Source organism: Capra hircus, chromosome 16 (genome assembly GCF_001704415.2).
Source record: "Capra hircus breed San Clemente chromosome 16, ASM170441v1, whole genome shotgun sequence".
Lineage (NCBI taxonomy): Eukaryota > Metazoa > Chordata > Mammalia > Artiodactyla > Bovidae > Capra > Capra hircus.
Window position 1 is genome coordinate 25,893,622 of NC_030823.1, and position 126,672 is coordinate 26,020,293.

General features: G+C 39.6%; 1 protein-coding gene across 3 annotated transcripts; it reads right to left on the reverse strand.

Moving 5' to 3' along the window:
- On the reverse strand, nt 14,242–97,817 carry NVL (nuclear VCP-like). Of its 3 annotated transcripts, none has more exons than XM_005690510.3 (23): nt 97,561–97,799; nt 93,295–93,368; nt 91,325–91,377; nt 91,144–91,243; nt 87,544–87,598; nt 86,711–86,983; nt 83,689–83,821; nt 83,393–83,469; nt 82,742–82,876; nt 81,202–81,303; nt 79,298–79,415; nt 74,043–74,187; nt 69,601–69,865; nt 67,942–68,160; nt 65,669–65,773; nt 60,614–60,676; nt 57,845–57,964; nt 53,840–53,939; nt 40,121–40,227; nt 32,430–32,506; nt 29,310–29,398; nt 23,108–23,178; nt 14,242–14,553 (listed from the first exon to the last, which is right to left on the reverse strand). In XM_005690510.3, the coding sequence occupies exons 1-23, from the start codon at nt 97,615–97,617 to the stop codon at nt 14,509–14,511; spliced, it is 2,583 nt and encodes an 860-aa protein (XP_005690567.2). In that variant the 5' UTR covers nt 97,618–97,799; the 3' UTR covers nt 14,242–14,508. The 3 variants fall into 3 exon arrangements, with proteins under 3 accessions (XP_005690567.2, XP_005690570.2, XP_013825563.2); XM_005690513.3 differs by having other exon boundaries at nt 91,325–91,372; nt 97,561–97,635; XM_013970109.2 differs by lacking the exons at nt 14,242–14,553; nt 23,108–23,178; nt 29,310–29,398; nt 32,430–32,506; nt 40,121–40,227 and adding an exon at nt 53,242–53,291 and having other exon boundaries at nt 97,561–97,817.

Genomic DNA, 126,672 nt, shown 5'->3' on the forward strand with positions numbered 1-126,672 from the left:
AAACTACCGCACAATTGCACTCATTTCACACGCTAGCAAAATAATGCTCAAAATCCTTCAAGCTAGTCTTCAGCAGTATGTGACCAAGAACTTCCAGATGTTCAAGCTGGATTAAGAAAAGGCAGAGGAACCAGAGATCAAATTGCCAACATCTGTTGGCTGGATCATAGAAAAAGCAAGAGAATTCCAAAAAAAATCTACTTCTCTTTGTTGACTATGCTATAAAGCCTTTGACTGTGTGGGTGGATCACAACAAACTGGAAAATTCTTAAAGAGATGGAAATACCAGATCACTTAACCTGCCTCCTGAGAAACATATATCCAGGTCATGAAGCAACAGTTAGAATTGGACAGAGAACAATGGACTGGTTCCAAACTGGGAAAGGAGTATGTCAAGGCTGTATATTGTCACCCTGCTTGTTTAACTTGTATGCAGAGTACATCATGCAAAATGCCCAGTTGGATGAACCACAAGCCAGAATCAAGATTGCTGGGAGAAATACCAATAACCTCAGATATACAGATGGCACCACCCTTATGGCACTAAGTGAAGAGGAGTTAAAGTGCTTCTTGATGGAGGAGAAAGAGGAGAGTGAAAAAGCTGGCTTAAAACTCAACATTCAAAAAACTAAGAGCATGGCACCCCGTCCCGTCACTTCATGGCAAACAGATGGGGAAACAACAGTGACAGATTTCATTTTCTTAGGGTCCAAAATCACTGTGGACAGTGCTGCAGCTATGAAATTAAAAGACGCTTGCTTCTTGGAAGATAAGCTATGACAGATAGCATATTAAAAAGCAGAGACATTACTTTACCAACAAGGGTCCATATAGTCAAAGCTATGGTTTTCCCAGTAGTCATCTATGGATGTGAGAGTTTTTTCCAGTAGTCTATGGATGTGAGACTATAAAGAAGGCTGAGAACTGAAGAACTAATGCTTTTGAACTGTGGTGTTGGAGAAGACTCTAGAGAGTCCCTTGGACTGCAAGGAGATCAAACCAGTCAATCCTAAAGGAAATCAGTCCCGAATATTCATTGGAAGGACTAATGTTGAAGCTGAAACTCCAATACTTTGGCCACCTGATGTAAAGAGCTGGCTCATTGCAAAAGACCCTGCTGCTGGGAAAGATTGAAAGCAGGAGGAGAAGGGGTCGACAGAGGATGGGATGGTTGGACGACATCACTGACTCAGTGGACATGAGTCTGAGCAAGTTCCGGGAGATGGTGAAGGACAGGGAAGCCTGGGGTGCTGCAGTCTAAGGGATCGCAGAGTCGGACACGACTGAGTGACTGAACAACACTTGGACTTATCAACTCCACCTTTTTATCTCCCCACACCTCTCAGAGGAATGACTTGGGTTTTGCTCCAGGCTGAGCTGTACTGTCTACAACTAGCACCAAACCTGCTCTTAGTTGTCAGTCAAGAAATATTTGTTGAACAAATTAATGAAATCTCTCCTCCCACTTATGTGACTGCCTTTCAGTTTCTGATTTCAAGTTACGAGTGGACTATGGACTGCAAACTACTATAGCTACTGTGCCCTGATGCCAATGAAAATTCAATCATTAGACTCACCTTAAATGAACTTGAGTTTCATCTAGCAGCAGAAACTCTTATGGGTTCCCAAATGCAAACAAATTTAGGATTCTTCAAGATTGGAGACCTCATGTAAATCTGAAAGTCTTCCCCCTTTTCCAGCTTTGTCACATGCTGAGCAGCAGGAAAGAGGGCTCCTAGTATCTGTCCCTCAGCCTCTTTGCTGCCAATCATGTGTATTCCCTGCCCAGCACACCCTCTTGATCTGAAAAGCCTCTCCCGCTCTCTTGCACTGTATGAAGGGAATGCGTGAACTTCCACTGGGACAAATTTTGTCATGTGTCAGCTCACCCCACAGCTAGCTGTGTGGATTTGGCTAAAGGTGAAGGAAAGAAATAGGAGGGGGAAACTGTGGCACCAAAGCCATCCCTGGGTTGGTAACTCTCCAGACTTCACCTTGAGAAGGAGGGTGGCAGGCATGTCTGGATGGCACATATTTGCTCACCAAGGCTGGCTTGTTTGCTTGGTCAAGGTCAGCAGAAAGCCAAGGTTGAACCCACTTTAGCTTTCTCTTTTGTTTTCAATATGACTGAGGCTTTACCTGGTCATGTGTTGTTATTGTTTAGTCGCTCAGTCATGTCCAACTTTAGCAACCTTATGGACTGTGGCCCGCCAGGCTCCTCTGTCCATAGGACTTTCCAAGCAATAATACTGGAGTGGGTTGCCGTCTCCTTCTCGAGGGGATCTTCCTGATCCAGGGATTGAACCTGTGTCTCCTGCATTGGTAGGCGAGTTCTTTACTACTGAGCCACCAGGGAAGCAGACAATATAGAAGCAGCCAATAATATTATAATAATTTTGTATGGTGATAGATGCTGGCGAGACAGTGTGGTGACTAATTCACAATGCATATAAATGTTAATGTACTATATTCTATACCTGAAACCAATATATTATTGTATGTCAACTATATTGCAAGTGAAAAGAAAATCACCTAGGGAGATTCAAGTTACAGCCCCCCAAGCCCCACCCAGGGACTCTGATTCAATAGGACTGCAGTGAGGCCCAGGCTGCATTTTTTAAAAAACATTTGTTGAAGTAAAGTTGATTTACAAAGCTGTGTTCATTTCTGCTGTATTACAAAGTGATTCAGTTACATATATTCTTTTTTGTACTCTTCTCCATTATGGTCTGTCACAGGGTACTGACTATGGCTGCCTGTGCAGTACAGTAGGACTTTGCTGTATATCCATCCTACATATAATAGTTTGCATCTGCTGGCCCCAAACTTTCAGTCCTTCCCTCCCCTCCACCTTGGCAACCACAACTCTGTTCTCTACGTGTGTGAGCCTATTTCTGTTTCACAGATATGTCCATTTGTGTTGTATGTTAGACACCACATATGTGATAGCATATAGTATTTGTCTTTCTCTTGGTATGATAATTTCTAGGTCCATCTGTGTGGCTCCAAGTGGCATTTCATCCTTTCTTATCGCTGAGTTGGTGGCTTCCCTGGTGGCTCAGAGGTTAAAGCGACTGCCTCCAATGCGGGAGACCCGGGTTCAATCCCTGGGTTGGGAGGATCCCCTGGAGAAGGAAATGGCAACCCACTCCAGTATCCTTGCCTGGAGAATCCCATGGACGGAGAAGCCTAGCAGGTTACAGCCCACGGGGTCGCACAGAGCCGGACACGACTGAGCGACTCCACCTATTGCTGAGCACTATTCCATTGTGTATACGTACCACATCTTCTTCGTCCATTCATCTGCCAGTGGACATTTAGGTTGCTTCATGTCTGGGCCATTGTAAATAGGGTTGCTGTGAACATTAGGGTGCATGTATCTTCAAATCAGTTTTGTCTGGACATATGCCTAGGAGTGGGATTGCAACAGTTTTGTCTGGACATATGCCTAGGAGTGGGATTGCAACTCCATTGTTAGTTTCTTGAGGAACCTCCATTCTGTTTGCCATAGTGGTTGCACCCATTTATATTGCCAGCAACATAAGAGGGGTCCCCTTTCTTCACATCCTCTCCAGCATTTACTATTTGTAGATTTTTTTTTCTGATGTAGACTATTTTTAAAGAGAATTTTATTTGTTACCATATTGTTCCTGCTTTTTATTCTGTTTCTTTTTGGCCAAGATGCACGAGTGATCCTAACTCCCTGACCAGGGATGGAATCCTCCAATGGAAGGTGAAGTCTTAACCACTGGACTGCCAGGGAACTCCCTGTAGATTTTTCAATGATGGCCACTGTGTCTGGTGTGAGGTGTTACCTCATTGTAGTTTTGATTTGCATCTAATAATTACCGATGAGCATATTTTCATGTGCCTTTTGGCCAGTTGTGTGTCTTCTTTGGAGAAGTGTCTGTTTAGGTCTTCTGCCCATTTTTTGGTTGGACTGTTTGGGGGTTTTGTTGTTGTTTTGAATTGTATGAACTGCTTGTATATTTTGGAAATTAAGTTCCTTATCCGTGGCATCATTTGCAAATATTTTCTCCCTATCTGTAGGCTTTTGTTCTAATGGTTTCCTTTGCTGTGCAACAGCTTATAAATTTGATAAGTCCCATTTGTTTATTTTTGCTTTTATTTGTATTGACTTGGGAGACAGGCAGATAACGTATGTTTTAAAAGCCTCAGTTGATTTTTCTGTCATCCAGAATTGAGAAACACTGACAGAGGATTCAAAGGGCTCTTGTAGCATGACAATTCAATAGTCTTGAGAAGGAGGCTGTAAGTAAACTGGAGGTAATAATCTGCAAGATAAAACCCAAATGGTAATGCTGCTAGATGACCTGAGATCCCTGGAGATGTGGAGAAATAACCATTGTTCTCCAGAATTCAATGGAATTTGAAAAGCACAATGCAAACAATGGTTTCCGATTATGCCTAAGGAGGGACTTGAGCATTGTCTAATGTCCCCAGAGTTAAACATTTTCTTAAATCTTTTACTCCCAAGGCTGGAGAGTAAGATAGCTATTCCTCTGCCTACACCCTGTTGTTGTTCAGTCACCCAGTCCTGTCCAACTCTTTGCGACCCCATGGACTGCAGCACGCCAGGCCTCCCTGTCCCTCACCATCTCCCAAAGTTTGCCCACGTTCATGTAGATTGCATCAATGATGCCATCCAGCCATCTCATCCTCTGATGCCCTCTTCTCCTTCTGCCCTCAATCTTTCCCAGCATCAGGGACTTTTCCAGTGAATTTTCTGCCTCCAGCCTACCCATTTAAAAATCACTATTTAAAATATACACAGGCAGTATCTCCCTGGTGGCCCAGTGGTTAAGTCTACAAAGCTTTCACTGCAGGCAGTGAGGGATCAATTCCTGGTCCACAGGTTCCAGCTCTGACTGGGGAATTAAGATCCTACATGGCACATGGCAGAGCCAAAAATAAATGTATGTATGCATATATATAAAACTTTTACATGGCATTTCTGTATACATATGGACTAAATGATAGATTGTCTCAGACTTCCTTCACAATTATTCAGAGTGGGGAGTAGCAAGGGAAAGAACAGATGAAAAGACTGAGCGTGAGGTGATCGCTGGTGAAGCTGGATGATGGGGCACATGGGAATCATTCTGTTTAGCTGAACCATGTGGCACTGGTAAATTTGATCCTTTTATTAAAATGACAATTTCATTTGGTATAATAATGATTTTTTTATACATATATTTGAATATTTCCATGGTGAACAGTGAAATCACACACTCAGCTATATCCTCACTCCTCTCGTTTTTACCTTTGTGCTTACATTTTGCAGTTTAGAGCTTGACCAACAGTTAACTCCTGAAAAGGACCCTATACAGTCACTATACTGACAGAGTACCTGAAGAACTATGGACGGAGGTTTGCAACATTGTACAGGAGGTGGTGACTAAAACCATCCCCAAGAAAAAGAATGCAAGAAGGCAAAGTGGTTGCCTGAGGAGGCCCTAAAAATAGCTGAGAAAAGAAGAGAAGGGCAAAGGAGGAAGGGAAAGATATACCCATTTGAATGCAGAGTTCCAGAGAATAGCAAGAAGAGATTCTCTAAACTGAACAATGCAAAGAAACAGAGGAAAACAACAAAATGGGAAAGACTAGAGATCTCTTCAAGAAAATTAGAGATACCAAGGGGATATTTCATGCAAAGATCGGCACAATAAAGGACAGAAACAGCAAGGACCTAACAGAAGCAGAAGAGATTAAGAAAGGTGGCAAGAATACACAGAACTGTACAAAAAAGTCTTTTAATGACTCAGATAACCACGATGGTGTGGTCTCTCACCTACAGCCAAATGTTCTGGAGTGTGAAGTCAAGTGAGCCTTAGGAAACATCTCTACAAACAAAGCTAAGTGGAGGTGATGGAATTCCAGCTGAGCTAATTCAAATCTAAAAGATGATGCTGTGAAAGTGCTGCACTCAATATGCCAGCAAATTTGGAAAACTCAGCAGTGGCCACAGGACTGGAAAAGGTGTTTTCATTCCAGTCCCAAAAAAGGCAATGCCAAAGAATGTACGAATTACTGTACAATTGCACTCATTTCACATGCTAGCAAGATTATGCTCAAAATCCTTCAAGCTAGGTTTCAGCAGTATGTGAACTGAGAAGTTCCAGATGTTTAAGCTGGATTTAGAAAAGGCAGAGGAACCAGAGATCAAATTGCCAACATCTGTTGGATCATAGAAAAAGCAAGTGAATTCCAAAAAACATCTACTTCTGTTTCACTGACTATGCTAAAGCCTTTAACTGTGTGGATCACAACAAACTGTGGAAAATTCTTAAAAAGATGGGAATACCAGGCCACCTTACCTGTCTGCTAAGAAACCTGTATGCAGGACAAAAAGCAACAATTAAAACAAGACATAGAACCTACTGGTTCAAAATTGGGAAAGTAGCAAGTCAAGGCTGTATATTGTCACCCTGCTTATTTGACTTCTATCCAGAGTCCATCATGCAAAATGCAAATGCTGGGCTGGATGAATCACAGACTAGAATCAAGATTACCATGAGAAATATCAACAACCTCAAATATGCAGATGATGCCACTTTAATAGCAGAAAGTGAAGAGGAACTCAAGAGCCTCTTGATGAAGGTGAAAGAGAAAAGTGAAAAAGCTGGCATAAAACTCAACATTCAGAAAACTAAGATCATGGCATCCAGTCCCATCACTTCATGGCAAATAGATGGGGAAAAAGCGGAACAGTGACAGACTTCATTTTCTTGGGTTTCAAAGTCACTGCAGATTGTGACTAGAGCCATGAAATTAAAAGACGTTTGCTTCTTGGAAGAAAAGCTATGACCAACCTAGACAGCGTATTAAAAAGCAGAGCCATTACTTTACCAACAAAGGGCCATATAGTCATAGCCATGGTTTTTCCAGTAGTCATGTATGGATGTGAGAATTGGATCGTAAGGATGGTTGAGCACCAAAGAACTGATGCCTTTGAACTGTGGTGGTGGAGAAGACTCTTGAGAGTCACTTGAACTGCAAAGAGATCAACCCAGTCAATCCTAAAGGAATTCTACCCTGAGTATTCATTGGAAGGACTGAGGCTGAAGCTGCAGCTCCAATGCTTTGGCCACCTCATGTGAAGAGCAGACTCACTAGAAAAGACCCTGATGGTGGCAAAGACTGAGGGCAAGAGGAGAAGGGGGCGACAGAGGATGAGATGGTTGGATGGCATACTGATGCAGTGGACATGAATATGAACACACTCAGGGAGACCGTGGAGGACAAGGAAGAATGGCATGCTGCAGTTCACGGAGTCACAAAGAGTCAGACATGACTTAGCAGCTGAAGAACAAATAGTCACTTCAAAGCTTGTCTGCTAAAATCTTATGAGTTTTCTGAGTGGCAAAAGTGTACAGAGGTTTCTGATATTAGCTGCTTGAGTTCAAAGGAAAAAAAATGTTATTCACTATTTAATAAAGAATATTATTATTACAACTCACACTAGTTAATGACACAGAAGTCCATTTTCTGCCCCCCCAAAGCCAGTAAGATGTAGAAGGGCAAAATCTTTAAAGGCAATACACTCTTGAGTTTGATTTTTTCAGATAAGAAGTTATTAGCTGAGAACCAAGATAAGTTGTTCAACCTCTGTGAGCCTCGTGCTAATTTGCTGCAGTTGTGTTTGATTCTTTGTGACCCTATGGATCGTAGCCCGCCAGGCTCCTCTGTCCATGGGATTCTCCAGGCAAGAACACTGGAGTGAGCTGCTGTGCCCTTCTCCAGGGATCTTCCCAACCCAGGGATCAAATCCACATTCTCTTATGTCTCCTACATTGGCAGGAGGGTTATCACTAGTGTCACCTGGGAAGCCCCTCTGAGCCTCAGTTTTCTCAAATATAAGATACTACGTGTCTCAGTTTTAATGTGTCGGTAAAGAAACAGTTTGTAAGTCCCCCTTCCTCTTCCTCTTCCCATAACAACAAAGCCTGAGATATTTTATCAAAGCACAAATGCTCCAAACCTCTGCCATGCAAGGTACAAAATTAAAGTGGCACAAATAATTTCATTTTAAATAAATGAATCTAAGTTGGACTACAAATTGAGTTTGACAATAAAGTGTCAGAGAATCTGTTGCTCCAACATCCAAGTTCTAAGTGAGCTGAGAATAATGAAGGAGGCAAATGAATAAAAAAGCAAAAGCAGATATGAAATAGATGTTCCGAAAGTGCTGAATTAATTAATTTGCTTGTTGTTTAGTTGCTAAGTCTGACTCTTTTGTGACCCCACGGACTGTAATCCACCAGGCTCACCCATCCATAGGATTTCCCAGGCAAAATTACTGGAATGGGTTGCATTTCCTTCTCCTGGGGATCTTCCCAAGCCAGGGATCAAACCCAAATCTCCTGCTTGGCAGGTGGATTCTTTACCACTAAGCCACCAAGGAAGCCCAGACTTTCTTATACATATACTGCAAAACAGCGATTCTCCAGTTCCCTGAATAAAGCTACTTCTGCCACCTGGTATTTCCACTTTCAACGGCCTCAGTTCCTGTGAAACTCATTTAGCTTTCTGTAATATTAGTTTTGAGAAACTTCAAGCTAGAAAAACTTCCTGGAGTCTGTAAAGAAGACCCATTGTCCACTTATCAGGCTCACTCAGTCACAGAGTAGGAGAGCAGGTTTTCCTGTCTGTGTAAAGAAGGTTGTAATAAATATATATAATCTCTTCTTTAAAGCTTTCTGCTTTAGAGAGAGAATATTTATGTAGACCAAGCTCTTAGAAATAGTTTCTTTTGAATGCCTTGAGCAGTCCTAGAGGGGTTCCTTAGCCATGGAGAAGTATTGCTAAAAGGACTTCAGACAAGCAATAACTAAATGTCAGAGGAAGCCACACCTTCCAAAACTTTGCTGATTTCTCTTCAGAGAGCAATGAGCCATGAAGTTCCAGTCTGGTAGATTCCTCAGGTGAAAACAACATAAAATCTCAACCATATCTCCCCACTGTTGACAGTGCTTTGTGCCATAGAGTAAAGTGATTCAATTGTGCTATTAAAAAGATACTTTGTTCTTATTGTGTCAAGTGCTGTAATGCAAAAATAAATTGACTCTGCCACTGAGAATCTAGTACTTAAAGCATAGAGTCTAGGTCAGAACAGTGAGCAAAAAGCAGAGTGAGGGATTGGGCAAGGCTTCTCAACAGGAGTGTTTCAAGCCTGGAAGAGGGTTCTGTGTTTAGGTGGAAGGATTTGCCAGGTAATGGGAACCTCGTGAGCCAAGGCTGAGATGTGAAACAATACGCTGTTCTACTTGAATGGCAATGAATCCAGTCAGGGGAGAGGAGGTTGGATGGGTGTCAGAGGTGTACTGCCTGCAAAGGTCCATGCATAATTAGACCAATGAGTTTAGGCCACAGGAGGATGCCAAGCTGAAAAGTGACATAATGAGTAAGTATCTTCTGAGGGCAATCCTGGTTTTAGTAAGAGTTTGGAATAGGAGATTAATTAGGTCAAAGTAAACATATGAAAGCTGATGACAAACTGAATTAGATCAGTGTCTGCGAGAATAAATAATAAATGACTGATCACTGATCAGTAGTACTCAAGATGACTTTCATCCTTCTGGCCTGGGTGGTGAGGACTGTGGGAGGCAGAGAAGGTGTTTCAATGCAGAGGTGGGGCACAAAGGAAAGGAAGGAGCTGTTGAGTTTCTCCACCTTGAGGCTTACTGCAGTCCTGGACAATAGAACATCCTTGACTATGATGTAATGTGGACTGTTCACCTGCACACCTAAGAAAGCAGTCTTTGGAACAAACTTTGCCAAGTTCCTCCTACTCTCCTACTCTTAGGGGCAAAGCTTACCTGGAAGTGGGATTAGACTGCATGGCCAACATGCCATCTAAAGAAACATTCTAGGAGGCAGCATTTGTCCAGACAATCTTGATGGCTACAGACATCCTTGAAGCTCACATCCTCCCAGGTGGAGAGAGAATTAGAACTGGGGTAATTTAAACAACCAAATTCCACTCCCACTCACCTTTTACCTCACTTTCTTAACTCTAACCAGCTGAAGGGACAGTATGAGCAATGTGCCTGGTGTTTCAGGGGAAAAAGCAACATGCGGCTGGCTTTCCTTCAAGCATACTGGGCTCTATGTGGTTCTTTACCTTTAAATGACCTACATTTTTAATACTGCTACTCCTATCCTTTTAAATTTTTGAAATGTTTATCATAAATAAAATCAGACAAAACCGTAAATTATAGATACATCTTCATAAGCTTTTTAAAAAAAAGCTTTTAAACGGAAGTGAACATACTTACAGCAAAGAGTTATGATAAGCATATGGAGCAATGAATCATCACTAAGAAAACACACGCAGGAAACTGTCATCAGATCCAGGAGGGTGTGGCCACCAACCTAGAGGCCACACCACTTGGTGCTTCTTCCAGGCACTGCCCTCTAATATTAACCGTCAGCCTGATTTCTAATGGCACTGACCAGCTGCCTTTTTGAATTTTATATGTTAATAAGTAGAACTGCCCAAGATGATTTCAGGACAGGCTTCTTCCGCTCGGTATCTGTGAGAATCATCTGCGTTGTTGCGTACAGTTCATCCCTGTGCAGTATTCTAGTACTAGCCTGAAGACACCATGTTTACCCGCTCTGCTACTGACGGATACTTAGGTTTCCGTTTTTGGTCAATTATGAGTTTTGCTGGCTGCGTGTATGCATTTCTGTTTTGGATATTTGTGTTAGAGTGAAACTGTTGGTTATAGGTTATTCACTTGTTCCTTTATCTTTTTTCATATGACACAGTGAGGTTTCTATTACCCAATGAATCAACAGTTACAGTTCTCCCACAGAGGGAGAGGCTGGGCACAGTGTCTAATATGGACAGTCCTGTTGCCTAAGAACATTTAATATTTATTAAATGCTTCCTGTGATCCAGGCACCGGGCTGGATGCTAAGGAGACAAGCCTGACAGGTCCCCTCCCCTCATGAAACTTAGCAGGAGACCTGAAGTCAGTCAGCCAACTATAATACGCAATCAGCCTGTGTATTTAATTGAATTTGTTGTCCTTATTTTATAAAAAATACGTTGAGAATTAAAAATGCTGATGCCAGCGATAAGCATAAGTCTCATGGAGCTAAAGCAATGGAGTTAAGGATAGCATCCGAGTGATGCGGGATTCCATTTTATCCCAAATGAAACTGGCCTCTAGGCTTTGGAACTGAGTGGTGCAAAAATATATCCAAATCCATTTAGTTCTGAGTTCAACAGTGAGAGAGATAAACAATGACTGAAGATTGCGCCTAACACATAACTAAGTGCTTTCTCACTATTTCGGCTTCTGGAAGTAAGATCTTCTTGTAAACACACCTTTGATGGATGAACGGGAGAATGAGTTTCCCAGACATCAGCCCCTCTCACATCTTGAGGTTGCCACCGTCTGTCAGATCGTTTATTCTCTTCCTGCATTTCCCTCTCAAGCCTTCAGGACTCAGCTGAGGTGAGGCATCATTTTCTTTGGAGAATTTTCCCTGACCCCATGATGAACCAGCTGCCTTTCCTCTGTGCTCCTCCTAACAGCATCCATTCTCTCCTTCACAGCCATTTGCGCGCTGTTTTGCAACTTCCTGCTTACTCTTCTCAACACGTTATTAACTAGGATATTAGTCTGGCTGCTCTAACAGAGATAAAAATCTAACTGACTTAAGCAAGACAAAGGTCACACATAAAAGTTCAGGCTAAATGAGACGTCAATGGTGAGAAAACTGCCCAACAAGCGCTTAGGGCCCTTAAGTTTCTTATGTCTTATGGTTCTGTCACCTCCTAGAATGTCCCCCTTTATATGGTCAAAGCCAGTTCATCTTCACTTCATCATTCCAGCCTAGGGAAGGGAGAACTAGAATTGAATGGGCAAGCAGTGTTTTCTTTTTTAAACCAGGTGTGGTTTCTGAGGACATTTTCCAGAGTCTGCTTATGCGCTAAGATGCATTGAGTTCAAGGCAGACTGCCCCCAGTTAATGATAGGTTTGCAGTTCAAGCGTCTCCTTTTTAAGGATATGACCAGAACTAAGGTCATCACTGGTGTTCATATTACACTAGACAGAACACAGTCAGTCTCCTGGCAGCAAGAACCCTTCCTACTAAAAGGAAGAAGGGAAGAATGGATATTATGGGACAATGGGCTATTTCTGCTATACATACCAAATTAGGCAGTAAGTTCCGAGTTTACCATTATGTTATCAGTGTGCAGTACAAAGCATTTAACGAGACTGTTGAATCTTTCACAGCGTTAGAACAGAGGATACAACTCCAGATGTTTCCTAACACAGGCCTGGAACTTTTTCTCAAGAGAAAGAAAAGCTGGACAGCTGTGGACCAGAATTCAGACTGTCCCATATACACGCATGGATATACAGCAGGTGACTGTGAAGAAGCTCTTCTTCTTTTTAATAAAATGAAGATGCTATTCGATCCCTATTGTATCGGTAGTAAGAGCTGGGAGAATTAAAACAATACAACACTGTCCAGCATACAGATGGTGCTTAGAACATGTTATCTTTCCTTCCTTATGGAGAGTGTTGGCAATATTCTCTGTGACATTAGTTGGCTAACTTCCTGCCCAATAACTCCCTGCTGTCCAACCTACATCACAGCTGATTTGCAAAGCTGATGGAAAAATGCAGCCTAACCTGTGATGCAGTCAACATTTGGCATTTAGGATAAGCTAAACCACCAGAAAGTTCGGTACTTTAGACCTACTTGTCCAGAAATTGTCAAGAAAATTCAATTGTCAAGACAATCTTCATGATCTCTTATATTATATATACGACATACTAGACTGCATTTCTCTCTTGATTTGGCTGATATCAAGCCCAATTAAATCTTTTACTCAAATTACATAACTCTTTAAGACCTTCTGGCCTACACTTTATAGCTTTCATTCTTAATCATCTATGCTGAAGACATGATCCTGATTTGCTTTTTCTTTTGGTGTTCTTGCTCTGGGGTCCTACAGCACCCTCCTTTTCATGCCCCTCCCTTGGGTATTATGATAATCTGGTTAGAAGCCTATATTCGGTTGTGAACTTGAAAAAAAAGGAGTATGCCTTACTTACCTGACTTGCTATGATCTATTACTATTTTCATTTTATCAATCACATTTTTAAAAGTAGCATAAACACTTTTGTAGAGTCAGGTGGAATAGAAAATTTGGAAGGGGAGAAAGTAGGTAACCAAAGCCATCTACGCAACCTCAGAAACACTGTGAGCAGTGCTGTAAATCAGCAAGGAGATAAAACATGACACAAACTCTGCTGAAGATAGCTGCTAGAGACTCGTCGAAAGTGCACAGAGGCAAATGTGAAGGGGCTCTCAACTGACTGAACCTGGGACAATCTGCACATCGTAAAAGATAACACACTAAAACAATAGCAATACCTGAGTTTGATGGGTAACTTTATAGTGTAAGAAGCTTTGCAGAACCCTCTTAGAGTGATCAAAGTGAATGGAACAAACCGAAACTGCACCTACCTGACAGGATGCAGTGAGAAGACCATCACGTCAAGACATTTGTTCCTGCCAAAGATGTACAGGTTGCATTTAATTATGGGGAAACATCAGACAAACTCACACTGAAGGCATTTTACAAAGCAACTGGCCAATAACCTTCAAAAGTGTCAAAAGTTACGACATGAGCTGTTCTAGACTTTAAGGAAAATAGCAGGATTTCTCTGGTGGTTCAGGGGTTAAGAATCTGCCTGCCAATGCAGGGGACACAGATTTGATCCCTGGTTTGGGGAAGACCCCACATGCTGCGGGCAACTAGAGCCTGTGCTCTACAGCAAGAGAAGCGGCTGCCACGAGAAGCCCGGGCACAGCAGGAAGAGCAGCCCCTACTCGCCACAACTGGAGAAAGCCTGCATGCAGCAATGAAGACCCAGTGCAGCCCCCCGCCCCAAAAGAAAAGCGATGAGTTGCAACAGCTATTCCCAAACTAGATTCCTCTGTTATAAAGGACTTTATTGGGACAACTGGAGAAACCTGAATGCGGCTGAGGATTTGGCAGGGAAGTATCACAGCGGACATGGCAGATCTGATGTGGATGGCTGGTTACGTAGGGGACTATCCTGCTGTGCAGGAAACAAAAGTATTTACAGGTGATCAGGCATCAGGCTGGGAAGCACCCTCAGACGGTTTTGGGGGGGGTGGTTCTTTTTACTGTAATTGCAACTTTTCTGTACAGTCAAGGTTGTTTCAAAATAAACATTTTATTTTAAAAAGGTTATCTGTTATTTTATTTTGACAATTAATTTTTTTTCCCTTAAATAGGAGGTAGGGTGTTTCCATATGAGGTTGTCCAGATGGGAAGAATCTTCAGCTTCGACTTGGCCTCATTAATTTGAGGACAAAACGCTTAGGTGAGACCACATGTGTCAAGTTGAAAGTGGGCAGCTCAGAGCACGTGGGCATCTCTGGCATCTCGAGGCACTGGACTCCCGGAAGGCTCGCTGCTGGAGAAGTCACCGGCTGAGGGACCACTGCAGAGCCTCATACATTGCTCGATCCTGAGAGGAGAGGAGAGGACAGAACACGGAGCTAGACACTGAAATGAGCTGAACTGTGTTCCCCCAAATTCACATGTTGAAGTCCTCACCTCCAGTACCTCAGAGTGTGACTGGATTTGGAAATGAGGGTCTTAAAGAGATTTCAGTTAAAATGACGTCATTAGGGTGGGCTTTAGTACATCCAATGTGATCTGGTGTCCTCGTAAGAAGAGGAGTAAGACACAGACATGCACAGAGGGAGACTACGTAAAGACTGATGCACAGAAGACCATGTAAAGATTAATTTAAAAAATTCTATATTTTTATTTCAGTGATTTTTTTCAAGTACCTCTCTCTTTTTTTTGGTCGCACTATGCAACTTGCAGGATCTTAGGTTTCCTGTCCAGGGATTGAACCTGGGCCCATGGCAGTGAAAACAGCATTTTGTAACCCTTGGACCAACTCCTGGCAAGTAGCTCTCAAACAGTGTCAACAGTGAACATAAAACAGGTATTAGTGAAATGCTGAATTAACTCTGAAGTAGGGTAAGAGGGCCTTGGTATTTCAACTCACTGCTAAATAATAAAGGTATAGTAGAGACATTCTATCTTAAGGGAGATCAACCCTGAATATTCACTGGAAGAACTGATGGAATTCCAGACAACTAACTGGAAAAGTCCCCGATGCTGGGTAAGATTCAGGGCAGAAGGAGAAGAGGACGTCAGAGGATGAGATAGCTGGACAGCATCACCAACGCAATGAACATGAACTTGGGCAAATTCTGGAAGATGGTGAGGATCAGGGTGGCCTGGCGTGCTACAGTCTATGGGGTCACAAAGAGTCAAACAGGACTGAACAACAACAAAGACATTTTAAGCATGCTGTGTTTGCAGCCAGATTAGTGATTCCCCTTTATTGTAGAAATATTAGAAAATACAGATCAGCAGAAAAAATTAAAAAGTAATCCTTCATTTCCAGACATAACTATCATTACTACTTTGGTCCCTCAAGATCTTTTAAATCATTATTTTTTTAGTATTTAAGTTTTTAAATTAGATAATACATTTACATAGTTCAAAATTCAAATAAGATGAAAGGTCAATTTTCAAACTTCTGTCCTCCAGTCACTCAGTTTCTCTCCCTATAAGCAATCATTATTAGTTTCATAAGGGCCAGTTATGATGCCAAACAAGGAAAGCTGTCTCTCTACCTTAATTGTTGTGCCTTAATTTTTTAAAAGATCTCACAAAGTAATAATCAGCTTGGTCATCTCTTTATTATTTATTCAAAATTCATACTATGCCTATCTCCAAAAGAGAAGTGATAGCTTATGATTCACTAGGGTAGTTTTCAGAAATTAAATATTTGAAAGTTTTAAGGTTTATGACCATCAAAAGTATTAAAGAGAATATACTGGAATCAAGTAGTATCACTGGGACACACACGTAGCCTTCCCGTGGATGTTCTTCAGAGGATAAAAAAAATTATACAGTGTGTGGAACTACTGGTTCAGATATGTTGGTAATAAAATCAGTCACATTGCCTTTGTCACACTGTGCTGACACCTTCTAAGCAACAGTTACTTGCAAACTATTTTCTAAGGAATCTGAGCGATCAGGTTAATACGTATTCTACATACACATCTATGGTAGTGTTTACAACTCTTTAATTGCTCAAAATGGTTCCTAACCCAGGTCTTATGCAACTTTGTATCTTGTGAGTCTAGCACAAAGCCTGGCATGTGTATGGTAGGTACAGGATATATATATGTTCCTGGATGGATGAAAGGATGGGATCTGAGGCAACTCAATACACAGCTAGAGGCAAGAGCAACTCTACTTGGCAAGTTTTTCTCTCTCAGTGTGACAGACTTGATCAAGCAAATGGATGAACCATGTAATCCTGAGTGTGAAGAAGAGGATCGAAGTGTGCCAGCCAGTGGGTGTGAAAAACACCAGACCAGTGAGTTAATAAAACAGGAGAGTTTCTAAGGTGCAGTTTTAAGAGAGGAGGAAGGAAAAAGAATACCTAATTTATGTTTGAGTGAGGTTTCCTTCCTGACAGTTGAACAATGTCAGAGTAGGCAGAGGGAAAAGACTATGTATTTGAGATAATACATAGCCGGGAAAACAATTTCAAGGTCTCAACGTTTACTGACGTTAACCCAGGCTCAGGTCTCTGGCGAGCAGTTATTACTAAAGAAAACCAAACCAACAAAGTAAGTTCTGCCTTACAAGTCTGTGAAGTGACACATACTGGGCAATGGTTTCATTCAGGGAAGAAAGTAGCAGCTGACTAAGAAGAAACCGGCAAGAAGAGTCCAATCATCTAAGTCGGGTTATCTGTCATAATGAATCGCCAATCTATTCAGTCTTCTTAGGACCACAACAGGACGTGGCCTCTGATGAGAAACTAGGACCCCGCAGGGATCTTCAGATGGAGCCTAAAAGTTTGGTAGCAATGAAGTAGGAATGAATGAAGAATACAGGCAGAGACTTGGAAGGAATGTTTGCAAACTGTGTTCACATCTCACCCTCAGCGGGTTATGAGGATTTATTTATTATTTTTTCATTTCACATGCCTTTAAAAATATGGAACGCTTCACGAATTTGCGTGTCATTCTTGCGCAGGGGCCATGCTAATCTTCTCTGTATCGTTCCAATTTTAGTATATGTGCTGTCGAGGCGAGCACATGAAGATTTACTGGGTCAGATGACAAGCTTCCGCATCTGGCCTCTAAACCAGACCCTACTATCATGTTAGCCAATTGCTGGACACCGAATCCACTTCACACACTGTTGTTTTCCAACCTCAAACTAAAAACCATGCGGCACCAGGGAGCCAACTGCTTCAAGGAAAGAGAAGGCACCAGCTAGCAGGGCAGATTTACCTGGCTGAGAACAGGCTGAACTTTCCCGAACTGGAGAGACCAGCTCTGTGGACTTTCGGACAGGATGTGCACACTGTTCTCCTTTCATTTTTTTCCGGCATCTCCCAATCATTTATTTAATGTTTTAACTCACTTCAAAGCAACTGCTATCTCTGTAAGTATGTCTGAGAGGTTAAAATGTAAAATGTAATTAAATGTTCCTTTTGTGTTTAACAAGCCTAGCAGATTTTCTTTCAGTGTGAAAAGACTTAAGTCCACCTTATTTATAGCTTTTTATCCTAGGGCCTGAAGTCATGACCTTTAGAAAACTATGCTACCCCTTACATTCCACCTGGCCAGAGTATCTAACTTTCGAGCTAATCATACTGATTAGTTTTGCCATGGGCTCTAACCTGAGCTGGACCAATCACAGGTTCCCTGAAACTCTCCTGTTGGAGCTATCAGGAAATTCTCTTGCTATGGGGGTTAATAAACAAGTAGCCTGTATGTCTGGGCCTGAAGGCAGCCTTTTCCTCCAAGAATTGAAGCAATGAAGTTTCTGGATCCAGCATGCCTGAAGCCAGCAGTGCTCTCAACTTCCTTATACGTGGAATGGATTCCTCTTCATTCCCACTTAGAGAGTTGGGTTTCTGTCATTTACAACTAAAGGAACCTTAATATTAAAAGTAGAAAGAGGTGGCTTACAAATGAGCCGCTCAATCCTACATTCAGAAATGTATCAACAAACGCCACACCTGTCTTTTGGTTTGATTTTTCAAATGGATTCTGTTTGACTATCCAACTCCTCTAATTTCAACTGAATTCTGCTAAATCAGAAGAACGCTTCCAAAAAATAGAGTGGTCATATGATCCAGCAGTCCCATTCCTGGGCACCCTTCTGGAAGAATGAGATAATGCCCATTTGCAGCAACATGCACAGACTGAGATTATCATACTAAGTGAACTAAGTCGGACAAACAGAAAAATACCACATGAAATTACTTATATGTAGAATCTAAAACATGACACAAATGAATTTATTTACAAAACAGACTCACAGACACAGAAAACAAACTTATGGCTACCAAAAGGGAAAGGGACTGGGGAAGAGATAAATTAGGAGTTCATGATTAGCAGATACAAACTACTATATATAAAAGAGATAGGAAATTCCCCAGAGGTCCAATAGATAGGGCTCCATGCCTTCACTGTCAGGGGCCTGGGGTTCAATCCCTGGTTGGGGAACTAAGATCCTGCGTGCGTCATAGCTCAGCCAAAATAAATAAGCAAACTAGATAAAGAAGACCCTAGTGTATAGCAACAGAGAATTATATTTAATATCTTAAAATAATTAACAATGAAAACAATATGAAAAGTATATACACACACACATATATAATATACATAAATACATATCTGATTCAACTTTTCTGTACACCAGAAACTAACACAACATTGTAAATCAACTATACTTCAACCAAAAACAATTTAAGGAAGGAAGATGTTCTCTGGCACAGCTGTGGACTGTGAAGGAGGAGAACCAGAAAGCAGAGACTGAGCAACCCCCGCCCTGTCCAGCCAAATGTAACATCCACTGGTTTCAAATTTACCAGGAGAGTTTTAGAACAGGTAACAAAATAAAGATTTACTCCTTAATTATCATAGATACAAGGATGAAAATGTGGCCCAATTTAAAGGATAGGTCAAGCAAGCAATTTCCAAACTCTGCATGACATCTTTATAGCCAACTCTAATACAATTACTTAATTGTAACTGCAAAATATTACTGTAACTCTTAAATGTAAAAACATTAAACATGGAAGCTTTTCAAAATTAGAACAGGCAAAGACAAACAAGATGGTTTCATTATTTTAGTCTAGAAAACTGAAGTAGTTTTTTTAGAGGTAAAGAAGGTGTAGGAGTGACAACTGGAGAGCTATCCCAGGTCAGGCTATAAAGACCAAATGAGCCCCTACATACTAGTAGCCGTTAGAGGACAACACTTGAAAGAACATTACAAAAAATAAAAAACTATAAATTACTTTAATCAATTTGATGAAAAGTGTGCATCCTGAAAAATCTGCATCCTGAAAATGCACATTACTGGGAGAGATCAAATGGCTCTAATAAGTGAATTTTTAAAAAATGAATAAATCTATATAAAAGAAATAAAGTGATCTAAATAAATGAACAGATATACTAAGTTCACTGATTGAAAAACTCAGTATTTTTAATACCTCTGCTCTCCCAACTGACCTACAGATTCAATGCAAATCCATTCAAAATCCCAGAAAATTTACTTTGCAGAAATTGATAAACTGATTGCAAATTTTATATGGGAAAGCAAAGAGACTAAAATAGATAAAACAATTTTTGGGGAAAAAAAGAACAAATCTGAGTGATTTACACTAGCTGACTTCAAGATTAACATATCTAATCTGTAATAATCAAGGGGACTTCCTCAAAAGTCCAGTGATTAAGAATCTAAATTTCCACTGCAGGGAGCACAGGTTTGATCCCTGCTTGGGGAGCTAAGATCCCACATGCTGTGGCCAGAAAATAAATAAAAATTAAAAACTGATGTAAAATAATCAAGAGAGTAGCAAAAAATATACACTGGCATAAAATGGATATAAAGATCAGCGGAACAGAAAAAAGAGTGAAGAAATAAATTCATGAATATATGATCAACTGGTTTTCAAAAAAAGGGCATGATAATCCAATGAAAGGAAAATATTTTCAACCAACAGGACCACAGTAACTAGATAGCTGCATGGGAGAAAATGATCATGACTTTTCTATTTAACTTTAAATTAAAAAAAGTTAGTTTGTAATGGATCATAGTTCTAAATGTAAAAGATAAAACTATAAAACTACTAGAGAAAAGCAAAGGAGAAAATTTTCATAAACTTAGGATAATCAAGATTTCTTATGACAGAAAAACACAAATTATTTTGAAAAATGGATCTCATACAAATTAAAAACTCCTGTTCTTCAAAAGATGCCTTTAGGGAAAAAAAAAAAACAACAACCAAATTAGGACAAAATATCCTCAATATGCACATGTGTATTGCAGCCACAAAAAAGAACAAAATAATGTCATCTGCAGCAACATGGATGAACCTAGAGATTATTATAGTAGGTAAAGTAGGTTAGAAAGAGAAAGACAAATATGATACTGCTTATATGTGGAATCTAAAAAAAATGGTACAAACGAACTTCTGTTTATAAAATAGAAATAAGAGTCACAGATATAGATAACAAACTTATAGTTACCAAGGAGGGAGGAGGGAGGGATGGATAAATTTGGAGATTGGTATTGACATAACACATACTATTAAATACAAAACAGATAACTAATAAGGACCTATGGTATAGCACAGAGAACGCTACCCAATACTCTGTAATGACCTATATGAGGAAAAAAAATCTAAAAAAAAAAAGAGTGGAGATATATATACATAACTGATTCATTTTGTTGTATATATCTTGAAACACATTTTAAATTAACTATACTCCAAAATAAATCCTACAGATATTTCAGAAAAAAATGTGTATCTCATAAAAGCCAAGGTAAACTAAGAATTTGCACAACTTAATAAGAAAACAACTCAATGTTTTAAGAGCAAAAAGTGAGGACACAAAATAAGATATCCAAATGATCAATAAGCATATGAAAAAATGCTTAGCATTTTAGTCATTAGGAAAACAAATTTAGACCACAACAGGATACTATTTCACATCCAGTAGAATGGCTAAAATTAAAAGACTGAAAATAGTCAAGTGCTGGTGAGAGTGTAGGCCAACTGGAATGCTCACAAAATGCAAAACGGTATTATAGTCACTTGGAAAGAAGGTTGGCGGTTTCCTATAAAGTTAAACATACACTTGCCACAAGATCCAGCAATTCCTCTCCTAGTTATTTACTCAAGAGAAATAAAAACACATGTTCTTGTTCTCTCACTCTGACACACTATTATCTGAGGAAGCCAAAAACTGGAAAAAACCCAAGTGCCCACCAGCAGGGGAAAGGGTACACAAACTGCAGTATATTCACATAATGGAAAACTACTCAGCAAGATAACGGATCAAATTAGTGAAAAACAGCAATGTGGATGAGTCTCTGCACATTACATTGAGCAAAAGAAGCCAGACAAATGAGTGTATCAATATGATTCTATTTACATAAAGTTCCAAAACAGGTGAAGTTAGAGCATGATGACAGAAGTCAGATTAGGGGTTACCTGGTACCGCATTTGTAAAGGGACTGACGACTAGAAAGGAACACAGGAACTTTCTGAAGTGATGAAAATGCTTTCTATATTGACTGAAGTACCAGTTAAGTTTGACAAAACTTACAGAACTGTAGGACTTCCCAGATGGCGCTAGGGGTAAAGAACCTGTCTGCCAATGCCAGAGACATAAGAGACGTGGGTTCAATCCCTGGGTCGGGAAGATTCCCTGGAGGAGGGCAGGGCAACCCACCCCACTATTCTTGCCTGGAGAATCCCCATGGACAGAGGAGCCTGGTGGGCGACAGTCCACGGGGTTGTACACAGTCAGATACGACTGAAGCAGGTTAACGCGCACATGCACAGGACTGTATCTGTGCATTACAAAGGTAAATAAAATTTCCATTTAAAAAAAGTAAGGTTACAGGATGAGAGTGACAAACGTGGAGCTATGCCAGTATGTCCTGTTTCTTGAAAAGCCTCAAATAAAAACTCTGATTACAGGTAATAAACATAAGGAAGATTTGTTTTTTAATGACTAAATCTTTGGGCGGGGGGACACGTATACCACTACTTTCTTGTTGATCAGAATGAAAAAAGCCAGTAAGATTAACTGTAAAACTGTTTGATTTTAATTAGTAAGACTATCTTATTCAAAGACAATGAAATAAAAACATTTCCTCTAGTGTACAAAATGCCTGAGAGGTCAAAACAGACTTTCATTTCTCCACATATGGTAAAAGACCCAGGCCAGGTTCAGCAGATTAGACTTTAGCTGAAAAAGAAGCAGCTATATACTTAAAAGACACCACCACCAGCCCAAACTCCTTAACTGATTACTTTAGTTAAAGGTGGTAACATGGTCAAGTAAGAGTATTTACACCAGGACTGGAGGCACTGGAACACAGCAACCCATCTCATATAACTGACCCAGGAATAGAACTCGGGTCTCCTGTATTGCAGGCAGATGATTTACCCACTGAGCTATGAGGGAAGCCCTAAGATATTCAGTTTAACTCAGACATTACTTTGGGTTGGGTACTTCCCTGCAAACTCTTTTGTGTTACAGTAACCTCACTTCACTTAACAACAAACATTTTAACTTATTACAGACAGAATATCTCAACACAGTAAGAAATAAATACAGTAAAATTCAGCATTTTTTGTAAGGACAAGTCTGAGTGATTTTTAACTCTTCTCTGACCTTACAGTGAAGGTATTTTTACTTTCCTGAAACTATGGGTAAGTGTAAAGGGTGATACAGGTCAAGTAATACTTGAATGAGAATGACCAAAAATTCTGAGATTATGAAAACATACATGAGGTTATTTTCTGTGTTTAGTCTCCAGAAACATTAAAAATTACAGTCTCTCAACAACACTTTCTCAGAGGCAACCATTTTGCTTTTTGTCATGAATTCATACTTACTACTCTCAATTCTAATTGCTCTTCTACCTTTAAGAGCATTGCTTACCTCTTTTGATATAGATGATTTTACTTTCTTGAAAGCTTCTTCAAAGTGCTTCTGACTTATCTTCAGTTCACCTGTGGAGCAAATGCATGGACATACATAATATTTGGGTATAGTAAGCTAACTGTGATTTATAACTAAATTTCTCTTGAGAGATTTATAAGCATTCAAGGGGAACACAGAGGCAATTAACGACACTGGCTCTATTCTTTTTCAGAGTAAAGTTCAAGCCAGATATATTCTGCTCATCAAAGTTATAGACAGTTTTTCATTTTCATTTAATTTACATATGGATGTGAGAGTTGGACTGTGAAGAAGGCTGAGCGCTGAAGAATTGATGCTTTTGAATTGTGGTGTTGGAGAAAATTCTTGAGAGTCCCTTGGACTGCAAGGAGATCCAACCAGTCCATTCTAAAGGAGATCAGCCCTGGGATTTCTTTGGAAGGAATGATGCTAAAGCTGAAACTCCAGTACTTTGGCCAGCTCATGCGAAGAGATGACTCACTGGAAAAGACTCTGATGCTTGGAGGGATTGGAGGCAGGAGGAGAAGGGGACAACAGAGGATGAGATGACTGGATGGCATCACTGACTCGATGGATGTGAGTCTGAGTGAACTCTGGGAGTTGGTGATGGACAGGGAAGCCTGGCGTGCTGCGATTCATGGGGTCGCAAAGAGTCGGACACGACTGAGTGACTGAACTGAACCATATTTAATTTTCCATAAATGCTTAAGTTATGTCATATATTTTAAAAGCGTAGTCTTTTTCTCCCCCAGCAATCCAAACAGTTTATTATGGGACAAATTATATTAAAAAGTACTTTGTCCATATTTAATTAGAAAAAGAGATGCTTATCCTTAAAAAAGATAAAGGGTTCATATGTTCTGTCACTTTGTGTTCCCCTCAGCTTTATAGAAGCACAATGTGACATGATGATCTATTGCAAAATGGTTACCACAGTAAGGTTAGTTAACACCTCCAGCCCCTCATGATCACCTTTTTATTTATTTTTGTGGTGATACTTATTATGATCTACTCTCTGAACAGCTTTCAAGTTCAGCTGACCCTTGAACAATGTGAAGGTTAGGAGTGGTGGCCCTCAGTCAAAAATCTATGTATAACTTTAGAGTTGACTCTCTGAATCTGCAGTTCTTTTTCTGTAGATTCAGCCAAGCATGCATCGTGTAGTGCTGTGCTACATATTTACGTGTATAAGTGGATCTGCACAGTTCAAACCCAGGTTAATTGTATATAACACACTACTGATAATTAGCACATGGGATCCTCAGAATTTATTCATCATATAGCAGGAAATTCGTACCCTCTGATCAATATCTCCCCATTTTTTCCCACTCTCTAGCTCATCATATTTTAATGTAATACCCAAAGAGAACTATCACTCATTAACAGATAACCCCGTTATCTTTGTATTGTTTAACTTAATGGCAATATTCAGGACTAAGAGTCAGAATTGTTCTCTTTCAAGATAATTCAAATTAATTTAACTAAGAATGGAAAACGGAATTCCATATTATTTAAGAGTACATACACATAATCAGATGTATGGAGTTACATCATAATACATAATATATACAGATCATATGGCAACACTGGACTAGAAGGGTGCTTTAATTCCTTACAAGGTTATGCCAACACACGGTAAGAGAAATCTAGTAACTAAATGTTAATTAAGTAAGGCTTCGCTTATAATTATATGACAACGTATGTGATGACAAAATATACTTAAAATAGTACTAATATAGAAATTAAGAAAGTGTTATTTACCAAAAAGTAAAATACAATGTGTAGCTGAACATGCCAAATGGAAGTTGAATGGCATTACTGATTTCAGGTTCAGTAAGATATCAGTGCAAAGTCCCTCAAGGACAGGCAGCTGGAAACGCAAACTGCAGCAAAGCGGGGATGTCAGAATCTGTTGCACGCAGTTATAAAAAGACATCCCATCAGAGTTATTCGGAGCAGTCAATACATATACAGAGGCCTACTAATTTTTAGTGGCAAACAAACCCAAATGTAGTTATCATATTCAGCTCTCAGGCAGCATACTACCACGTAAGGATTTTTTACATGACATTCTAATTTTGTGAATTATATTCCACCCACTTTCAAAACAAACTTAAAATAGCTTACATAAAAGAAGTTCAGATAACTGAATCTTCAAATTAAACAACCAAAAAACTCAGGGACTTCATGATTAAGATACGTGTGTTGATTTTCTGGGTTTGCTGAGGCTGTCTGCAGTGGCGCAGGCATCAATATTGGACAGTATCCAGTCTATGTAACACTATTGGAGGATACCGCAGCAGTGTCGGGAGTGACAAGAGCAGCCACTTGTATGGGCCTTACTTCTACGGCAGGCTATCCACTGGATGGCAACCTAGGTTCTTGTGTGACGGCATCTTATCACACATGGTCTCAGCATTCCTCGGGCTTCCCTGGTGGCTCAGACAGTGGAGAATCCTCCTGAGATGTGGGAGACCTGGGTTCGATACCTGAGCTGGGAAGATACCCTGGAGGAGGGCATGGCAACCCGCTCCAGTATTCTTGCCTGGAGAACCCCCATGGAGAGAGGGTCCTGGCAGGCTACAGTCCACAGGGTCGCAAAGAGCCGGACACAACAGCGACTAAGCAGCAGCAGCAGCAGCAGCATTCCTCATCTACACTAACACAGAAGCACTCTTAGGGCAATCCAGCCAGCCAGAACAAGTACAGCAGCTTACTGACCTCCTGGAGAACAACCCATCAGTAAAGGATGGGATTAGGCAAAGTAAGCTTTAAGGAAGGAGTAGATCTCAATGGATGAGCTGTTAATAAGGTATTTGGAAAAACAAGATTTTGAATAAATGCTATGAGAAATTCAAGATGCGAAGACTCCGACAGAACTAGAGACTTTTATGCTTAAGCATGGAGAAAATGTTAGGAGCTGAAGTAGACAGACTTCTGAAGTCTGACATGCAGATCTGGAGATACTATAGACTTGATGGGATGAATCAATCTCCTTGTAGGGAGCCTCTGAAACAAGTCTGCCAAGGCTATTTTCCCACAATGAAGAAGTCCATGCTATTCAGAAGCCTTTTTTTTTTTTTTTTAAGATGGAGGCAATATTTATTTAAAGGGCAATTCAACAGTTCACAGAACTAAAGCAACCTTTTTACTTCTAAGAGACATGTTACAAGTTCAAACAATCTTCACATTGGTAAAAACAATTGGCATCCATAAGATTATGATTTTTAATTTTGTTGCCAGTGAAGATTTCCTTCCATCAAACCTGTTAATCTTGAACATTCTGGCTAAATATTGCTTTGTGGTTTTTAAAAGTCACTCCATTTCAAAGTCTGTCTTTTCTTATACAAAGGTAGAAATTATTTCAACATACCTTGTATTTTTGCCCTGAGCACTAAGAGGAATACTCTGCTAACCTAATTACCCATAAATGTTCATTCCAGAAAGGGCTTGGTTACCGAATTGAAGGAGGATATTTCAGTACACTCTTTTTTTTAGGTCATGCTAGTTGCCATTTTGTAAAATTTCTTTTTTCTCCTTTGCTTTTTTCCTTATTTAGCTCAATTTTCCTAATGGTAGGAAATATAAAATAGCCCTAATGACTCCATGGGCCAGTGTGATGACTGGTTTTTGTTTTTCACTTGGAGATAAAAAGAATCCGCCTGCCAATGCAGGGGATCCAAGGGATGCAGGTTCAATCTCTGGGTTGGAAAAAGCCCTTGAAGGAGGAAATGGCAACCCACTCCAGTATTTTTAACTGGAAAATTCCATGGACAGATTCAAGGGGTTACAAAGAATCGGGCACAACTAAGTGACTGAGCATACAGCATACAATGCCTTTATAAGCATTTTAACATTCTGTAAAGTGGATAGAAATATAATTTTACAGAGAGGAGAACATGTTTGCTTTTATTTTAAAAGAAGCATTACTTATGAAAATCTGAACTGTGGGATAATTTTTGATTTGAGAGAAGTAAACTTCATTTGCAGAAACTTGTGGCCATGATTCTGTAAAGTATCATAGTCAACAGTGTGTCTTTAACAAGTTTCTTGTAGTTACAAATAGGCAGTTAGCATACTGTGTGATTATAACATTATGTAAGTAGCTTTCTAATGATCGTAAGGTATCAAGGTGAAAAAACATGTAATTCAGCAATTGAAAACTTAGTGCAATGCTAAAGATGAAACTCCAATACTTTGGCCACCTCATGAGAAGAGTTGACTCACTGGAGAAGACTCTGATGCTGGGAGGGATTGGGGGCAGGAGGAGAAGGGGATGAGATGGCTGGATGGCATCACAGACTCAATGGATGAGTCTGAGTGAACTCCGGGAGTTGGTGATGGACAGGGAGGCCTGGCGTGCTGCGATTCATGGGGTCGCAAAGAGTTGGACACAAATGAGGGACTGAACTGAATTGAACAGGTGTGTCTTCATTGATCAAAACAATTTATATACACTTTAAATTGTCCAGGCACCAGTAAGCATTGTCTGATCGGTCTGGGAGCCTCTATATACGCATTTAAGTTTATTGGCAAACACACTCCAGTACTCTTGCCTGGAAAATCCCATGGACGGAGGAGCCTGGTTGGCTGTAGTCCATGGGGTGGTGAAGAGTCAGACACGACTGAGCAACTTCACTTTCACTTTTCACTTTCATGCATTGGAAAAGGAAATAGCAACCCACTCCAGTGTTCTTGCCTGGAGAATCCCAAGGACGGTGGAACCTGGTGGGCTGCCATCTATGGGGTCACGCAGAGTTGGACACGACTGAAGCAACCTAGCAGCAGCAGCAGCATCCCTCAACTTGGTTTTATGGAAAAGAGAACATCTTTGTTTCTATTATACTGTATTCCACCTGTCTGATTTCTATGGCAGGTTAGATTTTCCTGGTCCTGTAGGGTACATTTTGCCTCAATAAATGTTTGTATACCTAAGAGTGGTTCACTTCTTAGTCTGGAGCATTTTCCCCCCTTATAAATGTTTGTTAAACATAAAAAAAGGGGGTGGGGGAAGGAGAGGATGGGACAAATGGAAAGAGTAACACAGAAACACATATACTACCATATGCAAAATAGGTAGCCAGTGGGAATTTGCTGTATGACTGAGGGAACTCAAACCAAGACTCTGTGACACCTGGAGGGGTGGGACAGGTTAGGACGTAGGAAGAAGGTTCAAGAGAGAAGGGATATATGTATACTGATGGCTGATTCATGATGATGTATGCTAGAAATCAACACAATATTATAAAGCAATTATCCTTCAATTAAAAATAAATCAATTTTAAAAAAGTAAAGCCTAAATAATTAAAAAATTTTAAAAAAAGGAGACATGTGTGTTGATAAATCTAAGCTAAGCATATGCTGCTGTAACTGTAAAGAAAAGTTAGCTCCAAGATTCCTGGTAGCCAAAGAAAAAAGGGAAAAGAATAAATGAAATAAACACAAATAAAGAAACATCATCTGGGAAATCTAATGAAAAAAAGGAGATCAACACAGGTTTAACTTGAGATGAAAGTACAGGTTTTGAGGAAAAGGTAGGTCTTTCTGAACAAAGTATTCGACAGTACTAAATGTATATGTTCAAAGATGGCCACACACTGCAACTGATCAAACAATTCTCCCAGGAACCAAGCAAAGCAGAGGCTATTTCTCTACTTGACAGTCAGACTGCAGGTCACAAATAAAGCATTTTCATCTATACACACCCAAATGGTATTCTCAAACACACTGTCAAATGCAAAGAACAGTGCAAAGCTGTTGAGATGTCCCAAAAGAAAGTGTAAGTATATGGAAAGTCATTTCAATTTTCATTTCTTATGTGTTTTCTAAGCTCTTCAGGTTAGGTTACATTTTAACAGTAGGTATTGCCCTAACAAACGAATGAGGAGGTTTTCCAGGACTGATAAACAGACCAAACTCATGAAAAAGTATATGTATGATGATAAGCAAAGACAGAACACATTGTATAAGGCACCAAGTAACTGGTATTATAATAGTTGTCAGCTACAGAGGTTATATAATATTCCAGAACAGCTGCTTTTAAAGGTCTCATCAGAAAAATGTCAGTTTTAATATCACAGATGATAGATGCTAGAAAATGGTCATTTTCCAGGTTAACAGTGGCATTAGGTACCCAGAGTGATAACTAACTAGGACTGAGAGATTCTGGAGAGAACTGTACCTTTTTCACTTCCACTCTTCTGTCTCGCCATTTCCTGCTTCAAGGCACAGATAGAAGCCTCCCGTACCAAAGCAGAGAGATCTGCACCCCTGAAATAAGAGAAGAGCTCTTCACTCATTCATTCTTAAGACACTGTACAAAAGCTCAGAAAAAGTCTGAAAGCAATTTCCTTTTTTCTTTAACTGTATTTTTTGAAAGCACTGAATCTGTGATAATATTGCTTGTTTTATGTTTTGTTTTTTTGACCAAGAAGCATGTGGGATCTTGGCTCCTCGATCAGGGATCGAATCTGTGTCCCCTGCACTGGAAGTCAAAGTCTGGACTGGATCACCAGGGAAGTCCTGTAATTTTCAAGTCACATATTAAACACTTGGGAAAGAAACTGACCAATACAGGTGGGATAAACCAATCGTGGTCACTAGGAAAGAGCTTTTAGTTCTTACTCAAAATACTTCTAAGTTTTAGAAGGAAGGAAATTATGAAGGAAACATGCAGTGAGTCAAATATTCTCACGCTCATCACTATAGACAGTAATGTTAATATAAAAAGTCTAAAACAGAAGAAAACAACTTACACATTATTTACTGTAAAATTTTATTCACAAGGCTCATGTTAAAGTACAAACTGGCCCACTACAAATATATTCCATTAGTATATTTCCTAAAGTCTAAACTAAGCTTATAAAAAAAGTCATTCATGACCCCTAGTTCAAAAGAGGAAAATACAGAGTAAAGAGTTTGATGCACTTGATTCAAGCTCAAGCTGAATTGACACATCATAAATTACTTAAAATACGATAAGAACTAACAAGCCTTCATTTAATTGGTCTGTGTAATAATATGCTGAATCATATGGTTCTTGCATGGTTCTTGCGTTCAATGAAAGATGTTGGGGTTGACTGGTGTTTCAATACATTACATCTTTAACAGGATTCTTAGAGATTCTTTGAGAAAGAGTTTCAACTGGGAGATAAAAACCTCATCTTTAAAAAAAAATCCTCATCTCTAGACAAACTAATTTAATATATAATGCTGATAATCCACATACCTAAGATTATTAAATTTAGTTTAAGTTATTAACTGAACTCAATGTTTCTGCTGGTTAGGTGTCAGGTTTGCAATATTATTTAACAATCATACACATGCTGTTGCTGCTGCTGCTGCTGTCGCTTCAGTCGTGTCCAACTCTGCAAACCCATAAACGGCAGCCCACCAGGCTCCCCCGCCCCTGGGATTCTCCAGGCAAGAACACTGGAGTGGGTACATACATGCTAGGGTATTCATTTCTTTGTGAAAAGCGTGAAAGTGTTAGCCACTCAGTCGTGTCCAACTCTATGTGACACCATGGATTGTAGCCCACCAGGTTCCTCTGTCCATAAAATTCTTCAGACAAGAATACCAGAGTGGGTTGCCATTCCCTTCTCCAGGGCATCTTTCCCATCCAGGGCTCGAACCCAGGTCTCCTGCATTCACAGAGATTCTTTACTGTCTGAGACATCAGGGAAACCCTGTATGTTAAATCAACACTAATGCAGAGACACCATTAACTAATGGAACAAGGAGCTGAAGGCTGCAGTATTATACAGTCCCTGTGATGACAGTGGTATTAAAACCCAAAACATGTAACATTCAAGTTTAACCCTGACCCATTTAATAAATGACCTCCTATGTGGTATAATCCAAAAGACTGGCCCAGGGTCAGTTCTGCATCAAAATTGCCTCTGTCATCAACTGAAAATCTTTTCAGATTTTTGCACTCAAATACATAATCTACTCACTTAAGTCCTATTTTCTTTAGCAGTAAGTTCATTAACTACAGACTGGCACGCATTTGATTCCCAGCGAGGGAAAAAGGTACATTCTCCTTAAAGGTAAGGCAGGGCTTTTACACAGGCCCTTCAACACCATGGCCTGGGACTGACCACTTCCCCTCCACTGAGACAGTCACCGATTTCTTTTTTTTCTAGTCATCGCTTTCTTAAGTGAGACAAGAGTCCTGACTGGAGTGCACAAATCTCTCAGGAGCACTGGGGTTGCGGTAGCAGAACAAAGATCAAGACTCAGATCCCTAAGATGTTTATGTATGAAAAAACTGAAATGAGACCTTGGATCCTGGCCACTCTCCCTAAAAGTGAGCAGCATGGTTTCAAGTATAATCATCTCATGAGACAGTTTTTTGAAATTCTTCAACCAGAGCTGGAAAGAACTGGGTGCCTGTATCAGTACCAGTAGCTATGTTCTTTGGATATAAATTCACACTGTGAACAACAGGCTCTAGAAGACCTCGAAGATTAAAACACCACCTTCCTTGACTGACTTAGCTTCAGAAAGCACATTTATTTGGCCTTGAGCTACAAGAATATCATGAACACCAAGTATATTATGGACAATCAACAAGGGCTTTAAAAATAAGCCAGAGGAGAACTCCCTGGTGGTCTAGTGGTTAAAACTCCATGTTTCGAAGGCAGGGAGCATGGGTTCAATCCCTGCTTGGGGAAGTAAAATCCCACATGTTTTGAGGTTCACCACCTCATCAAAAAAAAACCCCAAAAACGGAGGGAGAGATGTGTGCTGTTAAATGTGGATTTCATTTTCTTCCCTGTGAGCCAAAATTGGGAAAGGTAATATAACAAACTTTTATGATAATGAAGAAAACAACAAAAACTCATAACCATCACAAACTATGAAAGTAGAAATATCTGACCTCCCGTTTTCATATAGATTGTGTGGATAATAGATGCGCTATGAAAAATGCATTCTGAGGCTTTAAAAGCTTATAGATTATTTTCTTTTAAATGCTGAAGCACCTAGATAATTTGGCAGCTGGTAATGAGATGTCTCCTGTAATATTCTGGAAGGACAGAGAGACAAGTTGTGAAGGGCAGTGATGGTGGTCAGGGTGGCTGAACACCAGCAGTTGACATATGAGAGGACTCCCCTATTCCTGAGAACTCCTCAGAGCCTCAAAATGGGTGGTCATATCTCTAAGAAGGAGGAAGAGCCAGACCCTGGAAGCTTTCCTGGACTCCTAACTTAATCCTCCTGCTATCACTCTCCCTCATTTTACACACGAGGAAATGGGGCCTCAGAGAGTTAAGTGATCTGAGACTGACATACTTACGTATAACAATCACAGCGAAAGTCACCAGCAATTGCTTCCAAGTTTACATCTGCATCCAGGGGGGGTTTTGTACCATTCTGAGTGAGAGAGAAACAGCCACTTTAGTCGAGACTTTAAAGATCAGTATTTCCCCAAATAATAGGTTCTAAACAGATAGTAACGGCTGCTTGACTGAATGAATATAACTGACTCCCAGACTAGCGTTACAGATTTTTACAAATTTCAGTTTTGAGAAACGAGGTGAAGAAGCAGATCCCAAACTTGGGAAAGTCAAAGGCAAACAATTTATGCTGGTGAAGCATGACAAATGTGCAAGCAAGACCGCCAAAAACAAAACACCAAGAACAAAGCTCACCACCCCCAACCTTTCCAAAGGTGAAGAATCACACTTCCTTTGCCTGATTGAATATGGCAAATATACAAGCAGTAATTAGCTTTGATGTGTATATGTTAGCTTAGTTTAGCGTGAGGTTGGCTCGGAAGGGAGAAGTAACATTGACTGTGGCCAGGAGAGAACAATCAGCAAATGGCTCTACAACAAATGCCTAAAGCCCTCTGTGCTCAATGTCTTCTTTTCCAACCCTTTATCTAAAACTTAACCCTCACTCGGATGCCAACTCCCCTCCAGCTCATACCAAGAGAGGCTAGAAAGGACAAGTATCACAACAGTCTCAAAATTTCAACAACACTTAACATGGTACTTTGCATGCACACAGTACATAATTACTAACATTTTTAGTGACTTACACTGCAGAGGCAAATAAAACATTTCAGTGACAAAGTTGATGATGTTAGATATAGGCTTATATGTGCTTTATTATTCTGATTTATTCTGATTCATAACTTATATCTACACTGCATATTGTCTTTCCTTTGTAGCAAATATTACATGGACACATTTAAGAAGAAATATATATATAGGAAAACAGCAAATAAACATATGTCGTTAAGCCTCAAGTGTAAATATTAGCTCAGCAGGTGCTCCCAGCAGAGGGTCAGACGACCCGGCACCTTGAGCCATCACCTTCCTGTAGCACATGCTCAGCAGGTGTCCCTGGAGCTGGGCATGTTTAAGAATTTCACAAACTGTACATATGCTAGCTGCTATTATACGATAAAACGCAAATGTTCATCTATCACAGATTCAAGAAATAGTTATGTTTCCCATTCAATCCATTCTGACCTGTGAAATAAACCTGGGAAAATAAACTCTCTGGGTGACCTCAGCAGACAATTTTGATGCTTTTTCCCTTTCTCTCTCTGGTTGTATGTAAAACTAGACAGACTAAGTGACCCCTATGGTTCCTTTTAATATCAATGTTTCCAATTTTGTCAGGGGGCAGAGGTGGGCAGGGATTCAAGGAGGCAGGATCTAGGCTCCCAGATGAGGCATTGGGCCCAAGTCCATGGTAGCACCAAGTTCTTACCAATGGGCCACGAGGGAATCCCCCCAAAAAACCCAGGATCCTATTACCAGATAAATAGAGATAATTTGGTGCTATATTTAAGAGAGGGAGGGGAAGTCTTGTTTTTAAATAGTGATGATGAACATGTAATAAGGATTTATTATGATGGAGAAAAATGTTTGGACTTTCCAAGCTATGTCTGCAGTGGGAAAGCCTGAGAACACTGCCTTGCTGAGTCCCAGTCCACTGGAGGAGGAGGGGGAGGCATGGGGTGGGACGCGAGGCTTCCTCATTATGCTTGAGCCCTTATGAGTCTCTTTAATGTTCCTGAGAAACTATCAACCTGACCCTGACTGTCACCCAGCATATGGACGTTCCCTATGCTGCTAGAGAATTTTCCTTCACACTATCTACTGTCCTGTTTTGATCAAAAACTCAATCATAAGAAATCAATTCATGGAGGACTACCTGAGGATAATTCTTTTTATACTTCTCAATATTTAAATTCTGTTCTTGGGTCAAGCTGGACTTTCACAGAGGTCCACACATCTCAGAATGCATGTCTTTGCCCTTTCATCAAGTTGCTTTTAACGAACCCGTTTTTAGTCATGTCCTCAGCTTACCCCAGGACAACCACCAGCTTCAGTACTGAAAAGCTCATATTGTGTTTATTGTGTTATTATTGTGCTATTATTTGACAGGGATATTATCAAAAACATCTATCACATCTGAGTGCTTGCTTTATGACAACCTAGAGAAGAAACTTTTCTCACAACTACATACTGGGAGCAACTGCCAACTTCCTATATTCAGGGCACTCTTTTAAATATTTTGAGAAAGCCCAATATATACAGGAACACAATAAACAAATGCTTATCTAAAAGCAATATTTTAGAAAAATTAACTCCGAATATATTATCAATTGGAAAAAAGTAACAAACTGTTCTTTCTGGGGATGTGTATGGTGTGGTCAACATAAGATACTTCCAAAAGTTTCAATAGCAACATTACTTTCCAATAAGTAGAAATGTGGGCTGAGGAATCTTGGGATCATTAAAATCTAATTATTCCTATCTGAAATGTGGAAATGTTTCTGACCTTCAGTAAGAAGTAAAATGAAAGGTCAATTCTATTTACTGTCAAGTGGGAGCAATTAGAACAATTTTAAGTGGAATATTCAGTTCAGTTGCTCAGTTGTGTCCAACTCTTTGTGACCCCATGAACTGCAGCACACCAGGCCTCCCTGTCCATCACCAACTCCCGGAGTTCACTCAAATTAGTAAGCATATAAAACCAAATATGTAAACACTATAGAGACTCATTTATTAAAATGATACTTACATGTGTATGAAAATATTTAGAACTTTTTACACTGGTCTTCTTCACTACTGACTTTATCACCTCCTAAAAGTGTGAAAGTGCTAGATGCTCAGTCGTGTCCACCTCTGCAACCTTGTGGACTCTACAGCCCACCAGGCTCCTCTGTCCCTGGGGTTTCCCAAGTACTCTTGAGTGGGTTGCCATTCCCTTCTCCTCCCAACCCAGGGGTCAAATCCAGGTCTCCTGCATTGCAGGCAAATTCCTTTATAATCTGAGCTACCAGGGAAGCCCCTCTTAATAAAGCTCTAATGGATGTCTCAATAATTTCATGACTAGAGAAAGCTGAGTCAAAGGAACTGTTAGAGAAAAATAGTCTCTTAAGAATCTGACTTTTGCGACCTCCCACGGGGTTCACCAAGCATACTGGAGTGCGTTGCCATCTCCTTCTCCAGGGTATGTTTCCAACCCAAGGAATGAACTTGGGTCTCCTGCATTGCAGGTGACCTGAGCCACCAGGGAAGCTGACAGAGTAATCAAATTCATAGAGACAGAAAGTAAGTGGTTGCTAAGGGGTTGGGGGAGGGTGGAATGGGGAGTTTAATGGGGATAGATTTTTAGGCTTCAAAATGAAGAGTTTTAGAGATGGACTCTTCAACTATACTTCAATAAAATCAAAAAGAAAAAGAAACACACATCTCTGTATCTTGTTGCTGAGAGATAGTTCATCAGTAAAATGGAAATAATATTCATTTGAATATTTAAATATTAGAGTTCAAAAAGCAGTTGTAAGGATTAAGCACATTCATATATGCAAAGTACCTAGAACAGAGTGTTTAATAAGTATCACTTATCATTCTATCAGATATTTTTATCTTAGCTCATGAAAATTTAACAGTTATACTTCTAGGTGAGATGTTTTATATGTCTTAGTCTTCTGGAGCATATTTTAAAAACACTGAGAATCTTGGGTCTTTCAGTAGGATTTTTATCACCATTTTAAAGACTGCATATTATTATCTCAAAGCATTTGGCAGACATCAAATAACCTTTCTGGCTTTCTGAGAAAAGGGTAAGTTTTAATAACACTTATAGGGAAGAAATGGAAATTATGAAAGAAAAAAATTCCACTTGTACAAGGGGGTTTTTAGTGATAAGCCTCTCATTATCACATGATTACCAGAATCACCAAATACAAAGTATAAAAAAAGCAGTAGGTCATTGCTCACTTTTCTCTTAAGAAACTCAGGCTCCGAGAGATACTGAAAAGTTGCTCTGACCTACAGATCTTTACACTTTTCAGACCAAGACTAAAGAATTTTATTCTAATCTCCCCATAATATTTTAAGTATTAATTGGGAAAAGAGGAAAGAGTATATATAAAACAATCTGGGGACATTAAGTAAAAAGCTAGCAAACTTTGAAATACAATGGCTTACTAAACATTAAAAATGCCAATTTTCCTCACTTTTGGCTGAGTCTTTATAAAGACAACCTGTGGGCAGGAGGTCTGCCTTGTGGACTCTGCTCTGAAGTTAGAGATTCTGCTTCCCGTCCCTCTACCCTCCTTCAGCTCCAGCCATTGACAAAGATCTTTAAACATTTCAGGCCTCTGGAGGGGAAAAGTGAGGTAAGGATGTGAAAGGCAGTGCAAGGAGCTCTTCTCAGAGGGCAACAAAATGTGCCTGGCTGCCCAGGCCTGAGTGGGTCCCTTCCTGCGGAATGGGTCTGAGAACACAACACACTCATAACTGCTACAAAGCCAGTCTAAGAAAAAACGGCCCACAGCCCTCCTTAGCCTTTAGCATAGACAGATGTTGAGAACTGACTCTTTAACGGTCTAAACCACAAGCCCACAAAAGTGCCTTTCAAAGCTGTACAGATTTTTATCAGTCTTCTGCTTTTTCTTTTCTTTCAACAGTCATAACTTTGTGCAGGGAAGCTGCCCAAAAAGCCTTTCTAGCAAATTCTAGGCCCTTTCCTTTTAACCTTAACATTTATGTTTTGGTTTAGAAAAAAATTCTCCATACCACTCCCCCTAATATACAGCTATATGTTCATGATAGAAAACTCTGGAAATATAAAGCCACCAAGACAGAGAAAAGCAGGCCCTGGCATCCAGCAAGTGGCCCATGGCATTGCTATGAGTTGACTGGGCTCACAGCTAGGCAGTGGTGCTCCTCTGTTGAACATAAACACTTTTTTATAGAACATCAACATCAAGCAAGCCCATTCTTGTCCAGGATGGGTCGACAGAAAAACAAGATTCCTGGATAATCACATCTGTTGTTTTTCAGTCACCAAGTCATGTCCGACTCTTTGTCCAACTCTAAGCCATGCCAGTAGGTTCAGTGTCTGGTTCACAGACTTTCTTTTTGCTATAATATCAAACGATGAAAGCAGGGAGGGAGCTTTCTGGGGCCTCACTGTGTTGTTGTTCAGTCACTAAGTCATGTCCAACTCTTCGCGATCCCATGGACTGCAGCACAGCAGGCTCTCTTGTCTTTCACTATCCCCTGGAATTTGCTCAAATTCACGTCCACTGAGTCGGTGATGCCATCCAACCATCTCATCCTCTGCTTCCATCTTCTCCTTTTGCCTTCAATCTTTCCCAGCATCATGGTCTACTCCAGTGAGTCAGTCCTCTGTGTCAAGTGGCCAAAGTACTGGAGCTTCAGATTCAGCATCAGTCCTTCCAGTGAATCTTCAGGGTTGATTTCCTTTAGGATGGACTGCTTTTATCTCTTTGGAGTCCAACGGACTCTCAAGAGCCTTCTTCAGCACCACCGCTCGAAAGCATCAGCTCTTCGGCGCTCAGTCTTCTTTGTGGTCAAACTCTCACATCCATACATGATTCCTGGAAAATCACAGCTTTGACTACACAGACCTTTGTCAGCAAAGTGAGGTCTCTGCTTTTTAAAACACTGTCTAGGTTTGTCATAGCTTTCCTTCAAGAAGCAAGTGTCTTTTAATTTCATGGCTGCACTCACCATCCGCAGTGATTTTGGAGCCCAAGAAAATGAAATCTGCCACAGGTTCTACTTCTTCCCCTTCTATTTGCCATGAAGTAATGGGACCAGAAGCCATGATCTTAGTTTTTTGAATGCTGAGTTTCAAGTCAGCTTTTTTTACTCTCTTCTTTCACCTTCATCAAGACACTCTTTAGTTCCTCTTTATCTTCTGCCATTAGGATGATATCATCTTCATTTCTGAGGATGCTGATATTTCATCCGGGAATCTTGATTCCAGCTTGTGCTTCATTCAGCCCAGCATTTCGCATGATGTATTTCGCATATAAGTTAAATAAGCCAGGTGACAATATACAGCCTTGTCGTACTCCTTTCCCAATTCTGAACCAGTCTGTTGTTCCATGTCCAGTTCTAAGTGCTGCTTCTTGACACACATACAGGTTTCTCAGGAGACAGGTAAGGTGGTCTGGTATTCCCATCTCTTGAAGAATTTTCCAGTTTGTTGTGATCCACACAGTTAAAGGCTTTAGCATAGTCAATGAAGCAGAGTAGATATTTTTCTGGAATTCCCTTGCCTTCTTTATGATCCAATGGATGTTGGCAATTTGATCTCTGGTTCCTTAGCCTTTTCTAAAACCAGCTCGTACATCTGCAATTTCTCAGTTCACATACTGCTGAAGCTTAGCTTGAAGGATTTTGAGCATAACCTTATTAGCTTGTGAAACAAGTGCAACTGTATGCAGTTTTAACAATCTTTGGCATCGCCCTTCTTTGGGACTGGAATGAAAACTGACCTTTTCCAGTCCTGCGGCCACTGCTGAGTTTTCAAAAACTGCAGACATATTGAGTGTAGCATTTTAACAGCATCGTCTTTCAGGATCTGAAATAGCTCAGCTGGAATTCCATTACCTCCACTAGCTTTGTTCATAGTAATGGTTCTTTAGGCCCACCTGACTTTACACTCCTAGATGTCTGGCTCTAGATGAGTTACCACAACATTGTGGTTTTCTGGGTCATTAAGACTTTTTAAATATAGTTCTGTGTATTCTTGCCACTTTTACAAGAGAAATGCAAATCAAAACTATGAGGTATCACCTCACACCAGTCAGAATGGCCATCATCAAAGTCTACAATCAATGCTGGAGAGGATGTGAAGAAACGTGACCCTTGTGTACCACTGGTGGGAATGTAAACTGATACAGCCACTATGCAGAACAGTATGAGGTTTCTTAAAAAGCTAAAAAAAAAAGCTACCAAATGACCCAGCAACCTTATTACTGGGCATATATCTGGAGAAAACCATAATTCAAAAAGACACAAGCACCCCTATACTCACTGCAGCACTATTTACAAAAGCCAGGACATGGAAATGACCTAAATGTCCATCACCAGAGAAATGGGTAAAGAAGATGTGGACATATACACAATGGGCTATTCCTCAGCCATAAAAAGGAATGAAATTGGGCCATCTGTAGAGAAATGGATGAACCTAAAAACTGCCATACAGAGTGAAGTGAGTCAGAAGGAGAAAAACAAATACTGTATATTAATGCATATATGTGGAATCTAGAAAAATGGTAACGATGATCTTATTTGCAAAGCAAAAGCAGTAGAGAACAAATGTATGGGTGCCAAGGAGGAAAGAGGGGTGGTGGGAGGAAACGGGAGACTGGGACTGACGTGTATGCATACACTACCGATACGATGTATAAAATAGGTAACTAAGGAGAACCTATTACACAGCACAGGGAACGCTAGTGCTGTGCTGACCTAAATGGGAAGGAAGAGGGGATATATGTATACATATAGCTGAGTCACTCTGCTGTACAGTAGAAACACAACCCTGTAAAGCAACTACAATCCAATAAAAATTAATTTTAAAATTATAAATAATAGTTCGCCTTCTCCCTTGGGAGATACAGGGTGGGCAAATATTTAAACCTATCTATCTTTAAAATGTCAGAAACATACACAAAAATATACCATTTCCTTTACTCACTTTTGTGATAGTTTTTAAGATGGCGAGACGATCTGCTGGGGGTGGTAAACCCACAAAGAGTGTTTTGTCCAGGCGGCCTGGGCGCAGGATTGCAGGGTCAATGATATCTAAAGACATAGGGAGGAAAAGCCTTAACTAAATAAAATCTTTTACAAAATATAATTAACATGAGAGGTAGGAAAAGTACATTTTTAAGAGAAAAAACTGATAAATTAGACTAGTTTTAGACCTAAAAGATTCTCCTTGTCCTTAAGAAAGTGAAGTCTATCTATCCACCTCCTTCCTGCCCCAAACCTGTTTTCCTTCAGGATTCTCAAGCTAATATGATGACCCCAAATACCAGGCAGGTTTCTCCCTTCCCTCTAACTGGTGACACATTTTATTAATTTTATCAAGTCTGCTTCCTATTACCTTGAACCTCAGTCAAGGCCAAATGTAATGTCCCCTTAACTGGTTCTTTTCTAAATTTCCCCTCCCTGGGACCCCTTACAATGCTGCCAGAGTTATCTTCCTAAAATACATATTCAGTTCTCTCAAATCCTGCTCCACCCTGCAGAAGGAAGCCTGACACTTTCAACACCACATGTCTGATAAGCCTAAGGGTCACCTGACTCTACGGGGCAAAGGTTCGCAAACATTCTGGTCTTAGGAAACCACTGCACTTTAAAAATGGAGTGCATATTACTGATGATTCCTTTTAAACCCCTCTCTCTTGTCCTTCCCTAAATCCCCTTACCCTAGGCAGCCACTGATCTGTTTTGTCACGATGGATTAGTTTGCATTTTCTTGAATTTTATGTAAGTGGAATCATACAGCATATACTGTCTGCTTTTACTCAACATAATTATTTCGAGATTCACCTAAGTTGTCATGTGTATCAGTATTTACCTATTTTTTATTGCTGAGCAGCATTCCACTGTGTGGCTATATCACATTTGTTTTTTAATTCTTCTGCTGACAAACATTTGGTTCATTTCCAGTTTTGGACTACTATAAACAGAGATGCTATGACCACTCAAGCACAAGTCTCTGTATATGCTTTTGTTTCTCTTCAGTAAATACCTATGTATGGGATGCAAAGCAGTATGGCAATAACACACTGCAGGTGTACATTTAACTTTTAAAAATCAACAAGCTGCTTTCCAAACAAGCTGTACCATCTTACATTGCCAACAGTAATACATTCATATACTCTGTATTCTTGTCAATTCTTAGTACAGCTGATCTTTTGTTGTTGCATTATGATTTAATCTAATTATACAAAACCTTGAAATTACAACTTCTCTACATTTCTAAGTGGAAGGTCATGTGTGCCTCCATATTCAATTCCACAGTTACCTCTGAGTGCATTTTACATCATGACAGATCAATGTAGAATTCCCATGTAATATCTCAAATTACATAAAATGAAAGCAATTTTTAAAGCTTTGTGGGAAGTCTTCGTACTAATGATAAAAGTTTTTCTTTTTTTTGGGAAACTTCGAATTATAATGTATTATGTAACTGTATTTTAAAATGTTGGTCACTGAATATCATGAACTTTGAACTGGTTTCTACTTCTAAAAGTGTACCATCACTAAGGTAAGACAACCAAAGTCTTCTCTCAATTCAAAACCCTCAGTTGTGTTTCTTTATAAAATAAGACTTGTGTAACCAACCAACTGCCTGCTATGGGACAAGAACTATGGTAATAGTGGGTTCAACTATTACACAATTAAGTTAACATTTTATTTTTAAATGCACTTTACAAGAAAATACATTAAGTATGGCTTCCAACAGGAGTGTTGTAACAGACATGTTACCAAGCTCAGATTATTTTAGTTCTTTAAGGAAAAAACAGGCTTTCAGGTTAAAACAACAATTTGTAACCAAAACTTTAATCCCAAGAATTCTCACAAAACATATTATAAATGACAGTATGGAAAAAATTCTTGCACAGTATCTCAAAGTTCAGTTCTACAATGTACCCTTAAACTGGAGGCCACAGTTATCTTGAATAGCCTCAAGTTTCCAAATAAAGAATGTTACAAAGAGCTATGTATTCATATACATAACTCAGTGAAACTACAAACCATAGTTTCAGTGAAACTATGAACCATGCTGTGTAAGGCCACCCAAGACAGATGGGTCATGGTGAAAAATTCTGACAAAACATGGTCCACTGGAGGAGGCAATGGCAAACCACTCCAGTATTCTTGCCTTTAGAACCCCATGAACAGTATGAAAAGGCAAAAAGACATGACACTGAAAGATGAACTCCCCAGATCGGTAGGTGCCCAATATGCTACTTGAGAAGAGTGGAGAAATACCACCAGGAAGAATGAAGAGACGGAGCCATAGTGAAAAGAACACCCAACTGCGGATGTGACTGGTGATGGAAGTAAAGTCCAATGCTGTAAAAAACAACATCAATATTGCACAGGAACCTGGAATGTTAGGTTAGGTCCATGAATCAAGATAAACTGATTCAAACAGGACAGGCAAAGAGTGAATATCAACATTTTAGGAATCAGGGATCTAAAATGGATGGGAATGGGCAAATTTAACTTGGATGACCATTATATCTACTACTGTAGGCAAGAATCCCTTAGAAGAAATGGAGTAGCCATCAAAGTCAACAAGAGTCCAAAATGCAGTACTTGGGTGAAATTTCAAAAACGACAGAATCATCTCGGCTCATTTCCAAGGCAAACCATTCAGTATCACGGTAATCTAAGTCTATGCCCCAACCAGTAATGCTGAAGAAGCTGAAAATGAATGGTTCCATGAAGACCTACAAGATCTTCTAGAACTAATACCCCAAAAGATGTCCTTTTCATTATAGGGGACTGGAATGCAAAAGTAGGAGATACTGGTGAAGTCGCTCAGTCGTGTCTGACTCCTTGCAACCCCATAGACTGCAGCCCACCTGGCTCTCCTGTCCATGGGATTTTCCAGGCAAGAGTACTGGAATGGGTTGCCATTGCCTTCTCCAGATACACAGATGACACCACCCTTATGGTAGAAAGCAAAGAAGAACTAAAGAGTCTCTTGATGAAAAGAGGAGAGTGAAGAAGCTGGCTTAAAACTCAACATTCAAAAAACAAAGATCATGGCATTTGGTCCTACCTCATAGCAAATAGATAGGGAAACAATGGAACCAGTGACAGACTTTATTTTGCGGGGCTCCAAAATCACTGCAGATGGTGACCGCAGCCATGAAATCAAAAGACACTTGCTCCTTTGAAGTAAAGCTATGACCGATCTAGACAGTATATTAAAAAGCAGAGACATTACTTTGCTGACAAAGGTCCTTCTAGTCAAAGCTATGGTTTTTCTAGTAGTCATGTATGGATGTGAGAGTCAGACTATAAAGAAAGCTGAGCACTGAATAATTGATGTTTTTGAACTGTGGTGTTGGACCAGAAGACTCTTCAGAGTCCCCTGGACTGCTAAGAGATCAAACCAGTCAATCCTGAAGGATATCAGTACTGAATATTCATTGGAGGGACTGATGCTGAAGCTGAAACTCTAATATTTTGGCCACCTGATGCAAAGAATTGACTCACTGGAAAGACCCCAATGCTGGGAAAGACTGAAGGTGGGAGGAGAAGGGGACGATGGAGGATTAGATGGTTGGATGGCATCATCTATTCAATGGACATGAGTTTAAGCAGGCTCTGGAAGTTGGTGATGGACAGGGAGGCCTGGCATGCTGCAGTCCATGGGCTCGCAAAGAATCACACATGACTGAGCAACTGAACTGAGTCATATACAGCAATCACATAAGGCATTAGCTGCTCAGTCATGTCCAACTCTTTGCAACCCCATGGACTGTAACTTACCAAGCTCCTCTGTCCACGGCATTTTCCAGCCAAGAGTACTGGAGTGGGTTGCCATTTCCTTCTCCAGGGGGTCTTCCTGACCCAGGGATTAAACCCAGGTCTCCCGCATTGCAGGCGAATGCTTTACCCTCCGAGCCACCAGGGAAGCCCACCACCAGGGAATCACATACAGAACTTCTGACCCAAAGCAAAGGCAAACTAACTTTCTTGAAATTTCTAGGATTTAACACCAACTGGAAAACCTCTTATCCAGTGCGAACACCAACGGTGGAACTCTCAAACCTCTAATCTAGATGTCCACAGTGTTCTCCCACTAGCCCTGCATCTCAGGGATCTTCAAATTCAACACAAGCAAAGCTGGGAGGGTTTCTAGCAACCCACATTCTTTGGAGTGGTCCAAAATAGCCTAAAGATCATTCCAATTCATAGTTTCCAAGATTACCTACATAACTTTACAGTCTAATAGACAGGAATCACAATGCATTTCTAAATCTTGGGTTAGAAATACCAAGGCTCAAATATGTACACCTTCAGCTGGGTCTTCCTGGTCCCCTCCCGCCTGGCACCCACATATGCTCTCGCAGACTCAGTGTCCATGAAATGCCTTATGATGTCTCTTTCATTTCAGTCATTCTAAGGTTCACAGTGATATCTCACTGCAACTTTAATCTGCATTTCCTTGATGACTAATGACATTGGGCACCTTTTCATCTGTCACCTGTATACTTTCTATGATGAGGTGTCTGTACAAATCTTTTGCCTATTTTTAGTATCTTTTGTTGCTGTTGAGTTTTTAGTTATGTTGTTGAGTTCATGAAATATCCTTTATCAAATAATATACTCTGCAAGCATTTTCTCTCAGTCTGTGGTCTGTCTATTCTCTTAGTGGCATCCTTTGAAGAGCAGGATTAAACCACTTGCTTGGAAGACTGCACTTCTGGTATCACATCTATGAAACCTTTGCTTGATCCAACGTAGGAAAAATTTTACCCTATGTTTTCTTCTAGCAGTGTTGTAGCTTTGGATTTTCATTGGTCTTTGATCATTTGAGTTCATTTTTACACGTCATAAAACGTATGGATTAAAGTTCACTCTTCTTGCATATGGATATCCAATTGTTCCATTACTACTGAAAAGGTCATCCTTTTCCCACCAGTGCCTTTGTGTTTTATTAAAAAAAAATTGTCCAAATATTTGTAGAAACACTGTTTTGATTCTATAATCCAATGATCTATATGTCTATGTATATGCCAATACCATGCTGTGAAAACATCTTTTATTTTAAACATAAAAATGCAATTTTTAAAAAAAAAATTATTATTTATTTAGTTTTATTTATCTGGCTGCACCAGGTCTTAGCTATGGCATGTAAACTCTTAGGTGAGGCATGCAGGTTCTAGTTCCCTGACCAGGGCCTGAACCTGCGCCTCATACACTGGGAGCACAGTCTTAACTTATGGCCCATCAGGGAAGTCCACAAATGGAGACCTTAAAGCCAGATCGGCATATCTCAAAACAAAGCCTGATATAAACAATCCCTATTGTATCTGGAAAGGATTCTTAGTTTAGGACTTCAATAATAATTTAAACTCTCTTACTGACAAACATCACATTTAGTATTTTATAGTTTATTATTTTATGAAATTATTTATTTTACTTACAGTAAAAAGCATCCTGAGTACTTTATATGCCATAAAGTGTGCATGGGGGGGGGGGTTAGATGATTTAAACAATGCTCCATCAAATTAAAATTTCATGTATTGCATCATTTCTCAAAGAAAAGCTGGTTCATACTCAACAATTCTGTTTCGTAACTACAGGCATCTTACTGATGACTGAGATTCAGATCTTTCCCCATCAGTTCCCACCTTGGTTAAGGCCAACAGATCCTTCCAGTTTTTCAGGCCTAAAATCTGGGAGTCATACTGGATTCCATTCTTCCACATCTATACTCAAGCCATTGGCAAATCATGTCAACTCTATGATACAACATATTCAGATTCTTTCTACCCCCAGATACTACCTGATTCAAACTATCATCTTTTACTTGGATTATTTTTACAGCTCCCTAAATGGTTCCTTACCTAATTGTGTCAGAATTTTAAGCAGAAGACTCAAGGTAACAATTCTTACCTTCTTCAGTTTCTAACAGAACAATTCTTATCTTTGCAATGAAGAAGTCATCAACAATTCTAAAGATTTAAGGACAAAATTCATTCACTTACAAATATGCAGAACAGGAGAAACTCTTCCTCAGCCATTGATCAAAAAGCAACTGCTATCCTATTAAGTACTCAAAAAAAGCTAAAATTTAAGAGCTAACAGTAGCAACTTTCAACTTACAGAAAATACTTTGTTACCAATGGACCTTCAATTTTCAACAATGCTGCCAAGACAATTCTATGGGGAAAAGATTAGTCTTTGCAGCAAAGGATCCTGAGACACATGAATAGCCTGCAAAACGATGAACACCTTTCTCACAACAGACAAAAATTAACTCAAAATGGATCAAAGACCTAAATGTGAGCACTAAAAGTATAAAACTCTTACAAGAAAGCACAGGAGTTAATCTCTGTGACCTTAGGATAGGCAAAGATTGCTTAGGTATGACAGCGAAAGAAACTGATATAAAATAAAAGAGAAACCTATTTACTTCTCTCCAAGTGCTCTCCATTTCAACAAGTAGCAAACTTTTTACCCTAGCTTTTAGGTAAAAAAAATCTAATAGTAACCTTTCTTTATTCTCTTTCTCACATCCACATCTAATTATAGTACTTTCTATTGGTTTTACCTTCAAAATATATCCCAAAGTGGGATCAGCTCCCATTGATCACTTCTTAATTTTCCCCCCAAACTCACAGCAATTCTCCCCTGGATCTTCTAACTCAGATGATCCTCTATGTTAAGAACTCCTTTGGGACTACAGTGAAATTTATGGACTCCTTGTTAAACACGTGCTTTAATGCATAAGGCAAAATACATAGGATTACAAAGAAATCAATGGTATTAAAAGCTATCAAATTGTTAGGAAAACAAAATTTTGAATAATAATACATATGAAGTGAAGTCGCTCAGTCGTGTCTGACTCTTTGCAACCCTGTGGACAGTAGCCTAACAAGCTCCTCTGTCCTTAGGATTTTCTAGGCAAGAGTACTGGAGTGGGTTGCCATTTCCTTCTCCAAGGGATCTTCCCAATCCAGGGATCGAACCCGGGTCTCCCACGTTGTAGGCAGACACAACCATCTGAGCCCCCAGGGAAGTCTCTAATAATACATGTACTTCCTTATTAATATCTTAAACAGCAAGTCTGACTACACTAACTGTGGAGTAGTATGGGTATAAACAGGATTGTGTGATGTCTGTAAAGGCTGTAAGGTGACAGAGAAATAGCTACAAGTTCACAGCTCCAGGTATACTCAGTCTTGTCGCCAACGTTCATAATTCAGGGAAATGCTAAAATTCAGTTAGACGGTGGTGAAGTTAAGTTTGTCACATTAAGGCTCATATCTGTATGCGTGCGCATGCATGCTGAGTCACGCAGTCATGTCTGACTCTTTGTGACCCTATGGACTACGGCCAGCCAGGCTCCTCTGTCCATGGGATTCTCCAAGTAAGAATACTGGAGTGGGCTGCCATGCCCTCCCTCCAGGGGATCTTTCCACCCAGGGACTGAACCTGCGTCTCCTGGCAGATGGGTCCTTTACCACTAGCACCACCTGGGAAGCCCCATGTAGGTTCCTAGATCCCTTAAATTCTAGCTACAGATCCCCTAGGTTAAGAATACCATTTTTAGCTAATTTCTGTGAGAGGTGTAAGATCTACGTCTATTTTTTTTTTTTTGCATGTGAGTGTACAGTTGTTACAGCACCGTTTGTTGAAAAGACTATCCTTTCTGTTAGGATACTGTCTTCGTTCCTTTGTCAAAGATCAGTCCCCTATATTTGTGTGGGTCTATTTCTGGCTTCTGTTCTGTTCCATTGATTTATCTTATCCTTTCATTAGAACTACACTGTCTTGATTATCACAGCTTTATAATAAATCTTGAAGCTGGGTAGTGCCAGTCCTCCAATTTTATTCTCTTCTTTCTTTATTTAAATTTTTATTTACTTTTTACATTTTGGCTGTGCTGGGTCTTTGTTGCTGAACACAGGCTTTTAGTTGTGTTAAGCAGGGGCTACTCTCTAATTGTGGTGCACAGGCTTCTCAACTGCCCTGATCTCTCCTGTTTCAGAGCATAGGCTCTACAGCAGGCAGGTTTCAGCAGTTGCGGTTCACGGGCTTCAATGCCAGAGGCATGTGGAATCTTCCTGGACCAGGGATTGAACCTGAATCCCCTGCACTGGCAAGTGAATTCTTAACCAGTGGATCACCAGGGAAGTCCCTATTCTCTCCTTTAATACTGTGCTTGCTCTTCCAAGTCTTTTGCATTTCCAAATAAACTTTAGCCTTTCCATATAAACTTTAGAATAAACTTGCACTTTCATATAAACTTTAGAATATAAACTTTTACCCTTCAATATCAACTTCAGAAACAAATGTTCTTTAAAGAAACTTGCTAGGATTGCTTTGAATCTACAGACCAAACTGGGAAGACTGACATCCTGACAACACTGAGTCTTCCCATCAGACACAAGAGATATCTCTCTATTTATTCAGCTCTTTGATTTTTTTCCATCAGAGTTTCATAGTTTGCTTCATACAGATCTTATACGTATTTTATTAATTTATACCTAAGTTCCTGTTTTTCTTTCTTTTTGGCGCTGATGTAAATGGTATTGCATTTTCTTTTTTTTTTTTTTTAATGGTATTGTATTTTCAATTTCAAACTCCAATTGTTTATTGCTAGCACTGACCAACTTATTTTTGAAAAAGGTGTAAAATTGACTCAGTGGAGGAAGGAGTCTTCAACAAATGATGGTGGAACAACTGGATACCACAGGGGAAAAAAAACCCTTAGACCTAAACTTTGTGCCTCACATAAGTTACCTAACAACAGATCACAGGTTTAAGTGTGAAACATAACCATAACACTTTGAAAGAAAACACTGGAGACAATCTTTACGACATAGTTTTGAAAAACAGATTTTAGACATGGTCCTCAGAAAGTAATGTATAAAAGGAAATAAGATGATGAAAAGACAAGCTACAGACTGGGACAAAGATGGAAAAAAACTGAATCTCTCAGCGTTACTGACAGAAATCACAGTCACTCAAGAAGAGTCTGACAATCTCTTTAAAAATGAACATATATTTATCATATGACCCAGCAACCATGCTCCTGGGCATCTATGTCAAAGAAACAAATTATGTTCACACAAGAACCCAGATGTAGGTGTTCAGGGCAGCTTTATATGAAGCACTCAAAAACTGGAAACGAACATAATGCCCCCAAAAAGAGAACAGGTAAGCAAACTAGGACCTACCTCCACACCACAGAATATTACTCAGTACTGAAAAGGAATAGCCTATTGATACATACAAGAATTCAATCAGTCTCATACTATGCCACCTGATGTGAAGAGTTGACTCACTGGAAAAGAATCCTAATGCTGGGAAAGATTGAAGGCAGGAAGAAAAGAGGAATACAGAAGATGAGATGGTTGGATGGCATCACTGACTCAACGGACATGAGTTTGAGCAAACTCTTGGAGACGGTGAAGGACAGGGAAGCCTGGTGTGCTGCAATCCACTGGGTTGCAAAGAGTCAGACACGACTTAGCAACTGAACAACAAGGGCATTAGAATAGGTGAATAAAGCCAACCTATAGGTCACATTTTGTATGATTACTTTCATACAAAATTCTTAAAAATGATACAGTTATAGAGATGGAGAACAGACTAGCAGTTGCCCTGAGTTAGAGATGGTGGGAGAGAGGTGGTTGTTTCCATAAAAGGACAGCAGGAAGGAGGTCTGTGTGGTGATGGAACAGTTCTTGTGTTGACTGCAATGGGATTACATGAATCCACACATGTGCTAAAACAGCACAGAAATAGACAGAATTACACAAATGTCTATTTCCTGGTTTTGATTTTGTACCATAGTCATGTAAGATGTAACAACTGGGTAAATGGAACTGCTGTGCATTATTTTTTATGATTTCCTGGGAGTTTATAAATGTTTCAAAATGCAGTTATTAATTTAAAAAGTCACATATTTTATAAAAAGAAAACTAGATCACATCATTCCCATTCAAAAAACCTTCACGGCAGAATAAAACCCACACCCCATACTGTGGCCTAAAAGGCCCCTTGTTTCTCTCCATTACTCACTCCCCACTGCCCCCCACCAAGTCTTTTCACTTGAGACACACTGGCCGTGCTGGTTCTCCAAACTTGTTCTCACCTAAGGGCCTTTACACTTATTGTTTTCTACCTGGAATGCCTTCTCTCAGATTATTGTATGGCTCAATTCTTCACATTATTTGGGTTCCTGCTCATATGTCACTTCTTCTGAAGAAGCCTTCCTGGACCATGATAATCTAAGTTAGCATTCACTTCCTCAAAATAGACATTCTCCATCCTCTTACCCTGTTTTATTGGACTGCCTATTACTTATTCCCTGTTCAGCTCCAAATCAGAACATATGCAGGCAAATAAGTTTTCTGAATTGTTAACCTTTGAATTCCGAAAGCTCAGTAGGACCAGGCATATAATAAAAATTCTGTAAAAATGAGTGAATGAGTAAATCTTCTGAGATTAATGGTATGACTGATCCATATACAACACCAAACCATAAGGCTGAATGTATAACTTGTACCATAATATCAAGAATATGATCAAAGAAAAATTTACATAACAAGGATTAAAGATAACTACATGTTTTTACATTCCGACTTCTCTCTCTCTGAATCTGGCTCTTCCTGTCACTGTCCTGACCAAGAGAATTTGTCTAATCTGGGCCCTACCTTCAAGAGGAATGGCAACTTCTGCCTTTATCTCTTTGAATCCAGCTGTTATCTAAGAGGGGGGAGTACTCAGAGAGCCATGCTAACAGAAGTCAAGCCACACGGCGAGGCCTTGGAATTTGACAACCGCAGAAGGAGAGGGGAGGCATAAGGCCAAGGAGCACCAAGGCACCAGACACGGAGCAGAGAAGTCACCTCGGAAGGGGTGCTCTGGCCCAGCCATGCCTGCTGGCGGCATGCGGATCACAGATGAACCACCTGGACAAGCCCTCCCTGAATTCCTGACCTACAAAATGACGAACAAGGCAGAAATGGTGATTTTAAGACACTAAGTGTTGTAGCAGTTTGTCACGCAGCAATAGCTGACCAGAACATCAGGCAAGAGAGGATTTCTTAAAGCTAACCAGGAAATAAGTTATAAACAACCAAACAGAATGTCACAGGATAGAATACAATGGGACAGAACTGCCAAATTAGCATCAATACAAGCAAAGAGACCCAGAACCTCTGTTTTTAAATTTATGTGGCTCCTCAATGTAACAGGGAGGAAGTGATGGGTGAGGTACAGTAGAGAGGAAGACAATACTCACGGATGCTGGAAAGAACAAAACACAGGGGCCACACGATGATTCAACCTCCATTCACTGGCTAAGCTCAACAGACTACTACACTCAGTTGTCCGTTTTACAATTAAGGAGAATCTGGAGGAGTTCAAAGATGAATGAAGAGATCAGAGGAGGTGAAAAAAAACATGAGGAAAGACAATGTACCTGAATCCTTTTGAAGGAAAGGATTTAAGTAAAATTTAAGTAATGCTGAAGGATCCACTATTTTCTAATCTACAGAGATTAAACTAAAAGATAAGATGTCTACAATAAACATGAATGAAAAATGTTGAGTGCAGTTAAAGACAGAATAGGTTATTATGGCAGACCAAACACTGTCTTCTTGAAATCTGCTAAAAGATCTGCAGCTGCTTGGGAAAGGCAGGATGTGATGCTATCCAAATTTGAGACCTTCAAGGTTTCTTCTAGGATGACTCTGATTTTATGACCCAACAACTATTCCTACTGCCAATACCTGAAGTGTGTATGACGATGATAATAATTACTTAACAGCTACTTGCCACATACTACAATATATACATTACCAACATAACTTAAGCTTTGTTGACAACACTGCCTATTAGGCACTATCATCCTGATTTTACAGATGAATAAGTACTGGTTAGCAAGATGAAGTAATATATGCTCAGGATTAATGTGGTACAGTAACGAATGAGTACACTGGTAGTTACCTCAGGCTCTTGGCTAGAGTTTTCTGTGCAACAGGAGTGTTTTTGTTATGCTAAAGAGATGACTCAAGGTTGGCCCCAATATAACTTCAGGATGGGGCCGGTTATCAGAATGACTAAGCATCTGATTAGAGGGTTGGAACTTGTAGCCAGACACCTGAGGAGGCAGGGAGACTGAGTTCAATCACATGGCTGAAACTTGAGGGAGATTCCTGGTCGATGAACACACTGATGGCACAGGAGGGTGACGTGTCCTGACTCCGTGGAGAAAGGGCCTGGAAACCATACCACCTCTGAGATCTAGCCCCAAGTGTACCCTTTATAATAAACTGGAACTGTAGGTATAGTGCTTTTCTTTTGTTAGTCCTTCTGGCAAATTATTGAACATGAGGGCAGTTATGGGTATCCCCAAGTCTGTGTAGCAAGTTGGTCAGAAGTGCAGGTGTCCTGGAGACACCACGTGCAGCTGGCATCTGAAGCAGGGGAGTGGTCAAGATGACTTCCCCTTAACTTGCAGGTTCTGGTACTAACTCTAAGCTGTTAGTGTCAGAACTGAATTATAACCTACTCAGTTGGTATAGACCAATTAGGGTTGAAAGAGAAGAGTTGGTAAGATGTGAAGTGCTACAGCCAGGACTCACACCCAGTTCTGCCAAACTCAAAGGAAATACTTCTAATTCAAAGTAAGAGTCTAATTCAAAGGTGTTAAACCATAACACCTTTCAATTTTTCTTTTTAAAATGAAATGGTATACAATTCATGAAGATTTTAGTATCTGTACTAATGTATGAGAAAGGAAAAATCATATCTGCTTAGAAAACTGAAAAATCCATTTAAGCAATTAAAGTCCCATGTCCCTGCTGGCAGACATAGTTAGAAACCTCAATGCAGGGCAGCTATGACAGAGTCACTCATACGGATGGCGAAGTACCAAACAATATGAAAACAATTTAGGACCCAAAGTATAAGCCACCTTCAGTATTTCTGAAGTTTTGAGCCTTTTTCTAAGCTCTTCCCAGAGGACTTAAGCTTTTTAACAATTTAAAAAATAAGTTAAGTGCAGGTATATGGATAAGCTTCTAGGATAAAACCATAAACACCCACCTTCAGCCTTCAGATACAGTGAAAAAGAGCCCGGTTCCTGTGTCCTATAAGCGTGAGAGGAACCACAGGATATAAATCCTGATAATACCAAAGTGTATGTTACAAGTGTTCTTGGCTAACAAGACAACTTTATGTGTACCAACACAGAAAAAAAATCTTATAGAATCCAGGCAATACCACCACACACACACACCCACACACCCACACACCCCAACACAGAAAAAAAATCTTATAGAATCCAGGCAATACCACCACACACACACACACACACACACACACACACACACACACACACACACACACACACACACACACACACACACACACACACACACCCCAACACAGAAAAAAAATCTTATAGAATCCAGGCAATACCACCACACACACACACACACACACACACACACACACACACACACATCCATTTTTAAAAAATTATAGCTGACTTAAATGCTTTCTCAAGTTTTATTCCAACTTATGAACCAAAAAGGGATTCCCCAAACTTAATCTTCTTTAGTAGGATGTATGTAAATTATACTCTTTGTAAATGCTGGAAGTTTTTAGACTTAGCTGTTTTAGTCTTCTTTCTTACCTGGTCTGTTAGTGGCTGCCATAATAAAAACTTGCTGACGTGTTTCCAGACCATCCATCTCTGTAAGCAGCTGATTCACCACTCGGACACTTGCCCCTGTCTAAAAACAAATAAATATAGCTCCATCAGCTCCTAATAAAAAGAAGAACACACTGCTGTTTTTTTCCATACAAAATATTATAACTGCTAACTTGAATGAAAGCTTCTGTCGAAAGATATAATATCATTTCTGAAGAAGTCACTGTATCTAATCACTGTGCAAAACATGTTCTTGTCAGTGTGCTTCCCCCGCAATCTTGCTACTATCCAAAATTCAGATGAGGAAACCAAGGCTGCGAGAGGCTGTTTGCCCAAGGTCTCACAGCTAGATAAAGATAGAAATGAAATTCAATCTCAGGCTCAGCTGGTGCCAAAGTCTTACACCTCTGAGTCAGTTGAAGAAGCAACAGCTGAGAATTCAAAATCCTGTGATAAACCATAATGGAAAAGAATATGAAAAGAAATGTACATGTGTATAACTGAATCAATTTGCTTCAATACAATTACTATTATACATAATTGCATTAATATTAAATATTAATATAACCAATAACATATAATATTAATGTACTGCTGCTGCTACTGCTAAGTCGCTTCAGTCGTGTCTGACTCTGTGTGACCCCACAGACGGCAGCCCACCAGGCTCCCTCGTCCCTGGGATTCTCCAGGCAAGAACACTGGAGTGGGTTGCCATTTCCTTCTCCAACGCATGAAAGTGAAACATGAAAGAGAAGTCGCTCAGTCACGTCTGACTCTTCGCAACCCCACGGACTGCAGCCCACCAGGCGCCTCCATCCATGGGATTAATATACTAAATATCAATATAATTAACACCATCAATTAGTTTAATACAAATTAATACAACACTGTAAATCAATTATACATCAATAAAATAAATTTTAAAAAAAGATCTAATAGCTACAGTGAATTTCCCTTTGGGCAAATCTAGACTCAGCTCTTTTTTTTTAAGGTATTTAAAGATTTTTTTGATGTGGACCATCTTTAAAGTTTTTATTGAATTTACTACAATATTTTTTCTGTTTTAGGTTTTGGTTTCTTGGCTGCAAGGCATGTGGGAGCTTAGATCCCTGACCAAGGATCAAGCATGCACCCCTTGTATCGGTAGATGAACTTTTATCCACTGAACTGCCAGGGAAGTCCCAAGACTCAGTGTTTGGATGCCAGATCAGGCTCCCCAGGACACTGGATATCCAGAGCCATCAGCTGGGACACTGAGGCCTTTTCTCTTTTCCATGAAGCATATAATACAAAGCTCAGGGCAATATCCAAGAGAAAGATGCAAGAAGTTGGTGAAGAAAGGGTTATTTACCCATTAAACAGAGAGCTTTAAAATTCACAATGAAGGAAATGAGAAAAGTAGTGCTGTGCTTCTTTTTGTCATTAATTGCCTTTTTTCAACATAAATTTTGTGTACAGAGGCAGTAATGAGTTTAACACACTGATTTCTCCAGAAAAAAATTTTGGTGTACCTTATTATCACTCGTTGGAGACATAGCATTAACAGTCAGGACATTAACAGAATTATAATCCAGATTCAAGAAAAAAAAATAAAGAAAAAAAAAAACCACAACACTATTCTACCTAAGCAAAAACCTCAGAATTGATTTTATTATATTAAAATGTAAAATTTTATATAATAAAAAAAGATAAGTGATAAAACTGGGGAAAACAGTACCAATACACGTAACTAGTCAATAGACTAATCGCCATCATATGTAAAGAGCTCTTATAAATTAACAACAACAAAAAAGGGAAGACATGTTATATGTGTTGCCAAAGCAAGCACAGAAAAACAGAGTCAATAGCAAAAGGGTCAGAGACATGAATACTAAAATTTAATACCATGTTTTGACAATAAAACTGAGAAAAATAAAAAGATAGGTATTACTCATTATTGACAAAGATATAGGAAATAGTTATTTTACACACTGTTGTTAACAGATGCATATAACTGGCAGTTTTTGTGAAAAAAGATTTAGTATTAACTTCCCTGGTGGCTCAGACAGTAAAGTGTCTTGCTTACAGTATGGGAGACCTGGGTTCGATCCCTGGGTCGGGAAGATCCCCTGGAGAAGGAAATGGCAGCCCACTCCAGTACTCTTGCCTGGAGAACCCCATGGACAGAGAAGCACAGTAGGCTGCAGTCCATGGGGTCGCAAAGAGTCGGTCATGACTGAGCGACTTCCCTTCCCTTCACTTCAAAATATATGTATACATCTTCTACCCAGAAATTCTACTTCCAGAACTCTCACACATTCCCACATGGGCACAAAAGTATGTGAAAGAATCAATACAGACGTATTTGTAAGAGAAACAACTAGAAACAATGTAAACGTCCCAAACATAGGAATTATTGAGTTAAATCTTCTCTATCCAGACTGTGGAATATTTATGTAATAGCTAAAAAATAAGTTATTAAGAACATGGGGAAAGTGTCAAGATAGGATGACCACATCTATGTTAAAAAAGAAGTTGAAATCATACATGTTTTTAACATTACAGAAAAAGTTCCAGACCACAAATGCAAAACACTCAGCTGTCAGCAGAAGTAACCTCCAAGAACAACAGGGAGGAGAACAGGAAGAAAAGATCTGACTCTCTTTATACTTCATTTGAATTTTTCCCAATATGTATTCATGAGTAACTTACATGATTTAAAAAAAAAAAAGGATACAGTTAATTTTAAAATATTTTCAGAATCCCCTTCAGGTGAAAATGTTAAAGAAAAACATATTCTGAATACAAAAATGTGAGGGAGCAGTGAGGCATGAGAGAGAGAACCTAGAAGTTAGAAATGTAGTTCATATGGACGCAGACTTCTTTGAGGGCAGGGAGCTGACTGGACATATACCTCAGTGAACTCCTAATTTAAATTACCAGTTGATAACAGAGAGACGCAAACCAATGAACAGGCTGTCAATGAAAGAGAAGGGAGTAAAAAGTAAAATGCAGAGCATGGCACGCCTCCACCAGCTGGACATAATGTGTAGGGTTTTGCCTGGGATACACATTAGGTTTTGGAGTATGACAGCTGGCAAGAGAACCTTGGAAGGATCTCTGCCCTGGCCACTCACATCACTATCAGAGATAAGACTGCAATAAAAGATTTTTTGCAATACTGCTGACTACTAGGTGAGGAAACAAAAGTGCTATGATATCAAGCACATTTATCCCAGTCAAGTTTTGTTTCTGCAACTTTTGAACACTTTTGTGAATTTTAAGCAAAATGAGGCACCTTATGAATGTTTCACAATCTAAGAACACACATAAAATAACTATCTGAAGATAAATCACAAGAGAAATACAATCACTTCCTTAATCATCTTGTGATAAATGTACTTACAACACAGTTTTCGCTATTCTCTTCAAAAGGTTATGTTTTTTTTTTTATATTATGCTTCACTACTCTTCCAACTCTTTTATAACAGTATTCCTGAGAACTATTTCTGGGCACTCATTGTACTGAAATTTCTTAAGAACAGTGATTCACAGTAGTAATGCAAGTGGTAATTAATGCAGATCAGTTTATGTCTTCCCCAGATAGAAATGGTGCTGAGTCTTAAAGTATATTATCTGACCCTACTCGGAGCACATGATGTCTTAAATTATATTTTCTACTGTTTCAGGAACCCTGAAAACAATCATCAGATTACAAGGTAAGCTATCCAGAACTAACATTCCATTCCCAACAACACACTTGTGTCAAACAGGTATGAGAAACCAAAATAATACACAGAAAAACAAAATGAATATAGAGACTAATAGAAATAAAACTGTTATCCTTAGGCCATTTTCAAATTACTAGGTTTCTTCACTTAAATAATCTCAGCGTTCTCAAGGAATGACTTTATAGAAAAACTATTTGAACTCTACATAACTTTACAAAAAATTAAAAAAGGTTTGGTGCTTCAAAAAAATCTGCAATCACTAAACTATGATACCTACCTCTCTGGCTGATCTTCGAGGGCATAAGGCATCCACTTCATCAAAGAATATCACACAGGGTGCTGAGTTCTTGGCTCGTTGAAAAACCTGTCGCACAGCACGCTCACTCTCACCAACATACTGACCATACACAGAATGGAAAGAAAATGTAGAAACAGTTCAACTTTGGAGTTTGGGCCAGATTGTAGTAATACTAGTTTTAAATGACATGTATATATCAGAGTTCAAAAAGCATTAGGTCAAAACACAGGCAACAGATGACATTTAACCATTCTGACCTACAAAAATAGTTTTATTTGGTTCAACTTCATAAAATTAGCTCTTAGTTAAACTTATTATAAATTTCCTCATTTATAAAATGAAGATTAAATAGAATATAAGGTCTCTTCTAGGTCAAGAAAAACTCCACAATTCTATGGCATTTTAGAACTGATCAAAGCTTTATGCATATAAAACACCCAGCATATATTTTCATTAATTCAACAGTATTTTAAATGAGAAGAGGACAACTTACTGTCCTACTGTTGTTTCTATATAGGTCATCTTGCTAAAGGAAGAACTCATGCGATAATATAGCATCAGAGGAGGCAAATTAAGCCAGCTAGATATCTACCAGGTTTCATAAATGCATACTGTACGGTAAAATCAAAATACAAACCAACTCACAGACAGCTACAACATTAGAACTAACTAAAATTAAATGTCATATGTAAAACAGTTTCACTTTTAGCTAGGCACAAAAAATTATTTGTGTAAAATTTCAACCTAGCTAACTAAGAAAAGCTTTTTTTCTAATAATGCTAAATAAGACAATCTGAAAACATCTTTACAATGGCAATTATACCTAAAGTATCTTTTATATTACTGTATGATTATATGGCCATATGAAAGTAATTAAGGCACAGAAGACATCAGAGATGACAGCGATTAAAGTACTTTTGTTTTCTATTTGAGTAGATCTTCTTTTCTTCAGATCTGTCCAATACCTTTCATTGTACTTTTCCTTATTCTGCTTCTCTCACATGACCTGCTTTCCCAACCTACTTCAACACAGTTCTTGCAGTCTAAAAGACCATTGATCTTTCTTCCCATTGCTCTCTCATCTCTTACAGCACCTCCTACTGTTATAATTTCTGAGCTATCCTACAATACCTTCACCATATTACAAGTCCTTGGAAAGCAGAAGCCATGACCATTTCAAATTTTTCTGTGACCATAACATCCTGCACAGTGTACAAATACAGTAGACCAACTTAGTTCCCTGAAAAAAATCTAAATTAACAAAAATTAAATTTGGAATGCTGAACCAAAACATTCAGTAGATATATTTAAATTATTATCATTTTAAACTGATTGATTTTGGCTGCACTGGTCTTTGCTGCTGCACTTTGACATGTATATAATGCTCAACTTAAACATCTATCCAGAAAAAAAAACTGAGTATTTTTTAAAAATTTCTAATTGGAAGATAATAATTGCTTTGTAATACTATGTTGGTTTCTGCCATACATCAACATGAATCAGCCACAGGTATACATATTTCCCCTCCCTCTTGAACCTTCCTCCTATCTCCCAATCCATGCATCCCTCTAGGCTGTAACAGAGTTAAGTTTTGAAAACTGTGGTTATAAGTCATTCAATATACTATTACACATAAAACTAATAACTAGAGGCAAATATATCAACAAGGGAAATATTATAATGTTTAACAAAAATAACAAAATCAAGTTATAAAAGAACACATACCATTTATAAAAAGTGGCTTTGTTTTTATCATTTATGAAAGCAGTTCCAAACATATAATGAAAGTAGACATACAATGTAATGAATCCCAAATACCTCCATCACCCAGCTTCATAATTATCAACACAATTCATGATCAGTTTTATTTCATCTAAACCCTGTCCACTTTCTTTCTACCTGTTATTTTGATGGAAAGCCCAGACATCATAACTTTATTTATAAATATTTTACTACCTCTAAAAGATAGTAGTTTTAACATTAACTACATGACTACCACACTTAAAAGTTATTTTCTTAATTTAGGGATAAATATATAATATATATAGTAAATGTAAAAAGTGTACTGAATGAACTGAAAAAGCCTTTTTAAACAAATGATACCATTTTCATTTCTTCTTTCTTTGAATATTACGGAATGGCATTTTTACTTTTCACAGGCATAAACAGGAAATAAATTCAAAGTCTCAAACTTGAGATACAAACTGCTTAACTGCAGTAAGAAGTTGTTATATAGTAAATACTTCAGTGATTTCTTTCCCTCTAAGTATTTTTATTTATTAATCCTTAACTCATCTGAAGGAAAGCAGATTAGGAGTCTGATGACACAGATTCAAATGTCAGCTCCACTAACCCCAAGCTATTGGGCACTGGCCGAGTTATACAACTCCTTGAAACTTAAGTTTCCTCATCTGTGAATCAGGGCAACAATATGTACCTCACAGGGTTGTTGAAGAATAATACATGTAAAGTGCTTGACAAATTTGGAGTTAACACTTTAAAATGCTGACTATTTTGATTATTTCCATTTTGCTGGTGAAAAAATCTAGGCTCAGATGTTAACAGACTTAATTAAGAAAGCATTTATACACAGCGAACAGTACAGCAAAGCAAAGCTCCATATCTTCACTCCTAATGCAGTGATTTTACCAAAATATCACGACTATTTCAAAATTCTGAGGACCCTATAATCTGAATGACCATTACTTTTCCTAATAAAAAATAATAGCTAATGCCACAGCAACTTACCATGTTTAGTAATTCAGGGCCCTTGACAGATATAAAATTTAACCCAGACTCATTCGCAACAGCCTAGTAAGAGAAAAAAGACACAAATAAGATAAGTACACAATAAAATACTAATAATGTGTGATAATACAAGGAATTTTTGCAGTTTATCTCTATTTCCCCCTTTTCATAGCTGCCTCTTTCTCATTAGAAGGAAAACAGACAAATGGGAATAAAAAGAAACTCAATACTCTTCACAAATTATTCAGACAAAAAATCAGATGGAAATGACCAGAAACATTTATGTAAATCTTTTGTTTGCATAAATGTGGTATATGTAAGCATATTTGAAGCCTGAGTTTAGAATCCTAGTAGAAATCTCAGTGGGCACAAATGCCCTGCCCAATGAAAGCAATCAGTCATTCATTCATTTATAATCCAAAATTCAGAAGCATCAATATCAGTCTTTACGGTACTTCAGTCAGTTCAGCTGCTCAGTTGTGTCCTACTCTTTGCGACCCCAAGGGCTGCGGCACACCAGGCCTCCCTGTCCATCACCAACTCCCCGAGTTTACTCACACTCCTGTCCATTGAGTTGGCAATGCCATCCAACCATCTCATCCTTTGTAGCCCCCTTCTCCTCCCGCCTCCAATCTTTCCCAGCATCAGGGGCTTTTCCAATGACTCAGTTCTTTGCAACAGGTGGCCAAAGTACTGGAGTTCAAATCAGTCCCCCCAATGAATATTCAGGACTGATTTCGTTTAGGATGGACTGGTTGGATTTCCTTGCAGTCCATGGGATGCTCAAGAGTCTTCTCCAACACAATTCAAAAGCATCAATTCTTCGGCGCTCAGCTTTCGTTACAGCCCAACTCTCACATCGATATATGACTACTGGAAAAACCATAGCTTTGACTAGAGGGACCTTTGTTGCCCAAGTAACAACTGCTTTGAGAGCAACAACTCTGCTTTTCAATATGCTTTCTAGGTTGGTCATAACTTTTTTTCCAAGCAGCAAGAGTCTTTTAACTTCATGGCTGCACTCACCATTGCAGTGATTTTGGAGCCCAAGAAAACAAAGTCTCTCACTGTTTCCATTGTTTCCCCATCTATTTCCCACGAAGTGATGGGACCAGATGCCATGATCTTCGTTTTCTGAATGCGGACTCTTAAGCCAACTTTTTCACTCTCCTCTTTCACTTTCATCAAAAGGCTCTTTAGTTCTTCGCTTTCTGCCATAAGGGTGGTGTCATCTGCATATCAAGGTTATTGCTATTTCTCCCAGCAATCTTGATTCCAGCCTGTGCTTCATCCAGCCCAGCATTTCTCATGATGTACTCTGCATATAAGTTAAATGGGGGGGGGGGTGACAATATACAGCCTTGATGTACTCCTTTTCCTATTTGGAACCAGTCTGTTGTTCCATGTCCAGTTCTATCTGTTGCCTCTTGACCTGCATACAGATTTCCTAGGAGGCAGGTCAGGTGGTCTGTATTCCCATCTCTCGAAGTATTTTCCATAGTTTGTTGTGATCCACACAGTCAAAGGCTTTGCTACTGCTGCTGCTAAGTTACTTCACTTGTGTCCGACCCTCAGCGACCCCATGGACGGCAGCCTTCCAGCCTCCTCCGTCCATGGGATTTTCCAGGCAAAAGTACTGGAGTGGGGTGCCATTGCCTTTTCTGCAAAGGCTTTGACATAGTCAATAAAGGAGATGTTTTTCTGCAACTCTCTTGCTTTTTCAATGATCCAACGGATGTTGGCAATATGATCTCTGGTTCCTGCCTTTTGTGAATCCAGTTTGAACATCTGTAAGTTCATGGTTCAAGTACTGCTGAAGCCTGGTTTGGAGAATTTTGAGCATTACTTTGCTAGTGTGTGAGATGAGTGCAATTGTGTGGTACTTTGAGAATTCTTTGGCATTGCCTTTCTTAGGGACTGGAATGAAAACTGACCTTTTCCAGTCCTGTGGCCACTGCTGAGTTTTCCAAATTTGCTGGCATATTGAGTGCAGCACTTTCACAGCATCATCTTTTAGGATTTCAAATAGCTCGACTGGAATTCCATCACCTCCCCAACTTTGTTCATGATGATGCTTCCTAAGGTCCACTTGACTTTGCATTCCAGGATGTCTTTCTCTAGGTGAGTGATCACACCATCATGGTTATCTGGATCATGAAGATCTTTTTTGTATAGCTCTTCTGTGTATTCTTGCCACCTCTTCTTAATCTCTTCTGCTTCTGTTAGGTCCATACCTTTTCTGTCCTTTATGGTACTTACAGATTATTTTTTAATAAAGATTAAGCTGTATGGTTTAAAGCCAAAGATAGCAACAAAGGAGAAATATATGGTGACATATTTAGAAGAATCCAAAAACTATACTGTACAGGCAGAGCTGAAGTCTAAATAAAATCACTCAAAACTTCAAAATGATCAAGGAATAAAGCTCCTTTCTATGTTTAAAACTTGATATCTGAGCTCAAGATTTGTGTTCAACACACTCCTCAGTATCTCCACTTCGATCTTTCAAAAAATTTTTCCATTTGGATCTTTTAGGAATTCAAGTCTGTCATTTCCAAAGCAGCACTCTTGAATCTCCCAAAGCCCAAACTCTCCAAACCCCACACCCTAAATTCTTTTCCTCCTCATCCCAGTAAATACATTTTCTAAGCCAAAGCCACGGTGTCTCCCCTTGATCTCTTGTTAGATCAGTGAACCCATATGGAAGTTCTACTGGCTCTAATGCTAAAATGTAGGTGAGTCTGTCACTTCCTATTTGTCCACTATACCATCACCTTCATCCACACCATGTCCTATTGTCTGAACCTGCAAAAAACCCAGATCAAACCAAACCCCCAAAACCCTGACTAGCTTCCTTTCCCTCTTGCCTCCCTCCAGTCCATTTTCCACTTAACTGTCAAGGAATTCTTAAAAATGTAAATAAGAGGGGAGGGATAAACTGGGAGATTGCGACTGACATGCACACAGTATCATATATAACATGGGTAACTAATAAGAACCTGAGGTGCAAATATAACCAATTCAAAAACAAACACGACAAGGCACCCAGGCCAGGGAACTGCATCAACCCAGTGAATCCACATATTAGCTTGCAGGACCTTCCTTCTGGCTACAGTTTTCCAAAACTGTTGCGAAAAAAATGCAGACCAACAACCCCCTCCTTTGTTCTCATCTGCCTCCTTTGCTCCCAAACTCCTTTACAGCAATGCTGTATAAGAGTACTAGAAGCATTAAGCAAGAAAATTTAATGATATAAGTAAAAGTAAGTTTAAAAAATCTTACGTGTACACACATACACGAGCAAATGGCACTGTGGATATTTGGTATTTACTGAGGAGCCACAAATTATTTGGCTGCTGTGAAACTTACTAAAAATGCCATTCATTTTATTTTTTGATTCTATAATTTTATTTTTAATCAATTAATTTATTTTTGCCATCAATTTTAATTTGTTTACAAGTAATCCAAATGTTTTTAAAAGGTGATAAGGGTTAAGTAAATTATAGATGGAATATTATACAGACACTAAAAATCATGACTAACGTAAGTTACAAATAACAAAAATGGCTCTAGTAAGCTTGATTCCAAAGGGAAGGTAGGAATCACAAAAGACTGAGAAAACTGCCCAGATGATTACTAGGGGAAGCCACAAAACTTAAAAAGTGTCAAAAATATGATTAACAAATTAAGAAGGCCCAAAACACTGATAAACTACAAATATAACAGATCTTACTATATGAAGAGTGATTATAAGAAAATCACATGCATGTCAGTAGGAAAACAAAGGATATGAACAAACAAAGCCAATAAAACACATTATTTTTAAAATAATGACTAATGTAAGTTACAAATAACAAAAATGGCTCTAGTAAGCTTGATTCCAAAGGGAAGGTAGGAATCACAAAAGACTGAGAAAACTGCCCAGATGATTACTGGGGGAAGCCTCAAAACTTAAAAAGTGTCAAAAATATGATTAACAAATTATTTTTAAAAACCCACGAGTAATTTGTAAAACATAACTTAAAACCTGGAAGATAACCATGTTTACCTATAAGACTGTCAAATATTAAAAACTGTCAACGGCTATTGCTAATTCAGGGTGCTGGGGAAATAGATACTCATACTCTACTGAATGAGGAGAAACTGGCACAAACTTTTAGAAGACACTTTGGTAATGGATCAAATGTACCTGGTTAACAAAGTATTTTGATGGAGTGGTAATGGATCAAAACCTTTAAACGCATTCTTTTCATTAAAAAAATATTCATGAATGCACTCTATTAAAATTACCCATCAAAGTACAAAAATGTCAGCACAGGAATGTTCCATGCAGTGTTGTTTAAACAGAGGATCATTTCATGACTTACAGAGCATGTTTATGGCAGGATACTCTGCAGGTATTAAAAACACTAATGTTTATCTATGTATATTGACATGGGAAGATGTTCAAGAAGTATTGCTGAGTGAGAAATCCATGTTTAAAAATCTTATAGTTGTACATATATGTGTAAAAGTTATGTATGTTATCTTGAAATGTAAGTGGACAATAACATCTGGAAGGACTAACAAAACGAAATTATTATCAGGCAAGAGAGAGGGGATTATAAGTAATGCTTTCCCCTTTTGCTTATCTACTTTTTCTATTAATACTGTAAAAACCTAAGTTTTCAAAATAACAACTGCCGTAAGGAACGTAGAAAAAATACTTCACTTATAAACAATAGCTATACCAAGGCAGGAAACAAACTTAGCTACAAACTACAACTATGTGATAATGTGCCTTAAAATGAATATAATATACAGAATATATAATTTTTGTTAAAATTGATGGAGTTTTGATATATTAAAATTTTTCTTTTCCAAATTTTCAATGATATATCTTTTGTAATTCAAATAAAAGTGGGAAACTTCCTTGAAGAAAATTTGCTAGTCGTTCCAAAATGAACTTCTAATAGAAACTATGCAAAAATATCCCACTATAACATTTAAAATTGAATTCATATTACCCTAACTGATAGTAAGAAACAAAATACATGCCACTGATTTATTCCATACCTTTGCGAGCAGAGTTTTCCCACAGCCAGGAGGACCAGCCAGGAGGACTCCAGCTGGAGTCACCAAGCCAAGAGCTTTGAACTGATCTGGGTTACGTACTGGTGCCTGGAAAACACAATCCCAACATCAACCTGTTACAAATGTCCACTTTACTGCATATTCAAATTATCTCTAGATGCCTATTTTCAACACTGATTGTGAGGCCTGAAGATAAGAACAGAGCTTAGCACAGAGTGCTTCCTCTGTTTCCAGCATGAGGTAAAGGGTGATAAATTTAAACTCCTTGCTCTTAAAAAATTTATACTTAAATGTAAGTTCTGGGAACATTTTAGATACAATATTTCAACACTTTAAACTCATAAATTTTTAGAAAATGTCTCTAGATTTCTAGGCTATAAAAATTTTAGGCACTGCCTCCCTTTAAGAAATCAGAAGCAGCAGTACTCCACGTAGTCAACAGCAGAAATACCTTTTCACTACCATCTCCATGTATTTTCTTTTAATATTTACACACCTCTAAGGGAACACTTTATGCAAAGATGGGCACAATAAAGGACAGAAATGGTATAGACCTAACAGAAGCAGAAGATATTAAGAAGAGGTGGCAAGAATACACAGAAGAACTGTACAGAAAAGATCTTTACAACCCAGATAAACACGATGGTGTGATCACTCACCTAGAGCAAGACATCCTGGAATGTGAAGTCAAGTGGGCCTTAGGAAGAATCACTAAGAACAAAGCTAGTGGAGGTGATGGAATTCCAGTGGAGCTATTTCAAATCCTAAAAGATGAGGCTTTCAAAGTGCTGCACTCAATATGCTACCAATCTGGAAAACTCAGCAGTGGCCAAAGGACTGGAAAAGGTCAGTTTTCATTCCAATCCCAAAGAAAGGAAATGCCAAAGAATGCTTGAACTACTGCACAATCGTACTCATCTCACACACTAGCAAAGTAATACTCAAAATTCTCCAAGCCAGGCTTCAACAGTATGTGACCATGAACTTCCAGATGTTCAAACTGGATCAGAAAAAGCAGAGGAACCAGAGATCAAATTGCCAACATCCACTGGATCATGCAAAAGCAAGCGAGTTCCAGAAAAACATCTATTTCTGCTTTATTGACTATGCCAAGGCTTTTGACTGTGTGGATCACAATAAACTGTGAAAAATTCTGAGAGAGATGAGAATACCACACCACCTAACCTGCCTCCTGAGAAATCTGTAAGCAAGGTCAAGAAGCAACAGTTAGAACTGGACATGGAACAGACTGGTTCCAAATTGGGAAAGGAATATGTCAAGGCTGTATACTGTTACCCTGCTTATTTAACTTATATGCAGAGCACATCATGAGAAATGCTGGGCTGGAAGAAACACAAGCTGGAATCAAGATTGCCAGGAAAAATAACAATAACTTTAGATATACAGATGACACCACCATTACGGCAGAAAACGAAGAACTAAAGAGTCCATCCTAAAGGAAATCAGTCCTGAATACTCATTGGAAGGACTGATGCTGAAGCTGAAACTCCAATACTCTGGCCACCTGATGTGAAGAACTGACTCATTTTAAAAGACCCTGATGCTTGGAAAGATTGAAGGCAAAAGGAGAAGGGGACGACAGAGGATGAGATGGTTGGATAGCTTCACCGACTCAATGGACATGAATTTGAGCAAACTGGGAGTTAGTGATAGACAGAGAGGCCTGGCATGCTGCAGTTGCCAAGTGTCAGACACGACTGAGCGACTGAAACTGAAATGGACTGGAAATCATTAATGAGCCATGAAGGAACATGAAAGTGGAAAAGACTAAATGAAAATTAACCGAAAGTTTCACGGGGACTAAAACTGTTTTGATCCCAGTGAGTGTGACTGAGCTCAGAAAGTATTTCTCAAATAATTTATTCTTGATTGAATCCTAAATCTTTTTCTCTTTAAACCTCAGTGCCATAGAATTCAAACACAACCAAAAGAGTCAATAGAAAACAAATCTCAGAAGAATGAAAAGCCATCATTGAGGTGTTACAATAATATTATTGTATTATTATACAATAATAATTATATTATCATATTATCATACATAATAATTATATTATCATATTATCATACAATAATAATTATATTATTATAATAATAGTATTAATGTATTATTATATAATAATAATATTACAACAGAAAGTATATCATCATGCCAATTTAGACATATAACCCAGCACACATGCATGGCTGTTTAGGCATCACACACACCAACAACAGTGAGCGGCAGAAACACCTACCAATATTGCCATGGTGAGCTCTTCTCTAATGTCTTCCAGGGCACCAATATCTGCCCATGTCACGTTAGGGACAGTGGCAAAGCCCTCCCTTTTGGCAGAGGGTTGGACAGAGGACAGAGCAACAAGGAAATCATTCAACTCAATGCACAGTCCTTTAAGCTGCTCTTCTGAGAGGGGATCTTGGTTCCTTAGCAACCCCAGCAGCCTTTGCAATTCTTCCTTAAAGGAAACAAATGAGGGAAAAACTGAAAAACCACAAAGCTTGTTGAAAAAGTTACTTTTTACACTTTTAAATATTCTTAGTGCAACATTTCTGTAAGGTATATAAACCCCTATACATTTTAATAATTTTCTTCATTGATATGGATCATTTCTTTTGCTCTGACATGGCCAAGAAAAGATATATCGACTATTAACAAAGATAAGAATAATTTTTATATACTATACTAGGGCATGAGCAATTGGTAAATATTCAACAACCACGTGTTTCCAATTTTCACTTTTTACATATCCAAAAAACAGGTGAATTTTGATAAAATTAGAGTTACTCTGGTGGCAGTATGATTTCATAATACGGTTCTTTGATGATTTATCAACCAAATAGAAAGCAGACAATTTTCCTAGTACTAAAGAATCTTGAACTGCAAAGGCATATTTCTTGCTCTTTGAGGAATATAAGAACAGATATAAAAAGTAACCTAATAATTCAAATAATAACATCCTAATTTACATGGACTATTATAAAAGGAATACGTCTATTATTATTCTTAACAGATACGCTTTTGGTTCCAAATAAGTAAGGAAGAAACAAATGATTTGAAAACCAAAGACCTGGATCTAAGCCCCAGCTCTGGAAAGTAGAGGCCACGTGGCCTCAGGCAAGTCACCATCTCTTAAGCTTCATTTCTTTGACTATAAAATGGGGACAGGAATGGTATTTATTTGACTAAGTTATATGGATCAAATTACATAAAATCCCCCTGTTCAAGCTATAAAATGCTATATAAATGTTATACTGAGTTTTCATGACTCACAAGACTCAAAATTTTAACAGATCTTAGATGATAAACATCCCTCTCACATTCCCCAGACTGTCACCCAGCTGAAGTTAGGGCCAAGGATATAGTTATGTCAGCAGACTATTTCAGCCTGTCTAACAAAAGATAACCTGGAATTATAACCAAATGTCAATGTTATCACAGGAGTTGACAAATTTCCTGGAAAGAATTAGAGAGTAAACACCAGACTTTGTAAGCCGTGCAGTCTCTGCTGTACAGACACCTATGAGAATCCTGCTGTCACATATGAAAACAGAAAAACACTCTACATCAATAAATGAGCATGCCTATGCTCCAACAGAATTTTAATTTACAAAAACAGGAGGTAAGCAAGTGGGCCACAGCGTGCCACAGTGTGTCAACCCCTGCTCTAGATTTCATAATCATTATTACAAAGCGAATTTATTTGGAATCAACTGAAAAAAGTAAAACAACTTGTCCTTCTGAAATTTTACATATATTGGGTATAACAATTATTTTAAAGACACAGTGCCAGTGAAACAGAAAATCACGAACTTCAACTACACTGACACCTGCCTGCTTTTAAGGTTAACACAAATTAGAAACATTCAAATGGAAAGTTTAAGGTCACTTAAGGTACCTGGATAGAAAGCACCTGTGTTTTAGAAGTGGGTTCAGCCCCAGTCCTTTTTTCCTGGTCTCCTTCAGAGGGCAAAGCTTCGATCTCAGGATTTTTCTTGTTCTGCCCCTGCAGCTCCATTAAGACCCTGTTGACTGCACACATAGCTGCCTCTCGGCAGAGTGCCATCAAGTCAGCACCAACGAAGCCTGGCGTGAGGTGTGCTAAGTGACGAAAATGAAAGGTTTCGGGAAGTCTTAGTTTTCTGCACAAAGTTTGAAGTATTCTGTGGAAAAGACAAGGAAAAGAAATTGAGATTCCTAACCTACTAGTAAAATTAAGTCACCAAATATATTTATGGAGGCTCCTCTGGTGGTTCAGAGGTTAGAATCTGCCTTGCAATGCAGGCGATGTGGATTTGATCCCTGGTCGGGGAACTAACATCCCACATGCCACGGAGCAACTAAGTCCCCGCGCCGTGACTCCTGAGCCCCCCGCCACAACTAGAAAGTCCATGCACCAAAACAGTAAAGATCTCATGTGACACTACGAAGATATTGAGTGCTGCAACTAAGACTCGACACAGCCAAATATTAAAAACTATATATATTTATGGAAGTCCTTCTCTGTCAATGGTATTATAATGGACACAATTTAAGATCAAACAGTTCACTTAACAGACATAAGATCAAACAGTTCACTTATTCAACAAATGCTAACTCTCTAATACATATCCCACTTTATTCTATTAGGGATTAAGTTATAATTATCTGCTGCATTAGACAATAGAATAAAAAAATAGGTTTTTAAAAAATATTCTGCCTTTAAGAGTTTGACAGTATTACAGAAGAAACAAGATAAATGATTTATAAGAATATAAGGTAAATTCTTTTAGAGTAAATTAAATGGACATCTGCCAGAAATAAAAAAGCCTCTAAACTCAAACCATTAGCTTTATTCATCATGAAAAGTTATGTTGATACAAACTTTAATACCCAATCCTATATTAGGACAGTTATTTCTCCAACTTTATCTTTATTTACTGCTGATCCCCGGTATTGCATGTGTGAGAAACTTTGCTCAACTCAACTAGCAACAGTGTATGTGTCAATGAAATGTGGACTTTTGGATAATTATTATCACTAAAGGAATACTGAAAATAATTTCTGTTAACACTGAATAAAATTTAAAAATAGTAAAGATATTCTGGACAAAAGGTCTGATACCAGACCACTTCAGTCTGAAGTCAGCTCTGCCTCTCTGTGTTATTTCATTTCTGTGCTTTAGTTTTCTCATCTGTTAAATATATATTATAATAGCACTTAATCATAGGGATGTTAGGTGAATATATGCAAAGGTGCCAGAACACTGGCTGATGCATAGTTAAGTTCCCAATAAATGTTCATTATTATTATTTAGATATTGTGATATTATACATTAACCTGGACAAAATAACATGTGAAATTTCCAAATTTGTAAGAGAAACTAATAGTTTAAAATGTCAAGCTACTGGACAATAAGTTATAGAAACATCCTTTGGGATCATGTAAGTGAATAGAACAGAAGCAGATGAACATCACTTACAAATGAAAATTGTCACTTAGATACTATAAATAGTAGGTGTGAAGAAAAGGTTCCATTACAGAACTACTTCCTGGGGTTCCCTGGTGGCTTGGTGGTAAAGAATCTGCTTGCCAATGCAGGAGACACAGGTTGGATCCCTGATCTGGGAAGATGCCACATGCTGTGGAGCAACTAAGCCCGTGTGCCAAAAACACTGAGCCTGTGCTCTAGAGCCCAGGAGCTGCAATTACTCAGCACATGTGCTGTCACTACTGAAGCCCACAACCTAGAGCCCCTGCTCCCCAACAAAAAAATCCACAGCAATGAGAAGCCTGCACACCACAAGCAGAGAAAAGCCTGAGCAGCAACGAAGACCAGCACAGCCAAAAAAAAAAAAACAAAAAAGAAATGCTTCCTCAAAATACACATCTGATTTGCTACTACACAAAAGAATACTAAGAAATTCAGAATGTTAAAGAAAAAATAGCTAACATAAATAAATATCATCCTTTTTTCAGTAACATCTACTAAAAAAATGTAACTTTGGTCATCATACTATGGAAACTCCTCAGATGGTGAAGAATCCACCTGCAGGAGACCACAGTTCAATTCCTGGGTTGGGAAGATCCCCTGGAGATGGGAATGGCAATCCACTGCAGTATTCTTGCCTGGAGAATCCCCACTGACAGAGGAGCCTCGTGGGCTATAGTCCATGGGGTTGCAAAGCGTCGGACACGACTGAGAGACTAACACTGACACGGAAACTCCAGAGGAGGAGAAAACTACCATTAAGAGATTTCCAGTTTTAAGACAATTGAGTAAAGAGGCTGGAGCAGGTGGCCTGGACTCAGAAACTGAGGTCTACACTGTCTACAGCAGATCAGCTAGCCCTGGAAGAAAAGTCCTGTAGCATCAGTTCCCCTGTTCTGTATCGATTGATGGGTCACTCAGGTCAGCCCAGATTCGAGAAGAGGAGACATGGGCCCACCTCCCACTAACAGGAGGGCCGAGGATTTACAAACACATGCTTTAAAACTATCACAATAATGAACCCCCATGTTTTTATCACTCAGTTTCAATAATCATCAACATTTTCACAGTCTTATTTATCCCCCACTTTTTTTCCCTCTGGAGTGTTTTAATGCAAATCCAGGCAGTATGTTATGTCAACTATAAATATGTCCATATCTAATGACTAAAGACTTTCTAAAGGAGATTAAAGGGACATGCCAACTACATAGCAGGTTTGCTCCTTTATTCTAGGTTTTAAAAAAATGAAAGATTAAAAGAACAATGGACATTTGGGAGCAACTGGGAAAATCAGAAGAGACTGTACTGAGTAATATTATTATCAGTGTTAAGTTTCTTTACTGTGGAAAATGGTATAGTTACACAGAAGTAGTTACAGCTAAAGTATCATGATTTTGTCAACTATCCTTCATATGGACTGGCAAAAAATAAAGATATATACACATACGCACGCGCACACACATACACACACACGATGTTTTTACATAAAGAGTGAAATCAAACACAGCAAAATGTTAACAAGTGGTAAATTTAGCTAAAGGACATACAGATATTTATTGTGTTTATTGTATTATTCTTTCAACTTTTCTGTAGGCTTGAACATTTTCAAAATATGACTAACTAAGAAAGCCCTTTAAGGGTTTTGTTGATGATGGAATACTGAGTGGATGAAGGAACAATGGATTTTATCTAGTAGGGATGGTGGGCTTTACTGTGTCTATGTCTCTATCATTAAGTTTGGCACTTAACCAAAACAAGATTTGATAAAGGATATAGGCCTTATTTCTCTTTCTGTAAACTTCCTAAAAGCAAGGATTTAGAATTCTTTTTATTCCTTACATTACCTAGCCCAGTAGTATACATATACTATATGCTTAATACACATTTCCTAAATAAATACAACTTAACTTGAATAGCTGAGTAACCACTTAAAGATTATATTAATATATGTGAGAACACAATGCATGCCTATAGATGACGCTGAATACAACAGTTGAAGAAGCAACTGCCAATCAATCAAAAGCTGAAGCCACATTAAGTAATAGCAAGAAGGGAAGGATGACCTCTTCTTCCTAACGCTTTCTCCTGCCCACAGTGTCTTCTGATCAGTTTTATGTTCAGCATTCATGAAGTCTCCTGTTCATCTCTACCCTTCTTCCCTGTCCCCATGCCTATCCTTTCACTATATACTACTTTCCCTAAAAGCCGCTGGTGATTGTGTACAGCAATTTAGTGTCATTAACTTAAGCTAAAAGTCATTAGAAAGACGGTATTTCAGAACACTTCTTTACTAGATTTCTTTTATTCCACTGCCTGAACAGTGCCTCCCCAGATATTTTTGTTATTGAGATGCTGGTGGATACCTCTTTGCTCTGTGGACATTCAAACCCAATTACTAGGGAAGGGTGGTCTTACAGCAAACAGACAGCTTTCAACTCTCTGGCTGCCACTTAATTATCTGTCAGCGAACTTATTTTAGGCAGATTAGTGCAACAGGTTACAATATGGTACTCAGATTTAACCTACATGTGAACCAGTGAGCACTATTCCATCACTCTAAACACTCTCCCTAGGCTGACTGCCACCTAAAAAACACAAGACACTGTTAATAAGATCAGACAGATGAGTGTGGATACATAAATCCATTATCACTACCGAAAAAGCAGCCTGAAACAACTGCCGTGTTAGTGAGTAAATTGTTTTAAGCATTCATTTAATGTGGGCTTTTTCCTTTCCAAATCAATTTCACTGGCACATAAAGAAAGAGACAAGAGAGAAAGAAGATTACATGGTATTTCTCACCCCTCGTTTTCAAAGCATGCAGTTCAGATGACATAGTGGCATACAAACTTCATTCTCTAACAGTATACCTTTCTCTGGACGCTTCATCTGGGATACCTAGGCATATTTCTCGGTCGAACCTTCCTGCACGTCTCAAAGCAGGGTCTAAGGAGTCTGGTCGGTTGGTAGCTCCAATGACTAGGACCCGAGCTGTAGCAGCCACATTATTCAGATCTAGTAAGAACCAGACAGAGGATGAGTGGTGAACAAGACACTTGACATTAAGGGTAATAATGTTATCCAAGTTATTAAGTGGTTAGAGAGAAAGTATTATACAATCACAATTATATATTATATATATGAATATGAAACTAACATTAAATGCCTAATATGTGAAAGATGTGAGGAAAATACAAACTTTGTCCTCAAGCAGCTCAATCTATTTGAAGCACAGCTCAAGTATTAACAAAGCACCGCAGTGGTACAATGGAAGATATTATGAAATCAGACTGAGGAATCAGGAAGAACTTAGGGAGCAGGGAACATTCCAGAAAGGCTTAAAGGGTGAATAGGCTATTAACAAGCAGACATAGGCTAATGAAATTCTACATGGAAGAAAGAGAATGAGTGAAAGCACAGAGGTACACACAGGTGTGCCATGTTTAGACAGGATGAGTGGCCCACCATCAGGAAGTCTGGGCAAGACACAGCAGTATGTATCTCAAACACACTCATGGCACTGAGATGGGGGAATACAATACAGTCTCCAGTTGCTCTGGCAACTAATCTAGATGCAGTTTTTTTTTTATTAATGGACGGAATACAGGGCCTGTGCCTTCCCCAAGTATTATTTCTCACAACTGAACCAGAGTGGGCTAGCGGAGAGACTGGGGTTTGCACACCGACCGCGCCGCCCCCGCCCCACACACAGGTAATGGCTAACGAAGCCCTCTAACGGTCAAGTCACGGGAAGTTTATAGAGCATTCTTTTGCCAACAGAAGCCACGAAAGGTTCTTCTGTTCGGATCTGTGTTTTGGAAAGATAACTCTAACCGTAACTCTGAATGGAGTAAAAAGGAGTGAACGCGAGAGTCTGCTGTGATTTGAACACAATGATCAGGGAAAAGATGAGTGAAGGCAGGCACGCGGGAAATGAAACAAGAAAACCCCGATGTAAGGTCCACGTTGCGGATGAAATCAAAAGCACTACACAAAGGATTCAGTGTGAAGGAGGAGGAGGAGGAGGAGACAAAGACAACTCAGTCTGGAAGCTGTCAGCTTAAATATGGAATACAGAAGGGGGGTCAGACAGCAGAAAGGGCCACAGGGGAAGCCAGTGGGCCCACCGAGTATGAGGGGACGTGGGACAGTCACCTGCAAGGATCTAGCAGGCAGCGGTGAACATGGGTTGGAAGTTTATCAGAAATGAAGGTTAGAGATGTAATTTGAAAGTTTTCCAAAGATGAGCTGAACAGGAGATAGTTGGAAGTAGGTAGAGGGCAAGAAGAAAAGAAGATCAAGTGTAAAACCTTATGGAATATCTTTCTTTAAAGGATGGGGAAAAGGAGGCAAGTAAGAAAAAGTGCTAGAAGAGCTATCAGAGAACAGGAGAAGGACAGAGAGTGTTACTCAAGTCAACTGTGCTGACAACTATAAGGACAAGGTAATCACAGTATCAAATGCTCCCAAACCCACTGCTAACACTTACTGGGTGCTTGCCCTGGGCCAGGCACTACTCTCTGTAGAGTCCCCTCCACCAGTTAACTTTAAGAGGTAGGTTCAGAGGGGTGAGGGCTAAAAGCACGCCCAAAGACGTGGCCAAAGGTAATCATCAACGACCTTTCTGGGATTAGTTTAGGTGAATGGCAGAGACAGAGAAAGAACTACATGGGTGGGGTCACAGAACAGAACCAAATTAGAAACATCTAGTTGGCAGTAATTACTCTTTGAATAAAGAAAACAGATAAGGTATATCTTTAAGTGAGATAGGAAAGCTCTTTAATACTTTCTGAAAACTGAAGAAAAAGAATCAGCTAAAAAAAAAAAGAGACTGATGCTACAAAAGGAGATCCATGAACAAACAGAACTATGATATTTTATAGGTAACAAGGTGACACCCCGTAATTGAGGTAGCACCATGAGTTACCAACCTGCAGTCACAGAAAGATGTTCTTATAACTGAACCCTCTCTGCACTAATGCTGGTACAGATCCAAAGCTGTTCCCCTGCTAACTCAGGGGTGCTTTCATTCTCACAGCTGGAAACAATGACCAAGGGTAGCAGTCAGCTTCCTTTTCCTCGTTCATGTTGCTCAGACAATACAGTCTTGGTGATGAGTTCTGAACATAGCAAGGGTTAGTAACAGAATTCAAAAAGAACAATCATGGAAATCTGTTAAATCTTCAGTAATGAAAAAAATCCTTTCCCAGGAAATCAATACTTAGCAACATGAAGGTTGCTTCAAAAGCTTCTAGAAAGATAAAAATCAGACCTCAGCTAGGATTGGCCATCCACTGTAAGACAAATTTCATTCCTTTTCTTCCATTTCTAGAGGATTTGATCTTTTAAACTGAAGTTACATTAGCCAAAAGAATGAGTTTCTGATTATTTAAAAAAATGAAGCTTCAGTTCTTTTTACACAGAGTTAATTAAAAAAAACCTAGTTAACATGTTTTGTGGGTAACAACTCTCATAAATAAAGCATTCGTGGGCAGGTCATTGATTGTATGTGTAAATAAATATCTGGATTCTAGCTGATACTTTGCCAATGACTCAGTTTGCATCTGGCCCTCAGCTGTGTATCAGTTTTCTCATAAACAAATGGTATTTTTAACATCCTTCACAGGTCTTAGTAATTAGAATTACATCTGAGTTTCGTTATTAAAATTAGGTGAAATTAGAATTTTTTTAAAGTGGTCTTAATTATCTTGTTACATATTAACTTACTTAAGAGTTTTAACTTACTACAATTTCAGATTTATAAACTCTGAATTAATAATGTTTTTACAAAATTATCAAACTGTAGGAAGAAAAATGACTACAAGTCACAGGTTATTTGGGGAGAAAGAAACAAGCCCCCCCAAAATCGAGTTCCTCTGTAGAATTTATGATTGACATGTCTATCCAACACTTTATTTCCTGTCTTGTCCCACTCTTGTTCCCCCTCAGCACTGAGAAGTATCAAAGAAAAGAGAAGGCTGAGACCAAGCAAGCTCCTGCAGGGCTCTCCTGGGTACAAGCCCCTCCATGTCCTCTGCTTCTTGCCTGGTCCTCCCAGAGTTCTAAAAAGTGAACTCAAGCAGCTAATAATTAGATAAGGGAGTCACAGGAAGGGATATATAGACAACAATCTGTAGGGATCTTTGAGTTGTTTGATAGAAACTACGACCCTCTACCCAACGGAGCACAGTGACTACATGCCGACCACAAGCAGAGAGACCCTAGACTGGCTGATGATTAAGATTCCCGAAACATCACCATGCCACCAACCAATCAGAAAAATGTCCCAAGAGCTGATCTCATGCACCCTGAAACCCTCACCTCTAATGCTGCCTTTAAAAACCCTTGCCTGATAGCATCAGGGATTTGGGTATTTCAAGCATTCGGTACCTATTCTTCTTGCCTGGTACCATGCAATAAACACTGTACTTTCTTTCACCACAACCCAGCATCAGTAAATTGGCTTTGCTGGGCGTCATGCAACTGGATCCAAGTTCAGTTCAGTAACAGGCTGACTATGTAAATTGAATTGTTTACTGTTTTCCCTATTCTGTTTTAAAAAAGGAAACCTTAAAACTCACACAGAGACACACCAAAAAGCTCAACTAACAGACTTTCAGTAATGTTCTAGTAATAAGTAGTCTGCTTAATCCCTATACTTTGTCATTTTTCTACATTTTAATATCTCTGAAATCAGAATGCTTATACTATCAATGTGATAAGCACTATGTCATATTCTGATTGGTGTTACGTCTTTTTCCTTCTCAGACGTACATAAAATGATGGTGCATCTTATGATAACATACTAGCTTCAGTAAAAGATGGTAATTCATTGAGGTCTGACAGAAAACAACAAAATTCTGTAAGGCAATTATCCTTCAATTAAAAAATAAATTTAAAAAGATGGTAATTCAGAACATAGGCCTTAAGACATTGCAAGAAAACTTTACATAAGAATAAAACAGCAGAACAACCTACAATCTACCATCACAAGAAATGCAAATTACATACTATTTCAAATTTTCTTTTGTACACAAAACATATGCTATTTTCCAGCAGGTAAGATCTAGTTCCAGAAGTTCTACTTGTACTGATTTCTTTCCTCCAAATTTGTATCCAAAAACCATTAAACAAGCTGAAAAACAAGTTACAGGTAGGAAGGAATCGCACTATATTTAACAGAGGATTTGTTTCTAATGTTAAAATTTACTCGAATTTTTAAAAATTCAATCAATAGGAAAAAGATAAAGGGATTTTAGAAAGAATACGAAAAGCCAAAAAATATGGAAAGATGATCTACATCAATAGTAATCAGGGAAATGCAAATAACAACAAACATACTATTTTTCACCCCTCACAGTGTCATAAACTACAACAATTCAGTGTTGTGAAAAATCTGGAGGAAGGGTGACTCTCGAATAGTACTGATAAAGATGTAGATGGAAAAGTCTTTTTGGAAAGCAATTTGCCATTTCTTATAACAATTTTAACTGTATAACCTTTAACCATTACTTCATCTTAGAAAAATTTATGTGTACCAGAAAGACCCATTTAAGGATATCCCTTGTAGTTCACTGTAAAGCAAAAATCAAAACAACTTGAATATCCATCAAAATGGAAACACTTAAGTACAATATAATGAATTTATCCTAAAGGATACCAAGCAGCAATTAAAAAGAGGTAGATATAAATGGATTAAAATGGCAACATTTGGGCAGAAGGTAGGAGGGAGGGGACATATGTACACCTACGGTTAATTCATGATGATGTACGACAGAAATCAAACCAATATTGTAAACCAATTATCAATTAAAAATGAAATATTTTTTTTAAATGGCAACATTTCCAAGATATTATTAAGATACAAAGAGTATAGAATAGTGTGTATGGTGCAGAGTATTGGAAAAAGCAACTTAAGATTTTAGTGTATCTATATATGTGTGTAAATCTGTTAAAAATAAATAGTAAGATATACTCCAAAAATTAATGATAGAGTTTTTTATGAAAAGAAAAAGATTTCTGTTTTGTACTCTAAGTTTTATGCTACTTAAATATTTCATATCTTCACATCTTACAGTATTTTAAAACACATTATCTAAAAGTGAATTCACTGTTTCAAACTCACCGTCCATGCAGGTTAGGAGCTGGGCTACAATTCTTCGCTCCATATCTTTTGAAGCAATTTCTCTTTTGGGGGTAATAGCATCAATTTCATCAATAAAGAGGATACATGGTGCACTTGACTAGAAATAAGAATATCACCAAAAAAAAATCATAAATGTAAATGTATTCCCTGTACTGGTGTGGTTAAGTATATATGTTTTGTTCAATCTTAAAGTTCAGAGACCATTCACCAAAAGAACTACCCTAAAGAAAGCAGTTTACACATATCTTACTGTACTGACTTTTACCAGGAAAAGGGGAGACGGGAAAAGAGGGGTATTGACCATATGTTTATCAAGTATCGGCTGTTACACCATCATACCACTGGTTCAGAGAGAACTAGATAAACACAGAACTAATAACTAATTTTTCCCTTTGTCTCTTTTATCCTCATTCATCATTGTCTTCACCATTAACACAAATGTGGTTACCTGTCTTTCCGCTGTATGCCAATTAACAAACAAATCAAGCTCATTTTGGAAAACAGGTTAACACCTTAAAGAATGCAGCTCTGCTCTGCACAGTACCCTTCCCACCCTCCACTGCACCTTCCACATGTGACCACTGCTTTTCTAACGCCAGTCTACGCCTAGCTCACAGGAAGCATCCTGACCAGGCCCACCCGTGAATGACTACAGGAAGGAAAAAGTGAACACATTCCCTCTGGAGTCTGACTGGAACCAGGACTTTAGCCCCCTCCTTTGTGGAATAAAAGAAACCTATATTCTAGCCCAGGGAGGATGGTTTGGGAGACACTAGTCTATCTTCTTCTTGGTCTGCTGGCTTTCCAAATAAAGTCACTATTCCTTGCCCCAGCTACTTGTTAACAATTTACTGACCTGACACAGCAAGCAATATAGAGCTTGGACTAGGTAACAAATTTTGCTCTTTCTTACTATTTAAAAAAACATTTTCAAGTACTGGTAAAATACACTTTATCTTCTCAGCTTTGCATTTCAGATGCACTGGCCATATTCACCAGTCCCATCTGGGATGCACATGATGACAATGTAAAATTAAACTTACCAGTATTTTTTAATTCTTACCCACAGTGATGACTAGTGACTGCTCAAATGAGCATAATGTCATAGTCCATATTTACATGGCTTTTGCTCTGTGTTAGACACGTTAAAAATTTACATGAACCCTTTAATACAATCAACAACCCCATGAGATTTGATCAGTATTATTTGCTAGTAAGGAAACTCAGGGTTAAGAGTGGTTAAATTTCTTGCCCAAGATTATGCAATTAGTATGCGGTGGCCTAAGGATTTCTGTTTCAAACTTGAAAGTACACTTAACCATAACACTATACTGAAGATAAAACTTCAATGGAATACAAATGTCATCTTCCTCAGAAGTTCTTAAGCAGCCAAATTTTAATGAGTTATAATCAGAATAAAATCCAATCTGTCATTTCTCTGGTAACCAAATCATCTTTTCATAGCTTCAATTTTGCAAATAGAGAAGAGTTTACGCTGGCAAGTCTAAGGTTGCTTTTATAATAATCCTTAAATGTTAAAAATGTTCACACTGCTTACAGGTTGTCTGGGCAAACCTAAGTTGAGGAAAGTAAAAGCAAAAAAAAACATCACAAGGATAATCTATTTTCAGCATATCACCATTGGGTATGACAGTCAGAACTTCTCACCAATTATGTTATTTTCAGATTAAACAAATTATTTTACTCAACAATCTATCAATTAATCTACTTTAAACATTTAGCCATCATGAGGAACAAACTGCCACGTTTAGAAAAGAATGGCCAGTGAATATGTTAACAGATACCAACCTTAAAGAAAACAAGAACTTCAATACAGCCTTATGCGATCTGACAACGTGACATTACGTCATTGGCTGACTCACCACAGCTTGTTCAAATAGTTCTCTTAGCTTCTGTTCGGATTCTCCAGACACTCCAGATACAATCTCTGTAGCAGCTACTTTCAGAATTGGAAGATCAAGTTCCTATGTACAAATATATTAAAAAATGACTAAATTTTCAAAGTTTCACTTACCTACTTTTTCTTTACTCAGTCCCTCTCTCAAAACTGCATTTTTTAAATGACCAATTTTCTGAGGAACGTCGTATCTTTTTGTACTGTTCCAATGAAAAACATTACTTAAAAATCTGAAATTTTATCCATACACATTGACTGGATACCTTCTACTTATTTTTACTTTATAGATATCATAAAACTGTTATTATCTCTTTTGAACAAAGGGTCTTGAATCTTAAGAAATATATTTACCCTTACTTAGAGCTGAGCCAAAACAAATCTATGTTATTTATCTGCTGGATATGAAAAAGCAGGGAGTTGTGACACAGTCATTTCCCACACACCCTAATGGTGTTTCTCCCAACAAAGAAACCCAGAAAAATAGCCAGTAACAAGTCAGAGGAGGCAGATTCTTAAAGGAAGAGAAACTACCACTGTCCCACCAATATCACTGGCAACAACCCATCCTAAATCCTACTATTCTTCTGACTATCTTGAAATTTCACTTCCTCAGTGATATTCTCTTTAACCCTAATTCTTAACGTGGGTAAAAGCAACATACCAACAACATACCACATAGCATTCTGCACTTCTTCTGTCTCCCACTCAGTGTAATCAGAACCATGAAGCAACATTTATTTGTGGGAAAGACAGTTTAATGTGTCTCGTGTATTAGATCGAAAAACCCCTTATAGATAAAAACTTGAGTTTCTTGTACTTATCACTATATCTCAATGTCTGGCGTGCAACAGTCACACAAAAGATTTATTTAACAAATGAATAAATGAGGAAAATCAATCAATTTCTCCTATAAAAACAATTTTCTTTCACAGCACTATCTATTAATGACGGACATAGTGTGCTCCTCTTCAAACTAAACTTACTTGGACATTTTGCAGTTTCTGAGAAACCTGATGGGGCTATAACTAAAATTGCTAACCTTTTATTTTGCCAACTGAGTATCTATTATCACCATTTAAGAAAGTACATTTTTACATTAAAAAGGATAAAAACATGACTCTGGATGGAAATTCTGAATAAATTTGGTTCTATGTAAAATATGATCCTCCAGTTTAATTTTATTGCTCTTCAAAACCACTAGCTTAAAGGGAAAGGACAGTGACTAAAAACAAGAACTAAAAAAATGGGTAAGACCTAGAACTAAAACAAGAACTATGGGTTAAAAAAATGGGTTGTTTATATTATTTGGCTTCCCAGCCAACACTTGCCATATAATTGGATACTTAAAAAAAAAATACCATCTCACAAACAGCAGCATGGAAAGAGTGAAGAAGGGATCAGTCCTCCTGAGAATATACCAAGTCTGGTTCGAGTTGACCAACGAGAAAAAATAAAAACAAATAACAACAAAAGAACAAAAGCAAACACACGTCAATAAACCTCACCCCAGCAATCGCATGTGCAAGTAACGTCTTCCCACAGCCTGGCGGTCCATGGAGAAGGACTCCACGTGGGGGTATGACGCCCAGGTGGTGGTACACCTCTGGGTGACGCATGTGTATGAGCATCTTGCAGACCTCCTGTAGGAATAAACCGGAATGGTGTCCTTCACAGGCCCAAAGAGAACGAATCAATGCGGAATGAAAGGACCTGTTCTTTGGAGCAGCAGCATGCAGTAGACAGGCTTTAGACTTACACCAGAGTTTGAATCCTGTCTGGTAACTGTCATGAGGCATTAGCAATAACCCCTCTCTGAGCTTCCATTTCTAAAGGGTAATAATACCTACCTTGCAACAACTAGCACAGTAACTGAAACAGAGTAAACACAAAAAAACACTAACCATTATAACTGTTAAAGTGCTACTCCTGATAAAGCAAGTATCTTATGCACACTGTAACTAAAACGGTGAAAAAACTGAAGATATGTTTCTTGTATCCCTCATGACCCTGAAGGGAACAAGTCAGGCTTGCCCTTCTCACCTTCCTGGCCTCCTTTTCTAGACTCAGTTCCTATTAGATACAAAGAGGAAGGCCTTATTTGAATACCTGATTTGCAATATACCCATTTGAGGTAGAAATTCTGATTCTGAACTAACTTTTAATGTTGTATCATTGCCACCAACGTCTTCGAACTTCACACTGGAGATCTGTAATTCTAGCCCCTTGGCTTTAGCTGGTAAACAAAAAAGGAGGAGGTGAAAAGATTAGTGATTCAGTAGTGACTCAGAACTATACTGAATAATCTTTACATAAACAAAGGTCCATTAGATACTGAAATATTTTCTAGTAAATGTCTCCACACATAGGAGGTTCCCCAGACCAAACAGCTTGGAATCACAACGTCTCGCTCAAAGCAACACAGCCGCCGCCACCCACAAGACTTCCATCTCACCTTTCTTCTGCAAGACAGCTTCTATTTCCCCATCTACTTCCTGAAGATCTTCTTTCTTCTTTTTGCCTCCTTTGGTGTTTAGCTTGCCTTTTCTTTTTTTGTTACTTTCCAGAACAGAAGAATCTTTCGAATTCTGGAAAAAAAAATTAAATGTGTCATGCTTGAAATTAGGCCATTCAAAAAAGGGGAGGGGGGCATTACTAAAAAAATAAATAAATAAAAATACATTTCAGCTCTGGTACTTTCACCCATCAGCTATTCCCAACATTTTAGCTTAAGGGTGACCTCTGCTGGGGATGTCCTTTTCCAGAAACTTAATGCTTCGTTTACTTCCTAAAACCTGAAAAACCTCCCTTCCAGAATCTTTTAGTTAGAATTAATCTCTTCTTCACACTCTCAGAACACTGAATTTGCAACTGTGGTAGAGCCTATACAATCTGCTTGTAAATGAGTGGCTCACCTGTCTATGTTATTTCTTCCTCACTGAGCTGTGTACTTCTGGAGTTAAGATAATAGCACTCATCTTTTATTTCTCACTGAGCCTTTTAAGTAGTTGGTATTCATCTGATGTCTAATCAATCACTAAATTAAATATGACTAGAAAGCTGCTCTGACAGCCCACATAATTCAACATAAAAGTCAAGCTTTGTCCTTGACCTTGCCAACAATAATAATGTTCTTTAAAGACAAAGTAAATAGATTTGGAAAATGCCTATTAATAATTCAAAAGCAGAGGGGAGAGGCTTCACCAAATCAAAGAGCTTGGTGCTTGAAAACCACTTAGAATGGCATCACCCGAGAGAAACGTAATACCACCCACATATGCGATTTTAAATATTCTAGCTATCATTGTTTAGTTGCTAAGTCATGTCTGACTCTTTTATGACCCCATGGGCTATAGCCCACCAGGCTCCTCTGTCCATGGGATTTCCTAGGCAAGAATATTGGAGTGCGATATCATTTCCTGCTCCAGGGGATCTTCCCGACCAAGGGATTGAACCCACATCTCCTGCATTGGCAGACATATTCTTAACCACTGCACCACCAGGGAAGCCTAAATATTCTAGTAGCCACATTTAAAAAAGGAAAAAATAAGTGAAAGTATTTTTAAAGAAAATAATAATCTATTTTATTTATTATTTAACCAAATATATTCAAAACAGTATCAACATATAGTCAGTTTAATTATTAATAAAATGGTTTATATTGTTTTTACAATAAGTTGTCAAAGTCCAGTGGATACTGCACATCTTAATTTAGACACTAAATTTTCACGGGAAATACTTGATGTTTATATTTTATAAAATCCATAGCTGAGAAAGTATATTCACATACTCAAGTTATTTAAAATATACATGGAAGTTTCCTAATAACTAAACTGACTGATGGTTTTTACATTTAAATTAAAAATTCAGTTCCTCATTAGCACTAGCCCCATTTCAGCGGATCAACAGACACAGGTAGCTAACATTTCCCATATCAGACAGCGAGACCTGGAGCACAAGCAGCCACTCTGCTGGGAGACAGATTACCTGAAACCCCCTCTCTGCCAGGCATTAAAAGAATCAGGTAAGAATGATGTCCAATGTGCTCACTTTGCAATAGTCTATCAAGCTTTACTTTTCTTTATATATGGTTTATTCCAATTTAAAAAGATAAAAAAAGGGACTTCCCTGGTCGTCCAGTGGCTGAGACTCCTTGCTCCCGACACAGGAGGCTTGGGTTTGATCCCTGATCACGAAACTAGATCCCACATGCTACAACTAAGAGACGGCATGCTGCAACTAAGACCCAGGGCAGCTAAACAAAATTTTTTCTTAAGTTAATAGAAAAATTCTTTAAGTGTCTATTTATTTTATCCATTTTCATAGTGTACCTATTTATGTTGGATCCCTCAAAGCATCATCCTAAACTAAAAATAAACCTCACAGATATTTTAGCAGCTACCTTCCTTTCTGTCTACAATCATCAATTTTCTGTGATGCACACCAGAGGTAGTTACTCCTTAACTTTCACTAATAAAAACAACTCAGGAAGTTTATCAGGCACTAATTCACAAACTAACAACTTCACACTAGACATATCTTAGCCAGGGACACATTATTAAACCAAGTCCTTCCTCTCTTGGAGTTGCCCTTCTTATACAACAACCCAAAAACAATTATACAAAGAGTCATTTTAAATACTTAAAATATAGTGATTTTTTTAACTACTTGAAAAAAAGCAGGGTTAGGAAACAGAATATCCAACAGTGTGCTATTTTACATGTCCCGGAAGGCCTCTCTGGGAAGATCACAAGTGAAACAAGATGTGAAGAAATGATGGTGGGACCTCCCTGGTGGTCCAGTAGTGAAGACTCCGAACTCCCAACCGAGGAGCACAGTTTGACTGATCCCCGGTGGGGGAACTAAGATCCCACATGCTGCACAGTGCAGCCAAGAATAAGAATCAATTTAAAAATTAAAAGAAAAAATGACAAAGCCAGCCACAGGAATCTCGGGAAAGATGTTCCAAACAGAAAGTACAAGTGTGACTGTCCCAAATGAGAGAAGGGTCAGCATATTCTAGAAACAGCAAGAAGCCCAGTTGTGGCTGAGGCCAAACTGGGAGGTGGGAGAGGAGGGGAGCAGGAGATAAGATTAAAGAGACAGCAGGGAGCCAAGTCAGGCAGGGCTGCCAACTGCAAGATCTCCGACTGAAGACTGAATGAAGCCACTGGAGGGTTTTTAATAAAAGAATGACAATCATCAGACTTAATTCTTAAAAAAATTATCTCTGTGTGTAGAATAAACTAGGGGGGATCAAACACAGGGGCAACTGAAGGTTATTTCAAAGGTTAAGGGAAGAAAGAGTAGAAGCTTGGACCAGGACGAAAATGATGACCATAGTGGGAAGTGAGCAAATTCTATCTCAAGTTCCTAAGCCTTTTACAAAACACAAGAATCTACTTGGTATTACATTCAATGAAAAGGGTGTAATGTATTCCAACTACACGAGGCTAAAATGCCACCATAAAAAATACCTCTATCTCAGAGATCGGCTTCTTATCATTACACTTCTCATCTGATAGATCCGAGAAAAAATTGTCCTTCTTTCCACTCGGGGTTTTGTCAATAAACCATCCTCCTTCAGAACCTCCAGCAGGGGTCTTCAAGGGAATGGAGCCTGTTCTGGAAGTTATCCGTGGTGATGAAGTTATGGCTTCTTTTTGTTCCATCTCAGGAGTACTTGAAACAGAATCAGGATTTCCTTTCCGATATAAGGAGAGCAGGGAACTGTTCATATGATTTGCTGACTGGCGGAAACATGATTTTAGCATAAATTACTCAATAGGCACTCATGAAAATTTGAATACCTGTATTAAGAAGTTTTTTATATTTTCTTCTCAATACCTTTTCCCAAAACAATTACAGTCAGAAAATACATGTGATCACAATACAATACTTCACAAACATTTACTGTTCAAAAAGATGTACCCCCTCCATTCCAAGTTAATGTACAAATTTATAACTCGCAAATAAAACCAAACAAGAAAGGTTGTTTCTAAAACACAGAAGTATGAAAATGAGCTGGTAGGCAAACACTATCCTATCAATTCAACTAGATCAAATATAACCATATCACTATAACTTTTCTGGCCATTCTCCTCCCTTCTTTTCCCCTGTGCAACAGGCTATACACACAAATACTGGAAGGGCGGCCAACCCATGAGCTCAATGCTCCGCACAGAAATACTCAATTATTTACTAATGAAGATGTTCAAGTCTCTCACTCTATTCCTTACTGATCTTTTCTGAGGAGGATTCAAAATGATTTTCTAAAAATCAGAGTTGGTTCATTAAATATCTGGTTTACCTGTGCGTCTGGGTAATCTTCCATACTTGAATCATCAGAATAGCTTTCAGTATACCTCAGTAAAAAGAAGAAAAGAAATGTAAATGATTTCCTCCTACATCCTAAAAAAAACTACTACTCAAAATAAGAAAATAAACGGAGGCAAAATATTATGGTGGTAAAGAATCCAGGCTTTGGAATCAGAGAAATGTGGATTCAAAATACAGCTTAAAAAAAGAAAAATCCATCTTCACCAGATACTTGCTTTGTAACCTGAGCCTCAGCTTCCTTATCTATAAAATGAAGATATATAAATGATTTCTAACTCACTGGCTTATCAGATTTCCAGATGGCACAGGGGTAAAGAATCTGCCTGCCAATGCAGGAGACAAGAGACACAGGTTTGATCCCTGGGTCAGGGCGATCCCCTGGAGGAGGGCATGGCAACCCACTCCAGTCTTCTTGCCTGGCAAATCCCATGGCCAGAGGAGCCTGGCGGGCTACAGTCCATAGGGTGGCAAAGAGTCAGACACGACTGAGTACGCACATACCGCCTTATCAGATGATTACATAAAAGCTTTAAAAAAATTGTTTTGCCCTACAATTCGTGCTCTACAAAATTAATTATAAAGAGTTAAATGAAATATCACAGATACAAGAAAAAAGTATAGGTAATTATTCTACATATTCTTGTGATAGAGGTCTAAGTATATTAGCATAAATTATAAGAGGACAGACTGAAATATATGACTAGGTAAAGATGTATAATTTTTCAATTAAAAGACACTATAAACAAAAATAAAATGCAAATGGAAAACTGTGACAAGCATTTGTGATACATATAAAAAAAGATACTATTTTATACAAACAGCTCTGACAATAAGGAAAATTCAAATAGATCTCAAATGAAAAACAAAAACCCATAAATAAGCAATTCACAAAGGAAACACAAAATCAGTTATCAAAATATTACAAGTGAAAATAACACAATCAACTTTTTGCCTATAAAACTGGCAAAGATTAAATAATAGTATATACTTGAAGAAGGCAATGGCACCCCACTCCAGTACTCTTGCCTGAAAAATCTCATGGACGGAGGACCCTGGTGGGCTGCAGTCCCCGGGGTCGCACAGAGTCAGACACGACTGAAGTGACTTAGCAGCAGCAGCAGCATAACTGGAACTGCAAGCATGCTGAGAAATGCACGCTTTATATAAAGCTGTTCCAAATACAAACCAAAGGCAACTTTTTTGGATGGCAACTGCATGTATACCAGAAATTTCAAAAATATAAATCTTTTTGATCCTAGAAATACTGCTTCAGGACTTCAACATTAAAAAAGAAATCTGTACAAAGATATACACACTAAAGGATTATTTATTACATATACAACAGTGCAAAAATAGAAACAATTATATGCCCACAAATGTGAAACTGATTATAAGAACTACGGTAAAGCCAAATAAAAAAGGAGCAGCTATAAAGAATGAAAAGGAATTATCATTCATAGATCCTACAATTATTAAAAGAAAAACAAAAGAGTATCTGGAAAACTTTTATGTCAATAAATGCCACAAACTTTCCATGCCAAAATGCCAAAATAGGTGAAATGAACAATTTTATTAAAAGTACAATTTACCAATGCTGATGTAAGAAAAAAAAAAGGGGGGACGAGACCTATGTCTACCAAAATTAAATGTTATCAAACTCCTATCCACAAAAAAGACTCCAGGTCCAGATGAATTCTGGATGAATTCTAAGAAACGTTCCAGAACAAAATAACAGTAACATTATACAAACTTGTTCATAAACTAGAGACCAAAAAACCCACATACTTCCCAACTAATATTATAAGACCAGTATAATAAAAGTCTGAAGAGGATAGATAAATATTCTGCTGGAACTCATACCAAAACCTGACAAAGAGCAAAAAAAGAAAGAAACAATTTGGATCAATGTCAATACAGATGTAAACATCTACAGAAAAAGATTAGCAAATAGAAATTAAAAATATATTAAAAAGATAATGTATTAGGACCAAGTAGGGTTTGTGGCAGGAATGCAAGATTGGTTTACCACTCAAAAATCAATAAAATTCACCAGATTCATAGAATAAAGGGAGAAAGCCAATAATAAAAGCCTTAAATATCCACATAAAAAGCATTTGATGAATGTTATACCTATTCACGATGAAAACTTTCCACAAACTAGGAATATTAGGAAGCTTTCCCAATCTGATAAAGAACATCTTTCAAAAAAACCTACAGCTAACATACATTTTGTTGCTTAGTCACAAAGTCGTGTTCAACTCTTTGCGACTCCATGGACAGTAGCCCACCAGGCTCCTCTGTCCTTGGGATTCCCCAGGCAAGAATACTGGAGTGGGTTGCCATTTCCTTTACAGGCTATCTAAAGTTAAAGCCTGATCATACCAAATGTTGGTAATATGTAGAACTCTCACATGGTAACAGAGGAACTCTCACATACTGCTGATGCAAAGGTAAAATGATACAAACATACTGGAAAAGAGTCTGGCAGTCTCTTATAAAGTTAAATATGCAGTTACCATATGACTCAGCTATGCCGGTTCCAGTATTAAGAAATGAAAACACTCTCCACAAAAATGCCAGTACATAAGTGATCATAGTAGCTTTATTTGTAAAAACCAAAAAATGAAAACAACCCAACTGTCTGTTAATATGTAAGCAGATTTTAAAAAATAGTGGTATATACATACATACATACATACATACATACAGGGCAATAAAAAGCAATGGAATTTTGATACACACAACACTGATAAATCTCAAACTTATTATCCTGAATGAAAGAATCTAAATTTTTAAAATATTAATGCATACTCTGCAATTCCATACATACAAAATTCCAGAAAATATAAACATATAGCAACAGAAAGCAAATCAAAGGCTACCTCAGAATAGGAATGGAAGGAAAAATAAACTGCAAATGGGTGCTAGAAAATTTGTGAAGTTGATGGATATGCTTAGTATCTTGCTTAGGGTAATGGTTTAATGAGTATATACATGTCAAAACTCAATACACTGTACACTTTAAAAATGTACCACTAATTGTACATCAATTATACTGCAATATAGTTATAAAAGTGTCACCAATATTACTTCTTAAACAAAAAATTGACACCTTTTTATATACCTGACATTGTATTAGGACAGAGAAAAACAAAGCTAACGAGAAAGTTCTATAACACAAATAATCTCATATGCCATATGATAGAAACACTATACTACATTATCTATGAGTTAAGGAAAAGCTGAGAAAGGAGTCCAAAAAGGCTTGAAAGGCAAGAAAATAACCTTTTGAAGGCTGACTTTTGAAGGTTGAGTGGAAGTTCATGAAGGGGAAATGAACACTCCAGCTACAGAAGACCACCCACACAAAGGCACAAAGAAAGAATCTAACCTCTCTGAGAAAGAGCGAGTATTCAGCATGTCTGAAATAAGTCTGGAGAGGATGGTAAGTATTCTGCAGGAACTTATTGGCAATGAAGAGCCAAGTTATCCTACTTGGAAGTTTTACAAGTAGGAATGTAACATGATCAGGCTAATGTTTTAGAAAAACCCTCCACTCCATAATCCTTACTCATTATCCTCTTCACCGTGTCTTGCTCTTTTGGCCAGATGTTCATCTTCTAATTCTGCTAGATCCTTATGTTCTTTCTCACTACTAATTATGCTAAAAACTGAAACAAAAAGAAAAATGCCATGAGCTGAAACAATTCTATGACTTCATTAATAATCAGCTCTAACACTAAAAGACTCACCTTTTTCCACCTGAATCCTAAAGGCATTTCTTTTCCTTCGACCATAGTCTATACTGAAAAACATAACAAGAAGTTTAGTACCATGGTCTCCACCAATATTTTCCCATTAAGCTCAATCTAAATTGAGAACTTACCCTTACATGTATATATGATTATGTCACTATACTTACATTAACCATAAACCTATTTTCATGGAATTCTCCAGGCAAGAATACTGGAGTGAGTTGCCATCTCCTTCTCCAAGTCACACTTGTACTTAAGTTAAATGATATTCAGATGAGATTTTGGATTCAGAGTTGATGCTGAAATTGGTTAAGAACTGCTGGGGCTGCTGGGATGGACAGAGTATATTTGCAAACAATGAAGGCATGAATTTGGGGGGCAAAAGAGCAGTGTTAGGAGCTGCACTGTGTTCCTCTAAAATTCATAATATTTAAATCCTAATCCTCAGTATCTCAGGATGTACCTGTTTTGGGAGATATGGCTTATAAAGATGCAACTAAAGGGAGGGAGGTAGGAGGGAGGTTTAGGACGGGAGGGATACATGCATACCTGTGGTGGATTCATGCTGATGTATGGCAAAAAACCATCACAAAATTGTAAACTAATTATCCTCCAATTAAAATAAATTAATTTAAATAAATAGACACATTAAAAAAAAAAAAGGTGTAACTAAAGGGACTTCCCTGGAGGTCCAGTGGTTAAGACTCTGCACTGCCAATGCATAGGTTCGATCCCTGGTCAGGGAATAAGATCCCACATGGCACGCAGTATGGCCAAAAGATAAAAAAGAGGTAACTAGGGTAAAATGAAGTCATATGGGTGGGCCCTAATCCAATATGACCAGTGTCTTCTTAAGAGATTAGGATACAGATGCACACAGAAGGAAAAGCAAGTAGAGACACAGGGAGAAGACAGCCATCTGCACGTCAGGAAGAGACCTCAAACTCCTAGATCGTGAACGTGTAGCCTCCACAACATTAAGGAATACAATTTCTGTTGTTTAAGCCACCTCGTCGATGATGCTTTTTGATGGCAGCCATGGCAACCCACTCCAGTACTCTTGCCTTGAAAATCCCATGGATGGAGGAGTTTGGTGCAGGCTACGGTCCATGGGGTCGCAAAGAGTCAAGCACGACTGAGGAACTTCACTTTCACTTCACTTAGCAAACTAATATACAGACAAAGGGAAAGAAGAAAACAGAGACACCAATATACAAAGCAGGGCTAATTAATGAGGCAAGATATCAGAAGACCTGGAACTGAGGCACAAAAGAAGGATTTAACCTGTAGTGCAAGGACTACACGAGCGACACGTTTTTAGACAGTCAGGAAACTGAAGGAGATCATGCCTGATGGTTTTCATTTTTTAGTGAAGAAAAGAAGCAATACTACTGACCAGCGAGTAAGATGCTAAATCTAAGAAGTAGCCATTTTCATTAATAACAAGGGCAGCTCCTTGCATATAACTGGTGCTTGATAAATGCCTGTATAAATGAACTCAGTTCTAAACCTGTGGATTGGTGAACTAAAGCTAGCAGCTACAAATATCACCTGGAAATGTAGGCAGGATGGAAATTTTAAAAATGGTTGGAAAGGGGCTTCCATGGTGGCTCAGTGGTAAAGAAGCCCCTGCCAAGGCCCGTGACGTGGGTTTGGGCCCTGGCCCAGGAAGATCCCACACGCTGCAGGACAACTAAGCCCATGCGCCTCACTGCTGAGCTTGTGCTCTAGAGCCCAGGAGCAACAACTGCTGAGCCCAAACGCTCGAGCACATGCTCTGCAACAAGAGGAGGCCCTGCAACGAGAAGCCCAAGTACATAACTAGAGGGTAGTTCCCGACGGCTGCTAGAGGAAAGCCCTCGCAGCACGAAGACCCAGCGCAGCCACACAAACAAATAAACAAATAAATCTTTTTTTAAAGAGAGGTATGGAAGGAAAGCAAAACTTTGGAGACTGCATTTCTTTACCTGTACATTCTTTGTAAATCAGATGCTAAGACCCCAGTGTCCACATACTTGCCACATCTGTTACTGGTGAGGTACTGAAACAGAAAACACGACAAACACAACAGTTCAGACTCAATGACTGTAATCAACAACGAAGCAAGTGAGCTATTCGAACATGTTATACTTTAGTGCAAACTCTTCATTCATGAAGTACGCTAGAAACATAAACAAAAATCACCAGATAATTGCCAAGTCAGAATCAAAAAATTTAATTAACATTATTAATCACTACGGCAATGCAATAACAATAACCAGAATGGCTATAAGGCAGTAGGTGAGAGCTTATTATATCCTAGATTCCCAAACATACCACAGCAAAGCACTGAACTCGTAAGAGCACTAAGGGATATTTTAAATTTGAAGGAACAGAATAATATTTGATCTGTCCATCTGCAGGAACTATATGTGACCCTCAAACAACATGAGTTTGAACTGTACTCGTCCACTTATAGCAGATTTTTTCGATAAATGCATTTTACAGTACTACATGATCCAGGGCTGGTTGACTATGCCAATATAGAACCACAAATATAAAAAGCCAACTGTAGCTATACACAGATTTTCAAATGAATGGGGTTGGGGGGAGAAAGGATATTGGCATCCCAACCCTCATATTGTTCAAAGGTTAACTGTACTAGCCTGAGACAATTCATGTTTCAATATTAAAGCATCTTCTGATGATGTCATATCTTTGCAAAACTGGGTTTCTAGCATTTCCTATAATAAAAATCAAGGTGGAACAGGAAATGAATAGCAGTGTCAATCTGATTGCTAAGTATAAGAAGTTGTGCAGTGCCCAAAAGGCATACAAATTTCACCAGTAAATAACTGTGGTTATTTAAGAATGAAATATTGGGTCGGCCAAAGTAAAAAACCTGAATGGACTTTTTGGCCAACCCAATACAAACGTATTGGGGCCTGGGCTTCCCCAGTGGCTCAGCTAGTAAAGAATCCACCTGCAACGCGGGAGACCCGGGTTCGATCCCTGGGTGGAGAAGATCCCCTGGAGAAGGAAAAGGCTACCCACTCCAGTATTCTGGCCTGGAGAATTCCATGGACTGTATAGTTCACAGGGTCATATAGAGTCGGACACGACTGAAGGACTTTCACTGACTGACTTTGGGACCTAGAAACAATATGAAAAAAACTACTAAGAAACTAAGGGCCTGGTAAACCTGTTCTAGGGGCCTTTTACACATTCTCTCTTTTAGTGCTCACAATGCTGTGAGGTAGATGTTACTCTCCCTCTATTTATTTTTTTAAAATTATATATTTATTGGCTGTGCTGGGTCTTCGTTGCTGCACGGGCTTCTCATTGCAGTGGCTTCTCTTGCTGCAGAACCGGGGCTCTAGGACGCACGAGCTTCAGTATTCGCGGCTCCAGGCTCTAGAGCACAGCCTCAGTAGCTGCGGTACATGGGCTTAGTTACTTCGGGGCATGCAGGCTCTTCCTGGATCAGGGATGGAACCATGTCTCCTGTATTCGCAGGCAGAGTCTTTATCACTGAGTAACAAGGGAAGCCCTCTCCCCTGATTTGAAACTTTAAAAGCTTACTTACTTGCTCACCAGCCTGTAAGTTACAGGGCCAGATTTCAAACCTAGAATGTTTAGTGATCAACTCCCAAGTTTCAATATTTGCTAATTATCTAGTCCAGGTTCCCCACTTCATACAGCAAGTTCTTCTCAAGGATCCCTAACACATGAGAACTGCCTCTGCATAAATGCTACCAATGGCAAGAGACTAGGTGTCCAAAGCTGCAGCTTCAGTTAATTGTCCCCTTCTGTGGACTCCTATAGCATGCTGTCATTTACCACAGTCAATCCTGAATTGCACATATATATCTCAAACCCACTTCAAATCAGAAAGTAACAGGACTAAAACTACTTTAACCTGCTAAGTTTTAGAGTAATCTGTTATACAGCAATAGATTGACGAGCTCGTTAAAAGGAGGCAAGTGTACTACTTGAAAGAAGATGTCTAAAACATATTGCTCAACGAAACAAACAAGCAGCAGAAGAGAGGCAGATGAGCCTGTGTGATTAAAAGAAAAAAAATCTCTAAGGGCATATATGCATACAAAATTTTAAGACAGGTACAACAGAAACGCTCCATGATTACTCATGCAGAAGTGGGGATGAAAAGAATTCTTTCTTCTGATTTTATACCCTCCAGTTCCCTTTATGTTAAACCATAAGAACCTATTACTCTTATTTTTAAATTACTATTTATTTGACTGTGCCAGGTCTTAGTTGTGGCACACAGTATTCCTGGTCTTCGTTGCGGCATGTGGGATCCAGTTCCCCGACCAGGGTTCAACCCAGGTTCCCTGCATCGGGAGCATGCAGTCTCAACCACCAGACCACCAGGGAAGTCCCCCTATTACTTTTATAATGAACCAAAGTAAAAAGAGAGGAAAACTGCTAACGTCAAACGCTGCAGAGCAAGTCAAGTGTGGCAAAAACTGAGAAGAGGCCACTGGATTTAGCCATTAGGAGTCACTACTCAGAGATCCGAATAAACTGAAGCAGCAAATTGTGCAAACATTCAGAGAAAGAGCACTTAAGTGAGTTAACTGCAAAAAGAAAAGTCCTGTGCGCAGGAAGTTTGAGAAGGTCCATATGGATAGGACTGTGCAATCAAGGGAGATTACAAAAGCGGAAAAAAGCAATGGACAAAAAGGTACATGGGGCCAAAATACAAAGGGCTATTTAGGATGGATTTTACTCTAGATGTCTGAAAGTCCACAGAAGGGGTTTGAGTAGGACCCTGGCACACTCCAATTTTCCCTTTAAAATGATCTCCCTGGCTGCTCTGTGTAGAACAGACTAAGTAAAACCAGACACAGTGAGAACAGTTAGGAGGTTATTTCAACAGTCTAAAGGGAGTGTGGTTTGCACTAGGGTGTTAGAAAGAAAGTGACAGTCTCTCAGTCCTGTCCGACTCTTTGCGATCCCATGGACTGTAGTCCACGGAATTCTCCAGGCCAGAATACTGAAGTGGGTAGTCTTTCCCTTCTCCAGGGGATCTTCCCGACCCAGGAATCAAACTGGCGTCTCTTGCACTGCAGTTGGATTCTTTACCAACTGAGTTATCAGGGAAGCCCAAGTGATTAGGTTTGAAGTATATTTTGAAGGTAAAGCCAAGTAGGTCACTGATTAATTGGTTACAGGAAGCAAGAGTCAGAATGAGTCTTAAGATTTGGGGCCTTAACAAATGGATGGGTGGTGCGATGTCATTTACTGAAATAAACAACACAAAGAACAGAACAGTTTGGAGAAGAAGATCAATACTCTAAGTTGAAATCCTGTAAGATACTCATGAGCAGATGTTGAGTAGGTAGCTGGATATATCAATCTGGAATTCAAGATAAAATCAGCACTGGGTTATAAGATAAATTTTGAAGTCATGAATGAATGTATAATATTTAAAGGTACTAGACTGGACGAGATCACCTAGAAGTGTGCATAGGTAGAATATAAAGAGAAGGTAAAAGCACAGGTGCTTAAGGCACTTCCAACATTTAAAGGTGACAGGAAGAAACAGATTCAAAAAACTGACGATATAGGAGCTGGAAGGGTAGAAGAAAAACAAGGTGAGAATATAGCTCTTAAAGTCTCTCTCCGTCCTTCTGAGTGCTTAGTAACCTAAATGTCAAAGGCATTTACGACACAATGCATTCCACTGACGATTATGAATAGAAAAGAAAAAAAAAGAAAAAACGGCAGGTAAAGTGCCCGTTATAAAGTAAGATTCAGAGTACTTGTCTTTACTGGTGTCCGAACTTGACTCCAAGTTTCCTAAGAAAGGAAGTTAACGTATTCTTTATGACCCCGAAAGCAATTCGTCTCTACAAGGTTTCGAGGAATACTTCCTTCCCAACTTCACAAGATAGGAAATTTTAAACTCAAATGCCATCTCCACTCTCTTTACGGATCTGCACAAAGGTCAGGCAGATCCGGGCAGGCCCTCATCAAGCTGCTGCCTCTCATGGTTTCGGGCTGCGCCATGAACCTCGGCCGCACAGTGAGGAGAAACGGGCTTGAACCACCCGCGAAGAAGCGGAGTCGTCAACAGCCCCACGCTCGAATCCAGACTGGCACTGGCGGCAAGTCAGTCCGATCTGGAAGCCTTCCCCCCTTCTCCTACCTACGGCGAGAAAGGGCCTCTGAGGCTCCTAAGCAGCGAACGCGGACCACTCTGAGAGCTGGCCGTGCAGCATACACACCTGGATGACGCGCTGCTTCAGTTTATTATCCACGAACCTCGCGGGCCTGGGCTTCATCGCAGATGCTTCTGCTGTTGCTGCACGAGCTTCACGTGAACCGGGGGCCTCCCCGAAGCTGCCCACGGCGATTGCCGGGCCAGCTGCCCACGGAAAGGCTCCCCAGCCGCCCTAGCCCACGCCGTTCCCTTCAAGACTTTCTTACCGCGAGTAAAGGGAAAAAAATCGCCAAGAACACGAAGAATATTTGAGAGAAGAAAGGAGTTTTTCAGAGTCTGATTTTACAGGCTTGTCCAACAGGCCCTGGAAGACAAGGACCCATTTGAACACGCTCAACTTTATTGTTCCCGACTCTGCGGACACGCTCAGGGGCGGGAGCTGGGAGGTTCCTGAGGGGGCGTGGCCATCCACATCTGTAAGGTTTCTAGCCTGTCTAGGCGCACCGTTTGCGAATTTAGTTGATCTTGACCTGGAATCTTAAAACCGAAACTAGATAATTGTGATGATTAGATCATGGTGAAAACACACCGCCACCCTCCTGCTTATTTTTCCACCCAGTGACCCACATTAGTGAGTCCCAACAAAGGGGCTTGGTGTCCAAAAAAAAAAAAAAAATTAGCTTAACCAGAAAACTAAACCATCTGTTACATTTGGGAATCGCTTGGTCTTATGATATTTTCGGCAGATAATTCCTTGAGCACATCCACTGGCAGACTCCCTCTTGGGCTAGAAACTGCCGGGGATTTTTTTAACTATGTATTTGCCCGCAAAGAAGTTTATCTTGCATCACAGAAGATACAAATAAAGAATCAATTTTCAAAAAATTTACTGTCTTTAGTTTCTACCTGTTTGCTTGTTTCAGTTGTGTTCTCAGTATTCTTATTTGAGGTCTTGCTTGGCTTATGAGACTATTAAGTGCAGCCTATATGTCAGAAAATTTGGAAAACTCAGCAGTGGCACAGGCCTGGAAAAGATCAGTTTTCATTCCAATCTCAAAGAAAGGCAATACCAAAGAATGCTCAAACTACTGCACAATTGCACTCATCTCACATGCTAGTAAAGTAATGCTCAAAATCCTCCAAGCCAGGCTTCGGCAATACATGAACCATGAACTTCCTGATGTTCAAGCTGGTTTTAGAAAAGGCAGAGGAACCGGAGATCAAATTGCCAACATCCGCTGGATCATGGAAAAAGTAAGAGAGTTCCAGAAAAATATCTGCTTTCTTGACTATGCCAAAGCCTTTGACTGTGTGGATCACAATAAGCTGTGGACAATTCTGAAAGAGATGGGAATACCAGACCACCTGACCTGCCTCTTGAGAAACCTATATGCAAGTCAAGAAGCAACAGTTAGAACTGGACATGGAACAACAGACTGGTTCCAAATAGGAAAAGGAGTATGTCAAGGCTGTATATTGTCACCCTGCTTATTTAACTTATATGAGAAACATCATGAGTACATCATGAGATGTACTTATATGAGTATATCATGAGAAATGCTGGGCTGGATGAAGCACAAGCTGGAATCAAGTTTGCCGAGAGAAATATCAATAACCTCAGATATGCAGATGACACCACCCTTATGGCAGAAAGTGAAGACGAACTAAAGAACCTCTTGATGAAAGTGAAAGTGGAGAGTGAAAAAATTGGCTTAAAGCTCAACATTCAGAAAACGAAGATCGTGGCATCCAGTCCCATCACTTCATGGGAAATAGACGGGGAAACAGTGGCAACAGTGGCTGACTTTATTTTTGGGAGCTCCAAAATCACTGCAGATGGTGATTGCAGCCATGAAACTAAAAGACACTTACTCCTTGGAAGGAAAGTTATGACCAACCTAGACAGTACATTAAAAAGCAGAGACATTACTTTGCCAACAAAGGTCCGTCTAATCAAGGCTATGGTTTTTCCAGTGGTTATGTATGGATATAAGAGTTGGACTATAAAGAAAGCTGAGTGCTGAAGAACTGATGCTTTTGAACTGTGGTGTTGGAGAAGACTCTTGAGAGTCCCTTGGACTGCAAGGAGATCCAACTAGCCCATCCTAAAGGAGATCAGTCCTGAGTGTTCATTGGAAGGACTGATGTTGAAGCTGAAACTCCAATATTTTGGCCACCTGATGCAAAGAGCTGACTCATTTGAAAAGATCCTGATGCTGGGAAAGATTGAAGGCAGGAGGAGAAGGGGACGACAGAGGATGAGATGGTTGGATGGCATCACCGACTCAATGGACATGAGTTTGGGTAGGCTCAGGGAGTTGGTGATGGACAGGGAGGCCTGGCATGCTGCAATTCATGGGGTCGCAAAGAGTCAAACAAGACTGAGCAACTGAACTGAACTGAACTGAAGTAGTGCATTGAGATGTGGAGAGGAGATGGAATTAAGAGAAGGTGGTGAAATGTTGACAGTGTGGATAAAGAATGTTGCCTGCCATTTTAGTAAACAAAGAATGTTGTGGCCATAATGCCATCAGCCATATCCTGCCCCTAATGGTGCACCCTGAGAGGACTACTGGAGCAGGCTGCAATTTCCTACTCGAGGAGATCCTCCTCTTGATCCAGGAATTGAACCCATGTCTTTTATGTCTCCTGCATTGGCAGGCAGATTCTTACCACTTATCGCCACCCGGGAAGCCCACGAAGTGTTAGCCACTCAGTTGAGTCAGACTCTTTGAGACCCCATGAACTGGGGAAATGGCAACCCACTCCAGTATTCTTGCCTGGGAAATCCCATGGACAGAGGAGCCTGTCGGGCTACAGTCTATGGGGTCACATAGAGTCGGACTCAACTAAGGGACTGAGTACCAAACGTAATACATAGAATAAAACAGGCCCAGGAGCATTACAACCTATACCAAGCAGCATAGTTTACTAGTCTATAGTTTGTTTGAGAGTACTGTCTTATATTTGGGGTCAGCTTCATGGGTGTGTGACCTGTGCAGCTGCAAAGAGCTTTGTGCTCAGAAAGGGCTCAACACCAGGTTAATGCTCCACAATTGCTATCCTGGAATTCTTAATACTGTTTGAACATGTGGCCCCTTATTTTAATTTTGTACAGGGCCCTGAAAATTATATAACTTATTTGGACCTTAAGTACTCTAGAATGCAAACCTATTAAGGGCAAGGAGTATTTTTCACCCATTTATTGCATCAGATGCAGTAGGCACTAATTCAAAGTAAGTTAATGCTCAGTATCAATAATGGTATGCTATAACATTTTCCATTGGAATTATTTCCAGTAATTATTGCCCTGAAGATAATTTTACATCAATTTCAGCATTCAAATTTTACAGTACCATACAGCTAAACCAAAAAGATTGCTGAACAGTAACCTGAGTGCATGTACATCTCAAGAACTTCCTGCCGCTGCTACTGCTGAGTCACTTCAGTCGTGTCCGACTCTGTGCGACGCCATAGACAGCAGCCCACCAGGCTCCCCCATCCCTGGGATTCTCCAGGCAAGAACACTGGAGTGGGTTGCCATTTCCTTCTCTGATGCATGAAAGTGAAAAGTGAAAGGGAAGTCACTCAGTTGTATCCGACTCTTCACGACCCCATGGACTGCAGCCTACCAGGCTCCTCTGCCCATGGGATTTTCCAGGCAAGAGTACTGGAGTAGGGTGCCATCGCCTTCTCCCCAAGAACTTCCTACAATAAGTTAATTGTCCTCCATTCTTTGATGGCACAATCCCACCTAGTGGTAGTGGCACGTTTTACTATCTATTTTTCACAGCTTTGCCCTTCCAAACCTTGTACCTCACTAGTAAATAGCCTCTTGTCTAATTGTGCTTCTTAATTAAGGTGATATATGTCCTGATTTACTCAAAATAGTCCCAATTTTTGCCTCTTGACCCTCCACAATTATTATTTTGTCATGCCTTGCAGCATGTGGGATCGTCTCTGACCAGGGATTGAACCCCTGCCCCCTGCAATGGGAGCATGGAGTCTTAAACACTGGACCACCAGGAAAGTCTCAGCACAAGTTATTTTATTTTAATTTTTGGCCACACTCTGTGGCATGTGGGATTTCAGTTCCCCAACCATGGATTAAACTCGCACCCCATGCATTTGAAGACGGCATCTTAACCACTGGACTGCCAGGGAAGTCCTTGGCACAATTATTAAGAGTATTCTTCTCATGGAAATGAGTGAAAGTCACCCAAATGAGAATAGGCAAAGACTATTCAGAGATTGCAAAAATAGCAAGGGAGTTGACCACCATCACTTATATTTTGGCAGAGACTCAAAGGTGGGTAAAGGACTGGGAAAGATTCATAGCTGAGAGAAGGGAAGGTTTCAGATGTGTGCTAACTGAAGGCTGTTGGCACGGAGAAGCTGTAGAGGGCTAACTAAAAGGCAGGGCATCTCTGGGACCAGTTGTGTGTGCTCAGTCCCTTGGTTCTGTTTGACTCTTTGTGACCCCATAGACTGGAGCCCCCCATAATACTAGAAGGGTTGCCATTTCCTGCTCCTGGGGAATCTTCCTGACCCAGAAATCTAATCTGCATCTCTGTGTCTCCTGCATTGGCAGGCGGATTCTTTACCACCGTGCCACCTGGGAAGCCCAGGTGACTACCTAGGGGAGCATATTTGTTTTTTTCTGGTGAGTCCTGTCAGTGGAGTCTTAGACATTCAGGACCAATGCTACAGGGTTTATTGTTTGGCTTCTGGGACTGTTTGCTAGAGATATTGTTCTGACTTCCTATAAGTCTAACTTGTAGATAGCAGGTTGGTTTCCTGGCCTGGTTGCTGCAGATTGTAAATCAGAGCATAGTTTTTCTGTTTTGTTTTACAGGATCTGGCCATTGTTCATTTGAATACCCAGTTTCTCACCTTTATGTCTCATAAGGGTTCCAGTTTAGACAATGAATTATATAGTCATCAATGTATAATAGGAATATGGAGAAAAACTGTGAAAGTGTGCATAGCGGAGATTCCTTACCAAGGTTCAAAAGGGAGATTGCCTGCTTGCTGTGAGCTTGAGGCTGAGTCTGTATCCATGTTTTCTGAGATGAGGAAAAAAATCTTTGATTTGGTTCATTTTGTGAAGGCTAATAATTCTGATTTCTAATCAAGTTTGTCCTCCTTTGAGATGAATGCCTTATTCACATCCCTAATCCTAAGAGAATAAACGTAATATTTTGAGCTGGCATTTTTTTCATTATATCTACAAACGTTTATTGTCTACTATATGGCAGTTGCTATGCTAAAGTCAGAGGATACAGTGATAATCACAGACATGGTCTTGGAACTTATATTCTAGTGAGAAGGTCAAGCAGTGGGCTGGCAAAATAATAAACACATGGAACTTCCCTGGTGGTCCAGTGGTTAAGAATCCACCTTGCAGTGCAGGAGGCGTGGGTTTGATCCCTGATTGGAGAACTAAGATCCCGTATGCCATGCATGCTGCAACTAAGACCTGATGCAGCCAAAATAAATAAATAAACAAACATATAATTACAATAATGACAAAGTTCAAAAGTTGAGAGTAAGATTGATGTGAATGAACAAGTGGCCAAGAAGAGCAAAAGATTGTTGAATGAGAATTTAATACCATTACTCTTTTAAAAAAAACTTTACTGATGTATCTTGCATCTATAATAAAATGTATTCATCTTCAGTGTATAATTCAATACTTTTTAAACTGAGGTAAAATTAACATAAAATTCACCATTTTAAGTATAATACAGATGATATTTTGTGACTTTTAGTATACTTACAGTGTTGGGCCAGTGTCATGAATATGTAGTTCGAGAATATTTTCATCAGTTCCAAAAGAAAGCCCATACCCTTTAAGCAATCACTCCCAATTCCTCCCTTTCCTCAGCCCCTGGAAAGCATTCTAAGCCACTTTTTGGATCTATGAAAGTGAAACTGAAAGTGTTAGTCAGTTAGTCGTTTCACACTCTTTGCAATCTCATGGACTATAGCCCGCCAGGCTCCTCTGTCCGTGGGATTCTCCAGGCAAGAATACTGGAGTGGCTAGCCATTCCCTTCTGCAGGGGATCTTCCCAACCCAAGGATCGAACTCATGTCTCCTGCATTGCAGATGGATTCTCTAGTGTCTATCTCTTTGGATTTGCCTATTATGGACATTTCATATGCATGAAATCATACAATATGTGACTTTTTGTGTCTGGCTTCTTTCACTGAGCATAGTTTGTTTCCAAGATTTATCCAGGTTGTAGCATGTATTGGCATTTCATTCATTTTGTGGTCGTGTAATATTCCATTGCATACATATGTCACATTTTACTTATCGATTCATAATTGTTTGACATTAGGATTATTTCATCTTTTTAGCTTATAAGAATAATGCTGCTTTAAGCATTTGTATACAAATTGTTCTATGAATACCTGGTTTCAGTTTTCTTGGGTATACAGCTAAGATTGGGATTGCTAGGTCATGTGGAAATTCAATGTTTATCTTTTTGAAGAACAGCCAAACCATTGTCCACAGCAGATGCAGTATTTTACCTTCTCACCAGCAGTGTATGAAGGTTCCAATTTCTCCATATCCTCTCCAAGACTTATTTTCTGTCATTTTGTTTTTTAATTACAGTTATCCTAATAGGTGTGAAATGATATCCCATTGTTTTTGATTTGCATTTCCCTAAAGTTTATTTCTTAATGGTTGCCCTGGGATGTACAATTAAATACCTTAATTTATAACAATCTATTTTGAATTAACATATTTCAATAGCATATGAAAACTTTGCTACTACTATATATATATATATATATACACACACATATATAGAGCAAAGTAATGCTCAAAATTCTCCAAGCCAGGCTTCAAAAGTATGTGAGCCAAGAAATTCCAGATGTTCAAGCTGGATTTAGAAAAGGCAGAGGAACCAGAGATCAAATTGCCAACTTCTGTTGGATCATAGGAAAAGCAACAGAGTTCCAGAAAAACATCTACTTCTGCTTTATTGACTACGCCAAAGCCTTTGACTGTGTGAATCACAATAAACTGGAAAATTCTTCCACTGATGGGAATACCAGACCACTTTACCTGCTTCCAGGCTTTCCTGTGGCTCAGCTGGTAAAGAATCCGCCTGAAATGCAGGAGACCTGGGTTTGATCCCTGGGTTGGCAAGATCCCCTGGAAAAGGGAAAGGCTACTCACTCCAGTATTCTGGCCTGGAGAATTCCATGGACTGTGTAATACATGGGGTTGAAAAGAGTCGGACACGACTGAGCAACTTTCACTCACTCATTTGCCTGCCTCCTGAGAAACTGGTATGCAGGTCAAGAAGCAACAGTTCGAACCAGACATGGAACAATGGACTGGTTCCAAATTGGGAAAGGAGTAGGTCAAGGCTGTATACTATCACCTGCTTTTTTAACTTCTATGCAGAGTACATCATGTGAAATGCCGGGCTGGATAAAACACAAGCTGAAATCAAGATTGCTGGGATAAATACAGTAACCTCAGATATGCAGATGACACCACCCTTATGGCAGAAAGTGAAAAGGAATTAAAGAACCTCTAGATGGAAGTGAAAGAGGAGAGCGAAAAAGCTGGCATATTGGCATACACACACACACACACACACACACATTCACACACATATATACATACATATATATGTAGCTTTGTCACTCTCTTTACATATTTATACATGTGTGTCCATCAGTAGATTTGTAATTATAGTTTTACGCAATTGTATTTTAAATCATATAGGGAAGAAAGAATTACAAACCAAAATTAAATTAACATTGACTCTTATGTTTACTTATGTTGTTACTTTTACCAGAATTCTTTTTTTTTTTCAGTTTTTTATTTTTTAAATTTTAAAATCTTTAATTCTTACATGCGTTCCCAAACATGATACCAGAATTCTTTATTTCCTCACATGGTTTCAAATTAGTGTCCTTCATTTCAACCTAAAGGACTGATACTCTTTATCTTTTTAGTAGTGGGTCTGCTGCTGCTGCTAAGTCCTTCAATCCTGTACGACTCTTAGCGACCCCATAGACGGCAGTCCACCAGGCTCTCCTGTCCCTGGGATTCTCCAGGCAAGAACACTGGAATGGGTTGCCATTTCCTTCTCCAATGCATGAAAGTGAAAAGTGAAAGTGAAGTCGCTCAGTCATGTCCGACTCTTATCGACCCCATGGACTGAAGCCTACTAGGCTCCTCCGTCCATGGGATTTGCCAAGCAAGAGTACTAGAGTGGATTGCACAGAAGTCTCTGTTTTTGTTTACCTAAGAATGTTTTCATTTCTCCTTCATTTAAAAACATTTTAGAGAGGAAAGTATGGATAATTAAGGAGTTTGGGATGGACATGGACACACCGCTATATTTAACGTGGATAACCAACAAGGACCTACTGTATAGCACGTGGAACTCTGATCAATGTTCTGTGGCAGGTTGGATGGGGAGGGGAGTTTGGGGGACAATGGATACTTGTATATGTATGACTGAGTCCCTTCACTGTTCACCTGAAACTATCACAACTTTGTTAATCGGCAACCCGATTGTGTTGTTATACCCCAACACAAAATAAAAAGTTAAAAAAAACATTTAAAAATAGTGGAGGTGATGGAATTCCAGTTGAGCTGCTTCAAATCCTGAAAGATGATGCTGTGAAAATGCTGCACTCAATATGCCAGCAAATTTGGAAAACTCAGCAGTGGCCGTTTTCATCCCAATTCCAAAGAAAGACATTGCAAAAGAATGCTCAAACTACCGCACAATTGCGCTCATCTCACATGCTAGTAAAGTAACGCTCAAAATTCTCCAAGCCAGGCTTCAGCAATACATGAACCGTGAACTCCCTGATGTGCAAGCTGGTTTTAGAAAAGGCAGAGGAACCAGAGATCAAATTGTCAACATCCGCTGGATCATGGAAAAAGTAAGAGAGTTCCAGAAAAACATCTCTTTCTGCTTTCTTGACTATGCCAAAGCCTTTAATTGTGTGGATCACAATAAACTGTGGACAATTCTGAAAGAGATGGGAATACCAGACCACCTGACCTGCCTCTTGAGAAATCTGTATGCAGGTCAGGAAGCAACAGTTAGAACTGGACATGGAACAACAGACTGGTTCCAAATAGGAAAAGGAATACGTCAAGGCTGTATATTGTCACCCTGCTTATTTAACTTCTATGCGGAGTACATCATGAGAAACGCTAGACTGGAAGAAACACAAGCTGGAATCAAGATTGCCAGGAGAAATATCAATCACCTCAGATGTGCAGAGGACACCACCCTTATGGCAGAAAGTGAAGAGGAACTAAAAAGCCTCTTGATGAAAGTGAAAGAGGAGAGCGAAAAAGTTGGCTTAAAGCTCAACATTCAGAAAACGAAGATCATGATATCCGGTCCCATCACTTCATGGGAAATAGATGGGGAAACAGTGGAAATAGTGTCAGACTTTATTTTTTTGGGCTCCAAAATCACTGCATATGGTGACTGCAGCCATGAAATTAAAAGACGCTTACTCCTTGGAAGGAAAGTTTTAACCAACCTAGATAGTATATTCAAAAGCAGAGACATTACTTTGCCGACTAAGGTCCGTCTAGTCAAGGCTATGGTTTTTCCTGTGGTCATGTATGGATGTGAGAGTTGGACTGTGAAGAAAGCTGAGCACTGGAGAATTGATGCTTTTGAACTGTGGTGTTGGAGAAGACTCTTGAGAGTCCCTTGGACTGCAAGGAGATCCAACCAGTCCATTCTGAAGGAGATCAACCCTGGGATTTCTTTGGAAGGACTGATGCTAAAGCTGAAGTTCCAGTACTTTGGCCACCTCATGCGAAGAGTTGACTCATTGGAAAACACTCTGATGCTGGGAGGGATTGGGGGCAGAGGATGAGATGGCTGGATGGCATCACGGACTCGATGGACGTGAGTCTGAGTGAACTCCGGGATTTGGTGATGGACAGGGAGGCCTGGAGTGCTGCGATACATGGGGTCGCAAAGAGTCGGACACGACTGAGAGAATGAACTGAACTGAAGCAATTTTCAAAAATATGTAACAGTTCACCATCTTAACCATTTCTAAGTGTATATTTCAGTAGTGTCAACCACATTAATGTTGTTGGGCAACAGATCTCCACTACGTTTTCATCTTGCAGAACTGAAACTCTGTATGCATTGACTAGAAAGTCCACATTCCCATCTCAACTCAGCCCCTGGAATCCACCATTCTACGCTTTGTTTCTGTGAGATTGACTACTAGGGTATCTCATATAATGGAATCATTCAGGATTTGTCTTTTTGTGGCTGGCTTATTTCAGTGTAGCATAATATCGTAAAGGTTTATCCACATCATAGCATGTGACATGAATGTTATTCATGAAAGGCTGAATAATATTCTGCTGCATTTATATACCACATTTTCTTTATCCATTGATTTGTCAAGGAACATTTGGGCTTTGACCTCTTTGCTATTGTCAATAACACTGCAATAAACATGGGTGTGCAAATCTCTCTTTAAGATTTTGCTTTCAATTCTTTTGTATATATATACCCAGAAATGAGATTGCTGGATCATGTGGTAATTCTATTCTGAAATTTTTGAGACATTTCCATCTTATTTTTTTTATAGTGGCTGCACAATTTACATTCTCATTATCAGTACAAAATGGTTCCAGTTTCTCCATATCCTCATATATTGACCATATAAATATGTGCCTTTTTATGAATGTTCTATTTTGTTCCACTTAACCTGTGTGTGTATGTGTGTGTGCTCAGTAGCTCAGTCGTGATTGACTCTTTGCAACCCCGTGGAGTATAGCCTGCCAGGCCCCTTGGTCCATGGAATTTTTCAGGCAAGAATACTGAAGTGGGTTGCCATTTCCTCTTCCAGGGAATCATCCCAACCTAAGGACTGAACTCAAGTCTCCTGCATTGACAGGTCGATTCTTTACCACTGTGCCACCTGGGAAGCTGACTGTGTCTCAACTCTCATTAATATCACAATGTCTTGATGGCTGTAGATTTAGTATATCTTGAAATCAGCTGATGTGAATCCTTCAACTTTTTTTCAGTTTTTCAAAATCATCTTGAAATGATATTTATATTATAATATAAAGTATTATATTTCCTTTGCCTTTTTACGTAAATTTTAGAATAAGCTTGATATCTCTGTAAAAGAAATCCTACTATGGTTTTGATTAGAATTGCATTGAAACTATAGATCCGTTTTGGAGGAATTGACATTTTAAGCATTTTGAATGTTCTGATCCATCCACATTGTTTCTCTATTCATTTAAGTGTTTGATTTATTTCATGAGTGTTTTGTAGTTATTGAAACAAGATCCTGAAGATAACTTATTAGCTTTATCCCTAATATCTCACACATTTTTGGTGATAGTGTAAGTGGTACTGTTTTAAAATTTTCATTTCTGTTAATTGGTAGTATGTGCTTAATTGTGTGGAACTCTTTCCAGTCCCATGGACTACAGCCCACTAGACTCCTCTGTCCATGGAGTTTTCCAAGCAAGAATAATGGAGTGGTTGCCACTTCTGATTCCAGGGGATCTTCTTTTTTTTTTTTTTAGGATTTATTTTCTTTACTTTACAATATTGTATTGGTTTTGCCATACATCAACACGAATCTGCCACGGGGGTACACATGTTCCCCATCCTGAACCCCCCTCCCACCTTCCTCCCTGTACCATCCCTCTGGGTCATCCCAGTGCACCAGCCCCAAGCATCCAGTATCATGCGTTGAACCTGGACTGGCAATATTATATATGTTTCAATGCCATTCTCCCAAATCATCCCACCCTCTCCCTCTCCCACAGAGACCAAAAGACTGTTCTATACATCTGTGTCTCTTTTGCTGTCTCGCATACAGGGTTATCGTTACCATCTTTCTAAATGCCATATATATGCGTTAGTATACTGTACTGCTGTTTTTCTTTTTGGCTTACTTCACTCTGTATAATAGGCTCCAGTTTCATCCACCTCATTAGAACTGATTCAAATGTATTCTTTTTAATGGCTGAGTAATACTCCACTGTGTATATGTACCACAGCTTTCTTATCCATTCGTCTGCTGATGGACATCTAGGTTGCTTCCATGTTGCAGGGGATCTTCTTGACCCAGGGATCTTAACGTCTCTTTTGTCGTTTGCATTGGCAGCCGGATTCTTTCCCATTAGCGCCACCTGGGAAGCCCCAGTAGTATACAAAAATGCAATTGGTTCTGTGTATTGACTTTGTGTCTTCCAATCTTGTTAATAAGACAATCGATATAGACAAAATCAATACCCTCCTTTTTAGCCCATAAGTATTTTTTCTTCCCTTCTTGTACTGACTTCTATGGTGGCTCAGAGGTTAAAGTGTCTGCCTTGAATGCGGGAGATCTGGGTTCGATCCCTGGGTCGGAAAGATTCCCTGGAGAAGGAAATGACAACCCACTCCAGTATTCTTGCCTGGAGAATCCCCTGGACAGAGGAGCCTGGTAGGCTACAGTCCACGGGGTTGCAAAGAGTCGGACACGACTGAGTGACTTCACCTTCACCTCCTACTTGTACTGACTAGCCATAGCAGAGAACAGAAAGGCCAACACTGAAAACGAGATTAAGCAAAAGTCTTTGAATATGAAACCACAGTTCCATTTCCCCATTTGTCTTTCAGAATACTGGCAGCCTGGCTTGTACTCCTGTAGGTAAGAACCTGGGCTTTTTTCTGGAGTAACTGAAGGGCCCTATGGAAAAGATCCATATTTGAGGAGGTGAGGGTCAACTACTGATCAACTGGGTCACCACTGAGCAACACACAATGAAACCATTAATCAACCAGTCCTGCTCATCCACACTGAGCTTCCCACTACCTTCTTTTTTCTTTTGTTTTGTTTTTTTTTGCCATACTGTGTGGCTTGTGGGATCTTAGTTCCCTGCCCAGGGATCGAATCTGGGCCATCGGCAGTGAAAATGCAGAGTTCCAACCATTGAAGAGCCAGGGAATTTCTCCAACCACCGTTTATTAGTTTGTTTTTTTTTTTTTGCCATACATCAACATGAATCCGCCACGGGGGTTAACATATGAAAAGACTGTCAAGAATCAAAGTTTGCTTGCACTGTGAATTACAGATCAAAACAAAGTAATGGTGGAAAAAATAGAGGAAACAAAGGCAAAGCACAGAGCAAAGTATTTCAAGTACATCAAAACTTATACTCTTGTAAAAATGGGAAGGGGCTTCCCTAGCGGCTCATTGCAGGTTAAGAATCCGCCTGCAATGCAGGAGCTGCAGGTGACATGGGTTCAATCCCTGGGTCAGGAAGATCCCCTGGAGGAGGGCATGGCAACCCAGTCCAGTATTCTTGCCTGGAGAATTCCACGCACAGAGGAGCCTGGTGGGCTACAGTCCATGGGGTCGCAAAGAGTCGGACATGACTGAAGCGACTTGGCATGCACGCAGAAAGGGGAAGATACTGTATCACTGAAATAAGAAGAGGGTGCTAGGGGTCGCTAAGAGTCAGACGTGACTGAGTGACTTCATTTTGACTTTTCACTTTCCTGCATTGGAGAAGGAAATGGCAACCCACTCCAGTGTTCTTGCCTGGAGAATCCCAGGGACAGAGGAGCCTGGTGGGCTGCCGTCTACAGAGTCGCACAGAGTTGGACACGACTGAAGTGACTTAGCCGCAGCAGCAGCAGCTATAAAACAGAACAATCGGAGGACAAAAAGAATCTCATAAGTAAAAATATAATATTATAGACTTCATTCGAATGTTTATAAGGTAAAGTGGAGAAATTCTTATAGAAAGTAAAAAAAAATACACAGGGATGAAAAGAAGGAGAGGAAATATTCCTCAATCTAGGAGGTCCCAGTGTATAACTAAAAGGAGTTTTATGAACCTAGAAAACAGAAATAAAAAGTAATAATCAAAGAAGCAACCTTTAAAATGATCTGAACTGGAAAGCATGTGTATTTAAATTCAATGAGCCTATAGAATGCCTTGCACAATGAAGAAGGCATGTTATCATGACATTTCAGAATGTCGAGGCTAATAGAAGATCCTACATCTTTCAGGGAGAACAGACAAGATGCATCCAGAGTGTCAAAAATTTTAGAATGGCACAAAATTTTCAATGTGTGCAGTAATACAATGCTGTCAAAATTATTCTGGAAAATAATTTCAACCTATAATTCTGTACTAATTCAAAGTATCAGTCAAGGTAGGAGTAAAAAGCGAGTCTTAGTAGCTGTAGTTAGTAAAAAGCTAGATATACTAAGATTCCATGTAGCCTTACATTCATATATCCTTTCTCTGGGGGCTTCCCAGGTGGCACTAGTAATAAAGAACCTGCCTGCCAATGCAGGAGACATAAGAGACGTGGATTTGATTCCTGGGTTGGGAAGATCCCCTGGAATAGGAAATGGCAACCCACTCCAGTAATTTTTCCTGGAGAATCCCATGGACAGAGTTGCCTGGTGGGCCGCAGTCCATAGCGTTGCAAAGGGCCAGACACGACTGAAGCAACTTAGAGTGCACACACATCCTTACGCTGGAATCTACTGACAGGAGCCATCCAGCAAGTGAGAAAGTGAAGCGAAAGCTGCTCAGTTGCGTCTGACTCTTTGTGACCCCGTGGACTGTCCATGGAATTCTCTAGGCCAGAATACTGGAGGGGTATGAAGAGGAAAAGTTAAAATTTTTACATAACCTCCTGCTCCTTATGTCTCTGTAACTCAGCTTGCTCCTTGCAAAGTCTGATCACATAGGTCTCTGAAAGTGGGGACTCACAATACTAGGAAATGGAGTAATCTTCCTAATCTCACTCACCCTTGTCCTGCTCTTTGCAATTGCCCTAGCCCCTACAAACCCACAAACCCACGTAACCATGCCTGTCCATGTATAAAAACTCTGTAACCCCTTTGTCTGGGGCTCAGAGCTTGGAGTGTTAACTCCTCTGGGCCTGCCGGCATAATCAACCTGAGTTCTCCAACTCTCCAAATGCTTGGTTTCTCGAGTACTGGTTTCTACAACATTTCTGGAGGCCCCACCGAGATTCCAACAACACCGGCCCCTTGAGTCACTGGACTGTTGGCTCAGCCGGGGTGCAGTGAAGGAACCCTGAGAAGAAGGAGGACGCATACCACCTGATGGTATTCCGGGTTCTCTTATGGACCAGTGTTCTGACTCTCTGGATGGCCAAGCCCCAACTGGACTCATTGGAGGGACGGACCAACTCACCAGGAATGGCCACAGGATAAGGTAAAGCCCCAGGGCCAGTCCCCGGTGAGGACCTACCCCAACGGGTAGAAGAGGAGACTGATCACCTCCTTGGGCTCCCAGGAGGGGAGCATCAGATAGTGAGAACTGGGGACTCGGGAGAAAGGAGGCATTGTGAATGATAACCTCCCTGGAGCTCCCAGGAAGGGAGCAACAGTTAAGGAAACCTGAAGACTCGGGAGAAAGGAGGCATTGTGATTGCCTCTGAATGATTGTGAGTGTGTGATTGCTGATTGAACAGAGTGAGAGAAGTTTTTCTTCTTGGAAACTGCAAAACCAATTCTTTTTGCATATGCAATTAAAAACAACGGTGGGCTGCCGTCTATGGGGTTGCACAGAGTCGGACACGACTGAAGTGACTTAGCAGCAGCAACTTGTTAAAAGGCCTGCCTAGGAAAAAGCTTGAAGTTAACCATTTTCATGTCCTTGAAATACACAGCCAACTTTGCCTGAAACCTCAGCCTTGGGCAAATTAGAATTTCAAGCAAAGAAAAAAAGGGGTCAAAGAGATATTTTAAATCTCAAACAGAAAACTATAAGATCTCTGTCAGTCTGTCTGTCTGGATTTATGTATGTCTCAGTGCATGTCTTTTGTTTTTTTCTGATAATATTGTCTAAGTTGTAAATGGGTTCTAATAAGGTCCGTCTAGTCAAGGCTATGGTTTTTCCTGTGGTCATGTATGGATGTGAGAGTTGGACTGTGAAGAAGGCTGAGCGCCGAAGAATTGATGCTTTTGAACTGTGGTGTTGGAGAAGACTCTTGAGAGTCCCTTGGACTGCAAGGAGATCCAACCAGTCCATTCTGAAGGAGATCAGCCCTTGGTGTTCTTTGGAAGGAATGATGCTGAAGCTGAAACTCCAGTACTTTGGCCACCTTATGAGAAAAGTTGACTCATTGGAAAAGATTCTGATGCTGGGAGGGATTGGGGGCAGGAGGAGAAGGGGACGACGGAGGATGAGATGGCTGGATGGCATCACTGACTCAATGGATGTGAGTCTGAGTGAACTCCGGGAGTTGGTGATGGACAGGGAGGCCTGGCGTGCTGCGATTCACGGGGTTGCAAAGAGTCGGACACGACTGAGCGACTGAACTGAACTGAACTGGAAGAAAAGTAAGCACTTACAAATCGAACAATTCTAAATACAAGAAAAATTAACCTAAATAAATTTCAGATTCATGTAAACTTGGAAATATTCAATATTAAATATCTAGTATTAATGTTTGTTTGCTAATCTAATAAGGAAGTAGGATGTATGCTTTTTGGAGAAGGCAATGGCAACCCACTCCAGTACTCTTGCCTGGAAAATCCCATGGACGGAGGAGCCTGGTAGGCTGCAGTCCACAGAGTCGGACACGACTGAAGTGACTTAGCAGCATGTATGCTTTTAATAAAGAAGGTCTAAGACTAAAATTACATTTTATAAAGGGAAAAGAAAGTAGGTCTGACTTACAGATGGCTGTTACAGAAAGTATTTAAAAGGTTTGTGGAAAGTGGACCCTGAAAAAAAGTTTTGCGCATGGTTAGGACTAAGTTTAAAATAAATTTAATTAAGTTTACCTAAATGAGTTTAAAGTAAGCTGGTGCAAAAACTTGAATTTGGCCTTTGTCTCTGTTAAGAGGACATGCTTTCTTCGGATGCTAAACTGCTCTTAATAATAGATTTAAGTTTCTTTACCTCTTAATTGATCCGTTCTGTGGCTTCCCTGGTGGGTCAGAGGTTAAAGCGTCTGCCTGGAATGAGGGAGACCCAGGTTCAATCCCTGTGTCGGGAAGATCCCCTGGAGAAGGAAATGGCAACCCACTCCAGTACTCTTGTCTGGAGAATCCCATGGAGGGAGGAGCCTGATAGGCTACAGTCCATGGGGTCGCAAAGAGTCGGACACGACTGAGCGACTTCACTCACTCCCTCATATTTGCCTTTGAAATTTTTTGTTAACTTTGGCCAAGTGAATATTATTTCACAGTAACTTATATGATCCTACCTGACTGAGTGTTATAAACCCTTTTGAAATATATCAACAAAACTTCCTAAATAACTTGACTTCCAGCTAACTTTGGGATGCTTCAGAGGGTCTCTGAGACATCCCCAAAAGCTATTAAGCTACCTGGGTTCATTGGACATGTTAAATGACTTGAGAAGTACTGTTGAAGGGGTGATAAGTCTTTTCAGGTTATACTGTATGGTTGATGTTACTAGTATAGGTACCCTAAAATTATGTGAAATTCATACAGATCTGATATGCCCTGATAAAATACAGTCAACTATAATTCTAGTTATCATATTAAAGTGTTATGACCAGCTTTCTTTGTCAATTGCAGTAGAATCAGATTTTAAACATGCCTCCTATGGTTTTACTCTCATGCCTTTAGAAGAATACTACTAGTTCTTCAAAATATATGGAAAAGACTTTCTAAGATTAAGCAGATAAACAAATTTTGTTATTAACAGTAAGCTGGTACCACACTGGAATTTGGTTTTCTTTCTGTTTAGAGAATGAAGTTTTCTTAGAATGCAGCTTTTGATAACAGATTATGAATTTCTTTGCCTTTAAGTGATTTATATTTGTTTTAAAAATCTTTTCGTTACTTTGGTAAAGTAAATAAACATTATTTAAGATTATGGTACATGTAGACAAAGCTCATTCTGCTTCTATAAAAAAATAACCCCTCACGGTTAGACTTTTGCCATCTTGATGTTCTTAAAACATGGCAATAGTCTGCTTCTAAATCAGGAAATTAAAAATGGATAAACAACAGCTAAAAATCAAAGAGCCAGGGCTATGGGAAATCCAAGACAGTAGCTTGACTTTTCTTGGCTCCCTGACAGACCTCATTTTTATTTGATGGGTTAAAGCCTTCCCTGGGCTACAGTGTTAATGCCTTTACAATGAGTTCTTCAAAAAAAAAAAAAATATGTTTCACTGAATATTAAGTTCTAGTTTTGCTGATTAAGGTCTGTGATTACTAAGACTCACTTCTGAAATAGTTCCTTGTTATGTCATATTGCTAAAAGGTTTAATTAAGTTATTAAAAAGGACACTCTAAGATTATTTCTAAAGCTTATGTCAGTAACCAGTCTTTGGATAAAGGTCAAATGCTCCATGATATACAACCAGGAGATTAACACTTGGCTATAATCGTTTAACTGAGTCAATTGACCTGGGGAACACCAGGCTATACCCATTGAAAGTTCTTGACTTCAATTCTTGCTTATGACTTTATTAATAACTGCTAGCTGTATTATTTTCTATGTAGATCGTTTCAAAAGATTATTTCTTATGTTACCGAATGTGTGACTGAGCCTCTGGTAAAATGCTGATATGCAGTTCCATATGAGATCAATAATTGTAATAATGTAACTCTAAATATGGGAAGAAGCAACAAGAGGAAACATTTTCCTGGACCAAGAGGCTAGTAACACAGGTGTGGTCCAGAGATTTTTGCTACTGACAAGGTCTGGTCTAGTGACAACACATTGAGTGGCCTGTCAATGGAATCTTTGTTAGACCTGGGAATGAGCCTTCCCAGCACCGCGGGACACAATGACCATGAAATACCCCCAAGACACAGTCAAATATGTGGCTATGAAGGGGCCCTGCTGACTGAAAGTTGGCCCTTGCCAGCTGCCTCTATAAAGGTTAAATCATGACCACTATAAGATGCTGACCTTCAACACCCCCTTGGAAGGAGTTCAGGATGGAGACAAAAAATAAGGCACTCATGCTGTGAGGGAAAAAACAAACAAACAAACAAACAGGCCTTCAGATAGTCAGATGTTTTGAGGTAAAGATTATTGTGAGTCTAAATTCTTGCATCATCTTAAACCTAGAGAAACACTAATGTCACAAATCAATGTCTGGACCTGGTCCTCCTGGCTAGCCCCTCGGCAGCTTGCCTACCTCTATTAATCTTTGGGCCATATATCTTTAACTTTCTTGTTAAATTTGTTTCTCCAAGTAGTTGTACGACGAGAATACCCCCTGGCCAATACCCAGACAGTGCTAGGACAAGCTGCTTTATCATTCTGTGGACCCTCACTGCCCTCCGTAAAGGCACCCCGAGGTCCTCAGGCTAGTCTCCCTTTGAGATCTTACACGGGAGACCACCCCCAGTGACAGAAAAGCTCAAGGGAGACCACCAACAATAGCTAGCTGACCTGGAGATGTCTTAACACCTCCAGGCCCTGGGAAAAGTCTCCCACCATTTTGCCCGAGAAAGCGTAAAAAGGATACCCATTCCTTCGGGAAATTGGGTTCATCCCTATAAGCCAGGAGATGAGGTATAAGTTAAAAGATTGGAAAAAAGAACCACTTCAGCCAGTTTGGACAGGCCCTCTCACAGTCGTCCTGACCACCCCTACTGCTGTTAAAGTTACAGGCGTCATCCCTTGGATCCACCACACCAGAGTCATGAAGACAGTGGCTTCCTGTAATGAGGACAACTGGAAAACCGTTCAGGACCCCGAAAATCCCCTCAAGGTCTGGTTCCAAAAACAATGGTCTTCACCCACAAGAGGCACTGAGCCCTGCCCTAGTCACTTCAGAAGCTGACCAGCCCACACACGGCAGAAGCTTGAGGATTCTTCAGCCTTGCTCCAGCCACATTCCAGCAGCTGGCTGGTCAATGCACGGCGAAGCTTGAGGATCTGGCTATCAAAATGCCAATGGATTTTTATTGTCAACCCTGGCCTCTATCCTTGATTGGTATTACTGCTATGCTCTTCACTACAGGACTAGCTTCAGTAGCACCCCAGGACTGGGATTTGGGTCAGAAGCTGCAGTTAGCTGTCTGTTATCTCACCATAGTGGGAAGCCTCATTCTTATTAGATGTTTCTTATGATTGAATCTCCCTGCTAACTAAATCACTCACAGTATAGCTGACCACACCCTCTTCATGATAGGCTCAGTTGCTATAGCCGTGACAACCCAAAGATGGGGAGAAAACCTTTTGCTAGTGTTCAGTTATCTGTTATGTGCAGGCTGCTTTGCAGACTTTTGGTGTCCCTTGTAACAGATGGTGCCGTTCCTTATCCCTCAGGCACCTGTCAACATTATAGTCAACTCTTGGAAAATCGCTTACTTAACCATCAGCTAGAACAATGTATAAACAGCCAGTCCTATAGGCTGATCACCTACTGCCTTCATAATCATGCAATGTATATCCAGGGGCCTGGGTGCCCAAATGTTTTCCTGTTATGCCTGCCGATGCTGCTACCTTCCCCTGACCAGAGGATCCAAATGCCGGGTGGCATCCTGACACAATGGCATTGCCATCATGCCCCTGTGCCTCTGTCTACCCCCAAATGCCATGCAGACATTACAATCCAGAACAGGTATCTGTCTGCCAAATAAATGGAAAAACCTACTGGACAGGGATAATAATGCAGACAAACGAAATTATGGACCAACTTTGCCCTAAAAAATCAGGCTCTGCCTGTTGACAGCATGACCCAGGTTACAGAGTAAACTCCCCCTTAGACTCTTGTCTATATACTATGTTCTCAACACAACTCATCACCTTTATAATGACACAAACCCCCAGCTGGCCAGGGATTGCTGACTTTGCTTATCCTTAGGAGCTCCATGGTATTTAGCCACACCAGTACCATTAAATAATGCAACAGCCATGGGAACTCCTATAGATCCACCCTTACAAGGGTAAGGCCAATTGAGTTAACTCAAAAGGCTCCAGAATGCTTTACAAATGATGGTGGAACTGAACCTGGAGGCAATTTAACCAGAGACCAATGTAATCAAATTTTAAAAGGTGAGTGGCTCACTCATCCTCCTACAAACACAATATGGTGCCACCCTCATCAAGGGCTTTTATTTGTTTGTGGGACAAATGCTTACTTACATCTACCCATCAATTGGATGGGTATCTGCACATTAGCTTTCCTCATTCCCCAGATGAACATTGTCCTTAACAACTGGACTCTTGCCATACCTCTGACAACACACAGGCAGTCAAAAAGAGCCATCCAGTTTGTACCCCCTACTAATTGGTCTGGTGATTTCAGCCATGAAATTAAAAGATGCTTACTCCTTGGAAGGAAAAAAGCAGAAACATTACTTTGCCAACAAAGGTCCGTCTAGTCAAGGCTATGGTTTTTCCAGTGGTCACGTATGGATGTGAGAGTTGGACTGTGAAGAAAGCTGAGCGCCGAAGAATTGATGCTTTTGAACTGTGGTGTTGGAGAAGACTCTTGAGAGTCCCTTGGACTGCAAGGTGATCCAACCAGTCCATTCTAAAGGAGATCAGCCCTGGGTGTTCTTTGGAAGGAATGATGCTGAAGCTGAAACTCCAGTACTTTGGCCACCTCATGTGAAGAGTTGATTCATTGGAAAAGACTCTGATGCTGGGAGGGACTGGGGGCAGGAGGAGAAGGGGACGACAGAGGATGAGATGGCTGGATAGCATCACCGACTCGATGGACATGAGTCTGAGTGAACTCTGGTAGTTGGTGATGGACAGGGAGGCCTGGCGTCCTGCGATTCATGGGGTTACAAAAAGTCGGACACGACTGAGAGACTGAACTGAACTGAATTGGTCTGGGAATTATGGCTGGTATAGGAATGGGAATAGGAGGAATTGCTTCATCAGTTACCTTCTACCATACACTATCCAAGGATTTTACAGACGACATTAAGAGTTGCCAAATCTTTAGTGGCCTTATAGGACCAACTAGATTCCCTGGCTGAGGTGGTTTTACAGAATAGGAGAGGGCTAGACCTACTAACCAGAGAAGGCAATGGCAACCCACTCTAGTACTCTTGGCCTGGCAAATCCCATGGACGGGGGAGCCTGGTGGGCTGCAGTCCATGGGGTCGCTAGGAGTCAGACACGACTGAGCAACTTCACTTTCACTTTTATGCATTGGAGAAGGAAATGGCAACCCACTCCAGTGTTCTTGCCTGGAGAATCCCAGGGACGGGGGAGCCTTGTGGGCTGCCGTCTATGGGGTCGCACAGAGTTGGAGACGACTGAAGCAACTTAGCAGCAGCAGCAGACCTACTAACAGCTGAAAAGGGAGGACTCTGCCTCTTCTTAAATAAAGAATGCTGCTTTTATGTAAACCAATCAGGAATAGTCAGGGACACAGGCCAACAGCTAAGGGAATGAATCATGAAAAGGAGAGAGGAACTAGCAAATTCCTGGGGTAATTGGAACAATATCTGGAGCTGGGCATTGTGGCTTCTCCCTTTAACTGATCCTCTCTTCATGTTCTTTGCAGCTCTCTTGTTTGGCCCTTGTATTCTCAAAGCTATTACCCAGTTCATAACCTCTCGAATTGAATCCATAAAGTTACAAATGGTAATAGCTCAATATAGCCCCCTATATTGAGGGGGATCTCTGAATGTCTTACCAAAATATGAGATGATGCTTTCTACAATGAGTGATAGAAGCATCAAGAAGGGAGAGTGAAGAGGAAAAGTTAAAATTTTTTACATAACCTCCTGCTCCTTCTGCCTCTGTAACTCAGCTTATTCCTTGCAAAGTCTGGATCATGTAGGTCTCAGAAAGTGGCGATTCATAACACTAGGAACTGGAGCTTATCTCACTCACCCTTGTCCAGCTCTCTGCAATCACCCTAGCCCCTACAAACCTGCTTAATCATCGCCTGTCAATGTATAAAAACTCTGTAACCCCCTTGTCTGGGGCTCAGAGCTTGGAGTGTTAACTCCTCTGGGCCCGCCGGCATAATCAACCTGAGTTCTCCAACTCTTCAAGTGCGGTGCTTGGTTTCTCGAGTACTGGTTTCTACAACAGGTAGCCTTTCCCTTCTCCAGGGGATCTTCCCAACCCAAGGATCAAACCCAGTTCTCCCACATTGCAGACGGATTCTTTACCAGCTGAGCCACAAGAGAAGCCCAAGAATACTGGAGTGGGTAGCCTATCCCTTCTCCAGTGGCTCTTCCTGACCCAGGTATCCAACTGGTGTCCCCTACATTGCAGGCAGATTCTTTACCAACTGAGCCATCAGGGAAGCCCTCTGAAAGTGAGGGAACAGTTCAGTTTGAGAAGAAAATGTATATTCTGCTCTCAGATGAAATCACCTTAGATATCAGTTCCATATACTTGGTTGATGGTATTGTTGAACTCAGCTATGTCCTCGCTGATTTTCTGCCTGCTGAAGCGATTTCTGTTGGAGAGTTGTTGAGGTCTTTGGCAGCTCAGTGTAAAGAATCTGCCCGCAGTGCAGGAGATGCAGGAAACATGGGTTCAATCCCTGGGTCAGGAAGATCACCCGGAGGAGGGCATGTCAACCCACTCCAGTATTCTTGCCAGGAAGATTCCACAGGCAGAGGAGTCTGGTGGGCTATTGTTCACGGAATTGCAAAGAGGAGAACCCGACTGAGCACATCAACTATAATAGTAAATTCATTTATTTCTCCTTGCATTTCTGTCAACTTTGACTCACATATTTTGATGCTCTCTTGTTAGGTGCATACACATTAAAGATGGTTGTGTCTTCTTGGAGAATTGAACTTTTATTACCATGTAGTGCTCTCCCTTGGAGAAGGCAATGGCACCCCACTCCAGTACTCTTGCCTGGAAAATCCCATGGATGGAGGAGCCTGGTAGGCTGCAGTCCATTGGGTCGTGACTGAGCGACTTCACTTTCACCTTTCACTTTCATGCATTGGAGAAGGAAATGGAACCCACTCCAGTGTTCTTGCCTGGAGAATCCCAGGGACGGGGGAGCTTGGTGGGCTGCCGTCTATGGGGTCGCACAGAGTCGGACACGACTGAAGTGACTTAGCAGCAGCAGTGCTCTCCCTTATCTCTGATAATTTTTCTTGTTCTGAAGACTGCTCTGTCTGAAATTAATATAGCTTCTCCTGCTTTCTTTTGATTAGTGTTAGTGTAGTACATCTTTCTCCATCCCTAGCCCCTTGCTACTTTTTCCTCCAATTTTATGACATAAGTCATGTATCAGTCAGTTCAGTGGCTCAGTCATGTCTGACTCTTTGCGACCTTGTGGACTGCAGCATGCCAGGCTTCTCTGTCCATCACCAACTCCCGGAGCTTGCTCAAACTCATGTCCATCAAGTCGGTAATGCCATCCAACCATCTCATCCTCTGTTGTTCCCTTCTCCTCCTGCCTTCAATCTTTGCCAACATCAGGGTCTTTTCCAGTGAGTCAGCTCTTTGCATCAGGTGGCCAAAGTACTGGAGCTTCAGCTTTCGCCTCAGTTCTTCCAATGAATATTCAGGATTGATTTCCTTTAGGATTGACTGGTTTGATTTCCTTGCAGTCCAAGGGACTCTCAAGAGTCTTCTCCAGCACCACAGTTCAAAAGTATCAATTCTTCGGTGCTCAGCTTTCTTTATAACATTCTGTAAATTTTAGGTTTACAGATTGATGCACATAAACTACTACAAAATATTTACCACAATAAAGTTAGTGAACATACCCTTTGCTTCACATAATTACCATTTTGTTATTACAGTGAGAACATTAAAGCTCTAATGTCATAGCAACCATCCTTTTACTTTTAATCTTTATGTGTTTTTATATTTAAAGTGGATTTCTTGTAGACAACATAGAGTTAGGTTGTATTTCTTAGAAACCCCCTGGCAGAGTGGTTTGGACCCTGCATTTTCTTTGCTTCAGGCATGGGTTCAATCCCTGGTCAGGGAACTAGAATCCTGAAAACTGTGCAGCACAGCCAAAAATATGAATAAATAAAAAGTGACGTATTGTTGTATACAGTTGGACCAATACTATATTGGATTCATGTTTGTTACTGTTTTCATTTGTTGCCTTCTCCTTTGTTGCTATTTTTGTCTTCCACTCTTTTCCTGCCATTTGGGGTTTTAATTGAGTATTTAAAATACTTCCTTTTTCTCTTCTTTCTTAGCATGTCAGTTATATTTTGTTTTTAACTTTTTTTTTTTTAGTGGTTGCCTTAGAGTTTGCAATATACATTTACAATTAATCCAACTCCACTTTTAAATAACATTATACCATTTTGTGGATAATGCAAGTACCTTATAATAAAATATTCCTTGGGGTTTACCAGGTGGCTCAGTGGTAAAAGAATCTGCTTTCAGTGCAGGAGACGTGAGTTAGATCCCTGGATCAGGAAGATCCCCTGGAGAAGGAAATGGCAACCCAATTTAGTACTTTTGCTTGGAAATTCCATGGACAGAGGAGCCTGGAGGGCTACAGTTCATAGGGTCACAGAAGAGTCAGACATGGCTTAGTAACTAAACAATTCCTCTCTTCGGTTGTATCATTCCTGTTATTCATTTCACTTATAGTAAGCACTCATGTATAAATGTATGTATATATTTGAATATATTGCTGCTATTATTATTTTGAACAAATTTTTATCTTAGATCAATCAAGAATAAGAAAAATAAAAGTTTTTATTTATTTTCACTTATTCCTTCTGTAAAGATCTTTATTTAGATCTGAATTTCTGACTTAAACCAATTTCCTTCTCTTTGAAGAACTTATTTTAAAATTTCTTGCAAGGCAGGTCAATTGACAACAAATTTTGTTTCTTTTTGTCTAAGAAAATGTTTCTTCTTCAATTTTGAAGGATAATTTTGCAGGCTACAGAATTCCAAGTTGGTGGTATTTTTCTCTCCATACTATTTCATTTCACTCTCTTCTTCTGAGAAGAAGTTGGATATAATTTTTATTTTTGCTTCTCTGTAGGTAAGTTGTTTTCTTCTGGCTTCTTTCAACAATTTCTAAAACTTACCTCTGATTTTCTGAAATTTGAATATGACATACCTAGTTTTTTGGCATTTATCCTGCCTTATATTCTCCAAGTTTCCTGGATTTGTGTTTTGTCTAACATTTATCTAGGAGAAATTCTCAGTTGATTGCTTCAAATATTTCTTCTGTGTGTTCCTCTCTTTCTTTTCCTTCTGGTATTCCCATATCGCATGTTATATCTTTTCTAATTGTCCCATGATTTTGAATATTTTGTCCATTTTTCAGTCTTTTTTTCCTTTGCTTTTCAATGTTGGACATTTCTATTGACATATTCTCAAGCTCAGACAGTCTTTCCTTAGTCTACTAATGAACCTATGAGAGACATTCTTCATTTCCGTTGCAATGTTTCTGATCTCTAGCATTTCTATGTGAGTCCTTCTTAGAATGTCTCTTTTTGGTTACATTATCCATCTGTTCTTGCACATTACCTACTTTTTCCGTGGTGACCTTAGCATATTAATCACAGTCATTTTAAATGCATGGTCCGATAATTCTAAGATCCCTGGCACATGAGTCTGAATCGCATGCTTGCTCTCTCTTCAGATGACTGTGTCTTTTTTTTTTTTTTGGCCTTTTATTATGGCTTGTAATTTTTTTGTTGTTGTTGAAAGCTGGACAAGATATATTGGGTGAAAGAAACTCCAATAAATAGGGCACCTGCAGTGATAGAGTAGTAAGGTATGGACAGGATAGTGTTTTATAGCCACATGACTGGGGCACTTCTCTGATGGTCCAGCGGTGAAGGCTCTATTTGCTTCCAGACTTAGGAGTGCATATTTGATCCCTGATCAAGGAATAAGACCCACATTCCACACAGCACAGCTGGAAGATAAAAAGAAAATGTTTAGAAACAAAAAATATAGTCCTATAACTAAGTCTTAGTTTTTCAGTGACTCTTTACCCCTGAGCTGTAAACTTCACAAGTGCCTCTCAATGCTCCCCCTACTATCCCCTTAAGTGGCAACTGGTGACTTAAAGGGACTGGAGTTGAGTATTTCCCTTCTCTCAGGTCATTTGGACTCTGATAAAAGCCCAGTGGATCAGGCTCATGTAATCTAGTTTCTCCTGAAGGCAGGGCCTGTTAAGAGCAGAGTGGCCTCTTTTGGCCTTCTCCCGTAGGAATCACCGGGCCTCCCTGGTGGCGCTAGTGGTAGAGAACTGCCTGCCAGTTCAGGAGGCACAGGAGACAGGGCTTCAGTCCCCGGGGCGGGGGAGACCCCCTGGAGAAGGGCAAGGCAACTCACTCCAGTATTACTGCCTGGAGAATCCAATGGACAGAGCAGCCTGGCAGGTTATAACCCATGAGGATGCAGAGTCAGACAGGACAGAGGATTTTTTCGATCTTCACTAAGAAAATCTGGCAGAACTATAGGGCATAAGACTCACAAAAGTAAGCCCCTACCGTCCCTCTTCCCTCCTTGCACCGAGTTTTTATATTCAGGCCTGTACATGCTAAGCCTCCATATTTTCCTCAGTTACAGTTCATGTTTTCCTATTCCAGTACTGGTTCCATGGAGGTCTCTACTAGAGGTTTTGTTTTGTATTTTTCCTGCTCTGGTAAATTGTGATTCTATTGGCCCGTCTCTCCCATTTTTGGAGCAGTGACCTCATTTCTCTGACAGACCTAAGAAGACTTGATTTTTCAGTTTCTTTGGCTTTTTATTTGATGTTAGCAACTACTGATAACTTCTAAGCTCCTCGGGTGTCAGACTGGAAACTAAAACAATTTAATTTGTACTTTAAACATATAACATGCATTTTAATACACACACACACACACACACACACACGCACACACACACACACCCTGGGCCCTTGGCAGTGAAAGCCGAGAGTCCTAATCTCTGGACTGCCAGGGAATTCCCACGATAGCATGTATTTTAAACCACAAGTCCTGATAACTCACAACACATACATACCCACACACACATCCTACTTATTGCTTTTTAATCCTGATTATTTCCCCTTTTAAATTTTGCATTCCCCATAGTTTTGATATTGCAACCATGTTTTAACTTTTCACATAGATTAGACAAAGTATCTTAATTAGGACTGATATTTCTAATCCTGGATTATGGTGCCACCTTTTTTAAAATTAACTCAAGATAAAACAGCTGATAGAGAACATAAGATAGACTGCGTTTTCTGTTTGAACTGGAGGAAAATATATGTGAGATGAAGTTTATGTTTTAAATAAAATCTGGACTAATTTCAATAATATCTCTCCTATAGTCAGTATGGGTCATTCATTTGGCAAACACTTATCAAACACCAGTTATTTGCAGGATAGAAGATACTGGGGGTACAAAAACTAATACAATATGTTACTTTTATTGTAAATTTAAGGCATGGTGGGCGAGGCATGTAAGGAAGACAGTTAATGTAATAAATGCTCTGATACAGGTACGTTCAAGGTGCAGTGGGAGTGTAATGATAGCTGGTTTATAAATAATCTTTCAGCAGTCCATCTAACTTTAGCCTATGAACCCTTTATGATCGTATGAACCCAGGCTGTGTCAGGCAAATTCAATTGGTTTTGGTTTCATACTAATTTTCCTATCATCCTCTTCTCTCCTAAGTGGTTACCTTGCAGACAAACATCACCTTTTCATACATTCAGTGCACCAACAAGAAGGATATTTTAAAAATGTAAATCAGAGTAAAAAATGTAAACCAGATCAAGTTACTTTTATACTTAAAACTCTCCAACAGTTTATCATCTTAAGAGAATAAAAGTTAAAAACTCCTTGCTAGGGGTCTACAAGGCCCAAATGACCTTGCCCTACCCACCTCTGACATCCTTTCTCAAAACTTTCTCACCCTTATTCATTGTACTTCAGCTACACTGGCTTTTCCCCCCTGATCTTTAAACACAGGAAGTTCGTAAGAGCAATTAGGCCTCTGGGATCTCTCTTCACAGTGTCTGAAACTTTGCCCACAAATCTTTACATAGCTATTGTTCAGATTTCAACTTATATGTCAGTTCCTCAGCTTGGCCTTCTCTGACCAGTTAGTCTCCAATCTTAAAACTGCTTGTCATGGATATTTACTTATATATGTATGCACACATGTATGGATGTGTCTGTCTCCCCAGCTGTAAAGTAAGCTATATAAAAAATATATAACTTAAAGTATAAAGGATGTTTTTATATTTTAAAAATATAAAAATAATATTA

Bases quoted from the DNA above. Each gene is read 5' to 3' on its own strand.
- NVL (XM_005690510.3), bottom strand. From the start codon at position 97,617: ATGAAGCCCAGGCCCGCGAGGTTCGTGGATAATAAACTGAAGCAGCGC. The intron at 87,599-91,143 runs GTAAGGATTATG...CTTTTTACTGAG, and splicing joins CACGGTGAAGAGGATAATGA to GTATACTGAAAGCTATTCTG. The intron at 60,677-65,668 runs GTATGGAATAAA...TTCTCTTACTAG, and splicing joins GGAAAACTCTGCTCGCAAAG to GCTGTTGCGAATGAGTCTGG.